Below are 121896 nucleotides of genomic sequence, written 5' to 3' on the forward strand. Positions count from 1 at the left end.
AGATAAATAAGTAGCTGGAAGGACAGAAGCTATACTTTTCACAGTGGTTCCCTCTGGGGATGGAGATCAGTGGGTGAGGGAGAGGTGGGGCTGAGGGTAGGAGAGAGATGTCACTTTCCCTTAAATAGAGGACATAGAAGATAGAACTTCTAACTGGAAAACCCATCAAAGGCGAGCACATTGGGCTCCACCTGCTGACCTGTGGATGTCCTCCCGTTCTGCGATGCTGGGACTCCTGCAGTCGGCAGTGCCAGCTGGCTGGGGCAGCAAACCTTGGATCTCAGAGCTCCTCGCTTCTGGAAATGTTATTCTTCTCCTCCCTTCCCCAATGGCCCCAACCTCTAAGATCCAGGCTAGAGGCGTGACTGTCAGAGGTGGTTGTGCATCTGAGGCCAGGGACAAGGGGGCCTGCCTTCTGGCTCCTGGAGGCCTGGCTGATGACCACCCCAAGCTCTTCACTTGCTCGGGCTCCCTCAGTCATGGGCTGTGACTGCCCTCTTGCTTTGGGTTCCTTCCCAAAGGAAGGAGCTGAGCATTTGGGCGTTTGGTCATTCTGAACGTTCGCTTCCGGCTTTCTCTTCTGCATATTGCCTTCCACAGAGACAGCTGCACACCGGTCAGGGCTGCACATCTAATGTTGTCACAGTTGTCACCCTCCCTCTGGCCCCATGTTGAATACACAGCAGAGACCTTGGGGAGCCCTCAGACTATAGAGTGAACTTGGGACCTGGGTTAAGAATCGGCCTACTGCTGTTCACTTGCTGTGCAACTTCAGACAGATCCCTTGGTTTCTGCGCCTTGGTTTTCTCATCTATAAATGGCAACAGCGCTCCCTCCTCACAGGGCTGTTTGTGGATAGATGGAGACAACGTGTGTATCGAGTGTCCTGTGCAGTGCCTGCCGGGAGGCAACTTCAAGACATGGAGGCTGGTGTCAACAGATGCTCACAGTCCCCCGGGACTCGTCACCATCACACGTGTGTGCCCCTCCACTCTCAGAAGAAAAGTGTTCTCCCCCATTGGACACAGATTCCATTAGAGAACATTCTGGCTCTCACTCACACACCTGCATCCCACCTCATTCCCTGGTGGTCACCTCCTGGGCCTGAGGCTGTTGCTGTCCCTTCCTCTTTCAGCAAGTGGCAGTTTCTGTTCTGGTCCCTGCAGGGCCACCAACAGTGAATTCCTGTAACTCAGAAGATGGGAAGGCCTTGGAGCCAATCCCTCAATCAGCAGCTGAGAGCTGAACCAGAGAATGACCTGTGTGAGAGGCCCCTGCCTAACTCGGAGCTCTTACATGGGGTCCTCATGGCCTTGCAGTGCTGGGGAAGGAAAACCAATTCCAAAGGGTCCCGGAACTTTCATCAGCAAATAGCATCTCAGCCCCAGTAGGAACCGCCCTTGTGGACTCACTTCTCCCGTGGGTCACCCCCATTGCTCCCGCTGTGCCATCAGCTGGCACCACGTCATGACAGGGACCAGGTGACACCCAGGGTGGCAGCTGGATGCCTCCTCCCCTGCCTCACCAGGCCTTAGTCACCTGGCCAGCCTGCTCTGACATTTCACCCTTGAGTCACCTCTCAGGCTTGTGGGGGCCCTCCCAGCTCTAATGCGGGTGAACGGAAAAGAATTGCCACTTGCTGCCCCTCTTGCTCTGCCTTGGGTCTTGCCTGGTTCACTGGGGTCCTGAGCAGCTGCTTTTAGCCCAGAAGGCTCCATGTTGCCTCCAGGAAATCCTCTTGCCTCCTGCTCCAGCACCGCCCATTCAGGGGGGCCTCGTCCTCTCACCATCTACAACTGCGCCCCGCTGGCCTCTGAGTTCTGCCCTGGGACGTAGAGAAGGGCAGCATGACTACCCTCCCCTGCTCCTTAACCCTCTGCCTTCCCACCCCCACATCCTGCTCATGCTTCCCTGCCATCGCCCCCCACCCCCCACCACCATCTGCAGGAGCCCCTCCCAGCCCCCAGGCCCCTCTACAACCAGGCCAGGACCAGCTCAGGCTCAGATTCTCTTCCCTCTCCGGGGATCTCTTGTAGTTCACACAATAGGTGGATCTCTTTCTTCTGGTGATGAGGTGTGGGCATGCGTGGTGCTAATTATATGAAGAATACCTGCTCCCTTTTGCTCAACTGTTTCTACTTGCTCACTATTTTACATATGTTATTAATTGCCCAACAACTCTACTTAAAAAAACATTTTTTATTGTGTTAAAATACACTTAGCATAAAGTTCACCATCTTCACCATTTTTCAGTGTACAGTTCAGTGTATTAAGTACAGTCAGGTTGTTGTGCAACCATCACCACCATCCATCCCAGAAACTCTTCTCATCTTGTAAAATTGGAATTCTTTACCCATTAAGCAACTGTTCATTCCATCTCCATCCCCCAGACCCTGGCAACCACCATTCTACTTTCTGTCTCTATGTTTATGACAACTGTAAGTACCTCATAGAAGTGGAACCACACAGTATTTGTCTTTTTGTGACTGGCTTATTTCACTTAGCATCATGTTCTTGAGGTTCATCCATGTTGTAGGATGTGTCAGAATTTCCTTCTGTCTTAAACCCGAATAACATTCCATTGTAGGCATAGACCACATTTTGTTTGTCCGTTTATCTGTCGATGGACATTTGTGAATAATGCTGCAATGCACAGGGTGGTATGAACATCTCTTTGAGATTCTCCTTTCCATTCTTTTGGTACAAATCCAGAAGTGGTATTGCTGGGTCATCTGGTAGCTCTAATTTTAATTTTTTGATAAACCACTATACTGTTTTCCATAGTGGCTACACCATTTTACATTCCCCCCTACAGTGCGCAAGGCTTCCAATTTCTCCACATCCTCATCAACATTTATTTTCTGGGTTTTTTTTAACAGTTATGTGAGATGGTTTCTCATTGTGGTTTTGATTTGCATTTTTCTAATGTTTAGCGATGTTAGGCATCTTTTCATGTGCTTATTAGTCTTTTGAAAATATTCTTTGAGAAATGCTATTCAAATCCTTTTCTCATTTTTGAATTGACTTGTTTGCTTTTTGTTGTTGAGTTTTAGGAATCCACTCTATATTCTGGATATTAATCCCTCATCAGATATATGATATGCAAATATCTTCTCCCAGTCTGTTGGCTGCCTTTTTACTCTGTGATAGTGTCTCTTGTTGTACAAAATTTTTTAATTTTCATGAAGTCCGATTTGGCCCTTTTTGCTTTTATTGCCTGTACCTTTGATGTCCTATCCAAGAAATCGTTATCAAATTCTAATGTCATGAATCTTTTGTCCTATGATTACTTCAAAGAGTTTTAGGTTTTACGTTTAGATCTTTGATCCATTTGGAGTTAATTTTTGTATATCATGTCAGGTAAGGCTCTATATGTTTGTCTTTATGCCAATACCACACTACTCTGATTCCTGTAGCTTTGTAGTGAGTTTTGAAATCAGAAAGTGCGAGTCCTCCAGTTTAAGTCTTCTTTTTCAAGATTGTTTTGGCTATTCCAGGTCCCTTTAGAGTCCGTATGAATTTCAGGATGGATTTTTCAATATCTGCAAAAAATGTCATTGGGACTTTGCTGGGAATTGCAAAGTGACCTATAGATCACTTTGGGTAGAGGTGCCATTTTAATATTAAGACTTCCAATCCATGAACATGGGATGTGTTTCCATTTATTTATATCTTCTTTAAATTCTTTCAGCAATGTTTTGTAGTTATCATTGTACAAGTCTTTCACCTCCTTGATTAAATTAATTCCTAAGTATTTTATTCTTTTAGATGCTATTGTAAATGAAATTGTTTTTGTAATTTTTTCTTTTCAGATTGTTCTGTTGTTAGTGTATAGAAATGCAGCTGACTTTTGTGTGCTGACTCTATATCCTGCTACTTTGCTGAATTCATTTATTAGTTCTAATAGGTTTTTGGTGGAATCTTTAGGGTTGTTTGCATATAAGATCATGTTGTCTAGGAACAGAAATAATTTTACTTCTTCCTTTCCAATTGGAATGCCTTTTGTTTCTATTTCTTGCCTAAATGCTCTGGCTAGCTCTCCCAGTACTAGATTGAATAGAAGTGGTGAAAGTGGGCATCCTTATATTGTTCCTGATCTTAGAGGAAATGTTTTCAGTGTTTCACCATTGAGTATGATGTTCACTGTGGGTTTTTCATATATAGCTTTCAATATGTTGAGGTAGTTTCCTTATATTCCTTGGTTGTGGAGTGTTGTTGGATTAAAAGGGTGTAGAATTTTGTCAAATGCTATTTCTGCAGCAATTGAGATCATCATGTGTTTTTTCCACTTCATTCTATTAATGCAGTGTGTTACATGGATTGATTTTCAGATGTTGAACCATCCTTGCATTCCAGGAATAAATCCCACTCTGTCATGGTGTATAATCCTTCAAACATGCTGCTGAATTCTGTTTGCTAGAGTTTTATTGAGCGTTGTTTTAATGTTCATAAGAGATATCTGTCTATAGTGTTCTTATAGTGTCTTTGTCCGGTTTTGACAATTAAGTTAATGCTGACCTCATAGAATGATTTTGAAAGTGTTTCTTCCTCTTCAACATTTTTTGGAAAATTTGAGAAGGATTGGTATTAGTTCTTTAAATGTTTCATAGAATTCACCAGTGAAGCCATCAGGTCCAAGGCTTTCTTTGTTGGCATATTTTTTATTACTGATTCAATTTCCTTACTAGTTGTAGCTCTGTTCAGATTTCCTATTTCATTGTGATTCTTTCTTGGTAGGTTTTGTGTTTCTAGACTTTTGTCAATTTCATCTAGGTTATCCAATTTGCTGATGTACAATTTTCATAATACTCTCTTATAATCCTTTTTATTTCTGAAGAGTTGGTAGTAATGTTCCCACTTTCATTTCTGATTTTGGTAATTTCAGTCTTCTCTCTTTTTTTCTTAGTTCATCTAGCTAAAGGTTTGTCAATTTTGTTGATTTTTTTGAAGAATTACTTTGGGTTTCATTGATTTTATTTATTGTTTTTTATTCTCTATTTTATTTGTCTATACTCTAATCTTTATTATTTCTTACTTTCTGATAACTTTGAGTTTAGTTTGTCCTTCTTTTTCTAGTTCCTTAGGTTGTAAAGTTGGGTTGTTGATTTAAGATCTTTCTTGTTTTGTACAGTGAGTGTTTATAGCTACACATTTTCCCCCTCAGCACCACTCTTACTGCACCCTATAGTTTTTGGTATGTTGTGTTTTAGTTTTCATTCATGTCTAAGTATTTTCTATTTCTTCTTTGATCTATTGATTGTTTAAAAGTGTATTGTTTAATTTCCACAATTTTGTAAATTTTCCAGTTACTGATGTCTACATCCTGTTGTGATCAGAGAAGATACATTCAATAATATCTATCTCTTTAAATTTGTTGAGACTTAATTTGTGGCCTAATATATGATCTATCCTGGACAACATCCCATATGCGCTTGAGAAGAATGTGTATTCTGTACTTGTTGGGTAGAATGTTCTGTTATGTCTGTTAGATCTGGTTGGTTTATTGTGTCATTTAAGTCCTCTATTTCTTTACTTATCTTCCATCTAGTTGTTTCATCCATTATTGTGAGTTAGGTATTGAAGTCTTCCCTAAGTCTTCCTCTGGAAGTTGCAAGCCTTCATGAGTCCAGAGTTCCAACACAGTTACATCAGACAGATTTCCCCAGTGCAGTTCAGGTAGGGAGACAATATTCCTGGTGCTTCCTACTCCACCATCTTCCCAGAATCCTCTGACCAACTGTTGTACTTTTTAAGTGGAAACTTTGTGATCTTTGTAAATGGAACAACAGCATCATTTATCATAAATAGAAAAGAGCTCTGAAAATAGATACCATGAAAACAAAACAGGATTATATTACAGAAGATTCTGTGGCTAAACCAGGGCCTCCATTGGAGCCTGAGAAAGTGTGGAGGTGTGGCCCCAACAACAGCATGAGAAGGATGAGACCTGCTGGCCCTCAGAGTACAGCCTCATCAGCAGTTCCATGTGGAGTACAGTGAATTGGCTCTTCCTCCTCCAGTGTTGAGATCTTCTACTCCACGTTTCCAACACCCAGCATTGTCAAGTTCTTTAATTTGTTGCCAATCCAAGGGGTCTGAGATGGTATTTATAGGCATTCTTTATGTTTTCAAGTACTAGTCCTATGACAATGAATTCTTGGCAAATGTCTTTTCCCAATCTGTGACTTCTGGGACAGAAGTTTGTTTGTTTTTAATGAAGTAGACTTTATCAGGCTTGTCTCTTATGGTTTGTGGTTTTTGTCTCAACAAATTCTTCCCTATCCCAAGATCATGGTTTTTCTTTTCTCATTTAGGACTTTAATCCACATAGAATTGACTTTTATGTGTGGTGAAGGTAGAGATCCAATTCCATGTTTTCATATGATGGGTCATTGTTCCAGCAACATTCACTGAAATGTCCAGACGCCCCCACTGCTCTGGAACCTGCTTTTAGATGCCTGGGACATTTTGGATACATACATCACAACTAGGTAGCAGCTGTTCACTCCTTGGAGGTCAAGTGAGTGGTTGAGGGAGAAAGGTGTAAAGAAAACTTCTTTTTTCCCCATATACTATTTTGTACTTTTTGAGTTTCATTTGAACTACTCAATAAAAGAAAAAGGATGATTTATTTAAAAAATTGAAAAGAGAATACTTTTTTCACTGTAATTTGATGCTACTCATAATATGAAATTCCCTGGCTCAGGCACTCAGTTCTGAGTGAGGGTGGAAGTGTAAGGAGTGCATTCACATCACTGAAGGAAGACATTAGCGCCAGTTTGGGGGCCCTCGGGGAACTGTCAGGCTACTCCCCACAGGCCAAGAACTAACTTAACAAATCTTTCCCTGACTCTTTCTTGGTTGTTGTTGTTCTTAAGTAAGAACAGCTGGCTTCCTGGACTTTCCAAATAACTTGAAGACACCTCACGGAGCAACTCCTCAGGGACTTCCTATGCACTACTAAGGCTGGTATTCACACATGATAAGTTTGGTACTGGAGTTTTCTGAGGCCCTAGTTCAGTATTTGCCTAAGAAATCTGTCTGTTGAGGAGTATTAGGCTAAGGCACCCGCTCCTAGGTCTGCACACAACCATGCAGGTGGTTACAATTCTGAGAAATGTCATCACATCACAAGTGTCACTCTCATTTCCTCATGGGTTTCCATTGCTACTTCACTTGTATTAAATAATACAGCCTTGGAGTAATTTACTGCTTTCATTTGTTGATTGCTTTGTTCCTGTGTCAACGCATCATTTCTATTTTGTGATGGTTTTGTGGTCACCAAGTTCTTCCTGCATTGGAAAGCAGGAACAGTCTGGTGGCTGGCCACCAAAAATTTTTCAACCCTTGGCTCAAAAGCCCACAGGGGCCAGAAGGGAAGCCGGTTCTTAGCTCCCTGTTCTGGGTTCTGTCTGTCAGGGCATCCAGTAGAGAAAAATAATGAGTCAGGTGTGTTTTCATCAGCTGTGGCCTGATCAGCAGAGTCGACAGCATGGAAAAGAGAGCCCAGCTCTTAAGCAAGCAGGAGGAGATCCTGGGGCTCTGCACAGGGCAGGGGGCAAGATGGGACCGATGCATAAAAAGGGTGGGTTGGTAGGAAAGCAGGGCCTGTGGAGCCCTAGGAAGCAGAAGTGAGAGTGAACTGGAAGGCGCCTCTCTCCTGCTCTAACCCGGGCCTGCGGACACCCATCGGGCAGAATGATTTCTCTCGTCAGCTCCGCCAAAGCGGAGGAGAGCTCCGTCACAGCCCGGGGAGTCTCCAAAAGATCTCACCCGTCTGTCCATTCTCCCCTCTCCCTCACTGCCCCTGTCCAAGCCTGAGGCCTCCCTGCCCGGTTCCCCTGCCCCCCCAGCCTCATCTCGGTTGTTGGGCTGTTCAGGTCTCACCGCCCCTCCTCTCCACTCCTCAGACAGAGGAAGCCTGTCCCCATGTCAGGGCCTGTGTGCTCTCTCCACCCAGAACCCCTCTTCCTTGAGGACTCAGTCACGTGATCTTCTTAGAGAGACCTTCCCTGACACGCCCACCACAGAAGTCCCTCCCTCCCCACGTCACTTATTGTGTCCCCCTGATCACTTTTCATGGCACTTTCTTCTATTGAGAATGACTGAGTGAGTGAATGACTAGGTATGTGAGGATGTGAGTGAATGAATGAATGTGTGAACAACTAAGTGAATGAATTAGTGTTTAAATAAGTGAGTGAATGAGAGAGTGAGTGAATGAATGATCTGTCCTCCCTGGCTGTCATGGCACCTACACGGTGGTGCTGACACAGGACTCACATGGGACAGACGTGGGCTGGCAGCAAAGTTTCTCCTTTGAGGCTGACCTTGGAGGCAGCCTACCCACATCCATCCCCATCTTGCCTTCTTCCTGGTTCGAGAACCAGATTTTGGTCAGTTCCTGGGCCCCCATAAGCTCCACGGCACCTTCCCAGACCCAGTGCTTCCCAACCTTCCCTGAGTCAGAGAGCATTTTGTTCACTGGTGTTTTATAAAATTCAGAGATTCTGTTGATGGTGAACACAACACGCTGACACTTGGACAGATGAAAAGCATCTGGCAAGGGACTGAGCAGGGGAGGCCGCCCCCTCCTGCAGGGGGAATATGCAGAGGGCCCAGGGGTGGCTCCATCCTAGATCAAGGAGGCCTCTGTAGCCGTGCTGAGTTTGTGGGGTGTTGCCTTCACGACCCGAGGCAGCTGGGTGCAAAGGGTCACAGGCTCAGGTCCGTGAGGGCCTCTGTGTGCAGGAGAGCCCGGGACGTGGTCAGCCATTGGTGCTCCACTGTGGGCAGATGGAGCTGAGAGGGGCAGGCTCTGCATCAGAAGCCCAGGGGCAACTGCGGGGCAGCACAGGCCGCCCAGAGACCTCAGGAGCCCGAGGGGAGGCAGTGACCGCCTCTGCAGGGAAGGAGTTTCTAGAGCCCTGGCAGGAGCGCCTGTTGATGGTCATCTGGAAGATTCCAGAGCCTTTGGTTGGTGAAAGCCCCATGGAAGGAGGGCTGGTTTGTAAGGAGCAGCACCAGTGAGATTAAGTAGAATTTGTCAGTGAGGAATTGTTGCCTCCAGAGCACAAGTGGACTAAAAGATGCTTACTGAGTACATTAAACAAAACTCCCTGGAGGAGGACGTCATCCCTGTAACGTCACAGCTCTGCTCCTGGGCAAAGGGGATGCAGGTAAGATCTTGCCCGGAAGACTGTGCAGTGGCAGAGCTATGGGGGGACCCCTGGGTGGCCCAGAAAAGGTGCATTGTGTCCCTCTGGAGTGTTTTACAGTGTCGATTTTATGATTATTCAGGTCTGGCGAGGCCAACAGCTCAGTGTTCAGATGCCACTGAAAAGACAGTTTGCAGCTCACAGTCCCAGGAGGAGGGGCACGCCCCAGCACAGGGGTCACGTGGGGAGGCATCAAGGTCAGTGAGGGGGCAGAGGGAGTCGGGAGCCTTGTGAATTCAAAGGAAGGAGCAGGCAGGGCAGGGCAAGCAGGCTGAGGATGGGCTGCTTTGAGTCACTTCCGAGGGCTCTGGGACAGAGCGGTGGCCCTAGGTGTCCTGCCCTTGGCCCTGGGGATGAGGGAGAGGAATACTGGCTTCTGGAGGGTGAGAGCGGGGGGGGGCGGGGGGGGGGTGGGGTAGCGGGAGGGTGGGGGGAGCATGGGCTTTGGACTGAGCGGTTTGCAGGCGAGTTGTCTGTATCTCTAAGGATTGGCCACCCTGGGAGGGGCCATCTCTCTTTATCAGCAAGACCTCAGATGCCAGGGCATCAAGAACACAGAAAATGAGAAAACACGGTTACTCCACAGAGGGGCAGGCACCCTGCAGCTGGGAGGCTACTGAAATAGGCGCTGAACAGCACACACCATCCAAATCCACAACAGCAGAGCAGTCACTGGCTGCTGACGGGATGGAGTCAGTGATTTCAACAACGGGTGCTGGGTTTGGGGGTCTGACTGGATGGACCACAGCATGAAGGCTGGAGTAATTCTCCACAAGGTTCCAGATGTCTTTAAGTTTAAGAGCAGGCAAAGTTGGGCTGTCAATGGAGAAGCAGCAGGGATAACCACCCAGTCATTCATTAGATTTTATCTAATAAGTTTTAATCCTTGAAGGCCTTGTTATAACTCCCACAGGACCATGGTAACTATTATAACGGGGAGTCCATGGGGTTGCATTTTGTCAAACCAATTTGTAAGCGCCCAAGACTTAATTTAGTCTTAACTTACTACTCATTGTGTCAGAGCATCTGTGGGATATTTTAGGGCAATGGGACTATAACTATGGGAAATTAGCCAAGGCTACAGTTAAAGGGAAGCAAACCTGTCGTTTCTCTATCTTATGATTAGTTACTTCCTAAGATTATAGGGGGTCTCGTGCATGTTTAATTGTCCCCAGGTGTAACTACAATTTGAGACCCAATGTTGATTAAGTCTATGAAATTTTGTCAATTGGTGCATTTAAGCAAATGTTAAAGTTAATTTAGAATCTATGCTGTCTGGGCAAACAGCCAATCAGCATTCTTTTATTTTTTGTTGTTGTTGCATAATTTTTTAAAGTTCAGATTTTCAATTGAGTCAGATTATAGACTTTTGTTCCAATTTACTTATACATATATGTATATATAAATGTATAATTATATATATATGTTTTCTTAATCTCCTCTTACCTCTGCATCCAGGTTTCTTTCCCATTTTTTGGAAGGGAGTCTTCCAGCAGCTTAGAGCCCTGGTTTAGTTTCTGTCTCTGAGAACTGATGGTGCGGGCCTTCTGGGAGGTTACAGGAAAAGGAGGGGCAGGGGCCTCCCCTCCCAGGGCTCCGGGTTTGCTCTGAGGAGAGAGAGCAGCCTCTCCTGGGACAGCACAGTTACCCCTGTCTGAGGTCTCAGGCCCTTTGCACGTGGACATGCGGGGCCCTCACTCAGGCCCAAGCACACTGGCAGGTGCCCTGCAGTATTTAAGCAGCTGGGTAACTTCTGCAGGTGTTGGGGTGGGGGAGGGTGTAACTCACAACACCCCTGAGGACCTGGGGGCAGCAAGTGTGAGGTGACAGCAGCCAGGTGTGAGCAGCAAGGAGACAGGTGGGCCACTACCCCCACCTGAGCCACATCCACGTGAGACCAGGGTGCCATTTCTCTCTCACAGGGAGGCCAACCAATGCTTTCTTCCACAGGGATCACCCAAGACACACCAGGGTTCTGCCCCAAATAACAACAAAGGCAAATGACACCGAAGTAGTGCCTTAAAGTAGGCCTCGCCTGACCTGGCATGCAGTCCCCAGAGTTGGGACAATTAGCACCATCTGGAATATCCCCACACTGAGGAAATTGGGGTCAGGAGAGAGTGGTGAGCACTGGCAGACACAGCAGCGGGCACCAGGGCCAACACGCCAGCTCTGTGCCAAGCCCCTCTCCATGGACTGGACCAATTAACAAACCAAGAGCAGTCTCCCCAGAAGGCCATCCAAGAGCCAGAGGTCACGGCCACACCATCCTGTCACAGCACCAATTGTCCCATGAGATCTAAAGGTTCCTCGGGTGGGGACACAATACAAAGACTCTCAGATGAAAGGCAGGCTCCTTGTCACTTACAGCTCCAACCAGGGCCAGCTGCCAGGCAGGGGCTTGCCCCGGGGACAGGGGACAGGCAGCTGGAGCTGTAGGGGCAGCCTGTGTGTGGCAAGTGCACCAGGAGGAGGTGAGCGGCAGGGGCCGTGGGAGGCAGGCTTCCCAGCAACCAGGGGTCAGGGGAGGTTCCCAGAGGAGGCTGGATCGGCCTGTCTGAATGATCCCCTGGGCCGGCAGGGAGTGGACACCTGCTGCTCAGGGATAAACAGGAGCCACGCCTGGTCCCTTGATAAGGAGGCTGGTTGGGCAGAGGCTTCATCCACGGGCAGAGCAGGGAGGGGAAGGTGAGGTCAGACCAGTCAGTCCTCCCGTCTCACCAGACGTCAAGGCAGCACATGATGTTGGGCCTTAGTTTTAGGTCTCACAACACAGAGGGGTGCTCTGCACTGTGGCTTTTTCATGTCCTTGATATTACTGTGTGAAGATATGATGCTTGGAGCAATGTATAAGTGATCTAGTTTTTCTGCATCCTTGTCGGTTTTTGGTGGTGTCATTATTTTAAATTTTAGCCAGTCTGATAGGCGTATGGGTTTAATTTGCATGTTCCTAGTGGGGAAAGAAGCTAACAACTTGGCATGTGCTTATTGGCCACTTGTATATACTTTTTTCACTCAGATCCTTTGTCTGCTTTTCAGTGGGATTTCATCTTTTTATTATTGAGCTGTAAGAGTTCTTCATATATTCTAGATACAATGTCTTATCAAATATATGATTTGCAAATATCTTCTCTCAACTATGACTTGACATTTCACTCTTTTAATAGTGTCTTTTGAAGCATAGACATTTTTAAATATTTACTCCTATGTTTCCTTATAAGACTTCCCTAGTTTTAGCTCTTACATTTAAGTCTTTGATCCATTTTGAGTTAATTTTTGCATCTGGTGTGAAGTAGGGTCCAACTTCATTCTTTTGCGTGTGGGTACCCAATTGTCCCAGCACCCTTTGTCGAAAAGATGATTCTTTCCCCATTGAGTTGTCTTGGCATTCATGTCAAAAGTCAATTGGCCATATTAATTTCCAAAATATATAAAGAACTCATGCAACCCAACAACAACACAACAATAACAACACAAAAATGGACAACTCAATTTAAAAATGGGCAGAGGATCTGAACAGACATTTTCCCAAAGAAGAATTACAGATGGCCAACAGGAACCTGAAAAGATGTTCAACATCACTAATTATGAGGGGAATGGAAATCAAAACTACAACGAGATGTCACCTCACTCCCATCAGAATGGCTATAATTAACAAGACAAGAAATAACAAGTGTTGGAGAGGATATGGAGAAAAGCAACTCTCAGACACTGCTGGTGGGAGTGCAAACTGGTGCAGCCGCTATAGAAAACAGTACAGAGATTTCTCAAAAACTAAAAAAAGAAATACTATACGATCCAGCTATTCCACTTCTGGGTATTTATCCAAAGAACATGAAAACACTAATTCAAAAAGATATATGCTCCCCTATGGGCATCGCAGCTGTAGGGGCACTAGCCTACATGCCCTTTAACAGACATGTGTCCTTCTGGCCCCCTTCTGGGCAGGACACCAACCTTCTGGGCAGGATGCTCAGATGTTGGGATTTGTAAGGATCCAGGGCCCAGCCAGCCTGGATCTTACCTTATCTCACTCAAAGAACATCACATCTTAAAGGAACACAGAGCCCCTCCACGTGAGCTACTGCTCCTGGGAACACTGGCCATACCAGGGACAGCCCCTCTTGGCAAGCACACATAGCCTTTGTGGCCCTGCCTATACAAGCAACCCCCTCCCCACCTGCGGTTGTGGGTGCACACTTCCATCCAGTCAGCTGCCACTGGACATTCCCTGTCATTAGCTCCCAATAAACCTATATGTCTCGTTCGCCATCTCTGAGTCTTTTCTTCGGTCTCTCTGCAACCTATCCCACACTGCTCACCCAACTGGGCATGTGATCAGAGAGCAGCATTACTCACAAGAGCCAAGAATTAGAAGCAACCCAAGTGCCCATCAAGGGATGAATGATTAAAGAAGATGTGGTATAGATACACAACAGAATACTACACAGCCATAAAAAAAACAAGATCATGCCATTTGTGAAACATGGATGGACCTTGAGGGTATTATGCTCAGCAAAATGAGTCAGAGAGTAAGGCAAATACCATATGATTTCACTCATATGTGGAAGTTAAACAAACAAACACATAAACAAGGAGAATAGATTGGTGGTTACAAGAGGGGAAAGAGGTGCTGGGAAAGTGAATGGGGTAAAGGGGCCTCTAAGTGTGGTGACGGATAAAAACTAGGCTATTGGTGGTGAACACAATGCAGTCTATACAGAAACTGATCTAGAATAATGCACACCTGAAATTTACACAGTGCTATAAACCAATGAGACCTTAATAAAATGATTAAAGAAAAAAAATCCACAGACCATTACAATGAGGGTGTAATTCTGGATTTTCGATTCCATTCCTGTGATCTACGTGTCTAACCTTCTGCCAGTCCCACACGGTATTGACTACCGTGCTTTGTATTGTTTTGAATTTGGGAAATGCGAGTCCTCCAACTTTGTTTTCCTTTTTCAAAATTGTTTTGACTATTCTGGGTCCTTTGCATTTCCATATGAATTTGGAAAACTGCAAAAACTGTCAGTGGGATTTTGGAAGGGATCGCACTGAATCTGTTGGTTAATTTCAAGTAATGTTGCCATCTAACAATAAGTCTTCTGATCCATAAACACAGGATGTCTTTCTATTTATTTAGGTCTTTTAAAATTTCTTTCAACAATGTTTCCAGTGTACAAGTCTTGCTTTTTTTAAGTTAGATTTATTCCTAAGTATTTTATTCTTTTTGATGCTATTGTACACGGAATTCTCTTCTTAGTTTTATTTTTGGTTTATTCATTGCTAGAGTACAGCCGGCAATGATTTTTAATGGGTCCTTAACATTTGGTTTCATTGAAAACTCTCTTAAGGAAATACCTTCCCATATTTTAAACTGTTTTTATAAGTTTAATATACACTTTTCTTAAGAACTTCAATGGTGTGACAACAAAGTCAGTTTGAGCCTTTTCATTTCAAATACTGAATTTGAATATGATGAACCTCACATTGTCTTAAACGTTCCAACTGTTTACAAACTTCCATTTCAGCCTAAACCCACGAGTCTAAAGCGAGCATGCAGTTACACACCAGAGTCGGAGAGTCTCAGGTCTCTAACTTGTTACCTGCATAAAACTCCAAACATGAGATTCCTTCTCAACGCCCAGGTCCTGGTGTCTACACTTCTGAATCCACGCACAGTCCCTCTGAGATGGGCGTGTGGGCGCCTGCTGGGAGGGCGGTGACCGTCTGGGAACCTGCAGACCTGGGGCCATTCTGCTCACTCTGCTACGCCATGAGCTAAAGTCCTGGTCAGGGATCAACTCCACCCAGTTCACGCAAACACACCTACACCAAAAGGTGTGTACAAAAGGCAAGCGCAAGTTTTTTTGAACAGACTTTATTTTGATGTTTCATAAGAATTCCACATTTAACATCTCCCCAGTACTTTTTAATTTATTTTTATCATATTTAAATATATATATAAAGATAATGTAATGAATTTTTTCACTAAGCCCCATGTAGTTATCCCACTTTATCTCAATGTGAAAAAAACTGTATTATTTTCTGTGTGATCCACGATGTGTGAAAGATTGGGAAGTAAGATGTAAGGAAGTTCTACCATGTTGCAGGCTGTAGAGTCCCATTAACTCAATTCTCAAACAGAGGCCAAGAAAGAGGGCGAACTGCCCAGGATGGAGCCTCTGACTGCCAGCCCATTGGCTCTCAGTAAACATTTGCTGAGAAAGGAATGGCCTGTATCTACCGTTTACACCTTAGTGTGAATTTGTTTCTAGAGCATTATTTCACCTCTACTTGTGAAATGAAAGGCAAACGTTCCATTTAACCTGCACTGGGAAGAGACACCTGTCAGCCTGGCTGGTTTCAGCCATACAGGTGTTTCCACCCAGGGCTGCAGAGCACTCCGGCCTCATCCAGCACTGAACACAGAGGTGTGGGTCTCGGGCAGATGAATCCACCCGCCTCGGGAACTGTGACTGTACTTCAGGCAGAGGGAGCCAGCAGCCTCCTGGTAGCAGTCCCCCTCTTTGCAGACAAGGTGCCCCCAGAGCTGGGGCCACTCACTCCCTGCTTCATCTTGCCCTCCTCTGGAACGCATGGTGGGTGTGGCTAGTCCATTTCTCACACAGCCGCCTGTGGACCCAGGAGGCGGGAGGGCAGGGGAGGAGCCCTCATCCCCTGGGCCTTCCCCTCAGCAGCACAGGCCATGGGGCTTCGGCTGGTCAGTCCTAGGCCTGACCACGGCCCTACCAATCATCCACTTCACGAGCTGTGGGCTGCTGTGTCCCTTCCCTCACTGTCCAGGAGCCCTCAGCCCACTCTGAGCAAGGACCCAGACCTCCGTCCCAGGGACATGGGCACCGGGGACTGACTCGGCTGTGCCAAGACAGACGCCTTGGGGACCAGCCTGTGAGAAGCAGTGAGGAGACACACCGGGATGTGTGAGGCCCACCCGTGCCCTCCGCCATCCTCCCAGGCTCCCTGGTTTCCTCCCTGACCTGCCCCTTCTCCTCCCTCCTTACCAGGGGCCGCCAGAGGCAGAGGGTCTTCCCCACAACCCGACAGGCGGTCCCTGCAGCTTCCCGCCCTTTCACACAGCAACAGTTACTGACGGCGACAGCTGTTCCTCTGGCCTTCGCTGGGGCCTGAGCCAAAGAGGACCAACCAGCAGGGTCCACGTGTGGACCTCATGTGGACGAGGTCAGCTCAGAGACCCCACTGTGGACAGCCTGCCACGCTGAGTGTGCGTGTGCACCTGAGTGTGTGTGAGCTCTGCGGCTGTCATTTCCACAACTAAAATGGACTTTTCCTGCTTTGCACTTTCTTTTACATGAAAGAATTTTACAGAAGCGTAAAAACGAAATCATGGTCGGCTATAGCTGTAGTGGGTCACCTCTGACAAAAGAAGAAAATGACGTTCTGTGACACTGGGCTCTTCTAGGAAACTCCAAGATTCCCAGCAGTAAAGGTACCGGCTGAGGACAGACTCTGGCCGGTGATCAGATGGAGGAGAGGGAGGACAGTGACATGGTCTTCACGGCTCAGGGGGCCTGAGGATGGCGGTCGGGGGGCGTCCGTCTAGATGCCCCACACCTTGCTCTGCCTCGTTCCAGCTCCCCTGCTTCATCTTCTCAGGGGTCTGTGAGCCCCTCGAGGGCAGAGGCGATTGCTTATTCATCTCAGCATCCAGTGCCCAGGGCCCAGCTGGCCTGGAGCAGGGCCCCCGAAACTGTCAAAGAGGCTCTGAGACTGGGTCCCAGGGGAGGGGACACAGGCCCTGATTCTGTGCACTGTCCCCTCCTCAGATTCACGAACACTGTTTACTCTGCTCCTTCACATTTCAAGTTCCCTCCAACCAGGACAAAGGCCGCCCCGCTCCCTGGAGATGCGGGCTCGAGGTGGGGACGGGGGAGGCCGTGTCTGGAGCCCTCCCATCCCACCCGCTGTGCTGGAGCCTCCTAGGAGCCCCAGTCATCAGGGAGGGTCCCAGGGCCCTTGGAAACGTGGCCCTGGGACCAGCCACATCTCCCACCCTCAGCCTGGCAGCCCCCAAGCAGAAGACAGCACTTCCCACTCACTTGCTGGGAGGCAGCGAGGGTGTCACTTAACACCTGCCACATCTACTCACAGGTACACATCCCAATGACCAGGGAGAAATGTCAGTGTGAGGGCTTAGGCCCTACGAGGCCCTATGAGAATGTTGGCTAGTATTGTAACTACTGGCATAAATTACTAATTTACTGCTAACGTGGGAAGTGTCATCCTCCTTACACATGTATCAGGATGTGGGACCGAAATCAGTAGTGTTCAGTTCTCTGAGAACTCAAGTTCACAGATTGTCGAGCGGGTCAGAAGCCCCAGGAGGCTGTGGTCACCTCCCTGAGTGTCCTCCCCTGCTCGGGAGGCCAGGGTAGCCAGTGCAGGCACAAGGACCTGCCATCCCTGCTTGACCGCCCCCCTCCACCCCAGCTCCCCATCTCTGCAGGAGAATCTTGGGACAGCTCCAACTGGGAGCCCCACAGACTCCAGGCCAGGCGCTGTGCCACTCACCCCCAGCCTGGCTGCTGTGGCTCCTGAGACACGGCTGCTCCGAGCCTCCAGGCCCTTCCTCATGCTGTTCCCCATCCTGCGTGCCCTCCCCTCCCGGCTGCTCCTCATCCTCTAGATCTCCTGCCGGGGCAGCTCTAGGCCGGGAAGGGCATGTGGGTGACACTGATCATTCTGGGAACTTTCTGGAGCTCCTGCTTCTAGGCAGCCTCTGTAAATCCCTCCCCTCCCCTTCCAGGTGGAGTCAGTGCCCTGTCCCCTAAGCTGTGAGCCCTCTGGGCCCCGCCCACCCCCTCCTGGGTTCCTGAGAGCAGAGTCCTGCCCAGGGCAGGCGGGCAGCAGGCGCTCAGCAGACACGCAGGCCCTGGAACAGAACCTGCGAGTTTGGGCTGACAGGACAGCCCACGGCCGCTCCCAGAAGGCACGTGCCCAGGCAGGGCCCTGCCCTCTCCCGAGGTCTCAGCTTCGCCTGCCCCGTGTCTCCTGAGTCCACACGGAGGAGTCTGGCTCAGAGGGACCAGGGGTTTGACTTGGGCTAGTGACCTGCCTGTCACTGCACAGAAGTGGCCTGGGGTCTCTCCCCTCAATTCTCCTCCAGCCTCCCTGTCCCCATCTCCAGGAGGAGGTAGTGGCCCCAAGGGGCCTTCGAGGGCCTCTTGCGTCCCCCTCAGCCCAAAGAGAAGTAGACTGAGGCACAGAGGAAAGGCCCATGCCTAGGAGTGTGAGCATTAGTGCATGTAGGGGCGGCCCCTCCTCAGATCCAGCTGCAGAATCTCAGCCACAGCAGGGCCAGACAGCAGGGCTGAGGCCTGAAACACCTGCACAAATGTGTCTCTTCAGGAGTCCTGGAGGGGGAGGTTGGGGAGGTGGGGCAGGTCAGAGGTGCCACTGGAAGCTTCTGGAAACCTAGGCATACACCAGACAGGCAGAAGCTGATTAAGGGAACGGGTTGGTGTTTAACAATGGAGCCTGTGACCCGACATCCCCATCCTGCACCACTCAGCTGCCCCTGGGAGCCACATGTGGCTCCGTTGCTGCCCAGCACGTGACCCTCTCCATCACAGGCCCATCCCCCAGGGCCCAGGAGGCTGTGGGCACTCAGTGAACACAGCTGAGCAGAAAGAGGAGGAGGGGGTGGGGATGGACAGGGAGGCATCAGACAGAAGCCCCTCCACGCCCTTCCAGGCAGAGCTGGCCTTTCCCCATGGCTTGGGTCCAGCCATCACCCACCACAGCGACAGGGAATGCACAGAGGAGCATCCGAGCGATATCCACCCCCTTCCTTCAGCTCTGACCCAACATGCAAATCATTTGAAGGCACAGTCTGTCCCTGGGCCTCAGTTTTCTCACGTGAGGCAGTGGGCAAAGCTCCGAGGGCAGGGGCCACCTCTGTGTGGCAGGGGCAGCCTTCCCTGCAAGATCCCCAAACACTCTGCCTGGGTCAGGCCCCGCCCCTTCTGACTCTGACCACCTGGAACCACCAGGAAGAACCGCTCCTCTGGCATCAGAGTGGAGCTCACACGCCACCCAGTGGAGAACCCGAGGAACTGCACTGAGCCGCTTCTCCCAGTTTCCTGCCTCAATGAGACTCCTGAATGACTTTCCCTTAAAACAAGTCTTCGCTCTGAAAGGAGAAATTGTCCCCTCATCTGAAGGGCAGTGGGGTTCTCTCCTATCACTGCTGAAGGAAGGGACATTACTCAGGGGCGACCTCATGGGCTCCTGCCAGGTCAGTCACACAAATCAGTGACGGTCACACCTCACAGGCTCCCAAGCCCCCTGCTGACCCAGCTTCTAGGTGGACCTCATGGCGCCCCACCCTCACCACCCCCTGAGACGACTCCACGTAAATGCACCATAACGTGACCACGTCCTGGTGTAGCCGCCCCTTAGCCTCTCGGCACCTTGACATTGCTGCCCCCTGACGTCTCTGAATCTTGCACAGCCGCATCTTGACGTAAACGCACCGTGACGTTGCCACACCTTGGCGGAATTACACCTGAACCCAGCTGTCCCTGGACCTACAGGAGCCTCTGCCCCCTTCACCCTGGCAGAGCCCCACCTGACACGTCTCCGTCCTGATGGGCCTGCCCTGGGTGTTCCAGGGTAGGGACACCCACGCCTCCCAGGTCATGGATAAGACATGAGTCTTGAAGCCGTGACATCCCTGCCTGAGCTCACACGGCTGGAAGAGGCAGGGGCAGCGTCCTCTGCGCTCTCCTTGCCGCCCTCCGTCATCGCCCTCGGCCGGGCAGGGAGCTGGGTGGAGCTGCCCAGGGAGCTGGCCCTGCCCTCCCTTCCTCCTGGAGGGGGCGTGGGTCTCCACATGAAGAAACACAGGCACCAGGAAGGGGGCGCCCTAGAAATAGCTGCCGCAGCCGCTGCCAGCCTTCCCCACACAGGAGTGACGAGGACCCCGCCCAGTCCCACTGGAAGGCCACAGTCGCCCCCCTGGACCCAAATCCACATGCCTCTCAGGTCCAGCCTGACACTTTGGAGGCCTGGTTGTGGCAGTTCCCTCAGAGTTGCTCCTTGACACTCGGGCCCTGGGGCTCCAGGGACACTTAATGCCTATGTCAGCCCTGCTCTGTGCTGGCTCAGGAACAGGGTGCACTGGGAAGCGGCTGTCAGCCCAGGGAGCTCCAGTGTCCACGGTGCTGCCTGCAGCGGGGCCCCAAGGCCACCAGAGCGGCACTGGACCCTGGATGTGGCGGCTGGGCTCTTCCTCACTGTAGATGAGGTTCTGGGGGGAAAGGAGCTGAACCGCCACGCGGGAGTCCAGGAGGAAAAGGAACGGGGCAGAGAACAGCCCTTTGTCCCAGAATGGCAGAGCGTGGACTGGAGGTGAGGACCAGGAGGGCTCAGCAGTCACCTCGGCCATCAATCCCTGCAGCCTGGCTGTGGCCTCTTCAGGTCCCTGTGCCTGTCACCCATGCAGGGGCAGAGCACTCAGAGCTGAGGGTGGTGGGGCCCAGCCAGGGAGGTAGGGAAGGGCAAAGGTGATAAAAACATCCAAGAGCCCGACCCCTGCCCTTGAAACCTCCTAGTCCAGTGGGGAGACTCCAGAGCACAGGGGGCAGCGCAGTGGGACACAGCACACGCCCCAGGGGCAGAGACAGCCGAGGGGGCCATGATTACCCTTAGGGGATGAGGAAGGCGTCCTGCGAGATGAACCAGAGTTTCTCATGTGGATGAGCAGGTCAGGGCCTTCATGTCCCCAGGAGGAGGGAAAGGAGTGTCCACCACATGCAGGACACTACAGCAGGCTGAGCGGCCCCAGCAGCTGTCCTGACGCATCAGGGCGGGGTGAGGGCAGGTGGGGCAGAGCAGGGATGCAGCTGGACATGGGGCAGGAGCCAGACCTGCATTTCGGGCCTGGGTGGCCACTTCCCAAGGGATTTGGACTTTGTCTGAGGGTGGTGAGGGATATGAGCCAGGGAGGGACAGAATCTGATCCGTGGCTGGAGGACAGGCCAGGTGTTCCTGCAGTTGGTGCCTGGCTCTGGGGACGCAGGTCCTGCAGTTCCCAGTGATTAGGGCCTGGGAGGCAGTAGGGAGAAGATGGATTCCAGATCCTGCAGGAGGAAGAGCTGGGGTCAGGCCTGAGGGGAGGCCAGGCGTTGGAGGTGGAGGGGAAGGCGGGAAGGAGCCCGCCTCTCAGGTCGCAGTGCCCTCAGCTGCTGCATTAGCAAGCTCACCACGAGGGACTAAACAGAGAGCCGTCTTTCTACATCGTGAGGAGGCGGAGGAGAAAGGCGGCTGGTGCTGGTCCAACAGCCATCAGTGTCCGGCTGTCCTTGCCATCTCCTTGGTAGTAGCCCCGGCCATCACGTCCTTGTTCAAGGCAGGAAGAGGAGGTGGCAGTGTAGAGGGTGGGGTGGTGTCTGACCAGGTCACCTCTTCAGGCTGATGGACCCCCAGCTGCTGGGGAGAGCAGTGACCACTGATGCATTACACCCCCACCCTGGAAGCAGTGACGGCTGGTGTGGGGACACAGGCTCTGCCCTCTTGGCTCAGGCAGACACGCTGCAGGGGTGGTTAGCTCATGGGCTGGGGCCTTGGCTGCAACCTCACTGTGGACCAGCTCCCGCCTCTGCCCGGTCCTGCCTCCCTCACCTGTCCCAGGGGCATCTTCCAAGAGCCCTCCCCAGTAAGCCTACACACACAGCCTCGGTCTCAGAGTCCATGTCCAGGAAACTCAGTCTAAGACAGCCCCTTCTGGCTTGAATCCCCTCTGAGATGCAGCCACAGGCTCTGGAGCAAAGGTGGAAGTTCAGGGGACTCGGGTCAATGGGACACTGTCGGTGGGCAGAAACAAGTGTGCTTCCTGGATGCCCCTGGTGGCTGCCTTAGAGTAAAACAGGCCTCTAGATGGGGCCTTGGCTTACCCCAGGGGTTAATCACTAACCCCGACATCCATTCTCTGAGGACACACATGTGGGAGATGGAGGGGCTTACAGTCCTGTTCCAGACTTGCACACAGAGATAAACCTCAATGCACTGAGGCCCTGGTCCCCTAAGTCAGTAAACGTTCCTGGGAGTTAAGCCTTGGGGTGTCACCATGGAAACATCACCCTGCCCCCCACCATCCATGAACTACTGGAGGTGAGGGGCCAGCTGCTGTGTGATGACGAGGCTTGGAGAGAAGGTTGACATGGAACCTTGGAGACGGCTGACAGAAGGACAGGTGTGAGCGGAGCAAGGGGACTTGTCATCCTCTGGGGTCCCAGGAAGGGCCAGATCCCGCAGAGGGAGAATCCAGCAGCAGAACGAGGCATATGAGCTCTGCAGATTTGGGGCATTGGCGCTACTCCCTCAGCGCCCATCATGCTGACCACGAGCCTGCACGCAGCTCTCCACGGTCAGTGTCCAGTTTTCACTGAGATGAGCTCCTCTCCCAATTCCTAAAACAAAGGTCGGGCACAGATTCAGGGGCAGGAGGAGGGGAACTAAGACCCTGTCAGCTGAGGGATTCTCCTGTCTTGCTGTGGCCACCCCAGAGGTGAGTATGCTGTTTGTGTTTCAAATTTTAACATTTTACTATTTTTTTTAAAGGTTCGTAGCCTGGTTATTGGTGAAGTGGAACCTCTGTCTGTCCTGGAAAAGCCACACATCAAACCTGCCACCGGCTTGCTCAGCGCGGGGCATGGGGAGTGGCTTGTGGGACCTGTGTCCCAACGCCCTGGGACCCCAGAGCCCAGTTCACGCTCAGTGCTCAGGACATGGTTGTGGGTCGTCTTAGTCTAAGTTTCCCCGAAAGCCCACCCTGAGGTGAGGACTTGTGTGCAGGAGGCCGGGAGCCCCGTGGGAGAGCGGGGCGCAGGTGAGGTCAGGGAGCAGAGGCAGTGAAGCCGGCGCCCCGGCGCAGGGGGCACACTTCTACGGGGCTCTGAGGAGCCGTGCGGGGCCCTCGGGTCTTCCTGCAGAGATGGGAGCCTGGGGAGGCCCCAGAGAGAGGAGAGACCCCAAGGTGGGAAGGGGGTGGGGAGCTGGGAGCTGCGGCAACTGCAGTGAACTTGGGGGGCCCGGGGCTCAGGGCTGGTCCACACGTCTGCACAGTGATGGGGAGCTCACAGTGTGGGAGAGAAGGACAGCACCCGGTGAGGAAGAGCAGGAACAGGAGGCACAGGCCGCCAAGGGTCCACTGCCCGCCCACCGAGGCCTCTGCACCTCCCAGGCCCAGCCAGCGCATCCCCAACTTTGCCTAAGCTGTGGGTTTAGTCTCTGGAACTGGCACCCAGACGGTCCTTACTGAAGTGACACCACGAGCCTGGGGACAAACTTGGCCTCCCCACGGCTGCCCCACAAGCAAGGCCAGGTGGGCTGGGGCCTCCAAACCCTCACGGGGCACTCTGGGTGCAATTGCTGTCAGGACCCGTGACATGGGGGCCAGTTCCAGCTGCTGCCATCATGAAATCAACCAGCTCAGTACTTTTACTGTGCAAACACCTTTTATTCGGACGTGGCTACTCAGCAAATATTGAACTGTGATCGTCCCCGACGGCTGCCAGGCAACAAAGTGAGAGACGAATGGTGGCCTCTCAAGATCTCGGGGTGGTTAGCCAACGAACCGTCAAGGACAGTGAAGCCAGAGGTTTCTCTCTGGTGACTCCCTGTGCCCCATCCCCGCCAGGCGCAGAGAACGGTTGACACATAACTGTAAGCCCTGGAATCGGCAAGGACAAGTCTCCTCCACGTAATAATTTATTTCATTTCAGAACGACAGCGGCACCTGCGGTCACGGGGCTGTGCCCGACCGGCCAGGGTCAGGAGCCCCAGCACAGAGACCGAGGACCAGGGGCTGGAGCCCCGCACAGCTGGACAAACGGCAGAGCACAGCCTTCTGCTGGAGAACAGTGACTTTGAACCAAGCACCTCGATGTTGTGTTTCTGTGCGCACAACGCCAGCCTTTCCTTGAGAACGGCCCCAAAGGGCAAACACCTGCCCGGGTCCAGAACCCTGTGAGCCGCTCACGCATGAGGCCGCTGATTGTCCCAGGCCCCACTCAATGGGGTGGAGGGGAGTGGGCACACACAGAAAAGTGCGGATCTGGGGTGGGGTCCTGTCCGGCCTCCTGAGATGTCCCACGTGGTGACAGGAGCCCAGAGGAGAATCCTTGCACGCGACGTCCTGCCTCCTTCCTTGAGGGTCTTATCTGAGGGACAAGGTGGCTCTAGTCCTTACGGGGTGGGCACTTGGAGGCCTCACACAGGCGTCCACAGCCCTGCAGTTCTCTGAGAGGCCTGACTTATGGAGAAGCAGGTCACACGTCTGTCCCCTCACCCCTCCTCAGGTCTTACTGTCTGACAATTTTGTAGTCAATCACTTATTTTCCCCACAAATCTACCCTCAGATGACTTTATGCAGGTTTCCCTTGGATCTCAGAGCTGCGGAGGGAAGGGCAAGGAAGTGGAGCGGGGGATGGCAGTGTGCTCCTCCCCGTCAGCATCTCTGGGATGGGGAGGGGTCTGGATCACTCTCCAGAGCAGAGGCAGAGCCTGGAGCCGGAGCAGGTCCGTGGATCTTCTTTGGATCTGGAGGCATCGACGGCACCATTTCGATTTTAAGAAAGTGAGGCTGGATGTTCCCACAAACCTGCCACAGGGAATCTCGCTGCTGAGGCGGAAGCCGCAGGTGGGGACACGGTGGCTGGTCTGGGAGCCTCAACGGTGAGGGCAGGAATTAGTTTTCTAGAAGATGGAGTTTCATTGTCAGATAATTCCAAGAGACAGGTACTTTTCCAGGCCAAAAAAAAAAGTAAAAACAAAGTTTTTCATATTCATCATAATGAATTAAAACGTCCAAACAGATGTGCCAGAGTGTGGCTTCATCGTTCAGTCTGAAAAGATGGTCTGTCAATCCCATTGATGTTTTTGTTGATCTTCTGTTTATCACCCAGATGGCAGACGTTGAAGATCACTTTTGGGAGCCAATCACCCAGGTTCTGAAAGGGCTTTCTCGCGGCCGCGTGGCTCCCGGCCCCTTCAGTGGTAATAGTTGCTGAAGGCGTGGAGAATGTACAGCAGGGTGGTGATAAAGGCAAAGAGCTGGAAGAGGACGGGAGAAGGAGTGTGTGAGAGACGCCACTGCCTTCAGCCCCTGCAGCCTGGAGGCCACGTGTTCTGACCCCACTTCGCCCCCTGCGCACTGCCCGGCCTGAGGGCAGCACCACTGGACAACTGCTCCATCCTCCTTGAGACTCGCCATCCCCGGGGTCCTGAGGTCACACTCCCTGTGTCCTGCTCAGATCACGCAGTCTCCATCTCCCCTGCAGACGTGTCCACCTCCACCTGCCATAAAGGGGCTCGTCTCCACCCTGCCCCTGCCGGGCTCCTGCCCACCCTCCGTCACTGCCTGTGCTCTGACCACTCCCACAGTCTCACTCACGGCCCAGAATTCTGCTTTGGGCGTCTGTCTGTCCCCTCCATGAAGGCCTCAGAGGCCCCCAGCTCTCAGCGGTTCACCCTGAACTCCTGAGATGTCCTCACCGGCCTCCCGAGCTCAGTGGGCTCCAGGACCCTCCTCTCCTCTGGTCCAGCCACCAAGCCAGGAACCTGGGACCCCTCCCTCTCCTCCTTCCCCACCCGCCACGGCCAAAGCCCCCCAGAGTCGCCTGATTGTCCTGCCTGACCAGCTCTTGGTGCGTCCACTTCTCCCTTGTCCGTCATCCGTCGCCAGGACCTCCCATGGCCTCAGCTTGTCCACTCCTGCCCCCTCCTCCCTCTAATCCGCCCCAAGAGGAAACATGGCCTGGCTGCTCTGTCACATCGTTAGATGGTGTGATGGCTCCCGCTTCCCAGGACAGAGATCATCGTCCCAACGCAGCTTCCAGGGCAGCCGGCCGCTCAGGCTTCACTTTGTCCCGCTCTCCACTCACACTCTGTTCTCATTCATTCACTCATTCATTCATTTATTCCTTCAACAAATATCCTTTACGGACCTGCTCTACTTCAAAAATGACAGTGGCTATAACAGTGATCAAAATGTTCAAACACTCCTATCCTCGTGGAGCTTACATTCTAGTGTCAGAAGCGGATAATAAGCCCGATAAACAGCAGGGGAGTAGGTTAGCTGGGGACCGGGCCTGGAGGAAATAAAGCAGGAGGGGGAGGGGATGCTGGGGGAACAGGGAGGGCCTCACTGAGAGGGCGACATGTGAGAAAGGAACAGAAGGGGCGAGGGAGCTGCCTCCTGGAGTGAGGGCATCCTTGTCAAGGCTGAGGTGACAGTGTGTCTGTGTGTCGAGCAGCAGGAGGGGAGGTGGGAGCGGTGCTGGGCCAGTCTGTGAGGGCGGGGGCTGCGGCTGGAGGGGCGAGCTGAAGGCAGTTCGAGGCTTGATGCGGAGGGAATGGAGGCAGACAGGCCAGGAAGGCAGCTCAGCTGCCTTGTGGCCCCCTAGTGGGTCACGGTGGTTGCCCGCACCCCACTCTCATGCTGGGGACAGTACCCCATGCTGGACCCCTTCCTCCTGCCACCTGATCCCTCAGGAGCCCCCAGCCTGACACAGGACTCCACCTTTCTGGTCACGGTGACTGGTCAGGGTTGGACTCAGACCCAGTCCTTCCTGGAGAGTTTTCGGGGGAGGATTAAGGAGGAAGGTCAGGCTGCTCCAGAGGAGGACTCTTCCGGCTGTGAGCTCCCTGCCACGTGAGGGCGCCATTCCACCAACAGAGAAAGAGGCTGCTGTGCAGAGCCTGGAGAGGGGAGGCAGGGCTGCCTTGAGTCTCTGCTCCCAGGGGGCCTGAGATCTAGGGGTCCTGCTCCTCCCACGACTCAGCTGGACCACCTTGCCTTGGGGCCATCAGCCACCATCTGCCCCCTGTGGACTTCTGTCATTGCAGGACCCACAGGTCAGCCATGCTGGGGAATTGGGGCTCCATCCACAAGAAGAGGGAGCCATCAAATATCTTCAGTAGGAGAGAGAGACGTGTTCCAGTTCATGTTTTGGAAAAAACCATTCTGAGTGAGTACAGAGGGTGGAAGAGGGCGCAAGGCTGAGGCGGGAAAACAGAAGACAGAGCTGACACCTGAACTTGGGCCTGGTGCTCTGTGAGCTGGGCACACCTGTTCACACGGGCACAGACACATACACACACACACACCCTCCATCCTCCAATCTCCCTCAGCCTGAGGCTCAGGTCGTCTGCTCCCCATGAGACAGAGTTAAGCCTCAGGCGATGCCCCTGTGCCGTGGCGGTCACTGTCCCAGCGCTCACCGAGGCTGTGGTGTTGATGAAGTAGTTGGTCAGGTTCTGGGTCTCAGAGACGATCGTGGCGTGCACCTGCAGGACGGCCGCACTCATGTACAGGATGGCGGTGGTCCCGTGGTACAGGCTGTCCTGGAAGGCAGAGCAGAGGCCTCGTCACGCGGGCACATAAACAAGTGAGCACTTTCCACTCGGACTGCACAGCTGAGAGGAGGGAGGGAAAGAGACAAGGCGGCTCCTGAAACTCCTGCTTTTTTGGGGGCGCAGTGTTTCTAACGAAATGTCTATGTAGCCAACAATAGTGGATTAACAAACGGAAATAATAATATTAACACTAGCCAAAATTAATTAGGTTCTTGTCCAGTGCCAAGCTCTATGCTAAGCCCTTCTCTCATTTATCTCATTGAACCTTGTCAATTTGGAGGAAATGGAAGCTCAAGGTTAAAGTTAATGAATAAATGAACGAGCCAGGATTTCAACCGAGGACACATTAACTCCAATGCTCTTAACCATGAGTGTTGTGAAGACCTACTATGTGCTGGCATTGTCCTCACAATGCGCACATGTTGTCTCCTTTCATTTCCACAGATAATTTCATAAGGCTGCTTCTATCATTATCTCCAACTCACAGCTGAGGAAACTGAGGCTTAGCTAACAGGTGGGCGGGCTGGGAGCGTCAGGCTCATCTGACTCTAGATTTCCAATTTTGATCCTCTGTGTTAAATCTCAGCAGTGTTCTTCATTCAACAGCAATGTCGTGTAGTCATTAAAAAAGGTGATCAGTTCCGGAAGGAATGTCCTAGTAGGCAAATCAGCATTTTGCATCCCCTAATGAGACAGTCAGTTCAGGAAAACTCATCAGTAGGTGAAAGAAAGCATTAGAGAAAGAATTGATGGGCAAGGCTGCCACACGGAAAGAGGGACCGCCAGTCCCCCCGTGTGATGTGACTTGAAGCCACTTATGAAGTGTTCTTGCCAGAAAGACTAACCATCCTCAAAGAAGCCTTGCTTACTGACTTCCAGTCGACAGGAAATTCAGGACTAGAGGAGCAATTCAGGTCACACCAGGAAGAAGCCAACACACAAACACCAAATGAGGGACCTTCTACAGGACGGCCGACCCAGGGTCCTCAGCAAGTCACTGTAGGGGGAGCCTTTCTAGATGAAAGGGGCCCAGGATCTCTACCTACCCAGGGCAGCGCATGGCCTCGTGAGGACCCGGATTCAAACAGGCCAACTGCACAAGGCACTTCAGACACAACCGGGGAAATGCGAATGTGAGCCAGGTCCCAGATGGTGCCGAGGGATCCCTGTCAGCTTTACATACGTGTGACACTGTGAGACAGTTTGCAGGGTCTTTGGAGGCTACTGACGTGTGTAGAACAGGACGATGTGATGTTCAAGGTTTGCTTTAGAATTCATCAGGAAAAAGAAGGGTGATGAAGCAAGTGTGGTAAAGTCTGGATAATGCTGGAATCTGGGTTATGGCTACATGAGGGTCCATGATGGAACCCTCCCTACTTTTGTAAATGTCTCAGATTGTTCAATATAGAAAAATTTTAAATGGTTATCATGATGATGACAACCTAAAAAAAATAATGACCTAATGTTAAATGACAGAATCTACATCCAAAATTATTTCTTCAGTGTGATCGTATATTATCTATATTATGTATTATATAAAAATATATATATTTTACATAAAATTCTTCAGGAATATGGAAGAACGAACCCAGTGACTGTGATAGGACCTTGAGATTGGGGTGATCTTTTTCCTACTAACGTTTCCTTCAGTGCTTCTCCAGTGATTTCACCATAAATAAAATGCATCTGGACGGGCTCGCACAGGAACGTACAGAGCGTGTGTACTCCGGACGAGGACAGCATGGAGGGGGCGGCAATGGAAGGGTTACTCCGGCAGACGATGCCTTCATTCCAGTTTAATAGGAGACACACAAAAATAAAATGTCCTGGTTCCATGGGGTCTGAGCCCAGGAAAGGTCTCTGGACCCTTGTCTCTGGTCCTCCCTCCCTCCCAAAGGCCCATTGCCCTCACATCACCCAGGATTTCAGTCTGGGAGGAGCCCGAGGCCTGGGCCACCCTCACTCTTCTTACCAGGACTTTCCAGGACTCATATTTTTTGTAAAATCCAAGCAAGTAAGACAACAGGAACATGAAGGAGATGAGGAACGAGGTGAGCGAGACGTACATCACCCATCCTTGCAGCAACGGCTGTGCTACCTGGGTGGCGGCCACCAGGATCCAGACCCAGCACCCGAACACCTGTAAGAGAAAACGATGAACAAGGGGTTTCATTTGTCTGTGCGGGCACGTTTCCCTTTGCTGGGCATTTTTCTTCTCCTCTCTCCCTGGTTAAAAGCTCTTCAGGTGAAGTTAGGTGGGAATCAAAGGAACAGGGAAGGAAGGTTGGCCCCATGAGTCAGGTCCTATTGGTAGAAAATTCAAGGGGCTACACAGAAGTTGCCAAGGGAAGGACTCAGCCAAATTTGGCCTGTGGATGAGTCTTCTTGGCCCAAGTAGTGTTGGCATACACAATTTTTTAAACATTTCTGAGTAAGTTGCCAACATTTAAAACAGGATATTTCACATGAAAAATCCAGATGCAGACATTTCTTGAGAAATCCATAGTTCTGGCCACATTGAACCCATTTCCAGGCCAGAGTAGGCTGAGATGAGTTGGGACTATCTCTTTCAAAAAGATCTGCAGTGCTCAGTGGACCACATCCTCCCTCCCCCACCCCTATGCCATTGTGTGGCACTTTCCCTGTTGCTCGCTGTCAATGTGGAATAGTGCTCTCCTCCTGGCTCCCTTCACCCACTGACAGTGCCTGCCTTGTCCTGAGGACATGTGGTTTGGAGTCTCTGGGGTTATAGCATCTGATGTCCTGCGGTCAGTTACCAGCTGGGCAACTCGGTTCCAGCTTAATCAGCTCTCAACTCTGTCCAGCCATTGATTATTTCTTTGATGGACAAACCACACCTTTGTCCTGTCATCTCTGGGCTCTGCCTCTGTTTGCTTTGGGGCTGGGCTTGCCCTGTGTTGCTGAGCCCAGGGGAGGAAGTAAGTGTCCAGTAGACGGCGTGTTTAGTTAGAGGCCTGGAGAGAAGATGGACACGAGCACCAAGTGTTTTGTTGCTGGTTTGTCTCAGACGTTCTGAGCCCCTCCCCTTCCTGGGCCTCCTCGGGATGTCACTGTGAGCCTCCTCAGTTCTCCCTCTCACTCCTGTTACGTCTGCGTTTTCAGGAACCACAGAGGCTGGCAATCCCAGGAAACCCCTCAGCCCGTTTCTCCTGCGGCCTTCAGCCCCACATGTCCACTTGCCCACTGGATGTCTCTACTTGGACGTCCCTCTGTGGGGGCCAACCCTGCACTTGCATGACCCTGAGAGAGAGAGCGCCTCATTAATTTTGCCCCTAGACTCCTCATTTGCCTCATCCTACTCCTGGCCCTGCCCCTCAAGCTCCTCAAATCCAACAGGTACAAAATCTGAACCCACGGTCACTCCCAAATTCCTTCAGAACCCACCTGCCTCAGCACCTGCTTAGAGAGAGTTACGGGATTGGGAACGAGGGTACAGAGCCCTCCAAAGATCACGATAATGTCCTGTTTCTTACACTGAATACTGGTTACACAGGAGTTTATCTTTTATACAGTGGTAAAATAACTTTGAAAAAGAAAAAGAAAAAGAACCTGTTGGAATATGAGACCACTGGAGATTTGTGGTGAGGGGGATGGGGGCAGCCAAGGATGGCTTCTGGGTTTGTGGTTTAGAGGAATCACACTACCAGATTTTAACACTTTCTATAAAGTTGCAGTAACCAAAAGAGTTGCCAGCGCAGGTGACTCACATTTCTGCCCTTCTTAGGAGATAGCTCATCCCCTCCCCTGGTTCTGCTGCCTTTCCACATAAATTTTAGAATCAGCTTGTAAATATCAACAATATCTATCTGCTGGCATTTTGATTGGGTTACATCTATAGATGAATTTGGGGAGAACTGACATCTTTACTCTGATGAAGCCTCTAATCCATGAACATGGTATGCCTCTCCAATCCTTAGGATGTTCTTTGACTTCTTTTATCAACGTATTGCAGTTTTCAGCATACAGATGCTATACAAATTTTCTTATACTTGTACCTACTTATTTCATTTTGGGGGAGCTACTGTAAAGAGTATTGTTTTTTAAAAATTTCATTTCCCAGTTGTTCATTGTTAGTCAATAGAAACATGATTGATTTTTTTGTTGTTAACATCGTGTTCTGCAACTTGCTAAACCCACTTATTGGTTCAAGGAGAGTTTTTGGTTGTTGTTTGGTAGATCCTTTGGGATTTTTCTATGTATCTCATCAGCTTTTACTTTTTATGGCTACTCATGAAATTGAGCTTATTTTCATATATTTCATATTTCCTCTTCTGTGAAGTTTTTTATTGTTTTTTACTGGATACAAGTTTGTTATAGGTTTGTCTTTTTCATACTGATTCATTGGACTTCTTTCTAACTTGCAGATCTCATTGACTGTTATAAATATTGCAGATGTATTCTGCCAGCATATGTCTCACACATAGTATGGTGTCTTTTAATGAACTGAGTTCTTAATTTTAATGTAATTGAATATGTTAATCTTTTCGTTTATAGACTGTGCTTTTAAAGTTTAAGAAATCCTTCCCTACCTTGAGTCATGAAGATATTCTCGCATCTCAGATATTCCTTTTGGGATTATGCTTTTTCTTCCTGAAGTTCAACTGTTAGCAGTTCCTTTAGGAAAGGTCAGTTGGTAGTAGTCAATTTGATTTGTTAAAAAAAAAAGTCCTTATTTTTCCTCTGACAATTATTTCCTCTCAGCACTTCCAAGACATTTTCCCCCCTGTATTCTACACCTTTCCATGTTATTCCACTGTAGTCTGGCTCCCACTGCTGCTGCTGAGAGGCCAGCTGTCAGTTGAGCTGCTGCTCGTTTGTTGGACTCTGTCTTCACTATCTGGCTGCTTTTAGAGTCTTCTCTCTGTCCTTGGTGTTCCGCAGTTTATGAGATAGTGATACAATGCGTTGAGGTGTGGGTATCTTTTTATTAATTTTGCTGGTATTTACTTTATATTCAATATCTGGTAATTCCATTATTTCAGTCTAGGTAGCCTGATTCTGCAGTCTGTGGTTTCTGTTAACCTTCATTCCTGTTCTCTTTTTCCCTCCTATGTTTAGGGAATTTTTATTGTGAGCTCATGACTGTGGGGGTGGCTCAGTTCTGAGTGATGCTGTCAGGACCTTCTGGACAAACACCTCCACTTACTTCTGTCCAGCTCGGCTGAAAGATACACAAGTTTCAGGTTCTGCTTTTCATAACACACCCCTGCTTTCTGGGACAGGCAGTTCTCATCTCACAAACAATACGCAGACATGGACATGTCCCCCCATCCCTGGTGAGGCTCCACTGCTGCTGGCCTGGGGAGGAAGAGCACTTTAGAACTGATGGAGGATTCATGGGCTCTTAAGGAGAGAAAGGGAGCAGGAGGTGAGAGGCCAGAATAGACCAGGCAGTTGACCACAAGCCAGAGACCCCTGGGCTCTTATAGGGCTGGGCAACATTCCAGAAGCCTGGCCTCCCTTACAGCACCAGCTCTGGGAGCACATCTCCCCCACCCTAATATCAATCTCCAAGTGAATTGTGGGAGTCCTGGGCTGGGCTTGGGACCACTTGTGAGTGAGTTGGGGCTGCCTTGTCCTGAGGAGGGGGTGTGGAGGGACAGAAGCTGCTGTCCTCTGGCACCCCCTGAACTGGGCTCTTGCATGTTGGTCCCAGTGACGCGGTTACCAATGCCACAGGGAGGTGCCGGGGCTCAGCGTTTCGGCACCTGTCGAGCGTCCTCCCCGCCCAGCCACGGGAGTGCATACAAATGCTGGCACACCGTCAACTCCCAAACAATGCTAGCTATAGTGGGAACGGCATTCAGGAGTTAGTGACTGCACCAGAACCTGTAAAACTTTAGACTCACATTAGACCTCTGAGGGCAGAGGGCCTTGAACAAAGTAGGTAGGGAGGGGGTCAGAGAACATTCTTTTGAATGAGTCGATGGTAACGCCACCATCACCTCACATTCAGCAGGTGCTTTACAGTTTATAAACTGCATTCACTCAGACTGCCTCATTTAGTCTAGACAGCAATTCTAACTCCCTTGGGCTTTCTAAGAACAGAGAGCTGCCACTTGATACCCGCCAATTACTGTCAGCTCACCTGGGGTGGGCAAGGGTGCTTCAGTCCCACCACACCTGTCAGTGCCTGCAAAAGGGTCCCTGCCCACCTCCTGCCATCAGAGGCCGCCCCAGCCAGACACTGCCGTATGCACATTATTTACGTGTCCAGATTGAATTCTCACCACAATCTGACGTGGTGCTGTGCTGGAGGGGACTGAGGCCCAAGGTCATGCAGGACAGAGCTGGGACACCTGTGGGTCTTTCCTCACAATCAGATTTCACCCCCTGAGAGCAGGGTCCTCTGCGCATTTGGGAATCTACTCAGATTACATGGAAATCTTCTGAAATGGCTCTAGCATTGCATAATCAAGGTTATGCAGAGGAATGTTATTTACTTTTTATTTCCACACCCTCCACCTTCTAAACAGTAGTAGGGACCAGGGCCAGGGACAAACCCCAGGTGAACTGAAACCCAGCAGAGTGTATCTCGTTTCCGCCCCAAGCAGTCTCGATTGGGTTCTTTAGAGGTAAGACAACTTTGAGTACTCGTCTGTACTTTTTTTTTTTAACTCATATTTAGCTTTCCGAATTTTCTTGGCAGCCTCACTGCTCTCTCATTTTAATCACCGTTTTGCATTTCCCAGAGCAGGGGATATTTTTAGATGTTTGGGGCTGGCCCTCAAAGTGGAAGAATATTTTATCATACTTAGATATTTCGATCAAGTGTATTTCAAGCACGATTTTGGCGGAGTCTGTTTCTTATGAATAAACCCAGAATATCATCTACAAACTTCCCAAAGGCTGAACTGAAACTTGAAAGGATCTTTTAAGGTAGGATGGAGCCTAATAAGTTTGGTTACTTCTTCTCTAGAACGTGGAGAATGGCTGCTCACGTCTAGAAAGCTGGTTAAAGAGCTGGCATCTAAGATGTGGAGGACCAGTTCCCAGCCTGGAGTCTGGGAGAAACGGCTGACTCCAGGTCCGGGGTGGGGAAGGTGGGCCTGGACATCTCATCACACCAGAGACCAAGAAATGTTCCAAAGGCTCTGGGTTAGGTCAAAAGGATTCAGAGGCTCCTGCTGGGCAAAGATGAGGCAATTTGAGATTCAAATAAGTATAACAGCTACAGTGGATTGGAATACATCAACTAAGTCGAAATCCATGAGTTGAAAAAGATAGTTTTTAAAAAGCCCTTCTTTGGCCACTTTTGGAGGATGCTTATTAACTTGGAAGGAAGCTCTGCTCACCACTGTACCACCAATGCTTACTATTTTGAAAAATGCTTAATAAAGGGAGAGAGTTAAGTCAAAAATATGTCATAGAGGTAAGGAGCTCTGAAATACTACGTGAGTCTCACCCTCAGAGTAGCATTCTGAGTCCTGCTACTCCTGGGACCATCTGGGGACGTTGAGAAAGCCCTAAGGCCTGGGTCCGCCCCAGAGGTTCTGAATGAACTGGTGAGCGAGGCTGCGTGGGTAACAGTTCCCCAGATGAGGCAGCCAGGACCGAGAGGCCCAGAGCCCACCTCTTTGCCTCCAGTCTCCCCCACTCCAGTGCATGCAGCATGCGGCATGCCCCCTCCCAGAATCCTAGCTTGCCTGTTGGGCAGGTTATTTAGTCATCTGTGACTCCATGTTTCTGCCCATCAAAGAGACGAGGTGGGGATCACGCTGACCCCTCTCTCATCTGGTTCTCGTGCAAACTAGATGACTCTCTCTCTGACACCTGGTGAATGTTAAGTAACCATTGTTGCCATGTTGGCCATAATCATTTGGAATGGCACAGAAGATGGGAGGGAATGTTCTTTGAGAAAGACCCACAGGAGGGAATGTCCCAGGCCAGTCTTCCTGAGGGACGGAAAGTTCACGTCTAGGGGAGATGGGAGACCAATCAGATCGGTGAAGAAGGTAACATTTGGGGACACAGACCTCTCTGAGGAGTTGATGAAAACTTTGGTCACCTAGAATAATGTACTTATGTACAACCACGATTTTTGTCTACAAATCTGGGGACTCAGAGACCCTCGAAGCCCAGCTGCAGGCCCGAGGCTGAAGTCCCTTCCATCTCCAGGTTAAATTGTGGTGCCAGCAGCTGCTCTGCTGTATTATTCTGACAATAGTGATCAAAACATCAAATGCACATACTGTTCAGCTCAGCAATTTGACTTTTTGGAATTTGCCCTACAAATAATGAACATGAACAAAAAGACAAAGGCACAGAGTCGCCTACTGCAGCCTTGCTACTTACAGAAAAGACAGGAGACACCCTAAATGGTCATCCAGTGGGACCCAGTTAAAGCAATTATGTCTGCACAGTGGAACACTTCAAAAAGAATAAAAAACTCCTCATATACCAAAAAGCAATGAGCTCTAAGATGTGTGTAGGGCACAGACCAGCGAGCCCAGTGTGTGTGATTTGTGTAGAAAAAGAAGCAAGCGTGTGTGTGTGTGTGTGTGTGTCTATGTGCATTTGTTTGTAGGCACACAGAATGTTTCAGGAATGAGACCCAATAAAACAATCAGTGCCCCGGGCTCCGGGGAGGAGAACTGCGTGGCTCAGCCACAGGGTTTTGAATGTCTGAACTAACCCAAAACAACCAACATTTAAGTTTAAAAAGCAAGAAGAAAGACGCTGTGCTGAACACCAGAGGCTCACAGGAGACTTTTGAATGGGAGAGACAAGAAGAGGCCTGCCTTTCTGTTTGGGAGGACAGCTCTGTCCACCCAGATAGAGCAGCTGGAAGCTGAGGCCTGCAATGGACGGGGCAGGCAAGAGGCTGGGCTGCCATGGTGGAGTAAACTTGACACACCAGAAGGTTCTGAAGACAGATGCTGTGCTGCCCGAGTGATGACCCCATGTGAAGGGTGAAGGAGGAGCCAAAAAGATGCCCGGTGTCAGGTCTGCATGGCTGGGGCACCTGGCCAAGCCTGGGAGGTTGGGCTCGGGTGGGGCAGGCCGGGAGCTGAGCACCAGAGAGGAGCCCCACGGGTGATACCCCGGTGGCAGGTTTTTCTGCATAGCTGGGCGGTATTTCAGCATGGCGGTTCTCACTCACCACAGCAGTGCATTCCTTTTCTCACCGCTTGTCTGAGTGTTCACGGAGCACTGCCTCTCCTTCCCTCCCCGGCACTTGGGTGAATGCAGGGTGTACCACAGAGCCTCAGAAACTTCGAGCTGGGAGGAAAAGGCCCCAAGCAAGACAGTGAGGCCCAGGAAGTCAGCGGTGCCAAGTGAACTGGGGGCTTCTGGTCCCACTGACGGCCGGGGAGGAAGGGAGTCCATGAAGGACAGGTTCTGGCATTGCCCACAGTGGGAACCAGGACCCCCTGAAGACTCCCTCTGACACTGCGATGTTCCAAGATGAAGAAAACCATTGTCCCTCATATGCAGCTATCCACAGCCCATGTTGGTGGAAGCCAGGGTCTTTTGGCCATTGCATACCCTGTTTTTTAATAAATTGTGGTAAAATGCACAGAACAAAATTTACCAACTTAATCGTTTTTAAGTGTCCAGTTCAGCGGTATTAAATGCATTCACATTGTTGTGTAACCATCACTGCCACCCATCTCTAGAACTTCTTCATCTTGGAAAACTAAAACTCTGTACCCATTAACACTAACTCCCTCTTCCCCTCCCCCCAGTACTCTTTTGTCTCCATGAATTTGACTATTCTATGTACCTCATATAAGTGGAATCACAGATTATCTGTTCTTTTGTGACTGGCTTACTTCACAACGTGACGTCCTCAAGGTTCACCATGTTGTAGCATGTGTCAGAATTTCATCCCTTTTTAAGGCTGAATAATATTCCATCATATGAATATACCACATTTACGTTTATCCCTTCATCCATCAGTGGACACCTGGGTCGCTCCCACCTTTTGGCTCTTGTGAGTAGCGCTGCTATGAACATGGGTGCACAAATATCTGTTCAATGCACATCCTTTGAACGGATGAGACCCATGCTGAGACTGTCCCTCAGACCCCATCAGGCACTTCCAGTGCAAAAAGCCCCAAGAGTCACAGCACCTTCAGACACACCCCCGTGGTGGTGCCCCTGAGGCTGAAGCAGGCGTCCCTGGTGAGTTTCGCGCTGTCCACTCAAAAGGCCTCAAGTCCAGCGCGATTTCAGCGGCTCAAACTGAAACCACGTGGCAGGAATCAGAGCTGTTATTATTTTCAACCCTAAGATTTTCAATTGATTGTAAAAATAATGTTAACCGTAGAGGAATTTTTCATTATGTCATGTTCCTTCCCAGGCCCTGTGCTTATGCCTACATATTTTTTATGATGAACATACATTTAGAATTCCACTTTTTACATATTTCTATTTTGCTACATGGCTTAATAATACAGTCGATATTTGTCACTCACAGAAGTTCTAGGAAGTCACTACGAGCACTGAACTAACGAATACTGAACCAGTGCTCCCAGGGGAAACACAGTGTTAGGTGCCTATGAGCTTGTGGTCAACTGATTAACACACAACTTTGTTTTATGTGTGTTTCTTTTCAAAGACACCTTATTTAATATATATTGTTGATTCACTAACCTTGAGCTCTTGGCCAGCAGCACCGTAACTATAAGCTTATCCAACACACATATCTTCTCTGTAGGGCGCATCACAGCCTTCTCGTGCTTAGAGCACTAGACCGCACTTCCACACGACACTTGGGGGCTATCTTAAACAGCAAAATCACCCACAGGAAGTGCAAAAACATGAAAGATGTGGCACTAAGCAGACCTCAAAAAGGACGCTTGTTTACAGGATGAGAGCTGAAACAAGAAAGCAGAGTGTCTTCTTGTTCGTTCCCAGGTGGGAACGTGTGTGTTGAGCGACTCAAATTTTTTGCTGCCCTGCACAGGTCCACGAATGACCATGAAAACACTGCGAGTATTGATTGTGGGGTGACAAACACATTTTAGTGAGGACACTAATCCTCCCCATTATCCGTGGTTTCAGTCACCCATGTCAATCGAGGTCAGAAAATATTAAATGGAAAATTCCAGAAATAAACAATTCATGAGTTTTAAATTGTGTGCTGTTCCGAGTGGCACGATGAACTCTCTCACCACTTTGCTCCATCTTGCCCAGGACGTGAATCACCCCTTTGTCCAACATCCACGCTGTATTGTCTACCCACCCATTAGTCACTTAGTAGCTGTCACAGAATTGAAGCACTTGTGCTCATTTCACTTAATAATGGCCTCGAAGCGCAAGAGTAGTGACGCTGCAAATTTGAATATGCCCAAAAGAATCTTTGTAAAGTGCTTCCTTTTAGTAAAAAGGTGAAAGTTCTCAACTTAATAAAGGAAAGAAAGAGAATCGTATGCTGAGGTTGTTAAAATCTATGGTAACTTTTATTACAGTATTACTGTGATAATTGTTCTATTTTATTATTAGTTATTGTTGTTAATCTCTTACTGTGCCTAATTCATAAATTAAACTTTATCGTAGGGGTGTATGTAAGGAAAAGTCATAGTATATACAGGGTTTGGTACCATCCTCGGCATCAGGCATCCACTGTGGGTCTTGGACCGTATCCCCATGGATGCGGGGGGACCACTGTAAGTGAAGTTGCAAATACAGAACAGTGAGTAACGAGGATCGACTGTACTTTCAACCCCACAATTCCATTCCATCCAGTTGATAAAACCTCATTTACCCAGTCAGTCCCCAGGGCAAGTATGTTGGATGTTTCTAGTTTTTCCCTGTTATAGAAAATGCCACAGTAAATAAGTTGACGCAGAGACAGTTGTCTTCTTTTAAATTGTCTCTCTGGGGTAAATTCCCCAACCGGGCTTACTGGTGGGAGGTGTGAGCAGGGAGGGGATGTAGCTGGTGACTTTCCAACATCCATTAGGCTCCTTGCGTCTCCTGGCCGGGACACCTATGTGACCTAGTCCTGGCCAAGGAGATGCAGGGGGAGCCTTCCCGGGACCCCTGGGGAGGGTTTCTTCCTGCCTAAGGAGACCCAGGATAAGACAGTCCCTGTTCTTGTGTGACCATTGCTGTGTCTGCATTAGGCCTGGAGCTGTGAAAGGGAAGAGCAGAGAGATGGAAAGAGCCTGGCCCTGATGACAGACTGCGCTCCTGAAGAATCAGCTCAGAGAGAGAGCCCGCCCAGCTCCAGACTTCCCGGATGCGAGACCGTCCATTCCCTTCCGTTACAGCAAGTCTGAGCCAGCGATCGCCCCTATCACAGCACCACGGAGCACCGCCGGGGATGGGAGTCTGCTCATGTTGCTCACACCCCTCACCTCCTCTGAGGACACCCCAGTGGCTCCCTGTGTCCTCCAGGCCAAACTTGGGCCACAGCAGACACCACCAGAGTGATGAGCCCATGTCCACCTCCCCCAGCCTGCCCAGCCCCTCCCCGCTCTATGCCAGTCTCCCTGAGCCCCCTTCAGGGCCCCCAGCACTTGGGCTTCCAAATGTGGGCACCGCTAGTGACAGTGAAATCCATTTAGTCAGTCACCAACAGCAATAAAAGATGAAGTAGACTGGTTGCCCCTAGGAAAGGGAAACACTGTTTCCTCAATCTTTTGTTCCAGTTGCACACACACGTACCAGGCTGCCATGAAAATATATCCCTTCTGGGGCTGGCCCCGTGGCCGAGTGGTTACGTTCGCGCGCTCCGCTGCAGGCGGCCCAGTGTTTCGTTAGTTCGAATCCTGGGCGCGGACATGGCCCTGCTCATCAGACCACGCTGAGGCAGCGTCCCACATGCCACAACTAGAAGAACCCACAACGAAGAATACACAACTATGTACTGGGGGGCTTTGGGGAGAAAAAGGAAAAAATAAAATCTTTAAAAAAAAAAAAAAAAAAAAAAAAAAAAGAAAATATATCCCTTCTGTGGATCACAGCCCGTGTGGAAACCCTCCCTCTGGCCGAGGGCCTTGGCTCATGCTGGCATGTGTCCCCTCTTTCCACAGTTTCTTTCCTTCACGGCCCAGCCCAGTGGGCAAAGACCCTCCCCGGTGTAGGCTCACAGCCACAGCTGCTGCAGCAGGAGCCCCGCCAGGGCCTGTGTGGGAAGCAGGAGCCACCCAGAGGAAGGAAAGGGAGACACTGCTGAGAGGGACGGAGGGTGGTCAGGACAAGTGGGGGGAGTCCTGGCCCCCTCCAGGCTGCCCCTGAGGACCGGGTGCCCCTGGCCCTCCTCACCTGGCTGCAGGCCTCCCTGTGGGCAGCTCAGAGATCCCAGCGCTCACAGAGGATGCTATTCACAGCCCACGAGGTGGTTCCCATGCTTGGGACTGGGGGTCTGGCAGCCTTGTGAAGCTTTCTGGGCAGAAATTGTTACATCTTTTGCACAGGGAAGGAAACCCATTCTAGGAGTCCAAGAGAATTTCCCCAACCTTACTCATCAGGGGCACGGCAGGCCTGGACTTGAATGCAGGGCCCCAAAACAGCTAGCATCATGTGGAAGTTCCACGCTCCATAATTCAACCTAACATACCTCCAAACACCAAGCCATGATGTCCTGACTCACAGAGCAGGAATTTTCTCTCTGTGGCTTTAAGGTTAGCAGGAAATTGCCAGCCCGGTCCCCTTGGCCTCCGGTGAGGGCCCACGTCTTATCCGGTCCACTCCAGGAACAATAGCGCTGGCCAGAGCTCCATCCACAACTGCTCCCAGCAGAACAAGTCATATAAGGAGCCCTTGGTATCCACAAGTGCTTGCAAGACTGGGCTGGCCGCAGGCCAGGGACATTCAGCGCCTACCCTTGGGTGGGTACCGGGCGGGGCAGGATGCCATGGTGCAGGAGGGGCTGGTGAGTCAGGAGCCAGGCCTCCCCTGCCTTCCGCCCCTCCCTCCATCGGTTTCCTCCCCCAGCACCGCACCCACCCATTCAGACCCCCTGGCCCCCCCAGAGACCCAGCTTTTTATTGACTAAACAGCAGAGATTTACAATGTAACATAAAATGGAATAATAAAAACATTCACATCCATCCAAAGTCTAAAAGGCTTTTCCTTCTTGTCTCTTTAAAAAAAGGAAGCTAAGGGTTTTGGGAGGCAATTTTTCTTTTTTCTACTTTTTTGTTTAGTTGCGCACCTTAAAAAAGTTAGAAAGCATGGAAAAGATGTGAAGGAGCAGGATAAACCCTGATCCCCACGGTGGCCTCGTGGACAGCCTTCCCCCTGCCAGGCCTCCCACCCTGGCCTCTCCCTCTTTGGCTCCCACTATGTTTATTAACTTCCTGTCACCTCACATGTCCCCAGGAAGTCACCAGATGAGCCCTGGAGTCGGCTCAGGGGAAGTCCCCACCTTCTTCTTCCCCCCAGGAACCCACAGACATTTTGTGACCAGTGGCCATGTTCCTGCCCTTCGTCAGGTACAGAGGACCCTAGGATGTCACCATTCACCCTAGTCCCGGTTGACTCCTGCTCAGCTCCCCCATTCCCCACTCCACCTATGACCAGATCTTCCAGGGACAGGGACCAGACCAATATCACCTCCTCCCGGAAGCCCTTCCTGACTACTAAGCCCCCAGCGCACCCCTCAGTGACCTCCTTGGGGTCATTGTCTCGCTTCACCGCCTCCTCCCCAGACCCTGAGCTCCGGGGTGCATGACTCTGCCCTGTGTTTTTCGTGTCCACAGTGCAGGGCACAGAGCCTGGCACAAAGCAGTTGATCGGTACTGCTGCTGACCGACTCAGAAGGAGGCAAGAGGCGGGTCGCTGGACTTTGCACGGCTGAGCTGCACAGTCTCGTCTTCCTGGGCCTGATTCCCATGCAGGCGGTGCCTCTTGACACCCTGTGGGCCTGCCTCTGCGGCCCAGCTACGGACTGGGATTCTGCCAGGAGTCTGGACTGAATGAGGACCAACACCCACTTGTTTCATCCCCACCCATTTCCTGCTCCATACCTCCCAGGCCCTAGAAATTCCCCAGGTCAGAGCATCTTCCCTTGGAGAGCGGCTGGGAGGGTTTTCCCACCTCCCTGCCTCCTCAGGCACATAGGAAGGACCACACAAAAAAGTGCTGTCAGGGAGGACGCTGTTCAAATAAACATGCACCTGTCTCCCACACCTGTCCAGCATCACTGGGCAGAGGCAGGGTCCGGATTGGGGGAGCTATGAGTACTGCAGAGGCAGAAAAGCCAAGCTCAGAATCCCTCCAACGGGGGTGCTGAGATGGGCTTCTCTGAGATAGGTCAGACAACTGGCGCCTCAAACCCATGATATCTGGCCCCACTGCACAGGGAGTCTACTGAGGCCCGCTCTGGGGCCCACTCAGTACCTTCTAGGTACAGCTGGAGGCAGGAGGGTGGGGACTTGTGCCTCAAGGAGCTGTGCAACGCAGGGATGGGCTGGCTCTGCTGCAACAGGGTCGGGCCCTGTGGGGCCCCCAGCAGCCGTCCACTCTGGTCAAGATGCGAAAGATCTGACCAGGTGGTGACAGCTGAGGGACAAGGCTGGCTGGCACGCACAGGAGGACGCAAGGGAGGGGCTGGTGAGAGATGAGGGGGTAGAGGCCAGGGAAGCCAGCGTCGGGCTCCTCCCCCCTCCCCACCCCTGCCTGCTTCCTGCCACTTCCTGATCTGGACAAGATTAGAAACGTCTTGCCTTGCCCCGCCCCAGGGGAAAGTTCTGCAGGTGAAAATCCCTGGACAGGCAGGCGCTGGCTGCACAGGTGGGGCACTTCTCATCAGTGAGACTTCTTATCTGGGGCTCCCACGGTCCAGGTCCAGCAGGTCGGAATGCTCTGGGCCCCTCCCCGCCACCCTCTGCAGGAGGACCCGGTTACCTCCCTCAGAGCACCTGCTGGTTCAGGGAAATTGCCCTGGTGGGCTCACCTTCCAGCAGCAGGCTCGGATGCCTGTCTCATCTGAACCGAATGAGGCCACGCATTCCGGGAAGGTCGCTCAAGGTGTGGCTGGACGGTCGGGGAGAGAACAGGACCAGAAGTCCAGACATGGGCCGAGGGGAGGCTGTGGATGTGACTGTGCTGGTTAGGTCCCAGGTTCTCAGCTCAAGCCCGTCCTGCTGTGGTCTACTCCGTGACACGGGCTAGAGCTCTGCGAGCCGCAGTTCCCAGCTGCCTGGGAAGCTGGATTCTTGCTAAGTTCTGGCAATGGGAGGAGGGGAGTGGGGACTTCCTGTTGGCTTTTCCAGGTCCTGTCGCTGTCTCTCCAGCAGCAGCAGTTGCCTCCAGCCCCAAAGACCCTGTGCCCCTCCTCTGATGTGACCACTGCCTCACAGCGCTGCCTCCTCAAAGGCCCGAGTGCCAGCAGGGCACGGCTTCCCCTGGGGGTCTGAGCACCCACTGCTCACCCAACTCCAAGGGTGCATGTCAGCAGCTCGGTGCGCTTCTCACTCTCAGGCATCTTCAGCATCCCCTTTCTGCTCCTTCTCCACAACTGGGTAACCCATGCCCTGTCCTGAGGCTTTCTGTGTGCAGTCCCTGTCATGGTTTCTGCCCTCTCCTGACCCTGACAGGCACAGCACCGTTTACTGGTCTCCTTGGCTAGTCTGCAGCTGCGCCATTAAGCATCAAACTCTACCAGGCGGGGGCACGTTTGTCCTCTCCATCTTCACATCCCCGTGCTTCGCACAGAGCAGACGCTCAACACACATTTGTTGAGTGAATCCACAGGATCTGAGTGGGGATCTGAGGATCCTCTTTCTGGGCAGCCTGATTTTATATATTCGTTAACCTCCTGGTCCTAGGAAGTCCTGGTCTGAACAAGTCGCCGTCAATCCCTCAGTCCAAACCCTTCAACAGTGCCAGGTGCCCCGTGAGTAAACCCGTCCTGACAACTACTCCAGCTCCTGGAGCCCTTGCCAGGTGTGCTGTGCACCCCTCCTTTCCACCCTGTCTCCTATCTTAGGGTGCTGTCCACACGTTCATCATCAGTCCCTTGAGACAGTGTCTGTGACTCGGTTGTCCCCTCTGTTATCACCTTCTCATTCTTGTGCCCCCATGAGCTACAGCACAGGATGCATCTCAGTAAATACTTGTTGGTTTACAATTGGAATTTGCTCACAAGAGACCCACGCCTTCCAGTAAGAGGCCCAGGTGACCAACAACAATTAAATAGTACGGGCTCACATCCTAGAGCAGCCGCGACGTGCTGATGCTTCCTGTGAAAGTCCTTACTGAAACCCCAGGGCTGTCTCAGGAGATCTTTACTGTCACTCTCGCCATTGTGGAGGCTCAGAGTGGTTAAGTCGCCAACCCAGGGTCTCACAGCGAATAAGAAGCAGAGCCATTCTGACAGCCTAGTTCACTGAACCCAAGTGCTCTGGGGTATTCCAGAGAAGGGGCAAGGCCTGGGGCCGGGAAGCCAAAGCGGGTCCAGGCCACGCGTGAGCCTGCGTGGTGGTGAGGAGCAGAGTGAAGGGAGAGACAGAAGCAACGAAGGCAAAGAAACTGGGGTAAATTGAGTTTACTTTTGCTACTCCCCAGAAGTGCGGAGAATTGAAAGGGAGCAGGCGAAAACAAGGGGAAGGACCTTTCCTTTTGGAAACTCAACTTCTAAGGAAGTTATGACAAAGCGGAAGGTGCCAGCCCTAAGCCAGGCCTCAGAGGAGCCCCAGTTCCCTCTCAGCCCCACGCAGTAACTTCGGTCCCCACAGGTGATCCCAGACGGCTCGGGGGCCGGTAAGTTCTCAAACAGGCTTGTCCACACAGAGTAGAAGCAGCAGCAGGCTGAAATTCAGGTGAAGCTGGGATTTAGGTAAGACAGAAGGGCGAGCTTCCTCAGCTGGAAGATTCTGGAATGAGCTTCTAGGGCCGTCAGAGTATTTCCTTCTGACGACTGTGCAGGCAACTTAAGAAGCTGAAAACATCAAACACCAAACAGTGTTCGAATCGTCTCACTTTTTCACTGGCTGACTCTCAAGAAATCTTCTTAGCTGCTTCTTTTTGATTAGTCAAATAGCTAGTTAATGAAAAGGTTGAAGGTTAAAAGGCTTCCGTGGACTCTTGTTCATAAAGCACCGCCTCAGTCAGAGTCTCCTGGCGCAGCTCTCCGAGTCCACCTTTCCTCTTGTAAAACAGCTGATGAGTGACTCACGGCACGCAGGCATCAGGTGTCACGTGGTGGTCCCCCCATGCTGGCCGCTCGCACATGATTTGCTCTGAAGAGCAAGGCCGTGGGCTGAGTTACCCGGTCCCCAAGCCACGGCCCTCAGGGGCACCAGCAGGCTCCCCGCTCACTGAATGAAGCAGAGGGAGAATAAACGATGCCTGTTTTCACCTAAAAATGCATTGATTCTAAGGTTCCTCACACGTGGAGATTATGTCCTGAAATTAACATTGTTTTCAAATAAGAAGTCTGAATTCAACTAAGTAAACTGAACAAAATACGAATTTTAATGTTAAAATCTCAAAAGTCTTATCCGTTGCTGGTGGGAATGTAAAACGCTACAGCCACTCTGGAAAACGGTTTGTCAGTTTCTTAATAAAAACCAAGCATAACTTATTGTGAACCTAGCAATCACGCTTGGGCAGCTCCCCAGAGGAGTGAAAACTACATCCACACAAAAGCCTGTATGGGAACATTCATAGCAGCTTTATTTAGAATAACTAAAAACGATAAACAAGCAAAACGCTTCTCAATGGGTCAAAGATGAAACAAACTATGGTCAATCCATACCATGGAATACTACACAGCAATCAAAAGGAAGGAACTACCGACATACACACAACAACTCAGATGGACCTCAAGGTCCTTATGCCGAATGCAAGAAGCCAATCTTAAAAGGCCACAAACTGCATGATTCCATTTATTTACATAACTCTTGAAATAAAATTATAGAGATGGAATTAGTGGTTTCCAGGGGCGAAGGAGGGGAGAAAGGGAGGACAGGGTTGGGGTGGGGGGGACCATAAAAGGGAAGCAGGAGGCAGATCTTTGTGTCGATGGAACAGATCTGTATCTTGATTCTGGTGGCGGTTACACGAATCTACACATGTGAGAAAACGGCAAGAACAGACATCCTACGAACATCGGTTCCTGGTTTTGCTATTGTACTGGGGTTATGAAAGATGTAACTCCTGCAGGGGCTGGATAAAGCGTACGGGAGACCTCTCTGAACTACCTTCGCAACTGCCTGTGAACCTATAATTACTGCCCCAAAAAAGTTTAAAAATGCACATCTTAATGTTAAAGACCCTAAAGTGAAGCAACTGAGGCAAAGATCTGTAAGAGCAGATGGTGAACACGCAGATCCTCTAGGATTTTGTGCCATCCTAGTGTGTCATCATCATTAATGCAAAGGACCCCGAGGCTCCTGCTGCTGGAAGCAGGGGTGACGCGGGGCCTCAGGGGAGCCGAGGCGGAAGAGCTCCGGCCTCATGGGAGCCCCTGTTCGATTCTGCTCTCCTCGTATTTTTGGCCCTTGTTCCCGTGGGGAGGCCCTCGGCACAGGGCGGCTCTCCACACTTCATGGTGGGCGCTTGGGAGGGAGCGTGCCTGCAGACAGCACCATGTCCCCCCTGGGCCGCCCCCATCACGGAGACATCTGAACCCAGGTTATGGGTTTCACTTTCTCTGCCCCTTTTTGCTGGCTGAGCTTCCTGTTTTAGAATCCACTTGCTGGACTCATGTCCTTAGAAAAACATACACCTGTCCGTGATGCCTTAGACCCCAAGACTAAGAGTCTGCTGAGACCCCAAGGCCTGGCGCTCTGTGGTCAGCCCCAGTGGGCGGCAGCGGGCAGCATACTCAAGTGACCAGGGACAGAGAGGGGCTTCTGCCAGGCTGATTCTGCCCTCCCCTCTCCTGTTCAGCATATCTTGTGCCCCATGGGATCAGAATAACCCACCCACCTCGGCATTCTCCCCTCCTCTCCCGTTTACCTCCCCATCCCTCACCCTAGACATGAGGCACATACGATTCTATATTCTGTGCTAGGAATGCTCATTCGGGGAAAACCATGTGCAGAACAGCATGTACAGAATAACACCATTAAACATATACATATACGAATCTACGCATATATATGGGTTATATTTATTTCTGTATTTTCTAAGTTTTCAACAATAAATAAGGATTACTTGTGAATTAAAACTAAAGCTGTGACAAGGAAACATCAAACAGGCCGAATGAGGGACATCGTACAGAATAACTGATCAGTACTCCTCCAAAGCGTCAAGACAAAGACCGAGGAATTGCCCCAGCTTACAGAATCCGAAGGAGACAGGACAACTCAGTGCAGTGCAGAACCCTGGACTGGGGCCCCACCGGAAAAAGGACGTTAGTTAGTGAGGGAACCAGCAAAACTGGCATGAGTTTCTCAGGGCGGCTGATGGTGTAGCATCAAGGTGAACATCCTGATGTTGAAGGGTGTCCTGGGTAAGAGGCGGACCTTAAGGGACGCTGAGTGAGGAGCATATGCGGACTCTCTGTACTATTACTGCAGCTTTGCTATAAATCTAAAATTATTTCAAAAGAAAAATAAATGAATAAAACTGAACCCATGACAATATTGCATGTATGATGATATCTAAGGTCCCAGAGCCCAGCAGAACCACGCACTTGACGCCCCGGGGATCGCATTGGCAGGGGGCAGCATCGCGGGGGTGGGTGCACCAGATGGCCCCTCTCACCCTGGGTGTTTCCTGATTCTGGAGGCCCTTCCCTCCAGCCTCCCGCCTGTGAGTCTCTCCAGGACTCCAGGCCTTTCTCTCTTCCGCTCCCCCAGCTGGAAATCCAGCCTGTCCTTTGAGGTCCAACGTCAAAGTCACCTCCTCAGTGACAGGCCTGGACTCCTCCCAGATTGACAAGGTCAGATGGTCTCTCCTTGCTGTGCCCCAGCCCAGGACAGTCACCCTGACTATGGAGAGGAAGCGTTCGCGAGTCCCTCTCCAGCAGACAGGGAACCTGGGAAGGCAGTGGCCCTGTCGCCAGCCGCTTGCATGACTGACACAAAGCATGTGCTCAATAAAAAGTGGTGGAGTCGACCACCGTCCTGGCAACTCACATGGTTGCTCTGCGGTGAGGGACACACCCAGGTCCCGGCACACAGAACCTGCCTCAGCACTAAGATGTCATCAGTCTGGCAGGACGCCCACACTTGTGTCCTCCTGGTGGCAGGCCTGGCGGAAACCTGCACCTTGGGTAGGGCCTCAGCTGGAGCCACCCAAATGCTGGGCCTGCCCTGCCCAGCTTCCCTTTCCCTTTGGCATCAATGGGTGCCCTTTAACCAGCTTGCCAAAAGGTCACTCAGTTAGGCCCAGCCTTCCAGGGAGATAAGGAGGGAGGGCTGGTCGGGTCCAGTTGAGAGTTGGAACCACTTTCTATCGTCTCCTCCCTGCCGGCGGCAACATGGCCAGATTCGGAGCTGGTAAGAAAATACCACCCACAAGCTAGATATTTCAGAGTGTTTGACAAACTCCTTTGCCCTGAATTGTTAGCCCATCAGTGAAAGGGGGATGGTGACAGCGGCTCACAGGGGACTGGAGTTCTGTTGAACACTGTGTGCAGAGCCCTGCAAACTGGAACATGCCAGCTGCCTGGGAGGATTGGGGCCACCAATGAGCCGCAGGGCACCCCAGAGAGTAACGCCGGGACAGGTTCTCCTGTGCTACTGCTTTACGGCAGATGTCTTAAGCTATCTCCTGGGGGGGGCGGTCCACATAAGTCAAAGTTCCAAGTCAGCAGACAGGAGAATTAAGAAAATACTGGAAGACCTCCTCTCAGAAGGAAAGACAGAGTCCCCCTGCTTTGAACTTAAGAAAAGCACAAACAAGTAGTTGGAGAAAAGAAACCATACAAAGGCCACTTCCAACATCTTCCTGAGGATCCGGGATGTCTTCACAGCCTTCCCACACCCCTCCAGTCCCCAGGTTGCCGCCCGTCACCCACGGTGGGTTTCGTTAGGGACGGAGGAAACCCACCCATCCTGCAGAAGCCAGAGGCGCGCGGAGGGGGAGTAAGGAACATCCCGGCTCTGGGTCCAGAGGCGGAGCTGGGGGACCCCAGCAGCCCCGGCCCTGGCGCCCCCCGGTTCGGGGTCCAGCGTGGGAGATGGGGGACTACAGCTTCCGGCCCTGGCGCCCCTTCCCGGGGCAGCGCGCTCCAGCCCCCGGCCGGCTCCTCAGGGTCCCGCCCTTTCCGCATGTGGCTGCACAGCAGCACTCACCAACTCAGGCAAGAAGAAGGCGTAGGGGATGGTGAGGAAGAGCGCGACCCCCGAAGGCACGTCGGTCGGGGCGTAGGTGGTGGCGGGCGGCGGGTCCCGGGAGGCCATGCTCTCAGTCGCTGCCTGGCGCCCTTGGCTCCGCAGCAGCTGGCTCGTGCCCGCAGCCCTTCAAATATCACCTCCTGCCCGACACACCCATCCGACGTCGCCGGGGAGGGAAAAAAAACGTTCCAGCCGAGCAGGTCCTTCCACTCGCTCCAGCCAAGAGTCCTCCGCTAAAGGCGGATTGCGCCTCGCCTGGGTCTGCGCCCGGGTTGGGGCAGAGCCGTCGGGCGCACAGAGGAGGGAAAGCGGGGGTCTCTTCCTAGACTTTTCGTCCTAAGGAGCTTTTGAATCTTGGAGCATATTTACTCCAGTGGATGCCAGCTACAGCCACCGCCACCCAACCCTGTGCCCAGAGTATAGGCGAAGGCCATCTGCCCTGACAAATACCGTTTATTGAGGACCTACTACGAGCCAAGCAATCTGCAGGCAGCTCTGGTGTTCCCCGTAGTCCTGCACGTGGCTGTTTCACCCCTTTTCCAAGGGAGGAGACCAAGAATCTGCAGAGGTCAAGTCAGGGTCACTGAGCTGGTCACTGGCAATGCTGGGCTTGCATCCCACGGCTCCTGCTGCCTGGCTCCCTCCTTATCCACCCCGGGTCCACCCGAAGTCTCAAACCTGAGGGAGAGGAGCAGCCCTCACTTGGTGCTTCCTTCTCTGCAGCCTCTTCTCCGACCCCCCTCTCCTATTTTCCTCCCAGGGCAGATGGAGGGGGCCCCTGAGAAGGGCAGGGCTGGCTGGGTGCTGCCCCAAGCCTGACTGCCTCCCTTCCCGGCCCCTGGACCCCGCCTCCCCCCAGGCCGGTGTCGCCAGGAGCGGGACTTGGGGCCAGGTGGTTCCTTCCTGCCTCCCGCCTGCCTGCCGGTGGAGTCCTGGGGGCTGTGACCTAGCCACCAAGCAACTCCTTTCACTCTACAGACAGATCCTGGAGACTGGAGCCCTTTTCCTCTCTGCCTTACAGTTGACTACCCTGCAGAAAGGCCTGGTGCCTCAGAATCTGCTCAGGATGCTTGGGGTTGGGGTCCCTTCTCCCTGCCCTCCATGGCCTCTATCTCACCTCGTGCAGGCCAGTCGGGTTGCTGCTCCCTGGTGTGGAGGGGAAATGGGGAGGACTGCCTTGCTGGCGGGGCAATTAGATGTCCACCACAAGGGGCCAGGTTGTGTTCGTTAGCCAGAGCCGTGCATTCCAGGGCCTGCCCTTCTGGGCACAGGTGGGTGGAGCAGCCAGCCTTCGCCTGGTCTGGGGAGAGCCAGGGGAGAGGGGAGTTTGGACAAATGAAGCCCAAAGCAAATGCATTGCCAGGAGAGGCGATGGGACCCCAACAAACATCAGGCCAGCCTCGTGATGCCCTTCTCCCAGGCCTGGGAGGTCTAGGGAAGACGTGAGGCCCCAGGCCCACCTGCCATCCGGCCCCACCTCGTTTGCAGGATGAAGCCAGGCAAAGCAGGCATTGCTGCAGGAATCCCACCTCTCCTGAATGTCGTAAGCCCTGTGCCACTCTTATGGCCTGTAGGATACCTTTACTTGACCACCAACTACATGGCGTAGTGGGAACAGCCTGGAAAGCAAGAAGGAAAGCAGTCTTTCTTGGGCTCACTTCTCATCTGTGAAGTGGAGGTAATGCTAGAAGCTGGAGCCCCTTGGAGGCTGACGGGGCCTCAGCCCTTCCACCTCCTGAGGCAATTAGCATATTAAGAAATGAAGATGGGACAAAACAAGGTTATGAGAAATGTGGCATATTTTAAACATTTTACATTTAACCGAGTAATGTTTTATTATATGCAACAGAGCATAGCACGCTCTCCTTAGGCCATCTGTAAGAAAACTACAGGATTCATAATGCACTGCAGGCAGGGAGGTCCCAGAAGGGACAGGAGTTTAGAGCTGTGAGAAGAACAGCCTCCCCGCAAAGAAATGGAAAAAAGCCCACAGATTCCTGAAATAAATAACCCCGAGTTTTGTATCCCTGTTCCTGGAGGAGGTGTCACAGAAGCCCCAGAGATGGTGAGAGCTGTTCAAAGAAATCCCGGTGGCGGTTCTGCTGCACTTCGTTTCAGGAGACGATATCCAGATGCCTTGGGTCTTGTTGAGCATCGCAGTGAATGGCTCAGATGTCCAACCACGCTCCCTGGGGGACCCAGAGCGTCTGCCCTGCTGTGGAAAATGCCGCCCTCTTGGAGATGACCCTCTAGCAGCGGTCTTTCCTCTGCGGTTGTTTGATTTGTTCTCAGTTTTGTACCCTTATGTCCCAGGAGACTTGTTACCAACACAGCTGTTAAACATTCTATATAGAAAGTTATATTATCTGAGAATGTATTAGGAAAGAAGTCTTTACTTTTCACAAAAAAATCTCAGAGAAAGATGCATTAACAAAAAGTTGTTTTTGCCACGCTTTCTCATCATATACAACAAACATAAATTTTGCATAATAAAATATTTCCTAATTAAAAAAAAAAAAGTCCAGTCAATGCACCTCTGGGGCTGTGGGTATAGACGCACTTGGAGACAAGGTCAGAAGTCTGGTGTGAGGCCGTGGGGACTGCCGGGCCCAGAGGAAGGGCCTGCAGGAGTGCTCCCAGAAGGGCCTGCTGGTTTCGACCTCATGGGACTGAAAATTAGAGTTAATCCTGAAATCGCTCCAACAGTGCTTGGCCCAGTTGATTACTATTACCATTGTCTCCATTTTCTCGTTTGTCAGTTGGGGCGGGTTAAATGAGATAACATCTATGAAAACATTTAGGACAGTTCTGGCGTATGGCAGATGCTCAATCAGCACTTATCTGAGTCTAATCCTGAAATCACTTCTCTCTGGCTCTCTTCCCTTTCCACAGCAAGACCAGCACTCCCTCCATTAATGTTTCCATCCTGACTTTTAAAAATGGTTTCAAAATTGCTTTTATTGACGTATAATACACTTGCAGAAAATGCATAAAATGTACAGACCGTGGAACCAGAACCCAGAGCAAGAAAGAGAATGTTGCCAGACTCCTCCAGATCATTTCTTGCCATTCCTCCCAAAACACCTGCTCTCGTGATACCAAAGTCCATAGGTTGGTTTTGGCTGTTTTTGAATGAGTTTCTTTGTGTCTTTTTGTGGCTTCTTTCTTCAACATTATGCCTGTGAAACTCATCCACGTCCTTGCACGTTGCTTTAGTTCACTTGCCGTTGCCTAGTGTTTCACATGTGAATATGTTACTCTATTTATCCATTCTATTGTTTATGGACATTTGGGTTCTTTTATTTTGGGGTTATAATTAATAACACTGCTATGAATATTCTAGAACATGTCTCTTGGGGCATCTATGTGTGCAGTTCTATTGAGAACATCTTAGGAGTGGAATTGTGGGTCATGTGGTATGTGATTTCAGCAGATAATGTCAAGCTATTTTCCAAAGTGGTTGAACCATTTATATTCTCACCAACAACGTGTGCAAATACTGTGGCTTATAGTTGATGTTTACTTGTATATTATAACACAGTTCATGTTTGCCTGGTACGTATTTTTCCTCTCTTACTTTTGACTGACTTACGTCACTATATTTATATTGGGTTTTGTGTGTGTGCTTATGATACAGTTGGGTCTTTTTTTTTAATCCGTTCTGAAATTTGTGGCCTCTAGTTGGTATGTTTAGATATTACATTGAATGTAATTACTGATATGTTTGCATTTAGGTGTACCATTTTATTTTTTGTTTCTTGTTTGTTTGCTCTGTATTTCATTGCTTTATTTCCTCCTTCTGTATTCTTTTGGATTTTTTGAACATTTTTAGTATTCATTTTACTTCATCTATTGAGTTTCTTACCATGTCTTTGTTTAGAAGTTGCTCTAGGAGTTACAATATACATAGTTAAATTTTCAGTCTACTCTGAACATTTTGAAACCTTACCTTACGACCGTATAGGTATCTTTACCCTCTTGCTTTTCAGTTTTGATCATCATATGTATTATATATACATAAGTTGAAAACCCCATCAGGCAATGTTATGACTTTTGTTTTTGACCATCACACACATTTTAAAGAACTCAAGAGAAAAAATCATCTTTTCTGTTTACCCAGATATTGACCATTTCTGTTGCTGTTCCTTCGTTCCTAATGCCCCAAGCTTCCCTCTGGTATCATCTCCCTTCTGTCTAAAGAACTTCCTTTAGCATTTCTGCAAGTCTGTTGACAATGAATTCTCTTACTTTTTCTTCACCTGAAAAAGTCTTTATTTCACCTTCATTCCTAAAGGATATTTTTGCAGAATATAGAATTCTGAGTTGATGGCTTGGGTTTTTTTCTCTCAGTACTTTAAAAATGGTCTACTGCCTTCTGGCCTCTGGCTTCTGATGAGAAATTCACGGTCATTCAAATTGTTGTTCCCTATTTTTAATGCACTGTTTTTCTCTGTTTTTCAAGATTTTTGTCTCTGTCTTTAGTTTCAGTAGTTTGATTATGATGTGGCTGGACGTGGATTTTCCTAAGCTTACTGTTTGGTGTCATTGAGCCTCTTGAATCTGTAACTTTATGCCTTTCACCAAATTTAAGAAGTTTTCAGACATTATGTCTTCAAAATTGTTTTTCTGCATTAGACTTTCTCCCTTCCTACTGAGTCTCTGAGGACAAGAATGTTAGACCTTTTGGTACTGTCCCACAGGTTGCTAAGGATTTAGTTTTTTCAATCTATTTCCTTTCTCTTGTTCAACTGGACAATTTATATTGATCTACAGGTCAATTTATATTGATTTATATTGATCTGTTGAATTATTTTTAAGTTCACGGACTGTGTCATCTACATTCTGTTACTGAATTTATCCAATAAGTTTTTTCATTTTTGTCGCTGTATTTTTCATTTCTAAAACTTCAATTTGGTTCCTTTTATATCATCTGTTTCTCTGATGAGACTGTCGATCTTTCTATTCATTTCAAGGAGATTTGCCCTTCCTTCTTGGAGCATACGTGCAATAGCTGCTCTAATGTCTCGATTCCAATAGCTGTGTCATCTCAGTTGTTGTCTCTTGATTGTCTTCTCCCTTGAGCGAAGTTGAGATTTTCTTGAGTCTTCAAATATCAAGCAATATTGGAATGTACCTGGACACTTTGAATACTGTTATGGGATGATGGGTCTTGTTTAAATCCTATGGAAAATGTTGCTCTTTGTCTGTTTTATCAGGCTATCAGCCTGGTTAGGTTCCGCCTGCATGCTGCTGTCTGCTTCTTTGGGCTGGAACACTAAACAACGTCAGTTCAGTTTTGGAGGCTGTGCAGCGCTATCCCCATCTGTTCAGTGTGTGTGCTAGTCTTGGACCTGGGGGGCCCAGTTCTAAAATCCTGTGGTTTGCTGGTAGGGTCAGCTTTGGGGTGGGGTCAGACGTTCATACGCTACTTCATGGGATCACTTCCTCTAGTCCCGCCTCCCCATGATCTCCTCAACACTTTCCAGTTTCCAGGAGACCCTGCCCCCTCCACCCTCACCTTGGTCCTCTGGCTGAAAAGCCAGAGTTTTAGTTTCCCTGCTCTGCTGTGCCAAAAAGCAGCAAACTGTATATGGGGGGAAAAAAGAAGCAACAGGAACTTCCCCCAGGCTCTTGGGACCACAGTTCTTTTGGTCAAAGAGAAGGATTCTCCTCCCTTAGAATTGCAGTCACCTGTCTGGCTGTCACTGCCATTGCCACCACTATTGTCACTAGATTGCCTGGGGGCTGGGGCAGGAATGAATGGAAAAAACAAAAATAAACAGGGCTTTTCTACCCTCTCTCTGACCTGGAGGGGCTCTCTTTCCCATTCTTCACACCAGAAATAGAGGGCTTCTTTGGGAGATGTTTTTTGTCTGTACGCTGTGCACAGTTCTGGGTTTCACGTTGTCTCTGAGCCGAGGCCTGGAGACACTAGGGGCAAGAAAACGGGAAACTCATCACCAGTTTGGTAGTATTTTGAACTCCGGTTGCCTTCCCAAATCTTCCTGCTCCCATTTGTTCTGAGTCCTCAGATAGCTGTCCCATGCATTCTCTCCAGGGCTGTTAGCTGCATTCAGAGGAGAGGAGGGGAGAGTGGGATATCCATCTCTATTTGCCCAGAATCAAAACCGCACCCGCCTGTTTTGATTATCTGCATAGCACCTATCACTACCTAATATTTTTTTTTGTTTATTGGTTCATTTGCATACTGTTTGTCTCCCTGCCCTGCCCTCCCTAAGATGTTGGCTTCAGGAGAACAGTAACTTTGTTCATATTGAATACTGCCTGGTATACAGTAGGCACTTAATAAATGTTTCGAATGATTGAATCTACCCCCTCAGTCATAAAGACTTTGGAGACAACTACTCATCTCCTTTTTGGGCTCCTCTTCCTCAAAATTCTCTCCCTACCAATAAATTGCTTTATACATTTTTCAGAAAAGATTTACTGGTTGCCTGACAATTAAGGGGCAGGCCAAGAGAAAGCCAGAAATGCTCGGGGAAAGAAGACAGGTGTATCCATTAGGATTCTTTCCATTGCACGCATTGGAAGAACCCATTCCAGCTGGCTGTAACGAGGAAGGGAATTTGTTACCTCAGGTAAGCGAGACGTTCAGAGGGATTGTTGGCTTCAGGTGAGACTCAAGCAACGCTACCAAAGAGCTAGGTCTCCTCTGTTTGGGTCTGCCCGTCGCTGTCACTGCACTTGTCTTCATTCTCAACCTCATTCAGTGTCACCACACCCCTCCACCCCCCATGCACTCACTTCCCTAGGCTCTCCCTTCCTGGTGAGAAATCGCCACAGCAGCAGCAGTTCCGGATCTCGCCGCTCCCACTACCCTGGGCGGGGAAGGAGGGTGCGCTGGTGAGTAAATCTTCTGGAATTTGGTCTCTCTTGGCCCGTTCCCAATCCAATCACTGCAACCAGGGGAATGGGATACTCTGATCAGCTCGAGCCACTCAGAACCCAGTCCTGGAGCTGGGATAACAGTGTGTGTGTGTGTCCCCCTTTATGCTGCAGGGACACACACGTCCCACTGCTCTCGCCTGCTGATTCTGACACAACTGGATTGAAACCACTCTCTCTACAAATCCAGGTCACTTCAACTCTCAAGTAGGGGAGTTGAAATGCTCCCACAGACAGGCCCAGGCTCGGGAGGACTTGTGGTTTATGCTGTGTTTGTGGCCGTCAGGCAGAACAGAGCCTGGCTCCCAGTATCTACGGGGTCTGGGCAGGCACAGAACACTTCAGAGTCAAAGGACAGCTGCCAGGAAAGAGGAAACTCAGTGGGATAATGTTTGGGTGATGCAGAGATACCTACCTGGAGAACAGCTCAGAAAGCTTGCAGAATTTTTTTGTTACCCCGCAGAGGGGCCTCTTCGAAAGGACAAAGTTCTGCAAAGTTAATCTCTGCTGACAAAGTCAGACACACATGAGCAGGTTAAGGTCCAGCCTGCCTCCCAGGACAGGAGAAACATGAGACACTACTAAAGTCACACTACCAAAGTCAAGTCCTGTGTTCCATTAACGATTTCCACTTTAAATGGCTGCGCGCAGACCTGCACGCCCTCATTCAGTGTCAGTCATCCGGGGGCCGTGGAGCCCCAGGTCTCCATTGTCCTACCTGAGACGCCACAGCCCTTCACTCGTCACCCACTCGCCGCTCCGCCCTGCCCTCCCTGGCCACGTCTATTTGGTGACCGCGTTCAAGTATCAGGAGTTCAGACAGCAAATCTGGATTTTGAGGGATACTGGGTTATCAAATCCACGCATTCCAGAGTTTCAGATAGTGGATTCGTTGGAAAATGGACCTGAATCTGAGTCTTCCGCACCGGACGGTGGAGTTTGGAGAGGGAGAGTGGGGAGAGGAAGGAATACTTATACTGACTGCTTCTCGCGCCTGCTATGGCACTTTCGTCCCAGGCCACAGTGTTGTTGATTAAATATTACAGCAACAACAAAGACACAATGATAGGCTCTTTTAACAATCTGTGCCCTTCCCTCGTGGTTCTTCTGTGTAATGACTGTCCACCTCATGCATCATTAGGACAGGGATCACGCTGCCCCCACTATGTCCTCAAAGCCTCATGCTGTGCCTGGTGTCATAGGTGCTCAACCAATGTATGTTGAATAAATGGATGAGTACATGGACAATCATAAAGCTCAGATGCACAGGGCCTTAAGTAGGGTTCTGTCACTGATTCTCTGTTCTGAGGAAACAATACAAAGCAGCAAGGTGACAGCCAGCTCTGAGCACCTCCACGCCCCGAGAAAACCTCCCAATTTGGAAGGCTTCATACACGAGGAAGCTGAGCCAGTCCACGGCCAAGGAGAGCCTATAATGCTGCAAAGCCCTCAGCTGGGAGATGATGCTTCTAGCTCCCTCCCTTGTTAAACTGATGGGTTTCCCACATGCTACTGGGCTGGCAAGTCAAACCTGCTCCGTTTGTACGTGGTATTATATATTTCAACTGGTTCCCAGTGAGTTGTTCTGGCCTCACACATTAGACCATAAAACCACTGAAGACAGAGCTTGTACCTGTACACGCTCCCTCCCCTAACCATCCAGCCCAAGGCCCCAGGCAAGGGAAATGCAGCATTTCTCATCACCAGCAGACTTGATGGATGAGGACACTCAACCAATTACGAGGCTGTGAGGCTGAGGGGAGGGGGCCGAGAAGCTCACAGTTTAGAATCCCCACCCTCCCACCCTCCCACTGGTCCCCATATGAGGAGTCCGCTGGCCTCGCAGGTAGGTACTGCAAACGTATGTCGTCACTCAGCAAAGGCCTGCGGGCCGCCCAATTGCTGCTCCCCAACCACGGCTCTTATGATTAATTCAGCGTGTTGCCAAGCCACGCTCCTTGAGACAGACCCCCCAGGACTCAATTCCAGGATGTTTTTGGCTCCTTGACAACCTCTTCCTGTTTTGGAAGGTAAAATGTGGCATTTAAAATGCCAGAGAGGTTTCATTGTTTAAAAAAAAGCTTCCACTGACTAAAGAGAAAACATGAGTCTCTCAATGGCAGACGCCCTGCCCCTGTGGGACTGTCCCCTCCGGTTCCACCAACTGCCTCTGTGCCTCACTCTTTGGCCCCAGCATTACTGAAACTGTCTCTCTCGTGTCCCCATATTTTTCTCATGCATCAGCAACCATAAAGCTGCCCACGCTCGTCAGTCACGACACATTTCATGTGAACACGGGAGACAGTCTGTGAGGAGACGCCCTGAAGAAGGCTCTCTCCCCTCGTGCTGTGCGTTCATGAGATGGATCCACGGCAACACTTTCTCTCACTCGGAATGCCCCACCTCTGGCTTCGTGCTAAGAATAAGCCAGATGATTAAAAAACGGAAAGGTGGAACTCAGGAATTAAAGATTCTACAGAAAAATGCCCTCCACAGTGGGGAGGGACATGGTTTCATTTCCTTCCAACAAGACCCCAGGGGCCTGAGAGGAGGCGACTCAGCGACAAAGCAGGGAAAGGCCCTGTGCACTCGCTGTCTCCACTCGAAGGCAGAAACCCTCTCCCTCTGGTCAGCAGGAGCCAGGGGGCCAGGGCCCCAGAGAAGGGGAGCCTCACTGGGGAGGGGACGGTCAGGGCCGCATCGTGACGGGCAAGTGGGCAGCGTCCAGAGGCTCAGCTTCCCTGTCCCTGAGGGTGGAGGGGATGCAGAGGGACCGAGTCTCTGGAATCAGCTCCTGGAGACGGAGTGGAAGGTCTTTTCCAAGGCCCAGCTCTCCTGTCACGTTTGGTGGGGACCCTCTCTCCTCATGTCAGTTTCTGAGATGAAAGCCCAAGTTCAGTGTCGGGGGGAAGGGTGTAGGGTGAGCTTCTGAGATGCAGCCCAGAAGTTTCCTAACATGCTGGAGCTCTAAACTGAACGCCTCTATTAAGGCAGCTGCTGTCAAAAAAAGTCCCTCAGTTGGTACTCTGATCATTTAGGCTAAATTCCTTCAAATTTGATCATGTTTTCTTCAAACAGCCTTCTCACGTTTCATCTTCACATGTAATTCTTAAAGATTTGCACCGACGACGGGAACATCTTAGGCTATAGGAAATGACACACGGCTTCTCTACTTGGCATATTAGCTGTGCCGCTTGCTAGCTCTGACATTAGGGAAACTATCTAACCAGCCCAGCCTGTTTCCTCAGCTGTGATTTAGAAAAACCCAGTATCTACCTCTTACAATAGTTGTGAGGATTAACCGAGTTAATTGAGGACAGATACAGTAGGCACTCAATAAATGCCCGCTGTACTATTATTATGAACAGTGAGGCTTGGGGCAATTTACCAGCTGTCACAAGCGCATTTGAAATGCACTAAAACCTTTGTTCTTTGACACAGGGGTGGGGTAACTCGTTCCTCAAAGCCTGAAAGTTTTGTTTTGTTTTTTAAAGAGCATTTATTATATAGAGTTGAAAAGGCAAAACTAGATTCTCCTTTTATATCTAATTAGCACAAATCACATTAAAATATTAGACTGAATTAAGTGATCAATAACACAACTTTCTCAAATAGATTACTCTGATTTTCCCATCATTTCACAACATAAATTTTATTAGCAATAATCATACTTTTATATATTCTGGATAATAGACTCTTAGATATATAATTTGCAAATATCTTCTCCTATTGCATGGATTGTATTTTTACTTTCTTGAATAATTATAAATTTAGCTTTTGATAAAATCTTGCTTTTATGCAAATCTATAGATATAATCAATTTAAATGTAAGTTATACAGTTTTTGAAAAAAAATCTCTTTAAATTGTGGTATAATAGTATTCTATATAAGAATTTATTTTATTGTATTAAAACATACTCCAATTATCAGATCAATATTTCTAATGGAACGTGGGCTGTACAAGAAAGAGTAAAGCCTAAGTCATGATGCGACAGTTACTTTGGTTCTGTCGCTTTATTCAGGTCACCGTGGAGGGTGCATCAGGGCCACACTGTCAGGCTGCATTCTTTCTTATTTCTCCCAAGAAGTCATAGGTCTGCTCTGAAACGTCAAAGGGTTCATGGAGCCCATCTGGGGACAGCAGAGCGTGGAGGGCGCCCCCGTTCTCTCGGGTTTCCGTGAGGAAGTCAGCGATCACCTTCCAGCGGGCAGCCTCAGCCTCTCCTTCCGCCCACCTGAACGGGGGCAGGAGTGTGGACTGGAGGAGAGGGAGCGCGCAGTCGTGGTAGACCAGGACGAACGCAGCCTTCAGGAGCTCTTTGACTCTCTGGGGACAACGGCACCACAAGTAACTGTGAATGGATCTGCGCCATCATTTTTTCAGTGTTAAATTTATGAACTCTGTTAACTAGAAGCCATCTAATGGGAGGGACAGAGGGGCCAGCAGTGCCTGGCAGGTGATGGCTGTGAACCAGCTACTCAGTCAGGAAACAGCGCTCTCTGCAGCGGAAGCAGCAAGAGTCACCGAGGAGTAGAGACAAGCACTTCTCCCCAAGAGTCCGGGAGCGGCTCCTTGAGACCTGGGTGTCTCCTAAGCTCCACAAGGGTGTCCCACACATCCCATCAAGGAAAGTGGGGGCTGAAACCTAATTCTGGGGACAAGGATGTAGCTCCAGGTAAATATGACTAAAGGACAATGTGAAGTCAGCTGTATCCACTTAATTCAACTACAGCGCATCAGAGACATTGTCGAGTTGTCGTAAGAGAAGGGGAGCAAGTGTTCCGCATGAGACCCAGAGAAAGGAGACCCAAGGAGCAGTGTGGTCAGACCCTCCCCAGATAACACGAGGCCTGCCGTATCAGCACAGTCAGTGACCCCCGACACCGACAGGCCGGGTGGGAACCTCAGAGCGCACAGCAGCCGACGGTGGAGATGTCTGTGCGCAGCAGGGTCTGCACACAGATGTCACCTCTCCAAGCACAGCACGTGAAGGGGGCAATTTCTACGGGCCTGAGGCCCAGCACCTTGGCCACTGCTGTGCTAGAATTGCATCAAATCTGCCAATTTTAGCAAAGTGTAGATGGTACTGGTCATATGGAAACTCAAAGAAAGACACAATGTGAATTTTTTTTCACTGTTTAGGGTTTTTGGTTGGTTTGTTCTCCCACGTTCCTGGTAGATAATTAACCCTTTAGAAGTTCAGAAACCATGGACCGTGGTCAAATGTGGCCCACTGCCTCTTTTTATAACTCAAGTTTTATAGAAACACAGGCCTGCTCAGACATTTACGTAGTCAGTAGCTGCTGTGTATCACAACGGCAGAGTTGAGCAGCTGTGACAGAGGCCGCAGGGCCTACAGAGCCAAGAATATTTACCATCTTGTTTACTGAACAAGTCTGTTGAGTCCTGGGATGGAGCAGTGAAGCCCCCACTCACTGACTAAGGCAAGTTCTGGTTGGTAACGACCGCACCTCTGTGGCGATGTAAGCACCAGCCGTGAACCTTTTCAGTGTGTGACACAGCTTACAATTTTCTCCCTTCTCCTTACCGGATATGGACTTGAGAGTTAGAGGAGCTTTTAAAAACAAGAGAAATTTCATAGCCAACTGGGAGACTTTGGTTTAGAAACTTTCCCTCAATTCAATAAAACTCAGTGGTCTGAAATAACTGTCTCGATGACGTGTTTCTTTTCACATTAGAAATTGATCACCCGTACCCTTCTTGGAAAGTGTCTTTGCAACCACAGTGACACAGTTGACCTGATTCAGAGGGATGTGACTCTGGCTACTTTAGCTGAAGCAGAGGCATTATTAGAAGGTGCAAGCAAACAGTGAGCACAGCAAACATTAAGTGCAGCTGGAAAATCAGATTACCTTCTCTGATCTCTTCAATGTGCTTTCTTTCTCAGCCCACGAACTCTAAAAAGAAAACAGAAATATGATAGTAAGCCGAGTATTCACAAGTCTTCGTCACACTTCTGCAAGGTCACTGTAATGAAACTCATGAACAGGGCTAAAAACATGGTACAGAACCTACACACATAAGAAGTGGGTCTGTGGCATCTGTTCCAACAACCCGGAACCAGACTGACTGGGCCGTGAAAGATGCCTCAGGAGCCCACGATTCTTACAAGTCAAAATTAATTCAAGAACAGAATCAGTGAAACACTAACACATCCATGAAAACACAGCACCTGAACAATAAAATACTAGTGAGCTTTTAAGGTGAGACACTAATGAAAAAGAAAACTGCCAAATACCATACTTCTCTACAATTCTGTCTGCCATGATGATGACAACAGTCAGGTTAATAAATTGAAGGGCAGCTTTGCAAGTAAATACTCTCAATCTATCCACAAGGCTTCACAGAGCTTCTTTGAAGAAATAAGAAACCCAGAGTTCCATTAACCCCACGGCAGTGTGAACTGAAGGCACTCAGTGCCGGTTCTGGGCAGACTGTGAGCGTGGGGCAGTGTGCAGTCTCCCGGCTGCTCCTTCCAGGGCCTCGGTTTCATGTCTGTCTGCAGGTTTCCTCCTGTTGGGGCCTGATTTCATGGGCTACACGAAAGCATCGGCCCTTTTCAGTAGGAAGGCCCTGGGGTGAACATGACATCTGGCACCAAGAAAGAGATGCTCCATGAAATAAAAGAGAAGTTTCCACCAAGAGACCACAGGCTGTGCACTCACGTACCGCATCTTGGAATGGTCAGTTACTACTGTGAAGGAACTATCTTACGGAACTGTGGTTCTCCACCCTATTGACGGCTGTGCCTGTGGGTCCTGGAGAGTGTGAAGAGGACCCTGAGAGAGCCAGAGTGTCTTACTAAACAGGCCAGGTGCCATCATTAACGTTAAAACCCCAACAACAAACTGAACCTAGCTAACTTCACACTGCGAGGCTCACACACTTCACAATGTGAACTTCAAAAGGTACCTGGCTTAACGGGAATATCATGAGACAACTTTAGACTTATGTCTGGTGAAATGTGCCTACTGTTTGTCAGTTAAGCATCAAGGTCCCACCTCATTTGCACTGAGCCCCAGCCAGCTGTAGGGTGTTGCACTTATGGTAACTCAGTGGGGAACAGCAAACGTGGGGGAGTCACCACTACGCACCAAGATCCCCTTCTCCCTTCCTTCTGGAGCAAACAGAAGACCAGACCTCCCAGCTCCCCTGAAGTTAAGTGGGGCCACGTGACTGGTTCCGCCCAATGAAATCTGAGCAGAAGCGCCAGTGCTGCCTCGGGGCAAGGGCAGTGGAGAGTCCAAGGACGATGCTCCATTCTCTCTTTTCCTGGAGGGCAACTGGCAACAGAGGAAGCCCTGCCTTCCAGATGATGCCGTGAAAAAGAGAAGCCTCCACCAGCCTGCACCCTCGGGTGACTATGGAGCAGGGTCTCCCATTGATCCATCTGGAAGGTACCATGAGTGAGAAATACACCTGTGCAGCTACCACCACACAGCCTGGCTTATCCTTAGTGACACAGGACGCCATGAGGAGAAGGCTCAAGGGTGCAGGAGCAAACCACTCTTTTTATTTCTATCATTTCTTATACAAATAATCCATGGTGGAAAAACTAACAAAATACAGATCAACAAAATAACCCATGATCCAGAGGTAATCATTGCTACCTTCCTCGGGTATATTCTTCCAGACCTTTCCACAGTCAGATATATACATATAAATAGTTAAATATACTTATTATACCTCAAATGTTTTTTTTCACTTCATAATATCTGTGAACAACTTTACCCACAAGCCTTTTCTAGAAGAGCCTGTGGCATATCTGGATGCACCCAGAGCTGACCTGCAGTGACAGCCCTGGCCCGGCCACTGCTGAGCGCCACAGCCAGCCAGGTCACTGCACTTCTCTGAGCCAGCTGCTCATCAGGAAATGCAGAATTCAGACTACAGGTTCCTCCTAACACCAAAGTCCAGATTCCATGAATGTTCCACTTCTAGAGAAATGTTCCAGAGCCTGGCACAGGGCCTTAGCCATCGTGGGCTCTCGTGAAATATTTATTGAATGAAGCAGCACACGTATGTTCTGTGTAATGAATAAATATGGTGATACTAATGATTTTATAAGGAAGAATGAGAAATTCTGTATTATCTAGCAGTAGTGCCAACTGAATTTGTCTGAAATTATGGGTAATCAGATGCCATGAATATTTTCTTAAGTCTTTCTACTGAAGATTTCATTGTTACTGATGACACCCCCATCCTAGCCAAACCAGCACATGCAATCAGTTTAAAAGTCTAATAAAAACCTCTGCAGACAATTGCTTCCTCCTTTCACATCTCTGTCAGGCCCACATGACCTCCCTCCTTATCAACAGGGGCCACCTCCTAACACAGCTCACCTTCCTCCTGCACGGGTGCTTTTCAACCTCTCTGTGCTGCCAGTTTTCCTGAAGCAAAAAAGCTCACGGGTTGCTCCCCACCTCCCACACTGCTCACCCTCAGCTGAGGCTCAGATGGACCTTGCCCATCGACAGAGGACATCTGACCTGACAGCTGGATCATCCGCTCCTCTCAAGAGCGCTCTCTAATCCTTCCTGCCTCAGAATGTCTGCTCATGCTCATCCTCCCACCTGTAATGTCTTCCCCTCCCCTCTCAGCACGTCAAAACCCAACTGGGCCCTCAGCCTGTCATCAGATCCAGCTCGCCGAGGACCTCTTCAATGAATCAGACTCCTGAGCCTCACTGCCACCTTCTTCAAATCTCCAAGGACCTGGATTATGCCCCCCCTGGGGCACTTGTCATCTTATCTGAGTATTTGCCTCACAGGCATACGGGTCTTCTAATGTTTGTTGCCCTTGATATATAAAGTTGAACTTTCTGAAACTGCCATTCTTGAAGGTCAAAAAATGGCTAAAAATTAAAGATTTCATATGGGTCAACCTAATATCCACCTGCTATTTCATAGACAGCATAAATCAAATTAAATTAAAAATGATATACATGCCCTAACTCTCCCCTGAAAATTCAGTTGATTTATTTAACAAGCCATTTTGGAATTTTGCTCTCAGGACACAATCAGGGGTCATCTTGAGTCAAGGAACAAACCACAGGTAAGAGATCACAATAGCGTACACAGCTCATACTCTACTTACTGGGTTAGGAAGGCGGCCTTGGGGAAGGCACATTCATACTAAGAAAGGAAGGATGAGACCAAGTTAGCCAGACAAAGGACAAGGATTGGGAGACATCATCCAAATAGGGAAAGAACAACATAGAGCAGGTGTCATAACGCAGTAACTTGGTGAGTGTAACTGCTTTCAGAGCCCGTCAGGTTTCCATCATGATGCAGCCTACCCACCCTGAGAGCGTCCATCACGTCAGGCTGCTCCAAGAGCTTGGGGAAGGTGGCCAGCACAGGATTACTCATTAAATCTGAAATACAAAGAACAAAAGGGGTTTTATACAAACTTATCCAGTCTATTTTACTGCATTTAACATAAAAGCATCAAATTACTGTTCCGCATGATTTGTTGATAACACATTCTACAACCTTAACCTCTGGGAGAGCTCAAAGCTATCCCCTCCACCTCACCTGCCCCTACGACATCCACACCCCAGGGAGCTCTGAAGTGGGTCTTGGCCCAAGTAGACAAGACTTCTAGGGTGGGAGTGAAGGGGCTCTGACAGAATAAGACTAGAAAACTTTGTTCTTCTTTCTATGTTTTTTTCAACCTCTCTTTCCTCCTCATGACTGTGGTGTGGTGAAAGGAATCTTCCAGTTAGGAGGCCCCCCCGCTCCTGGAAGGCTGAGCAGGAACCAGGAAGCCAGAGGAAAGGAGGCGCAGGGTGGGCTGCTCAGGCCTGACTCCAGTCCCCCAGCGCTCAGGGAAGGACCCCAGACTGGTGTCTGGGTGTCACTGGATGGTGGAGGAGGAAACTGGAGGGAATCACATTTTGGGATTCTGGCCACATGCCAAATACTGTGTAGGAGAATACTGATATTTCACAGCTAATCATGACACATGAGACTGTGCACAGAAGCCCACTGGGAAGGGCACTTTTGAAATGGCAGGGGGAATGTATTCCACAAGTTGAGTCCTTGGTAGAGAAAACCCTGTTTCTAGATTATACTAGGTTTATTCTGATGGTCAGGTTCAAGTGAAGTCAATGATTCTAAGAACCTTCTCCTAACCCATAAGAAAACTAATAAGCCTTACCCTCTTTAAGAAGTCATGTCATTCATGAAGCTTTTCTGGAGTCATTGAAATAAATTTAAAGGCAAGTGATGATTAACAGGCTTAACTGTCCTTCCTTTAGAGTTGTCATCGTTCCTTGAGAAATGTCTGTGCTTCTCTGACTTTGAGATCCATTTCCAGGGACCTACCCAGGTGGTAAATCCCTGGGAGAGGACTCCTGTCTAAGCATGAACTCTACTCGTCCCTGAGCACCGAGCCATCACAGGGCTCTCCCTCTCACTCACTCCACTCCAGCCACATTGGCCTCCTTTCAATTTCAGTCTTTCCAACACATTCACGTTTTCTTGCCTTGGGTCTTCAGATATGCTGATCTCTCCATCCTGAAAGGATCATCCCTGCCCACCTCCCCTATAACTCTAACTCCTCTCTCACATCTTATCTTAAATACTACTTGCCCAGGGAAGGCTCCCATCATCTTACACGTTAATTCAGGCCCTCCTACTGTATGCTTTCATTGTGTATGTTCCTTCAGAACACTTAGTTTAAAAGGTGAAAAGGATTACTTATGTAATTTTGTGTTTGAGGCCTGTCACTACACTAGGGTAGGGATGACCATGCCCATCTCATTCATTGCTGGGCCCAGCACAATGCCTGGCATACAGTAGGCCTATCTGCTTACTGATTTATTGAATTCAAAGAATAGCCAATGAAGTTAAACTATTTATTTTTGAGGCAATTCTTACAACACATTCATTCCTCTTTGCAAATTCAATCATGTGTGACAACTCATTGATTTGTTAACATTATTTTTTAATATTTTACTTGCAAGCTTACAAAAAAGTTGTAACAATAAAAAGAGTACATAGAACTCCTGAATATCTCTCACCTGGATTCACCAATCTTAACTAATCCATTGATACTTACAATGTGTGCATTAAGAAACAGTTATTTTGGTGATTTCAGTCTCTTCCCCAAAAGATGATGCACATAGCAAACACACGGTAAAAACAGATTATTCAGAGATAGCAATGGAAAATATGATTATATTTGAGTTTGAGGATCTCAAATTTCAAGAATCTGAAATGTGAAAGTACGTATATTGTAAAGAATTGACTATATACTGTGCTCAGACATAATACACACTAAGTATAACATTTTGTATCCGAAGTAATTTATTGATGTCGGTGCTATTCTAAATATTTTAGTTCAAACATCACCTTCAGAAACAGAAGATATAGGTTGGCATAGGTTACATTTACTCAAAGCATGGTGTGTCATTGAACATGAGGAAGTTGCAAAGACCCCTTACCAGCACTTTGCATGCTTGTCCTGTCTTTCAGGAGCACATCTCCAAGAATTTGGCGATAAAATATCAATAAATGAATGGAGCACATACTTCCAATTAATGTTTCTGGCAGTAGACTATTAAAGAAGAAAAAATAGTATTCATTAAACAATCCCCTACAATCCAACCTACAATGATTTTTAAATGTATATTTTTACTTTAAAGAACAGTTCCAAGTTTTGCTTCATTATTGGAAAATATTGTTTAACAATTTTAAGGACAATTTCCACTATAAGTTGGCTACATTAAACTTCAGATAATTTATATTTTTATGTGGATACTTTCGAGTCTCAACTCTATGTCGCCATTCCTGTGCTTCCATTTTAGCAAATACACCCATGTTAAATGTCAAACAAAAAAGAAAAGTCATCAATTACATGTTTTGGATAGAAAAGGACTTGTCAGGTACAAGTTTTAACAAAGCCATGTGGCCACCCTACTTGACATGATGAATGTAGAGGAAACATGAATTCAGCCTGTTCGTGGTGCTGGGTGGAACATGGGAGGGTGTGGCAGACCTGGACTGAATTCTGACTTTGCTACTTCAGAGCTATGGGACTTTGGGTTAATTATTAATTATTTTCCTTGTGTTTTGGTTCCCTCCTTTGTAGAATGCAGATAGTAATACCTGCCTTTCATAAGGTTACTAGAAGGACTAAACTGAGGTAAATGAGGAGTGCTTAAGGCAATTCATGGTACATAGTAAGGGCCCAAAAACATTTCAATATTGAAGCAAGTTAGTATCAGTTTAACATAGATTGTTATAACTTTAGGATGTTATATGTCATCCCCATGGTAACCACAAGGAAAAAAAATCTATAGAATATACACAAAAGAAAATGAAAATGGAATCCAAGTGTGTCACTACAAAAAAAATCAAACACAAAGGAAGGCAGTAAGGGAGGAAACGAGGGACAAAAGTTTATAAGACATACAGAAAACAAATAACAAAATGGCAATAGTAAGTCCTTCCCTACCAGTGATTACTTCAAATGTAAGTGGATTAAACTCCTCAATCAAAAGACATGGATGAGCAGAATGGATAACAGAATCCAACTATATTCTACCTACTAGAGACTCACTTCAGATCTAAGGACGCTCACAGGTTGAAAAAGAAAGGATGGACAAAGACATTCCACGCAAATAGTAAACAAAAGAGAACAGAAGTGGCTATAATACTATCAGACACAATAGACTTTAAGCCAAAAAACTGTTTCAAGAGACAAAGAAGGATATTATATATTGATAAAAGAGTCAATTCACCAAGAAGATCTAACAATTATAAATATATATGCACCAAACATTAGAGCTCATAAATAGATGAATCAAACACTGACAAAATTGAAGAGAGAAATAGACAGATCTACAAGGATAGTAGGAGACTTCAATACCCCACTTTCAATAAGGGATAGAACAACCAGACAGAAGATCAATAAGGAAATAGAGGACATGAACAACACTGTAGACCAACTCTAATTAACAGACACATACAGAACACTCTGCCCAACGATAACAGACTACACATTTTTCTCAAGGGCACATGGAACATTCTCTAGGATAGATCATATATGAGGCCAGAAAACAAGTCTTAATAAATTTAAAAGACTGAAATCATATAAAATATCTTTTCTGATCACAATTGAATAAAACGAGAAATCAAAGGAAAGCAGAAGGAAAACTGAAAAATTCACAAATAAGTGGAGATTAAACAACACATTCTTAAACAACCAATGGATCAAAGAAGAAATCACAAGGTAAATTAGAAAATACTGAGAGATTAATGAAAAAGAAAATTCAACATACCAAAATGATGGGACAGAGTGAAAGCAGTGTTAAGGGGGAAATGTATAGCTATAAACATTTACATTAAAAAATAAGAAAGATCTCAAATCAATCACCTAACTTTACAACTTAAGAAACTAGAAAAAGAAAAACAAACTAAACCCAAAGCTAGCAGAAGGAAGGAAAGAATAAAGACTAGAGCAGAGATAAATAAAATAGAGGCTAGAAAAACAACAGAAAAAATCAATTAAACCAAAAGTTGGTTCTTTGAAAAGATCACCAAATGGACAAACATTTAACTAGGTGGTCTAAAAAAAAGAGAGAAGACTCAAATTACTAAAATTAGAACTGAAAATGAGGACATTACTTCTGATTTTATAGAAATAAAAGGATTATAAGAGAGTAGTATGAACAACTGTAAGCCAAAATATTGGATAGTCTAGATAAAATGGACAAATTCCTACAAATGCAAAACCCAGTAAGACTAAATCACGAAGAAATAGAAAATCTGAATAGCTCTATAACTAGTAAGGAGACTGAATCAGTGATCAAAAATATCCCAACAAAGAAAAGCTCTGGACCTGATGGCTTTCTTGGGGAATTTTATGAAACATTTCAAAAAGAGCTAATACCAATCCTTCTTAAACTTTTCCAAAAAGCCAAAGAGGAAGAAACACTTCCTAAGTCATTTGAAGAGGCCAGCATTACCCTGATACCAAAGCCAGACAAAGATACTGCAAGAATGGGCCAGCTCAGTGGTGTAGTGGTTAAGTTTGTACACTCTGCTTTGGTGGCCTGGGGTTTGAGGATTCAGATCCTGGGTGTGGACCTGCAGACTGCTCATCAAGCCATGCTGTGGTGGCATCCCACATACAAAAATGGAGAAAAGTTGGCACAGATGTTAGCTCAGGGACAATCTTCCTCAAGCAAAAAGAAGAAGAGTGGCAACAGATGTTAGCTCAGGGCCAACCTTCCTCACACACACCTACACAAACAACAAAAAAGGCACTACAAGAAAAGGAATCTACAGACCAACATTCCTGATGAATATTGATACAAAAGTCTTCAACAAAATACTAGCAAACAGAATTCAGCAGCATATTAAAAGGTTTATACACCACGACCAAGTGGTATTTATTCCTGGAATGGAAGGATGGTTCAACATAAGGAAATCCATCAATGTAGTACATTACATTAACAGAACGAAGGAAAAAACCCACCTGATCTTCTCAATTGATGCCGAAAATGCAACTGACAAAATCCAACACCTTTTCATAATACACACACTCAACAAACTAGGAATAGAAGGAAACTACCTCAATATAATAAAGGTCACAGATGAAAACCCCACAGCTAACATCATATTTAATGCTGAAAGACAAGAAAAGCATACCTGCTTTCACCACTTTTATTCAACACCTTACTGGAAGTCCTAGCCAGAGCAATCAGGCAAGAAATATGAATAAAAGCATCCAAATTGGAAAGGAAGAAGTAAAATTATCTCTGTTCATAGATATATGGTCTTATATGAAGAAAACTCTAAAGATGCCACAAAAAGCCTGTTAGAACTAATAAATTAAGCAACGCTTCAGTACATAAAATCAACATACAAAAATCAGTCACATTTCTATACACTAACAATGAACAATTTGAAAAGGAAATTAATTCCATTTCAATAGCATCAAAAAGAAGAAAATACTAAGGAATAATAAAATAGAAACAAAATTTCAATATTGAGATTTCAAAATAATAATCTGGAAAGATGACAAGCGAGTGCTTTAAAATCTTGACACACGCCGCACACCAAATAATTACTGGGAATATACTGAGCACCAGAGTCAACCTTAGAAGATACTCAAGAAATGTCCTGAGTCATTCTAAATACACATTTTCTAAATGTTATTTTTAGAAATACAGGAACTCTGTCACTAAGCAGGAAGAATGACCATATGGGAAATTTCAAAAACCTTGCAAACAATGTTCTCTATCAAAGAGGAATATGTCTTTGGACTAAAAAAAAACCACCAAAAGTTTTAAAAGAGAACTTAACTTTTGTAAATTAATCCTGTATTTTAATTTTTAGGATGAGCATTTTAGAAGGAAAAGTTAATCACAGAGGTAACTGGTTTCTATCCTGTTGGAAGAGAACAGAATGAATGCGACCCTTATGATGGCGCAGGAGCAACGGATCCCATGGGTAATTAGTTTCATGGAATTTAAATAAGTATCCTTGACCACTCCTTAACCCCTGCATTTCTAGAAACATCCAAAAAGCAAGACAGGTTCTCTTACCACACTTCACAGTCATCTATAGCATTTGGTACACAGAGTCAGAAACCATCTTTTTCCAACCCTTGCTAAAATTCTGATCTTGTACATATCTGACCTAGATTTCAAAGACTGGCGGCAGGGGACCATTTAAGCTGCCCTGATGCCACCACTTGCCTTCTCAGTGTTCACACTGTGATTCCCAAGGGCTGTTCTACATCCTGTCCTCTGGTCTGTGGCCCATGTGGGCAGCGTTTCAGCTGCATGCCCAAACTGATGTCTCATGCTGAAGAACAGCCACTGATTTTGCTAGGGGAGGGGCTGAGATCTTCCTTCTTTCCTTCCTTCCCTTTCACTGGTTCCTTCTCTCAGAGACCCGCCTGCTCTCTGTCTGCAGGCATCTCTTCCAGCCTGCATCAGAGGCCTTTGGCCTCCCACAGTGCCGGCACTCCTTTCCTTCTGGCACCTCCCGCCAACACGAGACAATGCTGCCTGCTCTGTATTAGAGTTTTCTTTAGGAAATCCTCTGATTTTCCCAGAAAGCTCTGAGCTACTAAAGGGTGGCTGAGCTGAAGAAGTAACAATACACTTCTTTCTGACCTCACAGATAGACCAGCAAACCCTGGTGGCAGAAGCGACTAACGTAATAATGAGCTCCAGGCAAGTAACACCATTACCTCATTTATAGTTAGCAACAATACAATGGAAGTAAAAGAAAAAAAAAGATGGACTGCATCAAAAAGGCAAAGGAAAATAAACAAATTTATAGCAAATTTATACACACGTGTACAGCCTACTCCTACAGACCAGTGTTCTTGGTGTTCAGAACTCACGCACTGCGAGTCTGAGTCTAAATCAGGCCTTTCCCTCATCAGGGCTGAGAAGCCTTTGGCCAAATCACATGAAGTCACACCTCTTTGGAAAACAGCTCCAAAATTAGAAAGGCGAGTCTGGGTGAAACGGAAGGACCTATTTGCTCCCTCTTTTGTCTTATGTTGGGAGGGTCATGACAAAACGACTCCACAAAACGAGATCCAGGAGCAGGATTCCGTGCCGTTTCTTTGGTAAAGGAGATGAGTCTACATTGATTCCCTTGCATTTTCACAGGTCTCCCAACATCCAAAGGATACGCACATGTAAGACTGGTGGCTGGTGAGAGGGCAGTTTGAAGATGACTAGCAATAGTGGGTAAAAACGGGCACTAACGCAACTCTAACTGGGTTTCCTGCCCTTGGCCCTGGCCCCATCGTATGTCTCTACGAACAATGGAAAGAGCCTCTGTGTTTTCTCCTTTAAGCAGAGAAATTTGGCTAAACAAAGGTGAACTTTTTAAGCAACGGAGGCTGGGGATACAGGCGGGATGTACTTTTGAAGGAGGGGAAGAGGGCTGGGGGTACCATTATTCGCCTTCTTCTCCCGTTCACTGAAGGTGGCAGGTCAGGCAAGAGGAGTCTGAGACAGAGCAGTCCTGCCAAGTCTCCACCTCTAGGATGTACAGGCTCAGAGTAGTGATGTCCAAAAGCAACCTACGCTGGTGCCCAGCCTTTCACCTTGAACCCCAGCACAGCCCTCACACCGTGGCCATGGCCCTGCAGCAAGGCCCAGGGCCTCCAGCTTCCTTGTGCCTATGGCCTGGTTTCTAAGAGAGCCAGCCTGGGCCTGGGGCCACGCCAGCACGGTGCCCCAACCCACACTTGACACTATCAGGAATGTACGTTTCCGGATCATGCAAAGTGGAGCAGCAATTTCAAAGCAGTGCTCAAGTCTCTCTGTGGGTTCTAAGAGGAGAGAAGAGCAGACACCAGGACAACGCGGGGTTGGGGGTAGGGAGAGAGCACAGGGGCAGCAGGAGGCAGAGCAGAGCTCCTGTGAAGTACCCTTTTACACTAGCAGGAAGATCTCTACTTTGAAATGATTTAGCAAAATTTTCGAGGGCCTCCTGTGTGCTGTAATCCACAAGTGCCTCAGTTCCTGAGGTCTGGAGGGCAAGGACTCAGGGCCCGTCTTTAAGCACCCTGCATAGAGAAGAACGTTCACCACTTTGGAATAATAGACCTGCCTAGCTGACCTTTGCACTGCCCAGTCAAATTTGGTCCCTAGATTGTAAAAAGTACCTGCAAACCAGTATTTGGGGCCAAAGAAACACTATTAAGAGCTGCACTTGAAAGACATGCTTGGGGGTGCTTTGGGACTCTTGGAGGCTTATCAACGAGATGAGTGGTGTGAGGCCAAAGAAGCAGGAAGAATGAAGCCAAACAGGATTTTGGGCTTTTCTTTTACAAAGACTGCTACTGTGCTTTTTTTTTTTAATCTTGAAAAATAACAATTTTCCAAGGAAAGATTGGCCAAAAAAGAGACTCTATAGGCTCTGTGAACATCCAGGAGGTAAAAAAAAAGCCAAGAGAATGAATAATACCTATGAACATATTATTAATGGTTATTGAAAGATTGAACTGTTAATACTATAATTATAAAATACACTTCAGTATTAGATATAAGAACAAGGGATATTTACACTAAGAGCATGACCTAGAATGAGAAAAGCAACCATTGAGAGGGGTATGCCAAGCTTTCACTTATTACCCTACATCTTGATAATCTACAAGCAATGAGGAGGTCCTGGTGGGACAGTTCAAGGTATCAGTCTCTGCTCCCATGCCATGCTCTTCCTTCCCACCCTTCTCGTCCACTGTGTGCCCTCTGTGGAAGGTTCCTATCCTCCACATCTTCATATCTTCACATGGGCACATCTCTCCAATCCTTCAAAGGCTATTTCAAATTCCCCCCAATCTTGCTGGCTACATAGTACATCTTAATTTGAACAAATTTTACAACATATAGCACCATCTACCTGGCATTATATTTGCATTTATTTATACATATAATAATAATAATAGTAAATAATTACAGCTAACATTTATTATGTTTTACTGTGTGTCATGCACTATAAATACCAGCTAAGTGTTCTATATGCTTTCTTTTCATTAAAACCCATTACAACTTTATGGGGTTAATATTATTATTATGCCCATTTAAAAAATGTAGACATTGTGATCCTGAGAGAGATGGTGAAATGACTAGTCTAAGAGGTTACTGAGTTAGAAATGGGTAGATCTGGGATTCTAATAGTGCAAAAGCTCTCTGAAGAAAATGCAAATTAAAACCACCATGAGATACCACTGTTCACTTATTAAAGTGATCAAAATAGAAAAAAAATTGATAATACCAAGTGCTGTCAAGAATATGGAGTAATTAGGGGCCGGCCCCATGGCTGAGTCGTTAAGTTTGTGCACTCTGCCTTAGCGGCCCAGGATTTCACCAGTTTGAATCCTGGGCACAGACATGGCACCACTCACCAAGCCATGCTGAGGCAGCGTCCCACATGCCACAACTAGAAGGACCCACAACTAAAAAATACACAGCTATGTACCGGAGGGCTTTGGGAGAAAAGAGGAAAAAAAACAGATTATGGAGTAATTAGAACTCTCATATATTACTGGGGAGGGTGTAAAATGGTACAGTCATTTTGCAAAAGATTTTAGCAATTTATTATAAATTTAACAAAAATACCACAGATGACCCAGTAATTCCATGCCTAAGTAGTTATATCCATGAGAAATGAAGACATATGTCCACCCACAAAAAACTCATATGTAAATATTTAGAGCAGCTTTATTCATAATTGCCCAAACTTAGAAAAAACCCAGATGTCTATCAACTAATGAATGGATTAACACATTATGGCCCATCAAATGGAATACTATTTAGAACAAAAGAGAATAAACTAGTAACACATGCAACAGCATGGACGAAGCTCAAATGCATTCTGCTAAGTGAAAGAAAGTCTACACACTGCATGATTCCATTTACATACATTCTGGAAAAGGCAAAACTGTTGGAAAGGAAGACTTTCTTTGCTTTGTTGCCTGAGTCTGGGCCTGAGGAGCTGACTCTAAGGACCATGGGATGACCGTTTAGAGCAATGGAAACATTCTCTATCTTGATTGTGGTGGTAGTGAACGACTGTCTACATTTGCCAAGACTCAACTGTAAGCCCAAAAGGGTAAATTTTATTGTATGTAAATTATACAACAAACTTGACATTAAAAAAAGTTCCCTGAAGACAGGATCATGGATGTTAAGCCCTTTTTAGTCAAAAGTTTCTACACTATTTTTGACCAGATCTATCAATTGAGCTAACTAGTAAACAGAAGAATAAGCTAATCTGAACTTTAGATCTATTCCTTTTCCCTACTGATCTTTGGCAGACAAATTAGTGAGGAAAAAAATAACCAACAAAAGACGACCAATCAGGAGGAGAAGCCAAAAGTAGAGATGGTCTACAAATGCTGAATGACCTCAAGTTCACCAGACAGGTAAAGACTGGTACCAACCTTAGTATGTTTCTTGATCTTCTGTTCAAAGATCTCAGTTTTACTAGAAGTTGAGGCTGCCTTCTCATTATCATCATCTGATAGAAAACACTTCCATGTGCTTTAAAAAAAATGAAAAATAAATGTCAAAACTTAAAGTGCTTGGAACAGTGAATATAATAAAACAAAGTATTTTTATAATAAGAAAAGTATTTTTTAAATAATAAAGCAACGCGTTTTTCAGCACCAATGGTGCAGAACTGTGTGAAAAGCAGGAGTCACCCACACACCTAGGGAGCCAATAACGAGATACAGTGTGATGTTAATGCCTGTCGGCCTCCCTAGGGTTACACAACTGGCCCCTGGAGCCGCCGCTATATCAGATGCTGCGACAGCACCACGGCTGCCAGATCATAAAGGGGAAAAGGGAGTTTAAAAAGCATGTCTGACGCCAGGTAGAACCAACTGCCTCCCGGATCCAAACTCCTTTCTCTTCCAAGAAGGTGGGACTGGCGCTGCCAGGGCAGCAGCAATGCTGTGTGCCCTAAATCATCAAACAAGGAGCTGGATGTCTGAGAAGCAAAGGGGAGTTTCAAATCTGTCAGGCTCTGAGTCCCACGAGGCAAAGACTATATCTGTCTTACTCTCCCTTCTCATTATCTAGCACAGTGCCTGGTCACTGAACATATTAACAGACGCTCAGTATTTCTGAAAGGCAACCTGGCATGTATATCGCAATCTGAAACGTCTGAGCCCTTTAACCCAGCAACAGGCAGTCTCTGAAGTAGCCTGTTCTGTTGATTCTGTGCAGGCACAGGGATCAGCCCAGTGCTCGATGAGAAGGAACGGACGCAGGGCCCTCACACTTCCCAATTTCCTACAGGAGAGTCTCACAGGTGCTGCCAAGAAAACAAGCACTTAGATAAAAAGGACTAAGATTTTAATATCAAATGACATATTTTTTATAACGTGAATTCTAGTGAAAAATGTTAAGCCTATTTGAATATAGCTATCTTCCTTGATGCATCTTCTGTTTGTTTCATCTTTAAGGAAAGTTAGGAAAGTAACACATCAGGGCTGTACCTCTTCTGGACACTGAAGGGTCCACTTCCACACCTTTTTCATAAGGGGTGCCGCCATTCAAGAAGAGTTCGTAAGTTCTACGAAAGACAAACACACCAAGACATTAAATATTATGGACATTTTCAAACACTGGAGTCAGTCGTGAAGTATTTTTTAGCACAGATACAGTCACAGACATTTTATCTATGTCTCATTGGTAAATGAGAATGAAAGCTGCTGACTGCTCCGTGAGGTATTATCTCAGTAAATAAACAGTCCCCTTCTTTCTTTTTTTTTTTTTAAAGATTTTTATTTTTTCCTTTTTCTCCCCAACTCCCCCCCCGCCCCCGGTACATAGTTGTATATTCTTCGTTGTGGGTCCTTCTAGTTGTGGCATGTGGGACGCTGCCTCAGCGTGGTTTGATGAGCAGTGCCAGGTCCACACCCAGGATTCGAACCAAGGAAACACTGGGCCGCCTGCAGCGGAGCGTGCAAACTTAACCACTTGGCCATGGGGCCAGCCCCCTGTCCCCTTCTTTCTTAACTCTGAACTGTAGACAATACATTTTTCCATGTTAAAATGAGAAAGATTAGTTGATGTCATTAAAGTGTTTTGATTTGCGTTAATGAGAAATTTATGATTTTTTTAATGTATTTTTCAAATGTTTTGAATCACCATTTGAAATAAAGCTATATGAATTTATATCATTTTTAAGATATAAAAGTAACATATAGATTATTGTAAAAAGTTTGAATGGCATAGAAATGCTAAGTTAAAAAATGAAAAATCCTTCCCCATTCCTCCCCCCAGTTTGGTAAGCTCCCTGTCCTATCTTTTTCTATGCGAATGCAAACAGATATCTACATACAGTAAATCTCAATACTAGCATATTGATGGTTGCATACTACCCAAGTGTAGAAAATAGAAGGTAAAGGCCTCTCTAATCCCCCTGTGCCCCCTCCCCAGCTCTGCTCCTCAGAGGCAACTCCTGGGAACAGTTCATAGATCCCATCCACACACGCACACAAATACAACTTGTCATGAACAAACGTAGAGTCACAGAATACATACTATTCTGCAACTTGCTTTTTTCATATAATAATATACATTGGAGATGTTTCTGAATCAATACATAGGCCTCCACCTCATTTAAAAATTAGCTGTGACTTCACTTTCAGAAAGATGGAATAGACTTTTCCCTCTCACTAGGTAAAACTATAAACCCTGAACATTATTAAAAATAAACAAACAAAAATCACAAGAAGCCTGGGCTTCTATATCCATTTGGGAGGAAGGAGGTACCCTCCCCCTTCGACTGGGGTGACGTCAGAGGAGGACTAGTGGAATCAGGACTTTCACCTCGGCGTGTGTTAAGGAGGCCATACCCACCCTGGGTTTAATTAGAAGCCACGGGAGTCAGGAGCATTATCAGAATTAATCCTCACAATAACCCTTTAAGGTACGAACTATCATAATTCCCCATTTTAAATATGGGGAAAATTGAGGCTTGGAGACATTAAGGAATCTGCTTACAATTACAGAGAACCAGGACTAGAGCCCTAATTTTATAATTCCAAACCTAGGATCTTATTCACCATCCTATTGACTGCCCATTTGTATCTCTTCTGTGAATTTCTTGTTTATATGCTAGATTTAGATTTTTTGTGTGTACCCATTTAAAAATTTGGATTGTCTTTTTCTCATTCATTTTTGAGAGCTCTTTTCATATTAGAAATAATAATCTTCTGACTGTTATGTATATATTGCAAATATTTGCTACCAGTCTGCCTTTTGGTCTTAAATTTTATATTTGTTTACACTGGCTGCCACTACAATTTCAGGGTATCACCTACAGAAGAAAGGCGGAGTCCCAGGGGACCTGGGGACCCCGGACTCAGCTCTCTTCCTCTTTGGAGAGAATGTACTCTGTTTCAGCACTGCAAAAAGTGCTAACACCACAGAAGATCACTGAGAGACTATTCTCAGCAGACAGCTGCTGCACACATCTTTTAAAATCCCTGTTCTGCCTGTGGCACTGCTTCCTCCCCAGGATGAGACTGCGCACGCTGTCTTCATACACCGCCTCAAAGAACACCAACAGTCAAGGCCCTCTTGCAAAAGTGACTGAAACGCTAACAGGACACACACTGCAAACCTGAGGGATCCAGCATCTAAAAAGTAAACTTCTACAAAATTACTCATTTGGAAAGCATACATAGCCAACTTACTTTGCTGGAATAGGAATTCCACTGGCATCAAAAAGTTTAAGGAACACCCAGCCACAACTTAATTCTCCTCTTTCACCAGTTGACTAGAAAATAAAAAGGTATATGAAAGTTAATAGTTGAACCTGTCAAATTTATAAGCACATACCAAGTCCTTTTAAAGGAACAAAATTAGTATTCACCTTTAGAACTAAAAAATTCTTCACAAGAAAAGAAAGGGAAACACGGTGGAGTCCCATGTGACTTGCCGATCAGATGGTAAAGGCAGTATGTAGAGTGAAAATCCTATCTTGTCAAATTGCTGTCGAAAATCCCCTAAACCTGATGACATGGCAACTGCTGCTATTGCTTCCTGAGTGATACAAACGTTTTGTGGAATGATCTCGAACCACATCAACACTACATGGGATTATGAAGCCTTGTCTCACTGAGAGGGAAAGCATGAATTAAACCATTCAAGGGGCTTTTTGCTCAGAACTTTACCCCCACTGTCAACTGCCAAAGGCCACTGGGACTCACGTGGGGGACCTGCTCCCCTCTCCTACCCTACCCACCCACAACACATACGGATGAATTTGCTTCAAAGACATGAAAGGATGGCACAATACCATTAATGTGATAACAACTGGCTCTCTGGGTTACCTCGAGGCCAAGCATATGCACAAGTCTACCTACCAAGATATTGCTTGAATGTGGGGACATTTAACTATCACAGACCTACACATAAATTCATCCAAATTTCTGGTGTTCTCTATGAAAATTACCACTCTGACAGGTCCCTTAATTAGAAGCCTCAGCCATAAGGTTGGGTGCACCAAGAGATTAAAATTCTATTACCCATAAAAACCTCAATTATTTTACTTGTAAATACAGACTTTTTTTTTAAAAAAAGGCTTCCTTTTAACTGATCCATTAGAAAGCTTTGTCTTTCAACTGACATACATTGCGAATATAAGAAATTCCAAGCTCAAATAATATTCCAAGATCTGGAGATGAAGAATTGGATCTGATAAAACAATCACCATCAAGCAAGCAGGGCAAGATGCCAGTAACCTGAAACAAGAAAGAAACTAAAGTTACTAATAAAAACTACAAATGGGAGGGAGGTTTCAGCTCTATTCACCCGTAAATGGTTTATGCCTTTGCATGATAGTAAAGGTCTTTTAAAGGAAACAGAAAGCAGATGGATCGGACTCATCCATACCAATGATTTAAAATTAAAAAAATTAACTTTTGTGTTAAAGGGAAATAGCTTTACCTTCACTTCCTCTTTGCTTAGAGTAGAGGCTGCCATGAAACAAGCACTGTGCCCAGGCTCCCAGAGGTGTTACAAAAACAGGATGTATATACAATACGACATTTATATTAACTACTGTTTTTTGTAAACAGAACTAAAATTAAAGGCTGCATACACACATTTGCTCAACTTTCCCGATGTGTGCCTTGTAAATTTTCCTTTCCCTTCCCTTTTGCTTATTCCATTCCCTTTCCATGGACAACTGCATCACTCTTTCCTGTCTATAAAATTCTACCCATCCTTCAAGGTCTAGCCCCTCTTCTACAAAACCTTCCCTGAGCCTAAGGACCAGAATTCGCCTCACCTTCCTCTGTGCTGTGACAGCACTTGGAGTCCCATGACCATTACATTCTGCCTTTGTGATAGTCATCAACAATATCCACCCCATAGAGCTACGCTAAGGATTAAGTGAGGTAATGCACATAAGGGCCTACACAGTGCCTGGCACAGGGTCAGAGTTCCATAAACAGAGGATATTGCTATGACACGTGTATACGTTTCTTCCCTGCTAACATGTAAGTTCCCGCAATACCCAGGAAGAAGGCCTTGCACCTAACAGATGCTTCGTTTCATTCAACAAAGGCACACATACTTACTAGTTATCCCTCCAAACAGTTCATCTTTATATTCAGGAAAACATCAGAAAATTCTTCCCTAAACTCTGTACATACAGAGAGATGCAATATCAGAATTGTGTGAAAACATAAGCAGAAGAGTGCTCAGAAGATCAAACCGGACTTTTAGGAGTTGTGTGATAGACAAGCAGGGATAGATGCAACACACAAGCGAGGCGGCTGGGCCTCCTCCACATCCACTGCCCTCTCATTGAACCTCTATCTTGCTTTAAGATCTTTTGACGCAATAAGAGGAAGGTTAACGAATGGTGCAGTGACACAAGGAAGTTAGTTGTGGTAGGGAAATAAATACTAAAGTAATGAAACCTTGGAGGCAGGAAAAAAGGTAAGGTAAAATAAACTACAGACAATTATATTATCAAAAGAACATAAAGGTATCTTTGTCTTCACTGGCATCTATGTAATACTGAGTCAGTGGTTTGAAAGCCTAACCCCATTCCAGTCTTTTCTGTTCCCAAGTCTTGACAGTATTTGGGTGTAATGTGCCAGGCCCCTAGGTGTCACCCTTGATTTTATCTGAAGAAAGCACAGTTCACATTAGCACTGTTGGACATTTCGTTTTTGAAAAACACTTCCTAAATTTAACTTTTTCTTTTCATTTTTCATCAAAGGGCGTTTTCTAAAATTGAACCCTGAAATCCACTGAATGAGATGATTCATAGGAATTATTACTTTGGTGAGTCAGAAGCATGAGTAATTTTTATCAAAGTCTTCAAAGAACTTTAAAGAATCTAAAGATTCAAATCTGGTGCCATATATTCTGTGCATAACATAAATACATTATTTCAGGAATACACTTGACAGCCTCATTTTAGAAATTAATTGTATTAACATTTAACAGGTGAAAGAAGTTCATGTTTCATCCCATTCACGCAGCAGATTACTTACCTGGGGAGAAAAGGTCCAAGTTTTGGGCTTTTTAGGTTGCCATGTGGCTCTGACTGTATGAATGTTGCTCAGAACCTGAAATGAGATTTTCCCATCTGAAACCACGATCGAAGGTGTGTGAAGCACCACCCCTCCAGGTCCCAAAGAGTTACTGGTGGCTACACGGGGTGGAGCAGAGGGGGACGGGGCCTTTCACTTCTTACTTTGTGCAATTCTCTAATTGTTTTTCTTTGTACATCAAGTACACATATAACTTTTTAAATGATTGACACAAAACAAGTGTTACAGCGCTTATTAATAAAACAATGAAAGAACTGATGAAATGAATTCAGACTCAGATCTTTACACCAGTAATAAACTATATTAAGTAAAATACTTAACACCTGAGATCGGTTTACCAGAAAAGCAAGTGAAATTTCAGGTACAAATGACCTTTTAAGAAATGCGACCCATCAACGCATTTCATATGTAGTCCGTCACCCTGCCCCTAAGACAGACAATGCTAACAGCTCAGATACACAGGTAGTTTTCCTCAAGATCTCTAGGCCCATAAATTATATTCTTCCTACAATTTGATCTCTTATAAAATGCTATTGCAAGATGTTAATCCTACAATTTACATAAAACAATGAAATACAAAAGGAGCAAAAACTGTAAAGAAAAGTTCAAATTCTATAATGTTATGGCCAAAACTGACATCTCGCAAAGGACAGATAATACATTTTTATTTTAGATAAAAATATCTTAGTATAACACTTCTAAAAGTAAGCCTTAAAAATAATTAGAAATAATCCCAAACGTATCATATTAGGTCAAATTCAATTCACTGTCCTCTGCGGCCTTATTGGCAGGCAACTAGGAGTATCTCAAGGGCAGCCGAGTCGTTTCCACATAAGGAAAATCCCCATTACCTTCAACAACTAATATATATGAATTATTTAAACTCTTCCTAAAATAATATATATTCTCAACCTGGACTCTTGGAGGACAAATTTCTTCTGATTATTACCTGGTATTTAATGTAAAACTGCATTTTATTTATTCTAAGTTCCCTCTTGGTTTTTCAAGAAGTGCTTCCCACTTCTAACATCTAAGAAGTCCTTTGCAATCATCGAAACTGAGATCTTATATTATCTCTGCTTTTATCTTTTCAACTTGGAGAATGCTGATTTTGACTCAGGAGCAACTGCTTTAGATTCAGGAGTAAATTATTCCGCTTGGTAATTTTACATCTTTCTTGATTTATAGACTCTGAGAGCTGAAAGGACTTAGTCCAACCATTTCATTATACATTTGAGACAAATGCAGCCAGAGAGGGTGAGTGACTGGGTGAGAATAATTCTGTTTTCTGTACAAAACCAGAACACACAGGATAAAGTAATCAAGAATTCAAAAACTTCAGAGATTTTTTCATTTAGCAAACTGCATTAAGAATGCATGAGGACTTCTGCTTAAGATGAATTTCTGCTTCAACACAGCTGCTCTGCCCCAAACATAAAGCCGTAATAGTTAAAAAGACAGAGTAGAACTCAAAAGTAAGATGAATATTTCAATAGGCCATAAATAGAAGAGATAAGCAAAGGAGAGGGTGAGACTAAATCCAGGGGTCTCCTGGGCTCGTTGTCGAGAAGCAGGACGCGGTGGCAAGGAGATGGACTTGTATGTTACAGAGGCTAACGGTGCTCAATACATGATAGAGGAAGAGATGGCTTTACTGCTTAAAGTCAGCAGGGTGAGGAAAAAAAATGGTGACCAACCTTCCTCCTCAAAGGAAGTAGTGAGCCGAAGCAGGGAGAAGAAGAATATTTCCACTATCACAGAAAGGTCTATTGACATCGCTACTCCAGAATGTGAGACACTACACACGACAACTGATCCAGTTTCTTCAACAAGAAAATGGCACAAAAATTAAAAGGTGAGAGAAGGGGGACTGCTAGATTAAAAGACACTTAAGATACACAACAACCAAATGCGATGTGTGGACCTTGTATGGATCCTGATTCAAACAAAACAACTACAAAAAGAATTTTTTAAACATTAGGGAAATCTGAATATGGACTGGGTATTAGATGAAAAACACAGAATGATTCTTAATATTGCAGGGTGTGATAACGGTGGTTATACGAGGAAACTGACTATGTAAGAAAATGTCAGTATTTTTATAAATGTAGATGCACACATGCAGGACTAAAAGGAAATGCTAGAAGTTTTCACTACAGCATTTTTACAAAAACTGAAGGAAAACATTGGGGATAGATTAGCCAGTTTAGCAAACTCTTGATAATTATACTATTCTCTCTACTTCTGTGAATGTTTGAAAAGTTTCAAGATAAAAATTTGATTTCTAAATGAAAAGACAAGAGCAGATCAGCAATAACCATGTCAACCTATTATCACCATGACTTCATGTTTTACTACATTCTAAAGTCATAATACCAAATGCGTTACTCATATTTACATTTGGATGCAGTGATCCAGTGCCCTGCAAGAGAACTCGATTAGAAGTTTCTGTGATGATGGACATGTGCTGGGCGTGCTATCCAACATGGCAGCCATCAGCCCAATTTGGCTGTCGTGCATTTGAAACGTAGTTAATGACACTGAGGAACTAAATTTTAAATTTTATTTAATTTTAACTAAGTTTTTAATTGATATTAACTTAAAATTATTTTAAATTTAATTTAAATAAATAATTACTTAAATTTAAATAGCTGCATTCAGCTAGTAGCTACCGTACTTGAGTGCTGGACAATGATTCAATTTGCAATAAATATGATTGTACATTTATCTGAAAATAAAAATGAAAACAAGGTATTTATGTTTAAATTTAACAAAATGCATGTAAGACTTTTATGTAGAAAATTATGAACATTATGATAAAATAAAAATAAAGACATAATAAATGGAAAGATCATACCATATGTTTAAGGGCTACAAGACTTAAGATTGTAAAGACTCTAGTAACACTAATCTATAAACTCAATGCAATTCTACTAAAAATTCCAACATGGTTCTTCATGTAATTTAACAAGCTGATGCTAAAATTCATATGGAAAAGCAAAGGATTTAGGTTAGTTAAGAATAATTTACATAGAAAGCAAACTGAAGGGATTTGCCATTTTACAAAGCCACAGTGATTAAGACCGGTATTGATCCAGGGAAGGACAAACACACCAACTGATCAGAACAGAGACAGAACCAGATCCACAGACAGATGAACACTTGTTCCATGACAGAGCCTATTGCAAGTCATGGGGAAAGGACAAATTCTTCAATAAATGTTATTGGGATAATTGCTATAAATAGGAATGGAATGGAAATAAATGGAATAAATGGGAATAAACAGAAAAAATACAATAAAATCCCTTCTTTACAGAATACACAGAAATAAATCTTAAGTAGATTCAATACCAAACGAAGAGAAATACTTAGAAGAATATATAAGAGAATATCTTTGTGATCCTGACACAGGGAAGGATTTCTTAAGTAAGACGTAAAAATCATAAACCATAAGTGAAAAGATTGATACACCTAACCACTTTAAAATTTAAAACTTCTGTTCTTTGAAAGTCAGCATAAACAAACTTAAAAGACAACCCACAGACTTGGAGATGTTTGGAAAGCAAATAACCAATAAAATGTCCAGTATTTATTAAGAATTACAAATCAATTATATACGTAAAGTAATATTGTTATATTAAATTCTACGAAATTTGAAAATCCAAATAAAAATTTTAAATCTACAAAAATCCAAAGAAAAATGAGCAAAAGATATGAAGCACAATTCATAATGGAGGAAACTAATTGGCCAATCAACATATGAAAAGATATTAAAAAACCCGTTAGTAATCAGGGAAATGAAAATCAAAATGACAATGAGATTCCACTTCATACCCAAAATATTAGTAAGATAATACTGGGCATTAGTTAGGATGTGGAGAAATGGGGGCCGTCATACACTGCTAGTGGCAGTACAAACTGGAAGAAGCCCTTAGAAGGGTAATTTGGCATTATCTAAAACAGTTGAAGATGTACACACTCCACCAGCAATCTACTCCCTAGTATATATTCTAAAGACTTGTCTCACGTGGACACAAACATATACAAGAATGTTCATTGAAAGTCTATAACATGGATAAATGTTCCTCAACAGAATAATGGATAAACACACTGTGGTATATCCATATTATGGAATATCATTCAACAGTTAAAAAGAATGATCAACAACAAAATCTGTCAACTTGGATAAATCTCAAAAACATAATGTTGAGGGAAAAAAGAAAGTTGCAGAAGGATACAAGCATATGATACCATTTTGTAAAGCACGATAACATTAAAAATTATGCTGTACAAAATTAATAAAGTTTAGGATAATGATTACCTATATAGAGGAAGGAAAGAAATGGGATGGGGCAGGGGTACATTGGGGATTTCAATCATATTTGCAGCACTTATTTTTAAATTAATAGACTTTACTTTTTAAGAAAAATTTTATGTTTACAGAAAACTTAAGCAAGTACTTATTTTTTGTTTTTTTTCTTTCTGCTTTTTCTCCCCAAATCTCCCCAGTATATAGTTGTATATTTTAGTTGTGGATCCTTCTAGTTGCAGTACGTGGGACGCCGCCTCAACGTGGCCTGATGAGTGGTGCCATATCCACGCCCAGGATCCAAACCAGAGAAACCCTGGGCTGCCGTAGCGGAGCGTGCGAACTTAACCACTCAGCCACGGGGCTGGCCCCTATTTTTTATTTTTAAAAAAGTCAGAAGTACATATTGCAAACTGGGAGCCTTCAACAGAACAAGGCGATAAGGCTATGGGTATCTGATATGTTATTCTCTGCATGTTTCTGTGTATTTGAAATAGTTCATAATTTAAAAACATTGCTAATTCCAATAAAAATCAGATTGAGGTATAAAATATATATAAAAGGAAAAGAATAAACAAATTGGAATATTGTAATATTCTAAGATAAGAAATATTCTAAATGTGACATTTAGGTTTGTTTTCTATTTCTTATTATTGGCAAAATGGATATGTAATTATTTGACGTATTACTTCTTAATGAGTTTTTAAGGATTTTCAATTAATTTTTAAAAGAGTGAAACATACAATGTTGGTTAATTATGAAATGTGTCAAACACACCAGACAAATTAAAACAAACTCCCTTATGCTCATCATCTAGATTCTATCCCTGACATTTTACTATACCGGTTTATCACATATATCATCTATACACCCACCAATTCACCTTATTTTTTGATGCACTGCAAACTTGTAAACATTTGTAAACTTTTCCCTAAATATATTAGCATGCATATCATTAACCATAGTTCCTTATTTGTTCACAGTTTTCCTTTTCTGATGTAAAATTTAATATAATGAAATTCACAAACCTTATTTTTATCTTATATGTAATGTCCAGAGTGGAGAGAGAAAAGTGGGCTGTGTAGGGATCACAGGTCCTGAAGAAGACACAATGAGTGCTGTCAGTGGAGGCCAGTGAGGAGCCTGAACTCCCACCAGGGCCCGAAAGTAAGGAGGCACACCTGCCCCAGGGGTGTGAACAGAGGCCAAGGGGGGAACCAGCACGTCCAGCCTCACCTGCGGCAGTGAGGGAGCACCCGCCTTCCCCTGCCAGCATGCTGTCAGAGTCCTGTTCAAACAGAAGCTTAAATAAGATCCGGGGACTCTTAACACCCAAAATGTCTGGGATACAGTAAAAACTCACTCATTATACCAAGAACCAGGAAAATCTCAACTTGGAGGAGAAAAGACAATCAACAGACACCAACACTGAGACGACACAGAATTATCTGACAAGCATTTTAAAGTAGCCATTTAAAAAGGCTTCAATAAGCAACTATGAACATTCTTGAAACAAATTTAAAATATACAAAGAAATACAAAGTCTCAAAAGAGAAATAAGGAAATTTCAACAAAGAAATGAAAGATATAAAGAAGAATCTAAGGGAAATTTTAGAATTGAAAACTAAAATAACCAAGATAAAAAAAAACAGACAGTGGATAGACTCAGCCACAGAATAGAAAAGAGAGAAAAGAATCAGTGAACTTGAAGATAAGAAAATAGAAATTATGCAATCTGAACAACTGAGATAAAATAGATGGGAAAAAATGAACAGAGCCTCAGGAACCTGTGAGATTACAACAAAAGATCTAAGATTCATGTCATCAGAGTCCCAGAGGAGAGGAGAGTTTGGGAGCTGGAAAAGTATTCTGGAAAATAATGACTGAAAAAACCCCAGATTTGGCAAAAGACATAAACCTACAATTTAAGAAGCTGAGCAAATCCCAAACAGGATGAACCCAAGAAATCCATGACCAAGTACATCATAAGCTTCTAAAAACTAAACACAAATATCTTCAAGGCAGCGAGAGAGAAACAAGCCCTAGATTTACCAATGGGGGAAGGTCAGGTCCAATGACAGCGGATTTCTCATCAGACTCCACAGAAACCAGAAAAAAGTGGCACAGTATTTTTCAAGTACTAAAAGAAAAGAATCACCAACTCAGAATTCTCTATCTAGTGAAGATATCCCTTAGGAATGAAAGGGAAAGAGAGATTCTCCGATAAAAAAAAAAACTAAGAGAATTTGTAGCCAGTAGAGCTACCCTGAAAGAATGGTTAAAGGAAATTCTTTAAACAGAAAGGAAATGATAAAAGAAGGACTCATAACACTAGGAATGAAGGAAGAACAATGGAAAGAGTAAAAATACAGGTAAATATGATCGATTTTTCACCTGGGTTTTCTAAATTATGCTTGACGGTTGAAGCAAAATTCTAATAATGTGTGATGTGATTCTCAATGCCTGCAGAAGAAATATTTAAGACAATTATATTACAAAGGAGGGAGGATAAAGAGAATTAACGGGAGGTAAGGTTTCTATATGTCACTCAAACTGGAATGTTGACACCAGTACTGTGGCAAGTTAGGTATGTATAAAATAATACCTAGAGTCACCACTAAAAAAGCTGTACAGAGACCACTCAACAAAACCCTACAGACCATCCAGAAAGGAGCTCTAAAGAAGGTTCGGGTAACACACAGGAAGGCAGGAAAAAGAAAACAGAGGAATGAAAAGGAAAGGGAATAAGAGAAAAAAACACAGCAGACTACAGATTTAAGACTCCCCTCTAGCATCTGCCTGCTTTTGGATGCTTTCCAGTGCTTTCAGGTAGTTGCTTTTTGTGTATTACCCAAAATTTACCATTGTCATCATGGGGCAAGTTGTTCTCAGAGGAGCTTACTCAGACATTATTGGGCGTGGTGTCTCATTAATTAGTTTTAATAACAACACTTTTTATTTATAACTAGGCTTAGATTTATTAAAGAAGTATTCTTAAGTAAATAGCATCAGTATTTGTGTAACTATTTTTTTCCTGCTTTTTCTCGCCAAACCCCCCCAGTACACAGTTGTATATTTTCTTTAGTTGTGGGTCGTTCTAGTTGTGGCATATGGGACGCCACCTCAACACGGCCTAATGACAACACGGTGCCATGTCCGTGCCCAGGATCCGAACTGGCGAAACCCTGGGCCGCCGAAGCGGAGCGCGCAAACTTAACCAGTCAGTCATGGGGCCAGCCCCTTGTCAAACTATTAAATATGTTCTATAACTCCTCAATTTGAAATTTTTTCTTGATTAATTTTTTATTGATATAATTTACACATGACATTGTATAAGACTAAGGTGTGCAACAGGTTGATTTGATACATTTATATACTGCAATATGATCACCACCATAACGTTAGCCAACACCTCTGTCCTGTCACATAATCATTTTTTTGTGGTAAGAACATTTAAGATCTAGTCTCTTAGCAATTTTGAAGAATATAATACACTATTGTTGCCTATAGTCACTATGCTGTGCTGCTTTTCTCATTATGAAGTGACCCTCTTTATTTCTCTAAGACTCCTTGTTTGAAAGCTACTATTTCTGATATTAACATAGCTTACAAAAGTTTTATTACGTTTGGTGTTTGCCTGGTATATCTCGTGGATGAGATATCATTAACCTGTCAGTGTCCTTTTTTTAGAATAGGAAAGCTCTCTTTTTTTTTTATTACATAAGTTTCAGGTGTACAGCATTATAATTCGACATCTGTATACACTATAAAGTGATCACCACCACAAGTCTAGTTACCATCCACCACCACACAGTTGACCCTCCTGACCCATTTCACCCACCTCGCAACCCACATCCCTTTTGGTAACCACTAATCTGTTCTCTGTGTCTATGAGTTTGTTTTTGTTTTATTTTGTTTGTACATTTGTTTTGATTTTTTAGATTCCACATGAGTGAAATTATATGGCATCTGTCTTTCTCCATCTGACTTATTCCACTTAGTATAATACCCTCAAGGTCCATCCACATTGTTGTAAATGGAAAGATTTCATTCTTTTTTATGACTGAGAAGCACTCCATTGTGTATTTACACCACATCTTCTTTATCCCTTCATCCATCAATGGACACTTAGGATGTCCATATCTTGGCTATTGTAAATAATGCTGCAATGAACATAGGGGTGCAGACATCTTTCCAAATTAGTGTTTTTGTGTTCTTAAGATAAATATCCAGAAGTGGAATAGCTGGATCTTACAGTAGTTCTATTCTTAATTTTTTGAAGAATCTCCATACTGTTTCTCATTTTGAAAAATTAACATAAATTAGTTTCATAAATTAACATCTATTATTTTTATATAAAATAATTTATAATATTTTGTTATGCTATTTAAAATAAAATTCCAATCTTTGTCTTAAGTTTTCATGTATGAGAACTGGGAGAGGTATAGCAAAAAGTATCAAACTAGATCTAAGGAAAAGAAGGCATTTCATCTTTTCTTGGTCACTGATGACACCTACTGGCTCATTTATGGCAGTGGCTTTGTGCAGAGTGTATAGAAGTGAGGGAGGGTCACTATAAAACCCCAAGTTCATTTATTTACTCCCAGTTCAGATGAAAGAAAGCAACTTTGCTCGTGCTGGGAGTTAGATGCACACTGTGAGCAAAGCTAGACCCACAAACTCCTCCAAGCCTGATCCAGTAACCGTGTTCCCTATCTCACTGACTGTCACCACCACCCCTCCAGATGTGGTCGTCAGAGACCAAGTGTCATGCTTGACACCCCACTCTCCTTCACCCTCCGTATTCAACCCATCACCAAACTGTGTTGGGTTTTACCTCCTAAATATCCCTCTAGCTATAGCTCTCATCTCCAACTCCACTTCCCTAATCTCATCATCTTTCATCTAGTTCCACTTATTATCTTCTATGTATCATTCTAAGTGCTTCACTTATATTAACTCATTTAATCCTCACATCAACCCTAAGAGACGTGCACCAGGTGAGGAAAGTGAGAGAAAGCAAGGTCAATTAACTAGGTCAGCATCCCATATGTGGCTGGTGGAGCCAGGGTTAATCCTAGGCAAGTTGGCTCCAGATTTTGTTTTCTTGAAGGTGACACTTGCTGCCTTTGACCACCACACTGTGATGTAGCCCCTAAATGGCCTACTCAGGTCCCCTCTAGTCTATCTCCAGAAAGGAGCCAGAGATCTTCCCAAAACATAAATCTAAATCATGTCACTCCCTCCAGTGACTTTTCCTGTTTCTAAGATAAAGACACAACTTCCTTCTGCCATGGCTTACAATGTCTTACACTGTATTCCTGCCTGCCCTCTCCCATTTCATCCCATCCTACACTTCCTCTTGTTCTCTGCACTTGCCACACTGACCTCCCACTTCCCAAGGCCTTTCCCAACAAGACTTTTGCCTGTGCTGGTCCTTTGGCCAGGTACACACTTCTCTTTTCTCTTCACCTTGTCAAGACCTAGTCACCCCTCCGATCTCAACTCAAGCATGACCTCCTCAGGAGGTTAAACTATCAATCTGAAAATTCTTTTCTAGTGCTATAAATTTCCCTCTGAGCAATGCTTTAGCTAACATCCCACAAATTCTATGTTGCATTTTTTCATTTTTTGTCCCGTTCAAAATATTTTCTAATTTCCCTTGAAATTTCCTTTTACCCCATTGATTATTTACAAATCTGTTGTTTAACTTCCAAGTATTTAAGGATTTTTCTAGTTATCTTTCTGTTACTGATTCCTAATTCAATTCTATGTGATCAAAAATGATACACTGTATGATTTCAATTCTTTTAAATCTGTTCAGGATCATCTATCTTGGTGAATGTTCCATGTGCACTGAAAACAATATGTATTTTACTATTTTTGGGTGCAGTATTGTACAAATGTCAATTAGATTCAGTTTGCTGACGGAGTTACTCAGTTCTTTTATATCCTCACTAATTTTCTGTCTACTTGTTTTACTGAGAGGGAATAATTATAATTGTGGCTTTGCTCATTTCTCCTTTCAGTTCTATCAATTTTCTCTTCGTATTTTGATGTTAGGTGTGTACACATTTAGGATTGTTACGTCTTCTTGGTGAATTGTCTTTTTATCATTATGCAATATCCCTCTTTATCCCTTTATCCCTAATTTCCTTGTTCTGAAGTCTACTTTATCTGATATTAATGTTTTGAATGGTACATCTTTTTCCATCCCTCTATTTTTAACCTGCCTATACTATTATATTTAAAGTGGTTTCTTGTCCACAGCATATAGTTGGATCTCTCTCACTGTGATTTTAATTTCCATTTCCCTGATAGCTTATTATATATTGAGTACCTTTTATATGCCCATTGGTTTTTCATATTTTTTCGGTTTTTAAGTGCCTGTTCAAGTCTTTTGCCCATTAAAAAAAATGGAGTTATCTTTTTATTTCTTGGACATCCTTCACTTGTTCCTGATCTTAGGGGAAAAGTGTTCAATATTTCACCACTAAGTATGATGATACTAGCTTTAGTTTTCTCTTGTTCTCCTTTAGCAATTTGAAGTTCCCTTCTGTTCTTAGTTTGGTAAGAATTTTTTTAAAATCATGAATGGGTACTGAAATTTGTCAAATGCTTTTTTCTACATCTATGAGACAATCACAGTTTTTCTTCTTTGGTTCTGTTAATATGGGACATTACAAGGACGTATTTTCAAATATTAAATGTCAGTTACACAGGGGTATACATTTGAACTCCCAGAATAAACCCCAATTAGTCATGACATATTGTCCTTTTTATATATTGCTTGACTCAATTTGCTGATATTCTGCTTACAGTTTTAGTCAGGTATTCACAGGGATACTGGTCTTGGACTTTTGCTTTCCTGTAATGTCTCGTCACATTTTGCCATCATATTTTTCCTGGCCTCATGAAATCAGCTGGGGAGCAGTTCTTCTCTATCTAAGTTTTGGAAGAGTTTGTATACTATTGGTATTATTTCTTCCTTAAATGTTTGGCGGAATTCACCAGTGAAGCCATCTGGGCCTGGAGTTTTCTTTGTTGCAAAGTTTTCAATTACAGTTTCAATTTATTCAGCAGAGGTTATTCAAATTTTCTATGTCTTCTTGTGTTAGTTTCAGTAAATTATAGTCTTCAAGGAATTTATATCTTTATCTAGGACGTCAAACTTATTGACATAAAGTTGTTGATAATATCTCCTTACTGCCCCTTTAACGTCTGTGGGATCTGTGGTGAGGGCTCCGTTTTCATGTCAGATATTGATCATTTGTTTTCTTGCTTTCTCTCTTTTTAAAATTTATTGATCAGTCTTACTAGGCATCTCTCAATTTTATTAATGTTTTCAAAGAATAAACTTTTGCCTTTTTAAATTTTCTCTCTTGTATTCTATTTCATTAATTTCTACTCTTATGTTTATTACTTCCTCCATTTTACTTTTTTTGGGCTTAACTCACTCTTGTCTAGCCTCTTGACTTGGAGCTTGGATCACTGATTTCAAGATTTTCTTTTTGACTAGTATATGCAATTAAAGCTATAAATTTCCATCTAAGCACTATTTAAGCTGCATCTCACAAACAAATCAATGAATTTCTTTTGGGGGGCAGTGAAGAAGACTGACCCTGAGCTAACATCCACTGCCAATCTTCCTTTTTTTGCTTGAAGAAGATTGTCCCTGAGCTAACATCTGTGCCAGTCTTCCTTTATTTTTTCTACGTGGGACACCACCACAGCATGGCTTGATGAGTGGTGTGTAGGTCTAGACCCAGGATCCAAACCCACGAACCCCAGGCCCCTGAAGTAGAGCGTATGAACTCAATCACTATGTCACCAGGCCAGCCCCTCAATGAATTTTTAAGAGTCATTCAAATTCTTTGCTTAGTACTGGGTAAAAAATATTCTCTTAGGAACCAGCCCGATAGCATAGTGGTTAAGTTCGGGCACTCCACTTTGGCAGCGCAGGGTTCACGGGTTCAGATCCTGGGCACACACCTATGTACCGCTCATCAAGCCATGCTGTGGCAGTGTCCCACATCCAAAAAAATAGAGGAAGACTGGCACAGATGTTAGCTCAGCTACAATCTTCATCAAGCAAAAAGAGGAACATTGGCAGCAGATGTTAGCTCAGAGCCAATCTTCTTCACCAAAAAAAAGAATTGCTCTTAGGAATCAGGGAGGAGTAGAACGAAAAAGAACACAACGAAACTTTGTAAGGTGATGGTAATGCTCCATATCTTGATTGGGATGTTGGTTATATATAGGTGTGTACATTTGTCAAAAATGCAATACTCTGTACACTTAAGATCTGAACTGTATACTATACTAGACGACGGGCATCAGAACCTTTTGGTAGGTGAACAATATAAGGCTCAGAGGAGTTAATTGTGATGCACCAACATCACACACTCAGCAAGCGCAAAGAGCCAGGAGTTAAGTCTACGTCATCAGACGGCATGCGGTTTGCACTCTACCACGTTATTTTACATTATACATATCACACATACATACATATACTTATACACACACACACTCACAAACACACACAAAGACCTCATGCCGTACATGTTTAATGTGTGGCATTAACAAAATGTTTTCCATCCTGTGTGACTTGATTTAACTCCTCAGTGAGCTCACCTTATTACCATCAAACAGACAGAGGCGTACGTGTCTGCTCAGAACCTGGATGCTCATTCCTGGAAGAGGAATCATTTTACAGCTCCAGAGGGTCAGAATCAATGAAACACGACTTGGTCTCGACCTAATCTGAGAAAAAAATTAGTTATAAAAAAAGGTTTACTTTTATGACTTATAAGACAAATTCATTTTCAAAGCATCTTTTGTAAATACTTAAGAAAATGTACATAAAATAAAAAAGAACAGAAGGAAAAATTTTACACACAAACATACACTCATAAGAAAAGTTTCAATAGTCTGTTCAAGTCAAAACTTAAGTTAAATTTTTCATAAATATTCCTATTTGAAATATTTGCATCTTTTAGGTAAATAGCTAAAAACTGTAATGAAAGGGCCGGCCCCGTGGCCGAGTAGTTGAGTTCGCACGCTCCACTGCAGGGGGCCCAGTGTTTCATCGGTTCGAGTCCTGGGCGCAGACATGGCACCGCTCATCAAGCCACACTGAGGCAGCGTCCCACATGCCACAACTAGAAGGACCCACAACTAAGAATATACAACCATGTACCAGGGGGCTTTGGGGAGAAAAAGGAAAAGGAAAAAAAAAACTGTAATGAAAAGAACAGTAAGTACAATCAGGTAAAATGTATGACCTGACCATGGAATCACTACTCCAGGTTCATGCTTACAGTTCATTCTTACACAACGTGGGCCAGTGTAGAAGATCACCACAGCATAGAACCAATGACTCCCGGCATCAGTATTATCCAGCCAGCTCCTCCCTCCTCCTTGTTCTAATTTAATTTAAGCATTTATCTACATTGTTCCTTGGCTTCTTTTTTTTTGGTGAGGAAGATTGGCCGTGAGCTAACATCTGATGCCAATCTTCCTTTTTGCTTGAGGACGATTGTCACAGAACTAACATCTATGCCAACCTTCCTCCATTTTATGTGGGATGCCATGACAGCGTGGCTTGACGAGCTGTGCCAGGTCTGCGCCCAGGATCCGAACCTGCTAACCCTCAGGCTGCCAAAGCGGAGCACATGACCTTAACCACCATGTCACCAGGGTGGCCTGATGTCCTCTTATACAGATGTTTTGACAGAGACAATGCACTGCCACTGGATATGACTATTCAGTTCTACTTCACAGGTATATTTCAGAATGTCAATAAATATATTGGCATTCTGGTTTCTTATTTAAAAATATCTCCAGCTCTTAACATTCTGCTTTCTAGTCATGAGCCTTTCCATTTAAATAACTTATATTATTGAAAAAATAAGACAATATCTAACAGCTTGTCAACTTTTTAAGAAATGAGAGCTGAATATTTAGTTCTCAGGGTAGAAGCTCATAACATTAAAATGCCATTATTCAAGTACTAGTTCACTAAACAGACCAAATACAACATCTTTGTGGACTTGCAACAAAAGATACTTAATCCTAAGAAGGTTCCAGGCAATGCTGAGGTTGAGAGTAAAGAGGGCAGTGAAATCCTGCCCACCCTCCCCACAAAGCGTGCCCACACTGGGTCCTCCTATTCTTCCCCGAGCCTCCGGGGGAGGAGGCGGGAGAGCAGAAGGCGCGTAGGAAGGGGAGCGATGTGCTCTAACATGGCTCACATCTGCTAAAAAGGAGGAGTGCAGAATTAAGTATCAAGAGTATGTCCTACTTCAGATACTGGGGATACGAGGCATCTTCTACTCTAAGCTCTCCCCAAAAAGCAGAATCACAAAGTACTGCCAACTTCCTCACTCCTACTTAATTAAAGTAACTTACTACTGCTAATGACACTGGTTAACATTCACTGAGTTATCATCAAGTGCCAGGCACTGTTCTAAGCCCTTCACACGTACAATGTAATTCTCACAATAACCCTATGTTGGAAGTATTATTATTATTCCCTTTTTATAAATGAATAAATTGAAGCAAAAATGGTTAAGATAGACTCCTAGTATTATTTTCTTTGTAACAACGGGAGAAGACAGCAATGGAGAAGAGAAACAAGACGCAGTCAAGGTAACAAATCCAAGTTTTGCCTTAGCTATCAAACTATCACTAAGTGTTTCAAAATTACAATACAGAAACAATGTTTTTCTGTTTCCTATAATGCATTAATCAATGTACATGTTATTTGTATGCTTGCAACCATGACAAAATCTGGAAACGTCATCATTTTCCTGATAGCACCCTTACTCACAGTGCCCATTTTAGCATCCCACATCAGGTCTCTGAAGGCCAGCTGTGAAGGGGTGAGCTCTGGCTGTAAGAAGTAACTTGCTCGAAATTGATTCCCTGTGAAAATAATGTTTCTTTTATTTTCTTACAAAGAAAGGAATGAAATTCAAAATCAAAATCCATGATGTTATACCACAAACTTAGCAAACAGAAATCCAAATGCCAAGCTGCTTACTAGGAACCTGCTTTCTAAGACAGACGTCCCAATAGAGATTTACGCATAAAACAGCAGCAGGAAACATAAAGATAGAAGCACACCAGAGCTGATCTTAAAGCGCTTTAAGAAAGATCTTAAAGACTTAGCCCGATAACATGCCCTGTGATGAAGATCATCCATTCAAATATTTTTGTAAAACGCAGAAAATCTGTAAACAATTTTTGGAGATTTTAGAAAAAATACATAATCACTAATTTCACTTCTTAACACAAAAGCATTTTTATAAAGTTCCTCCATACTTTAGTCATGAAGAACACATTACAAACTCATTTATTCACTCAAGAAATCATTTCTGAGTTCCTACTCTGTGCCAGGTACTAGGAGCCAGAAATACAAATATGCATCAGAGAAATACGGCCCTGCCCTCATTAGCTTACAGCCGAGTGGAGGAAACAATTTAAAAAAATAGGTAGACAAAAGGAGCAGTAAAATAATTATAGGGTGACTTAGACCTATAAAGGGTGCTCAAGTGGATGGGAGTGGGGGAACCTGCATTATTAGGAAGGCATCTCTGGGAAGGAGGAATTTACCCTGAGACCCCAAGGATGAGAAGGGGCTGGGCACTCAAGGAGGGCTTAGCAGAGCCTTCCCAGCAGAGGCAACCTCAGAGCAGCCCTTCCAGATAACACAACTCAGGGCATGTACAGGAAAGCCTTCCCCCGACACTGTTCCTCTGTAAAATGAGCTTATGGACAAGCATGGCCAAGTACAGGGAAATCCAAGAATGAATAAGAAACAGAAATGTAATGGAGATAACCCTTTGGAAAAGTCTTGCTATGAAGAAAAGTAGAGAAAGTGAGGCTTCAGCTAGAATGGGATAGGGTTGGAGGGCTGGTTCTTAAAGTGGGGAGGTATTAGGCACGCTAGTACTACTGATGAGGGAAGGAGCTGGTGAGGGGGGTGGGCAGCGGGGCGGGGGGGGGGGGTGAAGATACAGGAAAGGACTGAATTAGATGTAAAGCTTCACTGCTTAACTAAAAGTGTGTGGTGGCTGACAGCCACCTGTTACCTTCCTCCAGAAGCTGGAAGAGAGTAGAAGGCCTGAAACCTGCCGGAATAGCTCCCATCGTGGTTAACACATCAACAGTGTTTATCTGCTGAAGACAGTAAAAACAGAATTGATTTGCTTGTTTTCATTCATCTTTCCTCACCTCTATAATCCTTTCTCTTTATCACTACAGAACTCCAACCCAAAAAAGGAAAACACAAAAGTACAGACTTTAGTGAAAGAATATAGCAATTTAATCCCAAATTCCTGAGAGGACGCCATCACTGAATCCTGGCCTCTCCCAAGGACCTAAACCCCATGCAGTGCCCAGTGGGCAGAGCTCTGTGCTCCAAACCAGCTGCTTCCTGCCCATCCCTCATCAAATGTCCCTACTCCTGTCCTGTCCACACGTCCTGCCACGTAACAGATGAGCTAATTCCATAAACAGATAATGCAGTGAAGAATCAATGGTTTTTTTGTATATGTGTACACATCACTTACACACGCACGAGCACGTCCATGTAAGCGATAAGTAGGGTAAAAGGTCAGAAAGGATACTTACTAAAATGTTAATGGTGATTACTTATGGAGGGAGTGGATTTTCATTTTGTTATGTAACTCTTTAAATGAGAGGATTATGGATAATTTCTTCCTTTTTTGAGCTTTTTGGAATTTTTCATATTAGCCAAAATTTAACATCAGTCTTTACCCAAATGATAGAAAATTCAGGCAGAATCAATGGGAGATATTTCCAAGCCCTCAAATCTAGTCTTCTCATAGAAAAGACCTAACGAGAAATGCTACTTGGAGCACAGGCTTATAAACCAGAAACATATGTTCTCTGCCCTGTACATTTCACACCCCGGACCCTGTTCAAGATCCAACGTGATCTTCCAAAGTCTCCACCTCGTTTTGAATCTGAACTCTCAGAAGTATGAGATGAGAAAACGAGACATCAGTAACAAGGCAGGAGATACCAACCTCTGAGACGGCTTTTTGGACAGCACTCCAATGAGAATCAGCTCTGGGGAGACAAAAGAGCAAGGTGAGTGCACTGACGGGTTATGCCTATTCTCAGCTAGAGAACTTCATTAGTCAAAGAACAAACTATACAACCGTCAGTAAGTTCTGAAAACCAAAGAGCTCTGGATGAAACCAAGATAGAAGAACATCACGCACTAAAAATAATCACAAAATTAAAGTAGTAACAATCTCTAAGCAAACAGTACTACGAAAAGCACTGTTCTCAACTGCACCTTATCTCTATTTCAAGAAATCTTCAATTATTCATAATAGTAAAAATGAACAAAAAGGGGGCCAGCCCAGAGATATAGTGGTTAGGTTCCCATGCTCGGCTTCAGTAGCAGGGGGCTTGGTGGGTTTGGATCCTGGGTGTGGACCTACACACCGCTCATCAAAACATGCTGTGGTGGCAGCCCACATACAAAATAGAAGACTGGCACAGATGTTAACTCAGTGACAGTCTTCCTCAAGCAAAAAGAGGAAGATTGGCAACAGATGTTAGCTCAGGGCCAATCTTCCTCACCAAAAATAAATAAGTAAAAAGTTTCCTAAGCCTACTTTGATGGCCCCCAAGCTTTTTTACCTTTGTTTAACTTCTGCTCCCTCTGCTGTTTCATCGCCCACCTCTGCATCTTCTTCACTGCCTTCTTCACTTGATTCTTCACCTTTGTCTTTATTATAAGGCTGAAAAATTATTGAAATATGAAGTGATTTTTACCTAACGCAAAAATCAACCAACAAAAGTACTTTCAGAAAGACTCAGTTGTAGATAGGAAATTAGTTTATGCCAAGTGTATCAATAATCAGTGGGAAAAAGATTTTGACACATGGTTGATAGCTTTACTATTTAGAAAAATTACAAGGGTAGCGGTAGAGAGCAAGTTTAATCAAAATAAATTCCGGATGGAATTTATCCAAATCAAGAAAAAAGAAGCAAAGATAGAAATAAAAGAACTATAAAAGTGTTAGGAGAAAATAATCTTGAGATGGGGAAGCCCTTTCCACTTGTGATACCAAAACCAAAATCATAAATGGCAACACTGACAGACTCAGCTACATAAACACAGTTGAAAGTCAACAAACAAAATATTTGTCACAAGTTTCCAAAGATTAATATCCTTATAATTAAAATATTATAAAAACTCATAAATCACTAAGATTTTTAAAAATTCCTTTGAAAAGTGGTCAAAAAAACTGAAAAGGCAATTTACAAAGAAGAAATAGAAATGGTCAGAAAGTATATCATACGATGCTCAGCCTCGTTAGCAGTACAATGAATGCCAATAAGAACAATTAACGAGCCTTTCTTGCCTTTCACCTTGGCAAAAAGAGTGAAGACAGCTGTCACCAGCAAATGTGTGGGGAAACAAGCACTCTCAGATGCTGGGGATGGCAGGACAGACAGGCAGAACTTTCCCAAAAGGCAAAATGGCAAATTAAACCAAAATATAAAGGTGTAAACCCTTTGAACCAGCAATGAGCGTCTGGGAATTTATCTCAGGGAACAATGAGGCAAGTCCACAAAGATGTCTGTGCAGACGGATCACAACACAGGGTGCTGGTTTCCTACCACCCAACCTCCACCTCTTCTTTCCTAACAGAAGGCATGATTTTAGCACTGAGCCAGCTAAAAGATGACATTGTCCAAGGCCTCCCTGCAGCTAGGTGTTGCCAAGAAACTAAATTCTGGTCAAGGAGATATAACTGGAAGTTTTTGTGTAACTTCCAGGAAACCTTTTGACTTCTTATTCCTCTTTCCTCTTTCGCTGCTTGGAACTGTTAAAAGATCTAGAACCAACTTAAACTGAAGAGACAACCCTAGGAAGAGCTGCCTCACACTGACTACAGAATAAAATACTAGCTGTGGTCTCCCCATCCTCTGATTGCCTACCTCCACACTTCTTCCATGCATACACGACAGAAACATGCCTCTACCTTATTTAAGCCACTATTTCGGGGATCTTTTGTAACTCAAAGTGGAAGCTAATCAGAGCTTCTTTGCAACATATCTACAGTTATTACAGGTTGGAAACAACCTAAATGTCCGATATGAAATTGGAATACTATGCTACCATTGAAAGAGATGATCTAGACCTGAACTGTGCAATATGGCAGCCAGTTGTCACATGTGGCTACTGACACTTAAAATGTGACTAGTCCAAACTGAGATGTGCTATTTAAGTGTAAAAAACAGACAGGAATTTGAAAACACGGGATGAAAAAAAAAAAGGTGTATTTTTTTGAGAAAGATTGGCCCTGAGCTAACATCTGTGCCCATCTTCCTCTACTTTATATGTGGGATGCCTACCAGAGTGGCCTGACAAGCAGCGCACAGGTCCACGCCCAGGATCCGAACCGGCAAACCCTGGGCTGCCAAAGCTGAGCATGCAAACTTAACCACTACACCACTGGGCAGGCCCCAAAAATTAGAAAGTATTTTTTAATATCGACTATATATTGAAATGACAATATTTGGGATACAGTGGATACTATAAAATATATTGTTAAAAATAATGTCACCTGTTTCTTTTTACTTTTTTTTTAATGTGCATGGTATAATGGTATAATGAAAAATATATTTATTCCCAGTTCTTGGTAAGTGTCCCTAAAACTCTCAGAATTTCCTGGGTAATAGGAGTGTCTTTTGTTATACATAAAGAGCCCCTCTCAACCACACTTGAGTTTATGCTAATGAGGTGATGGGGACTGGATGGGGAGAAACAAATCACATGATTCCGGGTCTGAATTTTCAGTGCACCTCCCCCCTCATCTTCAGGGAAGGGTAAGGAGCTGGAGATTGAATGCAATCACCAATGGCCAATGACTTAATCAATCATGCCTACATAAGGAAACCTCCACAAAAACCCCTAAAGGATAGGATTTAGGGAACTTCTAGGTTGGTGACCACTTTGAAGTTCTGGGAGGGTGGCACCCGGAGAGAACAGGGAAGATCCAGGTTTCATTCCTCCACCTCCCAGTACCCTGCCCTGTGTGCCTCTTCCATGGGGCTGTTCCTGATGGCATCTTTCATAACAAGTTGGTAAACGAAAGTAAGGTGTTTTCCTGAGTTCTGTGCATCTCTCTAGCAAATTATCAAACCTGAGGAGGGGTATGGAAACCTCTGAATTTATAGCCTGTCATTCAGAAATACAGGGTGACCCCTGGGACTTGTGACCGGCATCTGAAGTTGGGCAGTCTGGTGAGACTGAGCTGTTAATTTGTAGGGTCTGCACTAACCCCAGGGGTTAGAGTCAGAACTGAATTGAACTGTTGGACATCTGATTGGTTTCAGAGAATTGGTGTGGAAAAACAGCACATATTTGGTGTCAAAGAAAAACCACATGGTGTTAGAAGTGGCGTCAGAAAAAAAGACCTCTCAGTGTGGTTACTAGAAAATTTAAAATTACATTTGTGGTTTGCATTATCTTTCTATTGGACAGCCATGATCCAGACAGATATCTATACACACTGGCACAGAAAATGGCCGTGCTACATCATAAAAAATAGGCTACAAATATGTATGTTTAGTAAGTTCACATCTTAGTAAGGGATTGTATATCTGTAGAAGTCAACACAAAGTTCACTGCGGTTACGTTTTACGACAAACAGTAAGTGCCTATTAATTTTTGTGATCAGCATTAATGCACAAAGCATCTTCACTCTGTGAGATAATGTACAAGGGCCCACCTGCACAAGACCCTTCACAGGTCCCCAGGACACAACACACAGTATTGTTGCCATGCCCTGACCCTCTAAAATTAAAGTAAATTCTAAATCTAAAGTCATTCACTAGTCAATTGATCAAAGAGTATAGCTTAATTTTTATTAAAAATGAAAAAGTTTAGGGAGAAAAAGGAAAGAATAAACAATGAAGACTAACCTCCAAGTAGGTTCTTGGAACGAGACCTTTCTCTCCCTTGGCATTCTTAGCCGTCCACCAACCATCAGGCTTCCCTTCGATTATACGGAGAATTTCCCCTTTCTTAAAACAAAACCAAGTAAAAATTTTTAAATTAAGTTTTACCCCTACATTAGGAATTTCAGCATTAAAACTATTTTCAAAAACAGAAAAGCATTTACTCTTTTACCAATTTACTACCAGGTAACTTCATACAGAATTTCACACTTGACTACTGCCTGTAAATCATAATTATTACTTACTTCATTTAAATAGATTGAATTGTAAAAAACTGCCTATCAGGACTATGTAATACAGGTACACAAGCAGAGTTTTCTTATTCTATTAGGAAGGAAAGTTTATCCTTGGGTTAGGTTCCAATCCTGTTTCTACCGACCTTAAATGTAAGATCTCCCACTTGCTGAGCAGTGAAATCTCCAATAGCGACGTATTCTTTACTTGTCGCCTGTTGGTGAGATTCATTTTCCTGTTTCTCTTCCTCTTCCTCTTCTGTTCCTTCTTCCTCCTCACCACTTTCTTCACTTTCTTCTTCGTCTTCTTCTTCTTCTTCATCTTCTTCAGCAGAATCCTCATCTTCCTCTCTTTCAGTAAGTGCCCCAATTCTATAAAAAATAACTCTGCGATGAGGATCACTTGAAATAATGTATAAGAATAAATCAAGTATGAATATAACTTCTATATATAGAATAACTGGCCCATATTTGGAACTGGCAGACAAAGGAAATAAGGGGAAAGTACAACTAATAGTTTCTACCATCTAGCTAAGAATACGTGACTTGAGGACTGAGAGCGGTGAAGGAGTTAATGTATCTGAGGAATGTATGTGACACGGAAGAGCATGCACAGGGCTGAGGCCAAGAGACTGGTATTTAAGTCTTGGCTTCATCCATTCAGCAAATGCTGCTGGAGCATTATTACATAGTGGTCAGAGTATGGGCTCTGAGTTTAAATTCTGGCTGTCTCCTCCCCGTTGAGTAACCTTGGGTAGGTTTCTTTTAAGCTCTCCATTTCTCAACGGTAAAATGGAGATAATAATAGAACCTGCCTCATTAGGTTGACCTGAGGATTAGATGAGTTATAAACTTGCAAAGTGTTTAGAACAGTGCCCGCCCATAGCAACCTTTTTCTAAAAGTCAGCTATGATGACGATGATGTTGTACGTCAGGTCCATGTCAGACACAGTGCATACAAAGGTAAACCAGAAACAATTCTCTGTCCTCAAGGAGCTTACAATGAGACAATCTGGAAGATGCGTAATTACAATACAGTTCACCAGGTACTGCAGTTGAGGTATACACAGGATACTAAGCAAACACACAAGAGGGACACCTAACATAGACTGCATGGGTGCTGGGGATCAGGAAAGGCTTAGAATTAGGTCTTGAGGGGTGAGCTGGAATTAATCAGGTAAATAGGAAGTAGAAAGGAGGAGGAGGGAGTGGAGAAAAGGAGGCTCAAGATCAGGGAACACCAAGTAGCTCATGAGTGGTAGGACACGGCTTGGAGAAAAAGAAACGAGCAAGAGATGAGGCTGGAAAGGCATGAGGACGCAGTCCATGTGAGCTTTACCTCTAAGGTAGTCCCCAAAAATGAAGCAAGGGAAGAGCAGGATCTGATGTGCACTTTAGAAAGAGGACGAGGCTACAGCATGGGGAACAGACTGGAAGGAGGGCTAAAGGCAGAGATGGCTGCTACAAGTGAGACATGACAACAGTATGAACTAAGAAAATAGCATTAGGGACGAAGAGATAGATGTTTTAGAATGATATTTAAGAGGTAAAATGGAAGGTGAGGGGAGAGAGAGGAGCTAAAATAATACTGGCTTGGATAAGTCACTAAATCTCTCTGAGTTTATTTATTCATTCAACATTCAGCAAAGTCACCCACCGTTTACTGAGCAGCTACCGTGTGACAGACAGTACGTGCTTGGGATACAACAATGAACAAAAGAGAGCTTCACTCTCCTAAAGCTTGTATCAGAGAAGCTTATCTTTCAAATGGGGATAACAATACTTATTCTAACGGACATTGCTAACTATAAAACCAGCCAAATATAAGATATTCTCTGGAAAAAAAACAGAAGAATTGGGCTCACTTTGTTTAAAATAGATGTAGGACACTCTCATACCACACTGACCTAAACATAAACAGTGACTTAACAAAAAACAATTTGTACACCACGAGAATAAAAATCCATAAAATACGGCATATTGATTTTCAACGTGCCCCTTTCCTTTTTTAGGAGATACTTTGCACATATTTTCTCTGGGTCAGTTATTCTAAAATGTCGCCAAGGATAACGGGAACTTGACGTGATTGTTTATGGTTCTTCTTTTGTTGCTATCGTGAATTTCAATTATTAATTTTTGAATGTTAAACTAACCTTGCATTCTGGAATAAATCCCACTTAGTCATGACGTACTGTCATTTTGATATGCCACTGGATTCCACTTGCTAATATTTTATATTGGGTTTGTGCCTTTGTTCATGAGGGTCTTGTTATTTTTCTTAAAATATTCTTGTCAGGTTTTGATATCAAAATTATCTAATGCTCACAAAATAATTTGGGAAATTTCTTTTTCTACTCTCTAGAAAGATTTTGTAATACTGGTATTATTTCTTTCTTAAAAGTTTGCAATAAGTCATCAGTGAAGCCGCCTGAGAGTTCATTCTGTGGGAAGGTTTTTAATTATAGATTCAACTTCTTTAGTAGGTATTTTAGTAGGACTATAAAGATTTTCTATTCATCTTGTGTCAATCTGAATATATTTTATTTTTCAAGGAGTTTATTTTATCTAAATTTTCAAATTTATTGGCATAAACTTGTTCATAATATCTTCATAGTGCCCTTTTAATTTCTGTGGGATTTGTAGTGATTACAGTTTTCAGCCTTGTTTCTTTTTTTTTTTTCCTTCTCTTTCTCCTTTCTTGATCAGTCTTGCTAGGAATTTATTTATTTAATTAATTTTTCCAAAGAATCAATTTTTGGCTTTATTAATTTTATCTACTGTGTGTCTATTATTCTCTGTTTTCTGATCTTATTTTTATTATTTCCTTCCTTTTCCTGTCCTTGGGTTTAATTTGCTGTTCTTTCTCCATCTTCTTAAGTTGGAAACTTTAATAATTGATTTTCAGCTTCTCTTCTTTTCTAAACTATGTACTTAAAGCTATAAATTTCCCTCTCAGCATGGCGTTAGCTGCAGCTCACAAGTTGCATTTTATTACCACTCAAAATATTTTTAAATTTCTATTGTAATATTTTCTTTGACTCAAGTTATATAGAAGTGTGCAACTTAATTTGCAAATATTTGAGATTTTTAGTTATTTTTCTGTCATTGAAGTTTTTTTAATTGAGATATAATAGATATATAACATTATATTAGTTTTAAGTTGCCATTGAGTTTTAATGTAATTCCAAGTCATCAAAGACTGAATGATTTCAATCCTTTGAAATTTGTTGACAATTGCTTTATTGTCCAACATAGTTCATTTTGGTCAGTGTAATATGTGCACCTTGAAAAAATGTGTATTACCTAGTTGAATGCAGTGTTCTATGAATATATGTGTAATTAGGTAAAGGTTGTTAAGGACTGTGGATTTTATAGCGTTCCTTCAGTTCTGGCAACTTTTGCTTTATACATTTTGAAGCTATGTAATTAGGTGCATACACATTAGGATGATTTCTCCCTATTGAATTGATTCTTTCACTACCATGACATGTCTTTGTCTATAAAATTAATTTTAACCTTAAAGTCTACTTTGGCTGATATTAATACAACTGCATCAGCTTTGCTTTGGTTAGGGTTTACCTAAAATATCTTTTTCAGCCTTTTACTTTCAACCTATCTGTGATTTTACATTAAAGTGTATTTGGGTTTTTTTTTCTTCTTTGAAAGATTGGCCCCTGAGCTAACATGTTGCCAATCATCTTTTTTTCTTCTTCTTCTTCTTCTTCTTGTCCTCAAAGCCCCCCAGTACGTAGTTGTATATTCTAGTTGTCGGTCCTTCTGGCTCTGCTATGTGGGATGACACCTCAGTATGGCTTGATGAGCAATGGAGGTCTGCACCCAGGATCTGAACTGGTGAAACCCTGGGCCGCCAAAGCAGAGAGCACAAACTTAACCACTCAGCCACAGGGCCAGCCCCTATATGGGTTTTTAAAAAATCCATCTGACAATCTCTTTCTCTTAATTGGAGTGTTATTCCATTTATATTTAATCCATATGGATGCATTCAAACCATGTTACTATTTAGTTTCTATTTGCCTTGTTTTTTTGTTTCTCCTTTCTTGTCTCTTTTGGGCGAGTCATTTTTAGTATGCCACCTTATTGTCTATGCTGTTTTTTAGTTACTTCTTCAGCTTATTTTGCTAGTGATTGTTCTAGATATTACAATATACATCCCTAACTTATCACAGTCTAACCTAAATCAAAATTACATTTCACCAAAAATAAAAGGACTTTAAGATACCATTCCATTTACCCTGCCAGCCCTTTTAACTAATGTTGTGCCATTGTTGTCATATATTTTACTTCTACGTACAGCTGATCTTCATTATTTGCTAATTCTGTATTTGGAAATTCATCTACTTATTTTATTTAGTGCCATGTTCTTTGCATTTTTGTGCTTTTTGTTGATCTTGCCATTTAAAATGGCCTCCAAAAATACTGCTGAAGAGTTGTGTAGTGTTCCTATGCACAAGAAGGCTGTGATGTGCCTAGTGGAGAAAATCAGTGTTAGGTAAGATTTGTTCAGGCATGAGTTATAGCGCTGTTGGTCGTGAGTTCAATGTTAATGAATCAATAATAGATATTAAAGTGTCTTTAAACTGAAACACACATAAAACAAGGACATGTATGACCCAGTTAATGAAACTGTTGTGACCAGAGCTTCACAGGAACCTAACTCTAGATTTCCTTTAGAGGCACTGGTTTAGTATTCACTAATCCAGTGTTCACAGCAACTGTACGGAACGTTAAGTACTGCAGATAATGAGAACCGACTGTATACTATATAAATCCCCAAATATGTCTTGCTTTACACAATCAAGTCCCTTTTAAAGGCATCTAGAAAAGAAAAAAATAGGCTTTTATATTTACCCACATACCAGAGCTCTACATTCAATCTTGTAGATCCAAGTTTCCACATGGGATCATTTTCTTCTAGCCTGAAGAACTTCCTTTGCCAAATTTGTTAGCTTTTGTTGACAAATTTCCTCAGCTTTTTTTTTTTGTCTGAAAATGTCTTTATTTCACTTTAATTTTTGAAAGATACTTTTGCTAGATACAGAATTCTGGGTTGATAGATTTTTTTCTTTCAACCCTTTTATTGTCTTCTGTCCTGAATTTTTATTAATAAGATGTCAACTTTAATTCTAACTGTCATATGCCTGTACATGATGTTTCCTTTTTTCCCGGGCTGCTTTTAAGATTTCCTAGTGATCACTGGTTTCCAGCAGTTTGACTATGATGCACAAATGTGTGGTTTCCTTTACATTTATTCCACTTGGGGTTCCCTGAGATTCTTGAATCAGCAGATTGATACCTTTTTAGATTTCAATTTAAAAATTTATTTAAATATTTCCTTGTGCTCCATTCTTTCTCTCCTCTCCTTCTGGGACTTCAATTACATGTATCTTAACTTTTGATCATGTCCCACAACTCTCGTACATTCTGTTCTGTTCTTTGCACTCTGTTTTTCTTTTTGTGCATGAGTTTGAAAGTTTTTTATTGCTCTGTCTTTGGGTTCACTGATCCTTTCCTCTATTGTATGCAATCTTCTGTTAAATCATCTAGTAACTTTTTTTCACTTCATATATTGTACTTTTTAGTTTCAGAATTTCCGTTTTGGTCTTTATTAGCTTCCATTTATCTGCGTAAGATTTCTCTCCATTCATCCAATCTGTCCATCTTTTCTCAAAAGTTCTTTAACATATTGAAAATAGTTGTTTTATAGTTCTTGTTTGCTAATTCTCACATTTGGGTCGTCTGAGTTTCTACTGATTAAAATTTTTCTCTTTATTATAACACATTTTCTACCTTTTTGAATCTATATATTGGATCAGATTTAGAAAGTTCTCAGCTATTATTTTATTAGATATTATATTCTGCAGTTGTAGAATGTTCATTTGATTATTGTCTACATTTGAATTCTCTCAAAACACTCTACCTTCTTCCATTTCATCCATTTTTTCTTCCATTTCCTTTAACACATTAATCATATTATTTAGAAGTCCTTGTCAGCTAACTCTGCTATCTGCTTCAGACCTGGATCTGCTTTTATTGACTATCTTATTGCTTGATTATTGATCATTTCTTTTCCCTGGCTTGTTTGTGTTTCTAGTAATTTTTTGTTATTACTGGACATTGTGGATGATACACTTAGAGACCTTGGATTGGATTACCCCATCTTCCTTTAAAGAGTGTTGAATTTTGTTCTGTTACACAGTTAAATTATCTTGTTCCTGTTGAGGTCTGGTTTGGGGCTTTGTTGAAGAAGATCCACTTCAGTTTTGTCTTTATTCCAAGATCCCAGTTCTTAACATTAGGGTGTTCTCCTTACTCCCAGGGCATGGGCCATCTGTGATCTCCACTAAATGCCTGAACTGTTCACTGAGATCTCTTTACCCTAGCTGGGTGCAAACTCCAATATTTTCCCAGGACTATGTGACCTCCAGAATCTTTTAAGCTCTTAGTCTCCCAGCAGGTGCTTTCCGCCAGAACTTCTGGAATCATGCTCTGTGTAGCCCAGAGTGCATTCAAATTTCTTGAGTTGTCTCTCTGCAACTCCCTTCTCTCCCCCTACAAGGTCCAGTGGCCTTAGCAACTCCAAAATTTGATGTCTGCCTGCTCAGCCCAGTAAGACTGCTGCTCCCTGTTTGGGATCAATCTCCCTGCACCAGAGAACGTAAAATCCCCAGGGAGAGGGTCTGGGTGAATGTAGGACTCATCTCTTGTGTTTCCCTGTATTAAGCATATCAGCCTTGCTTAGCTGATGTTCAATGACTTCAAACAGCTGTTTTGTATATTTTGTCCAGATATTATAGTTGTTTATGGTAGGAAGGTTAAGTCTCATCCCAGCTACTTTGTCATTCTCGGTACTGCAAATTAGTGGAAATTCTAGAATTCTTGTATCTACATCCTTTGGCTGATATGGTGTAAAAGTATGGGAACAGGGGCTAGCCTGGCGATATAGTGGTTAAGTTTGCACACTCCATTTTGGTGTCCTGGAGTTTGCAAGTTCAGATACCGGGCATGGACCTGCATACCACTCATCAAGCCATGCTGTGGCAGTGTCCCATATAAAATAGAGGAAGACTGGCACAGATGTTAGCTTAGGGACAATCTTCCTCAAGCAGAAAGGGGAAGATTGGCAACAGATGTTAGTTCAGGGCCAATCTTCCTCATCAAAAAAAAAAAAAAAAAAAGTATGGGAATAGCATTTGAAGAATCTAAATAGTTGATTTTTTCCTTTTTGCTTTCCACAAATTGGGTTTGTTTATACCATCAAGTTTTCTTTCCACTTTGCAAAGGCTATTATTAACATTCACTCCGACAGAAAAACAATGCATGTTTCTGTCTCTAATTTTTTTTGGTGAGGACGTTTCACCCTGAGATAACATCCATTGCCAATCTTCCTCGTTTTTTGCTTGAGGAAGATTAGCCCTGAGCTAACATCTGTGCCAATCTTCCCCTACTTTGTATGTGGGATACATCCACAGCATGGCTGATGAGTGGAGTAGGTCCACGCCCAGGATCTGAACCCACAAACTGGGGCTGCACCTAAATAGAGTGCGTGGAACTTTAACCACTTGGCCATGGGCCAGCCCCTCTGCCTCTAATTTTTAAAGAATATTTATGAAAAGAGGAAATATGCACGTAGACAATCCAAATAATTTTCTTTTTACATATCAAAATTGACATTAAATACATCATCCCTATGTTCTAACATTTGTTTATTTAGCTTTTCAGATCTGTTTTATTTCCCCAACTAGATTATAAATTACCTGAGGGCAGAGATTCTGACTTCCACGTCTTTACATCTCTCATGGGATCTAACACTTTCTACCATACACAATAAATTACTGTCAACTGATCACACTCTTACCGTCATTTGTTTATATCTATACTGTCACGTGTCTATTCTGAGCCAAACATTCAAACCATTGGTGACATAATATCTGAAACAAAGGGAGGACAAAAAGAAGCATACTCAGTTACATCTTCTCTTCTTAAGGACACAGCAAGTTCCTGCAGTTGGTGGGTAAGCTTATCCAAAAGACTGTGCTCCTCCTTTTTTTTCTGATCATAGTTCCCGACAGGTGCAGGTTCATCAGCCTAAGAGAGAATAGAAATCTATTTCACTGAAAAATTTATTTCAGTTCCCTATTACATTTATTTTAAAAGAAAAAAAACCTCCAATAAGGGCTGGAAGACAAAGCAAATACCAACATGAGACTAGACCGACCTCAGAGAAATAAGATTAAAAGGAATGTAGATGATCATGTTGGAATGCAAACCAAATGAAAAAACAAAATTATCCTACTTGTTTCGGTTGTTTTCTTGCCCAGGTACTGCAGACTCTCTATAGTCAGGAAGGGACAGGCTCCAGACAGAAGACCGGCTTTGGAGTCAAAAAGACAAGTGCCAACCCCACGTTCTGCCGCTTACTGACAGCGAGACACTGGGCAAGCCGCTTCGCCTTTGGGAGCCTCAGTTTCCTCACCTGTGGAAACTAGGTTTTCAAATTTAGGGTCAGTCTGCCTCCTAAATCAAAGAGGTTTGCGTCACTGGAGGGATTCAGAAGAGATGCTCAGTGACCACTCGTCTCAGATGCAGTGGAGTCATCCATAGGCAGGGGGCCGGGTTTCACAGGCCTTCCACTTCCCGTGCTCTGGGCGTCTCTGGCCCTGGACACCTCGCTGAAGCTCAGGCTCATACTAAAAGGAAAACTCCTGAAGGCACTGCCAAAAGCAAATTCTGGGTCCTCCTGTTTCTACTGAGTCATGGAAATCAGAGCTGCCACGTGATACAAGAAGCTTCTTTACCGCCTACCCTCAGGGCCAGATTAGGTGCTGTCTCCCCACAATGCAGTAAAATGAAAATGATTCTAACCTGTAAAACATAAAACTTACACAATGCAAAAATACACTAGCTTCTTCTGGAATTTTCTGAGTCCTCAATGCTGAGGGAGTTCATCAAAGCTGAAGTGGTATGAGTATTTGGAGCCTTGGCTTTTCTGCTCCACAGCACATACTCAGTAAGCATGCTGGGCAGCCAGCACTGCCCACATTACACTTCACCACTAACGAACCCCAGAACTTACCCACTCTAATAGATTCCCACTTAACGAAAATACTTGCCTAAAAGCAGATTTTTTGTAATATGATTAGCCGTAATACTTACTTTGTTTAATTTTTGAAGAGTATTTTTATTTTCATCTATTGCCTGTTTTAACTGGATACATCTAAATTTTTAAAAAGAAAGAAAAAAAGATTGATTTTTCTATTGTCAGAACCAGAAAGTTATTTTATAAAATCATATGTCAGTCTTTAAGCAGGCGAGGCAGTTGGCCATTGTATGAATGATGTTAACAAATTCACATGCAAATACTTCTCCGCCCATTAGCTCAGGTGATCCTCACCGCCAAGCTCTCAGGCACACAGGATAACCACGGCTCAGAAAGCTGGAGGGAGTCGGGCTTCAGTTTCCTACCCCTAAAATCAGGAAAGCACTGAACTTTAAAATACTTCCCCAGTCCTAAAATTCCATAAACCTAGGACCTAGCCACGGAGACACAATCAACAATGATAACAGCTACAGTGCACTATGCACGGGCACAATGGTGAGCACGCACCAGCACCACCTCATCTGAGCCTCACTCCAGCTCAAGAGAGGGAGCTTCCAGAAAGTGGCCACTGCTGGTCAGCACAGAGCAGCACTGTGAAGGCAGTGTTCAGGATGCCACAGCTGGGCTCTCCTCACCACGGCGCACTCCCCTTTTGAACTTGGCCTGTCCCTACTGGTTCAGCGTTTTAGTTATTCCGTAAACAGCTCATATGATTTAGCTGAAGTCTTAGACGCCCAAATAAAAAAGAAGTAAAAAAAAAAAAAGGACTGAAAATGGGCTACAGCTAATGATGGGAGTTTTCAAAAATCAAATGCTTTATCAAATAATAATCTTCAAAAGTCAATATTTTTCTGCTGTTTGAGTCAGTTCTTTCTTCTTCTTACAGAGGCTAATGAAATAAGCAGTGAAAAGGGGGACAAAAATCCTTTGTGAAAGAGTCAGAAAAAGAGAAGTGGAAAGATCAAACTGTGGCTGACCCTGCTAGTTACCTACCCCAGAGCCCTTCTGCCACCTCCTCTATGCTGGCAGGGTCGGCCTCCCACTGACACCTAAGGCAGGTAAGAGGGGCCAAGGAAACGTGAAAGGAATGTTAGGCACTTCCTCCCATTTTATCCTCCCTGATGCGGTGTGTAAGGAATCCTCCTCCTTTCTGCTTTTAGATGCTGATGCCTGAGGACTTGGCAAAGGTGAGGAGAGTCATTCCTGACAAGCTGAGGATGGCAAAGCAGAAGGACAGCAAGGGCTGGTCCTTGAGGGCATCAAGAGCCACTAACCTACCCTGGGAGAACCTGTCCCCAGATTTTTTGTTACATGAGACTGACAGTAAAGCCGCTCATTTTAACAGGTGTCCTGTTACTTGACCAAAAGAATCCTAACTGAAACTCAGCCTCAGAAATTTCACTTAAGAGCCCGAGTGGAAAACTATTTTCATGGAATATACAAATAACACAAATTATTTATTATAATTATCCCCTTCCTGTCTATAAAATTATTAAAATCCTCAGACTGTTCAGATATTTTAAGATGTCTGGATCAGGATAAAAACTAAGCACATGTTCATCTTCACTGCCTCCTGAAACCCCACCAAAAAATGATTAAAATATTTTAAAAGGTAATGAACCCTGGGCACAAGAGACTGAAAGAGGGACCGCCTGTCAATAAGAGATTTCAACAAATTTCTGCTGCCTGGGAAAAGGATGGAAGCACGTTCTTCTATAAAGAGAGGAAGAAGCCATACAAGCGTAAGAGGGGCGTGATCTGCTGGGAAGAAAAGGCCACGATCTGGGTCGGCAGGTACGAAGGACAGGGGGTCACCTGACGCGTGTCTGCGGCAGCGCGTCACGAGGTTCCCCAGGTGAAGCCAGGCACAATGGCTGGCGTTGGCTTTACATACTTTATCATACAAATTAAATAACATCCACAACATCTAAGCTATTAAGAGGAAAACCAGTCTTAACACAATTTAAGGTCTTTACATTATTCAGGGAGAGAGTAAAGATATCAACTAAGTTTAGATCTAGTTAAGGCCCTTTTATCATAGGTCTTTGACTTTTTAAAAAGTCTGTTCTACAGAAAACCTGACAGTTCTCCTTTCTCTCACCTCATCCCTCTCTACCTACCAGAAGACCCTTCTAAAAAGAGAAAAGAAATGAATGAATGACCTGGGGAGAATGATAGCTGCCAAGGAAGTTTCCTGTACGCCAGAGTTAAACCTGCTCTGGCACTGGGGGCTCCTCAGACTAAAGGCTAGTTCTGGGCCCCTGAGAAGCCCTGCCTGTGTACGAAGAGCTGCACTCCCATCAGAGGATAGTACCAGTAGGAAAGACCAACACACACAACAGCAGAAGAACCCCTACAGCTCTCTAGAATAATCAACCTCATCCCTTATTCTTAAATAAAAGTGGATAGATAACCCAAGGGCCACTGGACATAATAAAGAAAACCAGCAACATGGAATATAAAATTTAAAACTAACCAAAATTAAATAAACAAATAAGCTGAGGCCAGAGGAACCAAAGACAACACAAACAACAGAAGAGAACTTAAAAAAAAAATTCCCTAATCATGGAAGTACTAAGGAAATAATCTGAAAACATGATGCTATGAAAAACAGAACAATTAAAGAACAAGCAAAAACACTTGTCAATTAACAATATGGCTGGCGAAATAAAACATTCCACAGAAAAGTTAAAATGAAAAAGCCAGGAGAATCTCCCAGGTGTAAACAAAAGACAGAAACAAAAACTATTAATGGGGAGAGAGCTCTAAGGATAGTCCAGCAGATAGGATGCCTGGCTCAAAAGTGTTTCAGGAAGAAACAGACAAATAGAAGTAAAAAGTTATCTTTTAGTAAAAGAAGATCTCCCAGAACTCATGAAAGACAAGAATTTTCAAACTGCAAAGACCCACTGGGTATTGAGCAGGATAAAAACATCGTGAGGAAATCTCAAAACCTAAAGCTCAAGAGAAAAAGCCCCTAACCGGTCAATTATAAAGGAATGTTCACCAAGTTTATCAGCATCCCTGGGTGTAAAGAAACCTGACAAGGCATCAAAGGTTTAAGTAGAAATTATTTTTACTCCATATCCAGCCAATTATTAATCAAACATAAGGGCAAAATGATATTTTCAGACATGCAAATGTCAATGTGAATTTTCAAACGACTCTGAGGGGATCATTTTATACACAGAAGACTATCTATGGTTATTTGGGTTTAAAAATAATTATTAATTTATTAAAATAAAATTTAAAAACCCAGTTTTCCCTGGGCCTTCAAATTCAGCCTATAAATCTTATGCTATTTTTAAATCTAGTAAAGCAAGGACAATCAACTTCACCTTTTCTTTCATTACTGTTGATTATTCAACTTGAACTAAATTCCTTAAACAATCAATTTTACTAATAAATGTTGTTAATTAAATTGCCTTCGACGTTTTAAAATTCATTTAAATTTTATCTTGCGGGCCGAGTGGTTAAGTTCGAGTGTTCCGCTTCAGCGGCCCAGGGTTTCACTGGTTTGGATCCTGGGTGTGGACATGGCACCGCTCATCAGGCCATGTTGAGGCGGCGTCCCACGTGCCACAAATAGAAGGACCCACAACTAAAATACACAACTATCTACTGGGGGGATTTGGGCAGAAAAAGCAAAAAAGAAAAAAAAGATTGGCAAGTTGTTAGCTCAGGTGCCAATCTTTAAAAAAAATTTTAAAAACATTTTATTTTGCTTTTAAGCATTTTGAATGCCTGACTTAAACAAAACTTTTCCAAATGATTCTAATGAATCATTTAAACTAAAAGAATGAATCTCATGTTCTGTAGAATGTTACAAACTCTTTAAATACCCAAAACATACAGATTATCTTAATGATGTCCTAAACTTAACACAAAAGTATTAATAGTCTAATTTGATTTAGTTCATCATGTATATGTAATTTTAAACTCTCCCAGGGATTAAGAAAAAGTCAAAACAAAGAAACAAAAAAAACACCCACTGAGAGAACAGTTTTCCCATCTCAAGGGAGTTAAAGTCACCATCCTGCTAATAGATTTCTGACCAGGCCACAGGATCTGGGGCTACACAGGCCAAGGGCCCACCGTAATTCTGCCTAAGCCACCAATGTTCCCTCTGAACAGCTTCTATAGTTGCTGTCACAACAGCAAGCCCGTAACCTCTGGCTTCAGGCTGGTTTCTCCTAGATCCAGTTGTACCATGATGTAATCCTTCCACTTGATTCAAAGGGACCAAAGCCGGAAGATCCACTGAGACAGCACTTAGGTTCCTTCCCTCGCTTGTTTGACTTCTGCACTTCTGAGCTGTCTTAAAACATTTTTACGATCTTCCTACTTCAAAGCCTTATAGCAAAGTAATGTTAGACATATTGACTAACCACTGTGAACCTTAATTTTCTCACCTGCATTAATAAGTATCTCATGGTTACTGTGAAAATTAATGAAGAAAAAGTTCTTAGAGCACGGACCACATTGTCTGGTACACACAGTATAAAATAAATGTAACTTGCCTCTTTTTAACATTTTTAATTCTCTATTTAATCTTATCATTACAGTATTTAGACCCAGTAGATATAGGTAACTGCAAGAAGTATTTTAAACACGTTGTGGAAAATTTCATTCACTGTTACTTCAATACGTATTATTTCCCGTTATTATTTTATCTTTTTGGAAACTGTACTAATAAAAAAAAGGAAAGAAATAGTGCCTCAAACAATTTCTATGCTGTAAACACTGCTCATTGGTAAGTGCAATTCCTGGAAAGTTTAAACAATTTAGTATGCTTTACCTTTGGTAAATGTCTCGCCTTCTACTGGATTCTAGAGCTCCTTTCAATCGACTCTCAGAAAGCAAACTATCAACCTACAACAAATGGAGACAGTTTAATAGATCATATTGTTAAATGCCATATAACCTTAGGAAATAAATTTTAATTCTTTTTTTCCCAATATTTTATAATGAACACTTTTAAACACACAATGAAGTTGAAAGAATTTTACAGTGAACACTCATATATCCACGACCTAGATTCTACCATTAACGTTTTACTATACCTATTTGATCCATCCATTCATCAATCCATCTTATTTTTTACGTATTTCAAAGTAAACCACAATCATCCATACATTTCCCCTGGAATAATGCTCCGTGGGTATCATCAACTGGAGTTCAATATTCTGGTGTGATCTTTACATACAATGAAATGCACAAATATTAAGTATACATTTGCTGAGTTTGGGCAAATGCATACGTCCGTGTAACCCAAACCCCTATAAACATATAGGAAATTACTATTACCCCAGAAAGCATGTACTCCATATAATCCTTTCACGACACAGGTTTTTGAGATGCTTCCATGTTGTTGTGTGCATCACTAGTTTGTTCCTTCTTATTGCTGAATACTATTCATTGTATGAATATAGCATGAATTTGCTTATCCTTATTCTTTTTTTTTTTTTTATTAATGTTATGATAGATTACAACCTTGTGAGATTTCAGTTGTACATTTTTGTTAGTCATGTTGTGGGTACACCACTTCCCCCTTTGTGCCCTCCCTCCACCCCCCCTTTTCCCTGGTAACCACCGATCAGATCTCCTAATCAATATACTAACTTCCACCTATGAATGGAGTCATATAGAGTTCGTCTTTCTCTGACTGGCTTATTTCGCTTAACATAATACCCTCGAGGTCCATCCACGTTGTTGTGAATGGGCCAATTTTGTCTTTTTTTATGGCTGAGTAGTAGTCCATTGTGTATATATACCACATCTTCTTTATCCAATCATCAGTTTCTGGGCATGTAGGTTGGTTCCACGTCTTGGCTATTGTAAATAATGCTGCGATGAACATAGGGGTGCAAGGGACTCTTGAGATTTCTGATTTCAGGTTCTTAGGATAGATACCCAGTAATGGGATGGCTGGGTCATAGGGTATTTCTATTTTTAACTTTTTGAGAAATCTCCATACTGTTTTCCATAGTGGCTGTACCAGTTTGCATTCCCACCAACAGTGTATGAGGGTTACTTATCCTTATTCTTATATCTTATATCTTGACCTAGTATTTCCCAAATGCCACATGTAACTTTGCCAATGCACCCACAAAGGAGGCACACACTTCTTTTGGGTCCTTTTCTATAGATCATGTGAAGAAAAAGTGGACGAAAAAAGAGAAATAAAAGTTCACTAGCTTCTTCTCTACTCTTGCTATCTTGCATCTGTATAAGCGTCATCTACAAAATTCACACACCTAGTGACAGAGTCAGCCACCACAGGCATGACCCAGATGGGCTCCTGATTATTTGTCCATGGACACTCAGTCAGAAATCTGCCCCGTTTTTTGCTTCAAGTGTCCTCTGTGGGGACAGGGAGGAATCAGCTGACGCTATCAAAGAGCCCTTCCCAGGCTGCCAGGGTGTCAAAAGGCTCCCGAGCCAATTCTCTTCCAGGCTGAATTATCCTTGTCATAGTTTGTCTGTTTCATCTTTGTTTTAATAATAAATTTCCTGGTTTACTTCTAAAGCTTTTCCTGGTTCTCTCAATTTCCCAACAAATTCAAAATTAGATCCATCTAGGCCAAAGCTCAGCGTAAGTCAATGCTTCAAGTTCCATATTTATTTCTACAAGAAGAGTATTTTGTTTTTGTTGCACTACTATAATTCCAATAGAGTCATTTCAGAAATAGTTATCAAATCTTTTGTACTTTTTAAACAAGTCCCAAATTGAATAAAATATGAGCATTCAATAAATTTCTTGTCTGCCAAAGATTATAAAATAATTTTATTTAGTGGAAACAATATTTGGTAATAGATCAAATGAAAAATAAAAGGTAAAATTAGTAAAATGAAATAAGAATTTCAGAAAATAAATTAACAATTCATTAATTACTACTTTTTCTTATTTTTTAAAGTAACATACAGACAGTGTACAAACTTTTGAAAATATCAGAAAGTATGAAGACAACACACAGATTGCCATTTTGGCATGTTTCCTTCTATCTTTTTTCTAGTATATTATATATAGAAAAATTGTATTACTGTATTACTGTAAATGCTGTATATCCAACTTTATATTCTTTTTCTAACTTAACATTTTATCACACATATATTTTCCCTAACATTAAAATCTCTTTCACAAAATTTTAATCATGGTATTATTATCCCATCATAAGTTACTTATCCATTCCCCTGTTATTGATCATTTAAGTTGTATCCAGTCTTTTCTAAGTAACACTGTGATGATCACTTTTATATATCAATCTGTCCTAATTTTTAATTATTATCTATGGTAAGTTCCCAGAAACGTAAGCACATGAATATTTGCTACATCTTATCAAACTGCTTTCCAGAAATCCTGCGCCTTATACACTGGAGTATGTGAGTACCTGTCTCATCACACCCTCCCCAGTACCGAGGATTGTGATTTTAAAATGTTGGTGATATCTTATTTCCTTCGCACTTAATTATCTTTGAAGATAATTTTTCTCAGGTTTATGAGTTACTGGTATTTCTTCTTTAGTTCATGCCCTTTGCTCATTAGTCAGATCTTAACATTTTCCTCACATTATTAGGATTATTCCTTGCCACCTATTTCGCTTGAGTTCATGTGAAGCAATAAGTGAAGAAGGCGCAAAGGGGGCATGGAGAGTGGAGAGATGTTGGGCGCAGAGAGGTTAGAAATGGTTATTTGCTAAAAGTTTAGATTTGGAGGTGAGGTCGGGTTGTTAGGGTTGGAGACTGAGACGCCAGGGCGGGGAGGCGGGTGGGGAGAGCGCTTCGTCGAAGGTCATGATTTTCCGGAGGTACAGCCAGTAGTTCGGCTGGGTTGGGAGGACAGGGCTTGGAATCAGGGTTTGGTGCTGGGATGTTGCGGGTAGGGGAGTGTTAGCACTCGGGAAGGTAAGTGGGTTGCGAGCAGGTTCCGACGATTAGGGTGAGCCCCATTTCTCGCCCGCCGCCAGAGCCCAGGCCACCTCACGGTGCCCAGGTCCCCCGCCCGACAGCCAGACGGTACCTGTTGCTTCAGTTCCTGACTGCGGCGCTGCAGGGCTTGGAGGGGATCCCGCGGCCGCCTCGCCAGCATCTCCCTCGCCTTGGCGCCCACCTCCCGCCGGTCGCCCGGGAAACCAAAGCGGCGGCGCCGGAAGGTGACGCCATCACCGCGCGCCCGCCGCGCAGTCCCAGGGCCGGGAAGGTCGGACGCGAGGACAGTGTGGGGAACGTCTTCTCCGGCGGTAGCCACCCTGCGACCTCCAGATCCTGAGCTGGCAGCTCGCGCTGACTGCCCCGGCACTCATCTTTTGTTTCCCTGTCAACTCCAAAGGATTGGAGTCGGGGGTCGGGGAGAATGCCCCACGGCGCACGAAACTACATGTCCCA

The 121896-nt window shown here is 44.9% G+C and overlaps 2 protein-coding genes and 1 long non-coding RNA gene across 9 annotated transcripts; 1 reads left to right on the top strand and 2 right to left on the bottom strand.

The window, feature by feature from the left end:
• Positions 1–23703: 23703 nt before the first annotated feature.
• MALL (mal, T cell differentiation protein like) lies at positions 23704–51041 on the bottom strand. 2 transcript variants are annotated; one of them, XM_001494388.5, is made up of 4 exons: positions 49793–51041; positions 29596–29763; positions 27489–27611; positions 23704–25319 (listed from the first exon to the last, which is right to left on the bottom strand). In XM_001494388.5, the coding sequence occupies exons 1-4, from the start codon at positions 49898–49900 to the stop codon at positions 25257–25259; spliced, it is 462 nt and encodes a 153-aa protein (XP_001494438.1). In that variant the 5' UTR covers positions 49901–51041; the 3' UTR covers positions 23704–25256. The 2 variants fall into 2 exon arrangements, with proteins under 2 accessions (XP_001494438.1, XP_070092258.1); XM_070236157.1 differs by lacking the exon at positions 49793–51041 and adding an exon at positions 41158–41398.
• Positions 48893–52353, top strand: LOC138917819 (uncharacterized). Its single transcript, XR_011426293.1, has 2 exons — positions 48893–48994; positions 51874–52353. It is a non-coding gene; the product is annotated as an uncharacterized lncRNA (long non-coding RNA).
• Positions 52354–60376: 8023 nt separating this feature from the next.
• On the bottom strand, positions 60377–121693 carry NPHP1 (nephrocystin 1). 6 transcript variants are annotated; one of them, XM_023618699.2, is made up of 21 exons: positions 121532–121666; positions 118310–118383; positions 113568–113628; positions 112375–112499; positions 104540–104765; positions 104125–104226; positions 100828–100928; positions 100203–100245; positions 99243–99330; positions 97979–98073; positions 95782–95910; positions 82779–82853; positions 82323–82406; positions 80901–81011; positions 79962–80044; positions 77754–77830; positions 76692–76791; positions 68212–68324; positions 66065–66138; positions 62615–62659; positions 60377–61067 (listed from the first exon to the last, which is right to left on the bottom strand). In XM_023618699.2, exons 1-21 carry the CDS (start codon positions 121598–121600, stop codon positions 60795–60797), a joined length of 2148 nt encoding a protein of 715 aa, XP_023474467.1. In that variant the 5' UTR covers positions 121601–121666; the 3' UTR covers positions 60377–60794. The 6 variants fall into 6 exon arrangements, with proteins under 6 accessions (XP_023474467.1, XP_023474468.1, XP_014586513.2 ...); XM_023618700.2 differs by having other exon boundaries at positions 99243–99327; positions 121532–121664; XM_014731027.3 differs by lacking the exon at positions 82323–82406 and having other exon boundaries at positions 99243–99327; positions 121532–121693.
• Between the last annotated feature and the right edge of the window lie 203 nt (positions 121694–121896).

The sequence above is a fragment of the Equus caballus genome, chromosome 15 (genome assembly GCF_041296265.1).
Source record: "Equus caballus isolate H_3958 breed thoroughbred chromosome 15, TB-T2T, whole genome shotgun sequence".
Taxonomy (NCBI): domain Eukaryota; kingdom Metazoa; phylum Chordata; class Mammalia; order Perissodactyla; family Equidae; genus Equus; species Equus caballus.

What these genes read in the sequence shown, in the direction of transcription:
- NPHP1 (XM_023618699.2), bottom strand. Translation starts at nt 121,600, where the DNA reads ATGCTGGCGAGGCGGCCGCGGGATCCCCTCCAAGCCCTGCAGCGCCGC. An exon ending in GTCAGGAACTGAAGCAACAG is followed by an intron (nt 118,384 to 121,531) that starts GTACCGTCTGGC and finishes CATTTGTTGTAG; the next exon opens with GTTGATAGTTTGCTTTCTGA. An exon ending in GGAATTCCTATTCCAGCAAA is followed by an intron (nt 77,831 to 79,961) that starts GTAAGTTGGCTA and finishes TGTCTTTCGTAG; the next exon opens with AACTTACGAACTCTTCTTGA.
- MALL (XM_070236157.1), bottom strand. Translation starts at nt 41,349, where the DNA reads ATGACTTGTTCTGCTGGGAGCAGTTGTGGATGGAGCTCTGGCCAGCGC. An exon ending in TCATGGCTTGGTGTTTGGAG is followed by an intron (nt 29,764 to 41,157) that starts GTATGTTAGGTT and finishes TTTCTCTTACAG; the next exon opens with GTGTTCGGGTGCTGGGTCTG. An exon ending in TCATCAACACCACAGCCTCG is followed by an intron (nt 25,320 to 27,488) that starts GTGAGCGCTGGG and finishes GTCCTCTTCCAG; the next exon opens with CTCTTTGCCTTTATCACCAC.